Here is a 142070-nt window from a genome sequence, read left to right as displayed (position 1 = left end):
TCTAATTTAAACCTCAACAGGAAAAAACAAAAAAAGATATATCACAAACACATCTGATAGTCCCCATCTATGTTCCCTTTCAATCACAATTCCTACATTCTTCCCTAAAGAAACCATTATTCTGACTTTCATGGTATTCATTATTCTTGCTTTTCTTAATGGTTTACCATCAAAGTACGCATCTTTAAAAAAAAAGTTTATTTTTGTCTGTTTTTTAACTTTCCATGAATAGAATCATACAATATATATTCCTCTGTGCTGGGTCTCGTCCATTCAGCATTGTTTTTACAATTCATCCACATTATTGCTTGTAGCTGTAGTTTGTTGATTTTTGCTTATATATAGTATTCTAGTGAATGAACAGTGCACAATTTGTTTACACATTCTACTGTTGATGGATACTTGGACTGTTCCCAGTTTCAGGCTATTTTAAGAAATACTGCTATGAACATTCATGTACAGGCCTTTTGATGTACACCTATTTCTGTTGTGCATATGTCTAGGAGTAGGATTCTGATAACTTATCTGGTGATGAGTGTATCTTCACCTTTATTAGATAATGTCAAACTACTTTCTGAAATGACTATCACTGCACATTTTTACCAGTTGTTTGAGCATTCCCAATACTTGGTACTGTCAGAGTGCTTCATTTTAGCTGATCTGGTGAGAAGCAGGATTTCATCATTTGAATATGTATCCTTACTCCCTTCTTTTCTGGGGGTACACTTTTTTCCCTAGTATTTCTCTTCTTTAACATTTTTCTGGTGACTTCTTTCCTACTTACCAGCATAAATTCATTATCTATTGCTGTGTAGCAAATTACATCAAAAAATTAGTGGCTTAAAACATCAAACATTTATTATCTCACATACTCTTTTGTGTAGGCCAGGAATCCAGGGGTGCCCTAGCCGAGTGGTTCTGGATCAGTGCCCCTCATGAGGTTGCAGTCAAGGTGTTTACCAGGCCAGAGGATTCTTTTGCCTTGCAAGTTGGCGCTGGTCTTTGGCAGGAGGCCTCAGTACCTCTCCACACAGAGCCTTCATAGAGCTGCTTGAATGTCTTCATGTGTAAGGGCAGCTGGCTTTGCCCAAAGTGAGTGATCCGAGAGAGCAAAGAGGAAATCACAATGCCTTTTAGGACCTAGTGTTGGAAGTCACTTCTACCATATTCTGTTCATTAGAAAGGAGGCACTAAGTGTAGCCTGTACGCAAGGAGAAGGGAGTTAATCTCCATTTCTCAAAGAATGGAATACCAAAGAACTTATCAACATGCTTTACAACCACCACACAATACAATTCAAAATCTCCTAATTTTCACCATTTGGCAAGCACCACAGTAATTATTATTTCAGGCATCAATGGCAATGGATGTTAAAATGCCTGGACAAAAGTTTGATTAAAAAAAAAAGAAATGTGCATAATCTCAGAGTCTTCTATTACTAACTGCAAGGTAATCTTGATCACTTTATAATGGAAAACTTAGCAAACACGACCTTGACAAAGTTATCAACCTCACCAATAACAAAATGTATCATGTGACTTCTAATATGATGCACTGAAGACACATAACATCATTTCTATGGTATTCTTGCCAAAAATACAGAACTTAAATTTAGTCATGAGGAAACAGATAAGCTAAACCCAACTTGATGAACGTTCTGTGAAATAACTGGGTAGTTCAATTGTATCAGGGTCATGAAAGACAAAGAAAGGCTGGGAAATTGTCCCAAATTAAAGAGGACTAAGGGGACATAACTAAAAATAGGGTGATCTTGAACCAGAGGAAGTACACTAATCAGACAACTGGTGAAATTTGAATAAGGTTGGTAGACTAGTTTAAAGTGGTGTATTCATGTTAATGTTCTGATTTTAATAATTATACTGTACTTATGCAGAATGTTAACATTTGAGGAAGATGGGTGAATAGTATGTAGGAATTCCTTCTTCTAGTTTTGCAACTTTTTGGTAAATCTGAAGTCATTTCAAAATGAGAACAAAAGTAAAAATTACTAAAAATATATATATATCTTGATTAAAGGATCAATGAAAAAAATGAGTGATATAGTAATACTCACATCAAAACTCACTAGTCTCTAAAAGGAGTAGCTACTGAGAACTACGGTAGTTTTCTACTTGGCCTCCATCCCTCCCTGCTTCTCTTCCTACTGGGTAGGGCCTCCTGGTGAAGCCCACAACAACTGCCTGCCCCAAACATGTTCTGATCATGTCAATCTCCTGCTTTAGCCCTGTCACCTGAGAATAAAGCCAGCTTTCCTAGCAAGGAATCCTCACAGTAATCCTTGGCCATAACTATATGGAATTAAACACATTCGCTAAGATATGCCATAGGTCTCCCGCCTCCTGGTCTTTGCATATGCTTTTCCCTCTTCTTTGCTAGAAAAGTCTTGATTTTTCTTGGAAATTAGTCTCTAGATGTCTGTTTGTAAAGCCTTTTTGGACTCTTTTTCTCTCCAAATAGAGTTAATTATTTTATCTCCTGCCTTCTGTGGCATTTGGTAAGGAATCTCCCTTGTTGCATCTGTTGTATTGTGTTATAAGTAGGGGTAATATATCTGTTGTTTTTCTGAGAACTGCTACCTTTTAGAGGGCAAAATTTAAGCTTTATTCATTCCCACAATTGGCACAGGAACAAATAAATGGGGTAGGCATATTAGACATTTATTGTTATGTAAAAAATACCCCCGAAATTAGCCTTTTAAAGCAACAAATGTTTACTATCTTGTACAGTTTTTGAGGGTCAGGAGTCCAAGAGGAGCTTAGAAGATGTGCCCTGGGTCAGGGTCTCACAAGGCTCAAGTCAAGGAGTCAGACAGGGCTGCAGTCATCCAAAGGGTTGACCAGGGCTGTGGAATCTGCTCCCAAGAAGGCTTATTCAACTTAACTGTTGACAACAGGTCTCAGTTCTCCTTCAGCTGGTAGAGAGCTTCAGTTCTGTACAACAGGATCTCTCTGTGAGCCACTGACTACCCTCACCACATGGCAGCTGGCTTCCTCCAGGGCAAGTGGTCCAAGAGAGAAAGCAAGGGAGAGGCCACAATTTTTTATAATTTATCTCACAAGTGACACGCCATCATTTCTGCCGTATTCTGGTCACACAGAACAACCCTGGTAAATGTGAAGGAGCATGCATACCAGGAGGCAGGGATCTCTGGGAAAAATTCCAGAGGCTGAAAACCATGATAGGCACTTATTCAGTGTCTAAGTGGATGAAGCAATGAATGAATGAGTGAAGTGCCCTTCTCTGGACCATATCCCAAAGCATTCAGTGATCAAAGAACCAAAATGACCTTGTTTATCTTAAAACAGTCTTAGCTGCATTAAAGTCATCCCCAGACACAAATTAGGACCACAAACAGCACTTGAGAGAGGTTCCCCTTCATTATTCACCCACTATCTGAGTTTAAGGACCTTATCATATTTTAGGAATATAGACTCAGACCAGGGAAAATGGGGTGACTGACCTGAGGTCACTGAGCAAGTCAGACGACCCAGTAGGAGACTCCCTGTGTACTTGGAATTACCAGAGTGAGTTTTAGATGAGCATATCATCTGGGTGCTTCTGTGCTGAGTCTTCTCTTGTCTTCAGCACAGGGAAATTTATGGGTCCAGGGGATGGCTAGCTCATAGCACTTCAATATGTTAAGATTTTCCCTTTGCCAATTTTGGGATGAGACACACTTTTCCACTACATCCTAATCTCTGCTATAAAGCTGAACAAATAACTGGCCATCTCCTCAGATTTTTATGAGAGATGCTCACATTATTTAATAGCTGCATACCCTAGAGAAGGATTCATGAAATTATACCTTCATCTTGTCTTTGTGTCTCACACTAGTTCCCCATATGGACTGTTCTTTCCTTAACTTCTAGTATCAAACTATTATAATTCTACCAGCTCTTCTAGTTCCAGCTAAGTCTCTGCTCCTTCAAGAAGTTTCCCCAATCATTCCCTTCAGAGAGTTTGCTTCCTTATTGAACCAACCCTATCTCACAATTTGCTTCACCCCTATAGCATTTGAATTTGTTTTTTAAGCATTTAGGTATGAAGGACATGTCATGCATACTTTTATCCTCTGCTTCCCCCAAATAAACATTCCTTAAATGAGTAAATTGATACATTTCATATCTTTTAACAGAATAACACTTTATAAGGGCTCTTTTCTCTTAAAAATTCAAACTAAATACTTTTGTAATAGTCAAACTATTTTTCAATATTTTGCTTGTTTTTTAGTTTGTTTTTGCTTTTTTCATGATTTCAGATTTTTTAAATTATTACGCCCTTGAAGGCAGAACACCAATACAGTAAAATTAACAGGTTACTCATGTGCAATGTTGATATGCTTCTCCTTTAACAAAATTAAACTCACTAATCACATTCATTTCTGAAGCCCTTTGAAAATGTGTGTCATGCTTATGGGTGGCCACATTCCAGAAGAGTGAATATGTTCTATGAAGGGAAAGGAGGCCTGGGGGTAGGGAGGAAATCCTTACAAGGCAAGAGAACTGAGCATGTGCGGGACTCTGTGCAAACCGAAGGAGGCCAGAGAAGTGCAGTTTTGGAAATACCAGGGGGAGTAAAAAGAAAAAAGGGGGAAAGGGAAATCTTACTACATTTAGGAGATCACCCAGAATTCACAAAGGGAGAGGAGCATTCGTGGAAAGGCACATCTTAACCAGAACACTGCTGACATCCCAGACCCTTCTGGCATCTCTTTACCAGGCCCCACCCTTTAGGGATACCAAAATATTAAAATATAAATATAAATACCTACATAGACCAAGATATCAGTTCTTCCACTCAGTAACTCCTGAGATTCCTGCTCTTTACCTGACATTTGTTTTGTTACCCAGCATCAGATTGTAGCCTTGGATTTTTGAGCCTCAGAATGTTGTATGGTAGAGTTCTGGTTCTTGGAAGAATTCTGGCTCTGCTACTCAGAAGCTGGCAATAGTTACCTAACCTCATATAGGCTCAGTTTTCTCATCTATACATTGGGGAAAATACTACCTACAATGCAGACCCATAAATACTGACAACAGATGTTGGTTACCGTAAGGGAGGGTGTGTGGGGAGATGAGTGAAGTGAAAGGATAAAGAAGTACAAACTTCAAATTGTAAAATAAAAGAGCCACAGGAATGGAAGAACAGCAGAGAGAATATAACCAACATTACAATTTCTTGGTATGGTAACAGGGGGTAACTACACTTACCGTGGTGAGCATTCAGTAATGTATATAATTATTGAATCACTAGGCTGTACATCTGAAACTATATAATATTATAAATCAACTATTTTCCAATTAAAAAAACTCTACAGTGCAGCTATTATTGGGGACCCCAAGTATCACAGGATTGTCGTGAGGATTACACATTAGTAGGTACTCAATAAATAGTAGCTGTAAAAAGTGGTATAGCATGGTAGTTAAAAGTATAGAGTTTAGGTCTAAACCATCTGGGTTTGACTTCTTGTTTCATTACCTGCTCTCTATATGGCTTATTTCTTCTGTAACTCACTTTCCTAATCTATCAAATGGGGATAATAATAATATGTTCTATCTCACAGACTTGATGAAAGGATACAATGATTTTAATATAGTGCCTGTCATATAAAAAGCATCCAGTAGACAGAAGTAGTAGTAGATGTCAGTTTTGTTTATTATTATTATTATTATTATTATTATTATTATTATTATCATCATCATTATAAAATATGCAGTGGATGGCAACAGTTTAGACAGTGTAATCCAGTGCTCACATCCCAAGTTCACATCCTGGTTCTACTCTTTACCATCTGTACGATCTCAGAGTCTCTATTCCCTCATCTGTAAGTTAAGGATAATAACAGTATCTATGTCATAAGATTAAATAAATTCAGATATGTACCCTACTTCGTGCTTGTGTATAGTAAACAGTGTTAGTCATTATTATCATAAATTCCAATCAGCCATAGTTCCAGTTTTCATGTGTTTCTGTGGGTATTTTAAAGCTGATATTTTGTACAATTAAACAGACTTAAGTTTATGTATTCTGTGGTGACTGACCTGAATTACCAGTTCCCTCAGAAATACAGCAGACGTTTAACCACGGAATGTTCTCAGGGGCCCCAGCTGACCACCTCATCAGTATCTATATGTATAGCAAACGGTGAGCAGCACTCTTTGCACTTTTCCCTCTAAAGAGAAGACTGTAAAGTTCTCAGAAAAATGAAATGCCCTCCTTTCAGGAGAGAGCCATTGTCTCTGCTGTCTCACCCTACACCCTAGTGACTGGCACCATGGACTCCCACATACAGGGAAGAGATCGCATGATTAGGCATGCTGGAGAATCTCCCTGGATGTTGCAGACCATGGTTTTCAATGACACACCAAAAGCCAGCCACTTCAACTCACATTTTTCCTTTGCTTTCTGGCTGTACTGCAGTAACAGTACAAGTCGTTCAGATACCGGAAAGGCGGACAGTCCAGGAAACTTTTTTTTTCATTTCTTCAGCCAGTAATCTTGTAGCATGGTGATGTCACCCAACAGTTATGCAATATGACTTAACTGTTGGATAGGTGACAGGAATTCCACTGACACCGAGATCACAATGAAACTGCTTAGCTGCTAAATTAGTCATATTGTACATTACCGATAAGTCACTTTTAAAATGTGATTAACTGCCAGTTCAAACAGCACTATTGTCTAGTTAGGGAAGTCAGGGCCCCATCAGTCATAGTTTATATGGTCACATCCAGTCATTCCAGTGTCTGAATAATGCAAATGAGGCAGTTATTGAACTTCATAACATCATAGGCCACTTGAAAACAGACACAGTGTAAAAAGGAAATGCTTTCTGTTCTCAATTTTTAGGGGAAAATTTGTACATTTCCTTGGCTGTATCCTAAAATTAGTCATTTCAGCCTCCTGATGATTTTTCAGATTCAAATAGGATAAGAATAAGATCCTGCTCCTCAATGAACACGGGGTTATTTAGCATTGTTTTCTTTTTCTTACACAAGTTAGCCTCTGTCCTACAATCCAACTACACTGTGAAAAGGGACTTTTTACTGACTACCAGCCATAAGGTAGATGTCACTTATTTCACAAATCAGTTGTTAAAATAATGCTTAAATTTTCCCATTTAAATAGTACATGTGTGTTAGAAAAATTTTAAGGAATACTCAAAAGAACAAAAAAGGGAGGAAAGCCCTCACAATCTCACTCTCTCCAAAACAACCTTAGGTAATTCTTTGTAAATTTCTTCCAGCAAGAAAAGAATGAACACAACAGCCTAACAAACTCCTTGCCTGGCAGTGTGGTGGATGCAGGGCGTACAAAGATGAATAAGATTCCAACCCTCTCCCTTAAGAAGTGCACAGCTTAATGTAATGGGGTATCTGAACACAAAAGAGGCATTTAGCGCAGGCTGGAGAGAACAGCATGTGGAGTGGAGGAGATGGAAGGGATTTTCAGAGCAGATAGAGAAATACTAGAGCACACTGCCCCATGTAGTCCTCGAGGTGACACCGGATCTTACAAGCTGCCTACAGAAACCAAGAAAAAGCATTTTAAACTTTTGGAGTAATTTGACAGAGTAATTGTATGTCTTTCAAATCTAATAGTAATTTTTTAAATTGGACCTGTATGTTATTTGCCTTCCTTATTTCATTTTTGTTGATTTATTTTTATCCTATTTTCAAAAACCCAGTCCACAGTGGATTGGAAATGAAAAACTCTGTCACTATAAACAGTTTGAAAATTACCATTTTCAGGGACACAATAGCTTTAGCTAAGTGTAGAATAACCAACTGTCCTAGTTTGTGCTAAAACTGGCAAAGTCCCAGGCAAACCACTGGCCACCTTATAAGTGTTTAATTCGAAGAAAAAGTCAGTTCCATGAGAGACTAGAAGTCAAAGCAATCATCAAAGAAATAAGAGAAGAAAATTTCTCTAAACTAAAAAGTGATTTTAATCTTTGGGTCAAGAGCATTGTAACTAATGCCCACACAAGATTATTGAAAAGAGAGCCAGAGCCAACTAAGTATGTATGCACTTCCTAAATTCCAAGGATCAAGAGAAAAATCCCATGAGGTTACACACACTCAGCAAATTGAAATGAAACAAAATAAGATTGTAAAACACAATATTTATAATATTAAATTCCTTTAACAAAAAGATATCTGCTTTAACTTTCTAAGTGAAGACAGAAAAAGAAATACAGAAGAAGTGTCCTTTACATACAAATATAATAAAAATGGAAATAGAAAACAATATCACAAAAGAGGAAAATGCAAACATACTAACATTATTAATGAAATTTATTTGCTTTAGCATCAAAGTTGGCTCTAAGCTTCCTGGTTGGTGATAGGGAGATTAAGAATAGCAATCATTCAAATTGCAGTTATTTATGATGAAGGAAGGAATATATGAGTCTCTCAGCAAGACATTTTTCTGGCACTGAAATAGAAAACAAATTTTCTCAAAAAGTTTAACATTGGCAGAAGTAAAGGGTGTGGTAGGCTCTGAAACCAAAAGCATTTCTACAGCAAATGTAGGAGTATTTTTCACGTACCTGCTTCTTACAGGGATCCTCACTAAAGTCAAAGAAAGGTTTCAAGTTTAATAAATACATTACAGCGTAAAGACCCTATTTGATCCAAGGCTAGAACTTAGAGTATCCTAGAAGATAAGACAAATAGTATGTCACTTAGTGTTCTCTGAATATTACTCCTCTTAGCCAGTCTAAAATGATAACATAATTTGAGGTTTAACAATGTCAGAAAAGAAGCCATTCTGGTGCTCTTTATTGCTGATTGAAGGTATATAAAAAGTGAAGTTTTAAAGGAAATATAGTTAGACTTTGTGGACCCAGGCCTTTCAGCACTGATATTCACACTGGACATCAAATCTGTGTGCAATTATGCTATTATGCTTCATATAATGAATATTAAATTAGTAGACACAAATAGCATTAAGACTCATATTAGTTTTACTTCACCTCTAGCACTCTCAATAAATTTAATAAATCTTATAACTCTCATCAATGCAAATGGATTGCTTATCAAAATACTGTTATAATACCCAGTCCAAATAACTTAAAAGTAGAAAATTTTCTTTCACATGCCATCTGTTTAAATAAGCAAAAATCAGTTCACAAATTAAGTATGTACTTAGGATCAGTTTTTGTAGAATATATATTTGTATAAACATAACATTTATAAATACTTATGCATAGAAAAAAGCATTAGAGAAATATAATAAACATATTAACCCTGCTTATCTCTAGGTTGCAGGATTGGGGTGAGTATTGCTTTCTTCTTTTGACTTTTCCATAAGTTTGAAAGCTTGTATTATCTTTAATGAAGAAACACAATATTATTGTTTTACTTAAAGGCATGTAGGGGTGGGAGCAAGTGGTCTCTACAGCAACCCTAGAGCATAGCAGCCAGGTGAACTTCCTGTACCACCATCTACCTCTTGCATCATAGTTGCCCTTCAATGGCTTACATGATGATTTTAAGGGTTGGGTAGCTTAAGAAAGAGTGCAGTTTGGGTTGGAGACAATCTCCAATTTTACCTCATTAGCAGCTTTGTGACTCTATGACAGTTTTTACATTTTTGATTCTCTGGTTCTCATTTTCAAAGCAGAGGGTGGATTGTGTGGGCATAAAATGAAATCACTGACACACTGTAAAGTGCCAGGAGTAAAGCAGGTGCTCAGTAAGTAGTATATGCTAATTTGCTTACTCCATTTCTAAAAGGATTTGTCCTGGTTCCATAGACATTCATTCTCTTCCCTGCAGTCACTTCACATAAACCTGATTTTAGTCCAACAAAAGTGTTAGAAGAATAAGGAATCTCACAGTCTCTCTGCTCATGTTCACTAGTTACAAGTAGAGGAAGGGCGTAAAAGGAAGACTTACTGAGGATCTGCAAGAGTATCAAGTACTAAATTACATGTTACTTTGCTTAAGGAAGGCTCCGTATTTTTCCAAACACTTAAACATCTGTGAAGTCTCAAGTTTCCACCTTATTAATGCATTTGCCTCTTGAGAGCTATCTTATGTTATATCATCATTCACTACCAAAAAGCTTCTTTATTCCTGTTTTTATCTTCACAAACTCCTAGCTGTGACATAGAAGTCTGGTTGGTTATGTCATTACCACAGGTCGCATTTTCAGAACCTCATAGCATTTGGGACCCTAGAAACGTAAAATACGTTTTTCTGTCTCTTCATCTACATGTCAAGATGTCTCCCATCTTTATGTTTTAGATTAATTGGTGTGTAATCAGTCTCTCTAATATATATTGAGCATGTTTTATTTAAAGGAACCTTACTAAATGTGGAGAAAATTAGGTAGAAAGATAATGAAATGAATATCTCTAATTACTGGGGCCTAGTTTTGAAAATTTGACTAGGTTTACCCTTCTAAAGAGAACTTGTCTCATCAAATTTGTAACACAGAAAAGCATTCCAGCACAAGAAAGTTTCTGGGTCTATGACAACTTGTTCCCTTTATAACTTTGCCTCAGTTTTTCAGTCAGAGACAGTTGAGCAATTGTAGAGAAGCCTGCAAGACTTGGGAATGGGGCCACCCTTCCTAATGATCTACTGCAGTTGTATTGCACATGGATTGCACAACAGAAGTTTCTATTTTCCTATTTTCTTTTAAATTTATCATGTGCCATTTATGACCTTTTTTTTCTTCATTCCCTTAAAACCTCATCCTTTCTCATCCTTTATGCTTTTGTTTCCCTAACATGAAAACTCTAAGCAGGCAAATTTTGCTAATTATAGATCTCAAAGCCCCAAATAAATATGATATAATTAGCCACATACACACGACCTGCATCTTCCCCCCAAAAGCTTTCCCAGCAATTTGTCTACTAAAGCTTGGATTTTCTACAAACACATTTCCTAGGAATTGTCCCCAGATGGCATGTGATCTTTCCATTTTAGACAAGCTGCCTTGATCGGGTGTCACCCAACTGACCTGCTTTTCTCCACCTTTATTCTCTGCACAATGTTGTCTCAACACACCATCCACTAAGCCCCGGTTTTTCTTCACTGCATTCCATTCTCAGCTCCATTTCTATACCACACCTGCCACATGCAGTAGTTGCTAACATACCTTTTGCTATTCCCTCATGATTCTCACAGGGCCTGTGAACCACCTTGAAAACTCCGTAATCACTTCCATGTTCTTTTCCAAAACTTTGCTGTACAGAGCTTGGCTTCAGGTTTGTCACCACCTCAATTCCTTTTTTAATTTTCCAATTGGCTGGGAGCCAGCCCTCTGCTCTCTACCTCCTGCTCACCTGGCAAACTACCTCTCCAGGCCATCTTTATTCATATTTCTCTCATTATTCAAAGGCATAAATGCAACTCAAGGCAGTGAAGATCACTAACAGGGGAAGAAATCAGTGGGGGCTCCAGGAGGCCCTTGGATCATACATCACAGAGCAGGAGGGAGCCTTGATACCTTCTAGTCTAATTCTGCCATTTTACAGATGACAGAGCAGAGCTGAGACCTCCGCATCTAAAGTGACAGACCATTCAGACAAATCGGCACCAGAGCTGCCAGGAAGAGCATTTCCAAGTGGTTAAAATCATTGACTTTGGAATCATACAGACCTGGGTTCAAACTGGTCTTGAATAGTTATTTAAGTGCTCCAATCCATAGTAGCCTTACAATGAAAATGGGGTGATAACATCTATCTTACTGGATTATTGTCACTATTAATTATTAACTAGAATCCAGCTTAATTGACTTTTAGTCTAATGCTCTTTACAAGATAATGCCAGTTATTATGGTTGGAGTGCCAATCTTCCAAGATTCCATTTTTAATCTTTACTAGTGGTGGTGGGACTTTGAACAACTTATTTATAAAACTGAACTTCAGTGGATTAATCTACAATATAAAGCTAATCAGAATACCTAGTGTACAGATAGCTGTGAAGATTAAATAGATAATCCTTGTAAATATGGCATTTCACACTATGTTGTATGAAATGTCTGGCATGTAGGAAACAACAAAACATTGAATAGTTTTATATAGTCCCAAGTTCCTAGAACAAATGGATGAATAATCAGGATAATGTCCTACCATGTATCCTCAGAAACAGATCCAGGGTTATATGCCTGGTTCATCATTCATTCATTCAAGCTGGGCCCTTAAATAATAAGTAGCATTAGAGAGTGTATAAATAGAAGAAAAGATGTTTTGCACCAAAGCAACAGCTATAAGCAGAGTAGAGAAAGGGCAAAGTATGTGGCAGGTCTCTTAAACATTTATTAATTCTGTTTGGTTTCAAAGCCCTCAAATAAGACAATGAATAGTCTCATGTTCTTCTATCCATAGTCCTTGCTGCTGCTGGATATAAAATACTAATTTGAACATGATTAGAGTCCTTCCGACTTTACTGCTCCCCATAAAGTTCAGAATAAATTTCAACTCCTTAGCACAAATTTCCAGTCTTTGCCAGCCACAATGCCTCCACTCTGCCAACTACCGCCCCCCTCAGCCTCACCACGAACCACTTGCACTAATCTCACTCATCTAATTCACCTTCAGCACTTAGCATGGGCTGTTTCCTTGACCAAAAACATATGTCCTACTTGGCCTTCAAAACTCAATTCAGAGGTTACCTGCAGGAAGTCTGCCATGACATCCTTTACCCATACCCACCACTTCTACCCAAGAGCAGAGTCCCTCCCTGGAGCTCCTGGAGCAGCCTGTTTCCCTCAAGCACAGCTGGAAATGCATGAGATTCCACGTCTGTATCTCTCTCACTTTAGGATGTGCATTGTCTAATGGCAGAGGCTGGGCCCTTTCGAAGGCCCACCATGTTTCAGGCACAGTTGTAGGAATTGGGAATACAAAGAACAACAGAGAGAAAGGTCCCAATGTCTTGGAGTTCAAAGTTCAGTGGGAGACATCAGACAACTAACATACAGGTAACGCATAAATAAAAATCTTCAGATAGTGATAAGTGATATGAAGATAATAAAATGACTTAAGGTGCAAAGAGTAGCAAGAGAGGGGAATGAGAACATAAGGTGAAATGGTCTGATTATGATGTTAGAGCAAATTAACTGATGAGGAGCCAGTCATGCCTGGGAATATTAAGGGCAAGGTTGTTCCAAGCTGAGGAAAGACTGAGAACTTTAAGTGTTTGTTGAAGGAAGGAAGTGACTGGCTGGGATCTAGTTCAAGATTGTAAAGGAGAATCAAACCTCTCCTGTATAGAAATTAGGATATACTTACTTTTCGGTCCAGTAACATAAGACAGAGAGAAGCACCAAAACTATCAGGTCCATTTTAGACTTGGAGCCTTTGGGGAGCTGTGGGGAGTGGTCAGGTGCTAGGCTTACAACTGGTGCTCACAGGGTGAAACAGGTTTCTGTAGACCAACATTTCTTAAAGAATGTTCCAGAAATGCTGGCCTAGACCCTGGAGTCACCCTGAAGTCTCAGTTTGGGAAACACTGCTCCTTGCCCCACCACCACCTGGGCACTCATTATGCACATCAAAATGCATAGTAAAGGCTCTGAACAAGTAAGCATTTGGAAAACCTGGTTAACTCTATTTCCCAAGTTACTCTGACTGCTGTTCGTGTTTTATTTTGGTTGAATACAACACTGCTGAAATCCTGTAAGCCCACTTTTTGTGAAACACACTTTGAGAAGTTCTGGTCTAAATCACTCTCCACACTCCACAAGCCCTTCTGTGGTAATTTCTAGCTTCCAGTTCTGTTTAGTTCAGTGGAAGAATTAAATAAGGTGATACGATTTTTGAAAAGACACAAAAGATAGTTTGGTTTGAGGTGTGAAAGTAAAGAGTGCAAGAATCTCAAGAAATCTAATTTTCCACGTGTGTTCACCTTAAGATAATTTCAGCAAAATTAAAAATGGTTGACACATGTAAGGATAAATAAACATTTACATACATTTATAAATATATATACATTTATATATATTTATAATATATATACATTTATAAATATATGTATATACATTTATAAATACATAAATAAATATATATACATTTATAAATAGACATTTATATACATTATAAATAAATAAATAAATATATATACATTTATAAATAGACATTTATATAAGTTCTGTGAAAAATAAGTAAAATGACTAAAAGTTAAAATCCAATTCAAATGCACTGTTATCCACTGCATTTCTAAATTAAAATTAATAATTTTATTAATTTTTAATAATTTGCTGCTCAAGCAAGTGCAAAAAAATTGTTTACTCATCACAAACCCACCTTGCTTATTTTGATGGCAACTATTTTAAATAGCAGAACTATTAAGCACTTTAAGATTAATTTCTAAAAATCAAATACATTAGGCTTCATATCATAGAGATACTTACTAAAGAGGGAAAAAATCCATGTAAAGGCTATATAATACTACTGACAGTCTCCCAGTAGCTAAAAAATAAGACTAGTCACACATTCCTCCAATATCAGGCTATATTATTATTTTTTAAACCCAGGCACATTTTTATTTTATAAATTCCCACACTGCGGTAAGTGAAAATGTGCTTAAAAGAAATCCAGACGCCCTTTTTATTAACCACAGACTAACACGTTTAGAACCCCCTAGTGCCTACTAAAGGCTGTAACTCCCAAACGCCCCACCCCTGCTCAGGGCACTCAACACAAACCACCCGCCAGGGGGAGAGTCTGCCTACCAGGCTCTGTTATAATACATTTAAAGTACATTTGGGAAAACAACTTTATGTTTTCTGATTGAGTTTACTTCTAATAAACCATGCAAAATGGCTGTTGTGACCATATGAAAATGTTAAATTTCAATCATAATGTTCATATATATATCATCAGAATATACAAAACCCACCCTAGTTAAGCTTTGATTATAGACATCTTTGTCAAATAACTCTTCACATGTTTCCATGTATCTAATACCTTTAAAATTACAAGTCATCTCAAATAAAGTGACATCGATGTAAACCACTGAGAGGATGAATGAGTGGCATAATAACAATAAATGTTAATAGCATCATTTATTGTCTAACCAAGTTTCCTCTAGTAAATATAAAATAATTTGTTATACTCTTAAAACTGGTCTTTGAAGTATGAAATAATAGCTTAATTATTCACTGATTAATGTACATCTAATCAAATAAGAATGGTATCATTGTTAACTAGAATTAACCTAAGCCCTCAGAAATACTGACTGATATAAGCCAACAGTCAAGATTCCCTTTTTAAAGTTTACCTTTTATTTGTCTTATAACAGGCAATTCAGAATTATAACTAAGAATTTTTATCATATTTTAACAATGCTTGGCTGTTTTCAGCATCTCTTACAGAATAAATTTCTTTAGCATTCATTCCAGTAATTTTTTGTCTTTGGAAGTCACTTAGGCCAAATATCAAGGAAGAATATACAAGAAAAAAAATAATCAATTAAAACACATTCTCAACTAGTTTAATGGCACATCTGTATGACAGAATACCATGGACCCATGTAAAACTCATGTTGTCTGAAAAGAAGTCTTTTCAATAAATAATATTGGGTCAATTAGATACATATACAAAAACACCTTGATCCTCTACCTTAAACTATACATAAAAATCAATTTTAGGTGTATTGTAGATCTAAATGTGAAAGGTAAAATACATGACTTTTAGAAAAAAAATTAAGAGAATACTTTCATGACCTGAAAATAGGCCAAGATTTCTCAAATAGGACACCGAAAGCACTAACAGTAAAAGGCAATATTGATAAAAACTTCTATGCCATAAAAAGTAAGTCACCATTAAGACTGAAAAGGCAAAGGCAGGAGAAGATAATCTGTTACTATATATCTGACAAAGGATTCACCCAAATATACAAAAAAACTCCTACCATCAATATGAAAAAGCAGACAACCCAAGAGAAAAATAGGCAAAAGACTTAACAAGCATTACACAAAATAGGATATCAAATGTTGATAAACATATGAAATAAAAATTAAAACCACAATGAGATACCACTACCCACCCATCCAAATAATAAAAATTCTCTTAGATTTCTCTAAGTGAACATAATTCCATGATAATAAAAAAAGATGAATGTGATTTACATGCTCCTGTAGAGTTTATACAAAAAGAATGGCTTATCTGTCCAGGTAAAAGAAGAGTTTCAAGCAATTATCTTTGATGTCCTGGCCTTTTTAAATTGAAAATAGCAAGCATTGGCAAGAATGTGAAACAAGTGGAACTCTGATACATCACTGGCAAGAGTGTAAAACTGATACAGCCACTTTGGAAAACTGTCTGGCATTATCTAGTAAAGCTAAAATACGCCTACCATATAAACCAACAATCCATTTTCTAGGAGAGAAAGAGAGTACATATGTCCACTAGAAGATACATACAAAGATGTTCCTAGTAACACTATTCATAGCAGGTCAGAAGGGGCAAACAACACAAATGTCCATCAGAAATAGGATGGTTACATAAATTGTAGTAATAAATGTGTCATAAAAGTAATACAGTGGAAGACTAAACAACGAGAATGAAGAAACTACAGCCACACACACAAACTGAATGAGTCCCACAGTCATGAGAGAAGCTAGACAAAACAAAAAAGACCCCTACAGACTATAGTTTTTATAAGTATTTTATAATATATTTTAAAATATGTTTTATAAGTATACCATTTATATAAAGTTCTAAACCACTGTGTGGGAGAGGCAGAAATCTATGTTTTAGAAATCAGGATAGTGGCAACACTTAAGATGGAGCACAGTGCCTGACAGAGAACATGAGGGAGGTTCTTGGGACGCTGGTATGTTGTTTCCGGGTTTCCTGTTCTGTTGGTTGCATGGCGTGTTCACTTTGTGAACATTCATCAAGCTGCGCACTCACAATTCGTCCACTTTCTGTATGTTACACTGCAATAAAATTTACACTTTTAAAATATTGTTGTATACATAAGAACTTGTCTATGGTACAGTGCTAAATGAAGAAGAAGGATTCAGAGTAGGTGAACACCATTGTCCCTACTGGGAGAGAAAGAGGAAAGGAGAAATGGATGTACATAGAGCAGCCTGACTGGAATGGATAGACATCAAAAATTAACATCAACAGTCTCTGATGTTAAAACCTTTTACTTTTCCACTTTGTACTTTTTCTGGATTTCCTGGATGTCCTTAACATATCACCATTGCAATAAAAGATAAATGTTATCTGAATTCTCCGGCCAGAATTTATACAAAAAGAATAAACCAAACATCAACATATAGGCCTTGCCTGTATAGGCAAAAGAAATAATTTTAAGCAATTACCTTCAATGGCCTGGAAAATTGAGTCAAAACATCAACCTGATGGCAACATATATTATATGATATACATTATTGAGGAGCTGTGAAGTAAATTTGGAAAATATGGTCAGCAAATGACTTTCTCTTCAATGTCAGGAAGTATCTGAAAAATTGCCTCATTTTGCCGCCTAAATCCTAGCACAGCAATAGCTCACCTGCCATTTGGATATTTTAAATTCTGTATCATAAATCAAGTGAAATGCATTTTAATGAAATGGACGCAGAATAATCCAGCTTTATTCTAACAGAAAAATTGATGGAAGAGTAAATGTTCCCTCCTCTTGCCCTCTCTCTTCCTCTCCCTCTTTGCTGTCTTCTCCCACTTCTCTCTCCCTTCCTCCCCTCTCTTCCTAGCACTGCCTTGCACTGCCTAGGTGCCTTCTTATTACTCCCTTCCCCTATTTGGTCTCAGTCCTGCAAAGTTGGAAGCTTAGTTCTCCTAGTGTGCTTGAAACACCAGCTGAAGATGGGAGATTTGCCTCTAGTCACTGTAGAATTGGAAGTGCAAAGAGAGAAGAGAAAGTGTACAATTATCAGTTTCTTCTCCCTTTTCCCAGCTCCAGCTCCTCTCCCTCAGTTCCCCAGTCCAGGCCCAGCTATAGGTCAGGATGAATGCAGCTGCCAGCACCATGATGCTGCCTTGGTCACAATGACCAACACTTTTCACATGGTAGGTCACAGAGCAGTTAGGAAAAGGGAAGTGATGATGCAGTATCTAATAGCCGTGCTGGGGAGGGGGAACCAGAAAGGAAAAAAACAATATCTGGACGGAGGAATGGAGCTTGCATCCAAGCTGCTGAGAGAGGCCTTTCTCACCATAGTCACAGAACGTGCAGAGTAGGTGCTGAGCACATCACAGAAGAACAATAAATCATTGTACAAATAAGAATGTATGTATATCCAAGTTATTTGAAAATGCTGAAATTCTCCAAATATCAGGGACTAATTACAGTCATTAAGGTAAATGCTTTAGGGACTTTCAGAGCAACTCATATATTGAAAAAGAGTACAAAAACTCAGGAAAATTAATAGGCATCTTAGAAATTCCCCCAACAGAAACTCTGAAACCTGCATCTGAACTTTCCATTTCACGGGGACAAGGAAGGGGGGTGGTTTCCACTGGGCCTAGCAGAAGGGAGCAAAAAGGTCACCTCCTCCCAGTCTGCAAATACCTGAAATCCCCGCAGGCAGGAATGTGATTTGAGGCTGGAAGAACTCAGAGCACACAGGCTGAGAGCCCAGGCTGGAGCCAGGAGATCAAGAATTGGCCCACGGAAGAAATGAGGGGAGCCGCTTTTCTGGCCCTACTGGCACACCAGCCCCCAGGAACAACAACACAGCAGAGGAAGAAGGTGCTGTGGCCCCACTGCCTGGTGGGGTGAGCAAGGGATAGGAAGGCACTGACAAGGTCTGACTGTGTCTGCAGGGAATTTGAGGTCAGGAAGAACAAAATGATTTGATAGGAAATCCATGAAGGCAGAGGAAAGAGACAAGAGAGAAGAGAGTAGCCCCTATGGTACATTACTCCATTCACTGCAGGAAAGTGATGGTCAGCAGGCTGAGAGATAGGCATCAGGGAAAAGGACAGTGGGAAAGGATAGGGGAAGGAGGAAAAACTCTACTCCCAGAAGGAGTAGAATTCACAGCAGAACACAATCTGAGACCCACATCTGAAATGGTTCAGGCCTGAGAGCTGTCGTTTGGGGGGCCCTTATTATCTTGGGCTGAGGATTTTCTTTTTAAATAACTGAACCATAAATGATCCAAATGAGTTTTTTAAACTTTTTATTATAGAAAATTGAACATGCAAAAAAGCAAGCAGAATATAATGACGTCTTTTGTATTCCATTACTCTGAATCAATAATTGTCAAATCCCAGCCAATATTGCTTCATCCAACCTCCATCTATTCCCTAATTATCATATCAATTTTTTAAATTGTGTCACTAAATATATGCTCATATTAAAGCACCTTCCAGATACTATTTAATATCATCCATAAATATTATGTGTCTCTAAAAGCTAAGGATTCTTTTTATTCTTTTTAAATAACCACAATATCATTATTATACCTTTAAAATAATTTTCTAATGTCAGTAAATATTTTGAAGGCATCTCTACATTAAAGCTTCTCCTTCTGTCACTGTACCCAAAAGTGCTTGTGCATTTAAGGAGAGTTTAGAAGTGTGAAAGTTTTCTAAGAGGTGAGCCCAAGAGATGAAGCTGTATCAAGAACTCGGAGAAGGGCAGACTGTGTTCTATAGTCTGCCATATGATACAGCAGTGGAGCGGAAGAGAGACATCTTATAAGACTCCATACATAACTAGAAGACTCTGCAGCATTCAGCAGACACCAAAAGCCAACATTTGACCTGTTCTTCGTGACAGCAAAGAATTAAGAGATCTAAGTAATGGGGAAAAGAATGTTTTCTGTTCTAAATACCTAAAAGACTGTGAGCATTTTGTTGGTACCCCCCTGTCTTGCCAATGGGTTTCAGCCCCAGGCAAGTTCACTATGGATTCAATGTGACCAAAGAAATAACAGTAGAACGTTCTTGGGCTGAAACGGTTATACCCAACTTTATTTCCATGGTGGCAGGTCAATCACTAAAATCCCGTTCATTCAGAGCAAGTCTGCATGCAGCAAGCCGGTCTCTGCCTTCGGGCCCCTCTGTCTGCACAACCATCCTCTAGGCCTCTGTCCTCAGCACTGCCACCACTTCAGCCTCTGCTCTGCACTCCTGCAGCCCTGCCACCGTGTCGCGCCCAGAGCACTGGGCAGAGCTCTTTATATGGAATAGAGTCAACAGCCATGTATTGCCCACAGGTGTGCAGTGAGCTAGTCAACCACGGCCAGGTGAGAATCCTGGCCATAGGAACTCTCATTTTATCCACACTCCCCATCTACAATATATATAATATGTGCATCATAAAATATTTCAAAAACAGGTATCATTAGAGGATGAGGTTTAAAAATATAGAACTTGTCATTTTTTCCCACACCCTAAAAAAGTCATCTTGGGCCCCTCCCTTGGAGACCACTGCCCTTGATTGTCACAGGTATCCCAAGAGCAGTCTTTAAGTGGATGATAAGGGGCAGTCAAATCTGGCAAGGTGAAAATGAGCCTGGGAATACCTGTACAAAGAACAGTAGAGGTCAGTGGTCTCAACCCTGCTGTACATTAGTGTCAGCCTGGGAGGTTGTAAGAAGTGTAAACACCCAGGCCCCACTCCATACCAATCAAATTACTAATTCTGGAAGTGGAGTCTGTGCATTGGGATTTTTTTTTTTTAAGTTTTCCAGGTGATTCTATTGTGCAGACAAGGTTGAAAAACCACTGGTGTAGGTGTGCAAAGACATAGATGCTTCACATGAGAATATTAGTTCTGACTTACAAGCACACTATTCTACTACTTTTCCATCTAAGAGTGAGGGAAATGCTTCACTCTCCAGTAAAGAAAGGGTGCAGGGAAGGAAGAAGAAAAATGCAGAGAACCTTTAAGGTGAAAACCACACCTAATAACATAAGAGTGATGTTCTCTCAGAAATGGGTGGTTTTCATTTCCATATTCCAGGTTCTAATTTACCACATCTTAAACTGCTCTGTTTTTGACAGACCTTATTTTCATTTAACCAAAAACATTTATCCTATGAGATTATTAAATTGTCTAATGACTATTTCATATTGCAATCATGGTTATTTCATATGTCAAAATAATTCATTTTGGCTACTTAAATCTTTTCTGTTTCATCAAGTTTATCTCTCAATGGGAAAAAAAAAACACTGACCTTAAAAAACTAAAAAGACATTTTCTATCTCTGAGGAACTGACTTCATCAAATTATCCTGGCGGGAAAGGCAAGTACAAAAATGTGAACTACAGGCAGCTGGAAAGCAAAATTCTACACAGTGAATGACACACCAAATCCTGCAGGGAAATATGCACCACAATACATTATTTCCTGTGGCTTCCTGCCTGAGGAACACTGCAAAACAGTAAAAACTCTTCCAGAAATTATTTCCTCAGCTATCTTATTGATGCATTTAGCATAGATATTCCGTCAAAATGTTAAATCACTGTCAAACCCAGACCTGTATATTTACAAATGTTTACGTATCTAGTCACAAAGGCCACTTGCTTCCTTAAAATGAAGGTTAAAATAAACTTGAACTGGGTTCCATTTTATCACAAGTCTGGAATACCGAAAATGCTATGGCAAAGCCATCACTTCATTCATCTAAGTGAGAAGCCTATTAAATCAAAGGCATCTTAGCCACATCCTTTAACTTCACCATCTTACCAATTCTATAAAAGTTACATTGACATTATCTCTGTGCTAGAAGCAAAGTTAATCATCTCCTGCAGGATACTTAAAGAAAATCAAATGGGCAATTTAAGTCTATTTTATGATGTTTAAAGAGCCTAAAATGAGCTTGTTCCACAATAGCCTTCATATAAATTCTGGAAAGTCATGAGGGATCTGTTTGAGGGTAGCACATAACCACTGTGGATGGCATTGGCCCCAGCAAATATTTATTAAACTGGGGCTGGGTTGTCACAACACACTCCAAGTTACCGCAGATAATACCAATAATACCTTTTTATGATTTTACATAGTACTTTACATTTTTTAATGACTTCTAAGAAGTCCCCTGTTTGACGTGCTTACTAGCAGGGGAACCCCGTATCTCTCACCAGGACCACTCTTAATGAGCCTCTCACCTAAGTCCAGCCTCTCCTCACTGTCAGCCGTGTTCTCTTAACAATGTGTCTTGGAGCCTGTCACTCCTGGTACCTATTTATGGGGTGTGTTACCTTTTGTTTCCCACCTCCCACCACCTTCTCATAAAGGACTCTAGCCATGTGGAACCTCACATCATTCCCAAACATACCATTTGGTTCTGAACTCTATTCCTTTACCATATACCATTCCTTTGCCATCCTTTAGAAATGTCCTCAGTGGCCCCTTTGCCTGACTAGCTTCAGTGATCTCCTATCCTTTGTACATATTTTGTTATCATCTTTCATTGCTGTCTATTTCCAAATCTTTGTTCCTCTCCCTCCACCATCATCCCTGAATAGAAAATAAGCTCCTCCAGGCCAGCTACTCTGTCATAGCCATTGGGTATCCCCAGAGTCTAGCAGTTTCAATTCAAGAAACTGATTAATTCAACTGATGAATGATTGAAAGGATTTTCATTGCTGTTTGAGGTAGAGAAAATGGAATAATACAAAGAAGGAACTCAATGCTCTTTGGCCTAGATCAGTGAGAAATCTATTTTATTCTGAGCCAATTCTGGAAAAATAAAAATGGTTTCTGGCTGCTTTTCTTAGAAGTATATAAGATGAAAATATTTTTATTGATTGAATGAACTCCAGTGTGAAAATAGGCATCTGGAATTTCATTTCAGGTAGAATCACAAAGCTAAGTAAGTGGTAGGTTGCTGTTCATCAGCCAGGATCATTTATTCTTGGGATCTGCATTGTGGAGGACCACAGGACCACATGGTCCTTGTTCTTTGGAAAGACTATTCTTCAAAGGCTGACTTATCTTTCCCATCATCTCTTTGTAAGGGATCTCTTTAACCTTTCTTCCTATGTAGATTCTTCTCCACCCTTCCACCCCTTTACTTTTGTGAGCCAGGTGTTAAGATTTAATACTTAGCAAGGCAAAAAAAAAAGCAGAAAAAGAAAGTTGTTCTTCAACAGCCTCACATAAATAATACCCTAGGGGAAATACCTGGATCTATGAATAGTTGTTTACAAACTATGATTTACAGGGTCTCAAGGGATTATGTAGCAATTTGGGAGACTGGTTGGATGGGGCATATTTTGGCTATTCCAGGCCTTGAGCATTTCTGAAGCCTTCTCAGGGCACTAGGCCATAAACAGCAAGTAAACACCTAAGTTGTGTCTATAAGAATCTCTGAACCTGTGAGATTATCAAAGCAGAGGGAACTGATATTTTTTGAGCATCTGCCAAGTGCTTTATAAACATAATTTCACTTTACCCCTCAGCATTGTTATTAGGTGGGTATCACATAGCCCCATTCTACAGATGAGGAGATTGTGGTTCACAGAAGTGAGGTAACTTTTCTGAGGTCACATAAATAGTGACCTGAGGCTGTGTGTCTACAAAGCCAGCACTCTGTGCACACCCCAACTCTGCCAGAGACCTGCAGAGGTATAAGGAACCCAGAAGATGAGCCAGGGCAATGTACTCTGGCCTTACTCCATAACTGCATATAAGCCATGCCGGACTGCTGAGTGTGGATTATTAGTCCCACACAGCTCCAGGAAAGGAGCCACCTCATCTATTTTGAAACACCTATAGACCAACCCTCATTAGGACACAGCATTAACAAAAATCTTGACTTCACAAACACAGTAAGCAGTTAGTTCTCACCCTGAAAAAACATAAAGTTCCCCATATTTGGGTATTAATAGGTCACCTCTTAACTATATTTTTATGTAGTTAAATAATTTGTTTCAATCAAAGTTATCATGCATAAAGTTTAAAGAATCCAATTTATATGGGGTTTGTTGTAAAAATAACAGTCCCTTGTGTCTTTCTTCAATATCTTTCTCCCCACTCCTAATGCAACCATAGTCAATGTTTTTAGCGGTTTTGTGCTGTTTGTTTGATTAATTGGTCAATTGCTGTTTTTGGTGTTTACTTCCACAACTCTAAGTAGGCTATATGTGCTTATATTGCTAATTTGATTCATGTGTAGGCATTTGCCCTGACTTCTCACTGTGGAATATAAAGACATAGCTCTCTTTCTTCACCCTCTACTTCCTCATCAAACATGCCTCTCCTCTCATCTCTTCACTCAATATCATCAGATCACAATTTTGGTTAGATTTATATTAGTGTTTATATCATAGTAGGACTATAAATGCTATTTATAGCTATAATCTCCTTTTCTTTTGGTTCAAACTTTTGTTTCCCTGGAGTTGGTTTTTGTTTGTTTTGTTTTTCCCCAAACTTTCCATCAATTGTTTAACCTTTAAAAATGCTTAAACAATTCAGGATTGTTTCATTTTCATCTTCTTAAATAAGTGTTTTCCTCACACCTTGTAACATGCATCCACCAAATGTATGGTTCTAGACACCAGGGGCTCACCTGCCCCCTGGGCTCTCCCTTCCTTATCTCCTGGGATCTCCCTTTGCCTGTGCCCATTGTCTTCCTCTGTCTTACTTTATTTCCTAGTTTTGTTGGAGCACATCCTGGAGTAGCTTCTGAGAATGGTGTATAAGAGGCATAAGTTTTTGAGACATTACATAACTGAATTTAAAATTATTTTCTATGTTTTCATGTTCCCAAATTTCCAGACTCCCTTTATTTTCTAAATCCTCTGAATCTCAGAGTTTGTTACAAATCTCTTAAGCTGATAGGCCCACAACTCTCCAGAGTATTCCAGTAACAGTCTGAAGAATGCAATACAAGAATTATTTTGTATTGAATTGTATGACTGAATTTGGTGTTCTAAATTCCTTTCTGCCACAGTTGTGTATTGCAGTTATTGTACACTTGCTTACTGCCTACATGTGTTCCTATTTAGGATTAACAACTCTCAGTTTTGCCAAGGTCATTCTGAATTCCATTCTTATATTCTGAAGTGCTAATAACCCTGTATTTTAGTATCAGTCATAAACCGAGCACCATAAATACCATCAAAATTACTAATAAAGCATACAAAGTACTTATACACACTCCAACTTGCTGCCATCTCATCTACTGGCTGATTCAAAACTATTCCAAACCATTAAATAATGGGGAAGCTTGATACATATGACATAATTGTTTCTTCATAAAGAAAACCATATTTTGATGATTGAGTTTCAAGATGCAAGTTCCAGTGGCTTTATCCTGGTGTTTTTGCAAAAATTTTCAGCTTCTGCTTTTCAAAGGCAATCTCTCCCCTTATTTAAAAAATCAGGCAGCACATAATTCTTTTTCCAGACCTCAAGCATCCATTCTGTTAATACTAAACAGATATAATTAAAGAAGCAGCAAGGAATAGTGAAAGAGCACTTGTTTAAAGGATGAGAGAAGACTAATGTTCCTAATGATTATTCATGGTCCAATATTTGCTGATGAATATAATCCAATATTCATTAATCCACCAAATATATATTTAGCATCTATTATGTTCCAGGCACTGTGCTAGGCACTGAGGTTACAGAGTGAAAAGGACAGACATGGCTCCAGCCCTTGTTAAATAGGCCAACAGATACTAGGCAAGTAAAAACAAGTTGATCATTACAATAACTTAATCTCTATGAGACTCAGTTTCCTCATGAGTAAAATAAAGAAAATAATACCACCTCATCAGTTCCGATGAGGTAATGTAATAAGACACTTAATAAGCTCTTTCTTCCAGATGAAATACAAGCATCTTCTACTAGCTTTGATTTTCCAGGGGCAGCGAGAATCTCTGACCTGCATAACCTCAGGTAGGCAGTGCTTGTCAAGTTAGCAGGAACTTAACATCTGTGCTGAGCAAGCGACAATTCCAAAATACAGTGAATCTATATTTTCATATAATTAGAAGTCTTCATTTTATTACCAAGATTGTCCACCCATTTGTGAACAAATGAACCTTATGAAGTAGAAAAGCATAATTTCATACTATAGTAAAATATTTCCATTTAGCATGTCTTCATCATTAAGGTGCATATGTTTGAATAACTGAAATACTGTAACACTTAAATTCTCATCTATCCCATTTCATATATCAAGTAATTGTCCCTAAAATAATCTCTGAGGTCAAGGTGTGGTTTTTGGAGTGTCTGACAAATTTGAGATTTAAAAAGCACCTAATAGGATACCCAAAACAAGTCAATCACTTTAAATTTCCAACTGAAACATAAAACAAAGAAAGAAAAAGAAAAATTTGAATTAGCTCCCAGGCAACAGAAGTTTCATCCTACAGAAAACTTTTCTAACAATACTAAAATACATTCAATAAGTATATGGAAATATTAACTGACCTACTTCCCAGGAAGTCTACAGGACTTTAAATCTTTGGACACTAAAATTTGTATAGCAGACATAGAGTTTCACCATGAAAGTAATTGTTTGGTTTTATTCCCCCAGAGGGCCTAAGGGATAAGCTGTGATTTCTGTAATGGAACCACAGAGCAGAAAGGGTTGTAAGGAGCTCTAGGAATTGTCTGGTTCATCCCCCTTATTTTTCAGAGGCGGAAAAACAGAGGCCCAGAAAGATGAAATGATTTGCCAGTTGCAGAGCTGGGACTAGGTCCTAGTCTCCTCTTCTCTGGGACAGGAAGCAGCAGAAGCCTGCTGAAAACATTGCCTGGTATCCAGGGAATTTGCTTGTCTGCGGTATGGAGATAGTCTGACCCTGGAGAATCTAATTCCAAGACAGTTACACATGCATTCCAGCTAAAGATGCATCTTCATTTTAATTGAAATAGAATGACAGACCAACACCTCCAATTTTTTTTTTAAGAATAGAAAAATAAAACTGTTTATCTCATATTATAAAGGCTCTGTTTCTTAATATAAGTGACCAGAAAGTCCTCCAGAGAGCCTCATCCAACCAGCAGCAGTTCCCAACACACCAGTGTAAGAAACTGCTGCGCCCAAAGCCTGCACTGGTTCCTTGCTTCTTTCACAGGGTGAGCAGCGACCTCTTGCCCACTTCCTTCCCCACTCACATATCTCCTTAGCAGCAGCCCTTCTCAAATCCATCCATAATGCTTTAACCTCTTTCTACGGGCCCCTCTTTCACCATCATGAGATCGCAAAACAAAACAAAAATCCAGAAAGTAGTTCCTCTTCACAAGTTTGGGACCATCTAATCTGGTGGTTCATATATTATATAATGGAATAATGAAGAGAACATGGACTTGGCGAGCGCTCATATCCAGCTCAAATGTGACTAATTCTGAACTCTTCAGGAAATCCTCAGTCTCTCTGAGGCTCAATTTCATTATCTCTAAACTGGTTATGATTAGTGCTTATCCCATAAATTGTTGTAGAGATTAAATGAAGACATACCTAAGCATCTACCACAACGCCTGGCACATGCTAAAACTCATTCTTTTCTGTCTCTCTCTGCTGCTCACTTTTTCTCCATTTTCTAGGAACCCACTTGAATATTCAAGTATTGTCATTTGTTATACAATTCTCTCTACTTTTATATATATATTTGAATTTCCAATGAAAATACATTTTAATGAAATAATTAAAGATGATCCTTTTCTGATATTAGCAATGCTTAGTACATACAAATAATCTTTTGCTTGTATAGATTTCGCAAATAACATTTTTTAAAAAGAACAATCGATAATTTAGAAGCTAGAGAATACATTTCATTCAAACTGAGACAACTTTCAAATAGCGAAAGTTCTTAAGGAAGTTTTATTCTAATACGCAAGTTATATGACAAGACTGTAGCAGCTGACCACCTTAACTATTGCCTATGAAATATTATTCTGATTATACATATTTAGAAAATATATTTTTATTAAGAATATTACCTATTTCTCCTTTCAGTTTATGTAATTCATAATGATTATGGGATTAATTACCCTCAAATTGGGTATTTTTTCAAGCAAATTGGTTTATCATCAGTTGTCATATGTAGTTCAATGTTGATCAGAAACTGATGAAATATTCAGTTTGATGCATTTAATTAAAATCAGTGAGCTCATGGTTCAGAACGAATAACTTTATATTTTTTAGAAAATACTGTTATCCACTTAAGAGGCAACATTTTTCCCTTTTTGATAAAATCTCATGCTTTTTCTGTCTCAACTATAAAATATGCATCTTTTAATCCATGGTTCTATGTGTTTCTTGTGAACAATATGAATAAATTCTTAGGGCCAACACATTTGGTCTAAATTTCAGTTTACCAAGTTAGATGAATAATAAAACCTTACATTTTCAATAACACATTCTTTTAAAGAATTCATAATGTGTTGGACTACTCTGTTATTAATTCTGAAGCATTCCTAAAGACTTAGTAGAGGGCATCTATTAAATGTAGCTTCCAAATGAGAACCACAGCCATGGACTGAGTGCCTTGCCCAAGGTCACACAGATAGAGAGTTATAAAGATCAAATGATATAACACATAGCAAGAGTTTGACTACCATAAAGTGATATATGAATGCAAGTTATGACCAGAGGTATGATCAGATCTGTGATGACTTCTTGCAGTTATTGACTGCTATTCTTAATACTATTTTCCCTTGACTTTCTCACCCAAACGAAAATAATACCACCAAAAACTCTCACAGAGCCTAGTGAGGAATAAGGAAAAGTTGGGAAATAAACAGAAATCTTTGAAAATACAGTGCCGTGCTATTTGTATGGATATTAATAGTGACCCTGCTATTGAAATAGCCATCATGATTCTTCTTTTTTTTTTTTTTAAGAATAAAGCTAAGCTTGGAATTCTGAGCAAACTCTAACGTGGGGATTGACTCAAGCACTTCTGAATCTCTCTTGCTGCATCTACTCATTTTCCTACTTGGCTGGAGAATTATTAAGAGATCTTGTATTGCATTCTAAGTACTTTCTGCATGATGCTCTCTACACAGCTACAAGATATCAGCAAAACTTGTGTATTATTCTAACCTTATTCTCAGAACTGTTTCAGAGGGTAATGAGCTGCTTCAAAGGGGTCTGAAGACTTTAATGAAAGGTGTTTAGGACATGCCAAATACCATGGTTGCTATGAAAATTATCAACCAACTAGAAACATTCACTATTTTATGCCAAAAAACTGTTTTAACAATGATTCATTTTTGGTCATTAGCTGATTATTCTGAGTTCTCATTATCTTGCATCTGTATTGGCATAAAGAAAATATATTTTCAAATTTTGCTTCTTTTATGTGACGGCTCCAATCTCTCATGTACCAACCATAAATTCCTTGCCTCTGGGATTGCAAATGTTTCAGTATGTAATGGAAAGTTAGTATCACATGGCAAGACATTTGTTCCCATTGCAGTGTGAGGCCAGATCTGAAATTCAAACCCTAATGAGAACAAATATGTAAATGAGAGCAGTCAAACCAAACAGATGAAGAAAACAAAGCCCAAGGACTCTATTAAAAACATGTTTTTTAGCCTAGGTATTCATTAATCCATAGCATTTAGACCCTGTGAATTTAAAAGAGCCTTTTTTTCCCAGTAGTTTGCTACTATGGTAACATATTTCTAGACCTACATTTAATAAACTAAATGATAAGAACTTTTTACTCCTACAGTTGTATTTATTAAATATTCTTATGTAAAAGAAGTGTTATTTAAACTAGACTACAGTACCAATCACTAAAAATATTTCAATGTGTCTTAAATATGATTAAAAGTACTTATTGTCAAAGCAATGCGTATTTTTTAGCAAAACTTCAGTCTAATGTTTTCTACAGAATACTACAGTTGATGTATTTTCAAGGACTTCTGCATATGCTTTTGTATACCTGCATATTTTCTGAGATTTCTACAGAACTGCTTCAATTAAAAAGTTTAAAAATGTTTGCCTAATAATTTAAATGTTTTGTTTCCACTTAGAGATACATGTTTATAAAAGTACCTGTTTTTGAAGGGATTTTTCCACTGTACCAATGTTCCATGTTTTTAGGCACATTTACTGGTTTTCTTCCATAATATTGAATGAAACTGTTGTAGGATGTTATAAAAGTGGAAAATTCATTTATACAATATTTATTGAGACTCTAATATGGCCAGGTTCTAGTATAGACCTTGAGAATAGAAGAATAAACAAGTCAGATGAAAGCCCTTGCCCTCCTTGGAGCAATCCGTCTTAGTGTACCAAGACAGACAACAAAATAAACAAATAACATAATATATTAGAAGATAATAAATGCTACAGAGAAAAACAGAGCAGAAAAGAGGGATGGGAGTGGGAAAGGTTTGCAGTTTTAAATAATGTAGTCAGAGTAAGACTCACTGAAAAGGTGACATTTGAACAAAAGACTTGAAGTGAGCGAAGGAATTAGGCATGCAAATATCTCAGGGAATAAGCAGAAGGTACAGTAAGTGAAAAATGTCCTGAAGCAGAAGGGTAGCTTGGGGTATCAGGCAATAACTAGCAAATTTGAGAGTTACCATAGCTGAAGCAAAAACACTTTGTAGATCCATTTATATGTTGGTTGTTGCATGCAAAATCAAGACTCCAAACTTGTCCTTAAGGAGTCTAGATTCATAAAATCTTAGAACAAAAACAGTCGTCTTCTTAGACAACCTTCTTATTTTACAGATAAAGAATACGAGACCCCAGGAAGGTAATGACCTATTCAAGGACATATGGTTAGAATGCTGCAGAGCCTGTAACAGAACAAAGGTTTCCTCACACCCCATTTTCTTTCAACTTTACTTCTCTTATTTTAATTATTTTTCTGTCCTTTATCTCCTCCTAATTCCTTTTTTTAATTTCATAAATTAACTCTTTAAAGTGTCTTTGCATTAATTTGATTCAAGTGAAAAAGCACTCATCATTCCTAGTACTATCTTGAGATGGTATTTAAATGCATACTAACCTTGGGGGCAATTTATCTTTGGATAACAATTATGAAGAGTCATCTATCACAGGACTACAATTATAGTCTCATGTGTTGTTTACTTTTACAAAGTTACTTTTGGGTAGGTGGTGTGTGGGGGTACTCTTTTTTATAAAAAAGTAATACATTCAAATAAAAATTATGTGTGATCATTGTAGAAAATTCAGAAAATATTTTTAAAGACATGGAAAAAAAGCCTATAATCTCATCCATATGAGATTGCCGCTACCCTAAGATAGCCACTATATATATAAATTCTGATGTATTTTCTCCAAAATTGTTTTCCTGTAATTACATACATGTAGTTTTCCTTCAGATATGAATCAACTTTGTTTAATGTTTTCTAACTTGATATTCTACTGTATTTGACGTTTTTAAAAATATCATCAAAGGATGATAAATGTTCATCTTCAAAATGATTTTGATTTTTGATTAGAAGTAAATTTCATTAATAAGAGGAGCTATAAAAGCTTGGGTAGTATTTTTCTACTCATAACAAGTAAGCTTCATAATTAAGTTATAAAGTAATTTAAGAGTTTTAGAATGACATTTAATAAAAATACAGCACTGGAACGTGTGTTTTAAACAATTTCACAATGGCCTTGGCATGCTACCCTTCCTCTTTTTAGTGTTAATGCTCTATAACTATACTTAAAACACTAAATTCCATTAAATAATAATGTTTCAAAAATATTGGATAACATAAGCAAACTTCCTTTTCCTTTTTGTTTGGAAATTTATTCAAGATCATTCACATTTACACTGGGGCCTATGGTACAAAACATCTAGGTGTTTCTTCTCCCATGTTCCACGAGGAAAATAGATGAACTTTACATGCTCCAGAGGAAAAGCAATGGCCTATATATCTATCTTTGCTAAAGCTCTCAGATATGGTGACCCTGCTTTGGAGTTTACCATGGTAAGAACAAATGTAACCTTCATACACACAGACCTGGAACTGGGAAAATTAAAGGAAGGAGCAAAGAATGTGGTCTGGCCAATAGTCACTATCAGTGCACAAGAATGCAATCTTATTAGAGAATGCAATCTTAAATATGGGTGAATGTAATAACCACAACATTGCTCATGTGAAACCTGAGCATAAGACTGTATATCAATGATACCTTAATAAAAAAAAAGAAGGCTATCTTAGCATTCTTTTGCTAATAAAGAAATAGCCCATGAAATAGAATAAAACTAACCCATGGTTCAATTGTACCTTATAAGGGAATTTTAAATTATCTCTAAAAGAAAAGTAACCCACCAATACCAAAATGTATGGTCTTGCCTCCTACCTCTTCCATAAAGGTCCCTCTTCTGTGGCTCTTTTATGATGTTCAAAGTGGCCCTAGATTTATCTATGTATAGTTCTATCTCACTGGAAAAATGAGGCTCAGCCCTTTGAGCCTCCCTAAAATTAGCTCTACTTGTTAGAAGTTCTCCTCATCAGGTGGTTCTATCACACTTACCTAATAATTACATTTAAACAAAATGGTTTCTTTTTCACTGCTTTTCACAGTTGTTTTTCAAGTGGGGCATTTCAAATTCTTCTTGAGTAAACAAAATCACTGAGGGTAAATTTGTTAGGGTTTCATTAATAAAAAGATTTCCCTCTTACAGGTCTTTAATTAGTTTTTTGCTACAAAGTTACTAAATCTCTGTATAAAAATGTCATATAGAGGCGGGAGCCAAGATGGCGGCGTGAGTAGAGCAGTGGAAATCTCCTCCCAAAAACACATAGAGCTATGAAAATATAACAAAGAAAAATCTTCCTAAAATAGAAACCACAGGACACAGGACAACATCCAGACCACATCCACACCTGCAAGAACCCAGCGCCTTGTGAAGGGGGTAAGATACAAGCCCCAGCCCGGCGGGACCCGAGCGCCCCTCCCCCCGGCTCCCGGCGGGTGGAGAGAAACCGGAGCAGTTTTTTTTTTGGCGAGCGCTTTTTGGAAGCCTTAGAGGGACGGGCCCCCGTTGCTGGGGAGGCAGGGTGGCGGGACCGGTGAGGAGGTGCCTGGGAACAGCGCCGGAGGACAAAGAATATCCCGCGTTTCTCCCTGCGAGACCTGGGGGCGGGTGCCTGAGACCGGTGCCTGAGGACGGAGGAGGTCACGCGTTTTTCCCCTTTTTTTTTTTTTCTCTTTTTGGCAAGCGCTTTTTGGAAGCCTTGAAGGGACGGGGACCCCAGTGCTAGGGAGGCACGGTGGCGGGACTGGTGAGCGGGTGGCTGGGACCGGCGCCTGAGGACAAAGAATATCCCCCGTTTTTCCCTGCGGGACCGGTGGGCGGGTGCCTGAGACCGGCACTTGAGGACAGAGGAAATCGCGCGTTTTTCCCCCTTTTTTTTTTCTCTTTTCTGCGAGTGCTTTTTGGAAGCCTAAAAGGGACAGGGACCCCGGTGCTAGGGAGGCAGGGCGGCGGGACTGGTGAGCGGGTGCCTGGGACCGGCACCTGAGGACAAAGAATATCCCGCATTTTTCCCTGTGGGACCGGTGGGTGGGTGCCTGAGACCAGCACCTGAGGACGGAAGAAATCGCGCGTTTTTCCCCTTTTTTTTCTCTCTTTTTGCCAAGTGCTTTTTGGAAGCCTTGAAGGGACAGGGACCCCGGTGCTAGGGAGGCAGGGCGGCAGGACTGGTGAGCGGGTGCGTGGGACCAGTGCCTGAGGACAAAGAATATTGAGCGTTCCTTCCCTGCGGGACCGGTGGGTGGGTGCTTTTTGGAAGCCTTGAAAGCTAGGGAGACAGGGCAGCAGGACCAGTGCGCGGGTGCCTGGGACCGGCACCTGAGGAAAAAAAAAAAATCGCGTGTTTTTTCTTTTTTTTTTTTCCTTTCTGTTCCCTCTCTCATTGTTGCTGTTGTTGTTTTGGTTTGGAGAGTGCTTTTTGGAAATCTTAAAGGGGCAGGACAGGTCACTTAGACCAGAAGCAGGGAATCTGGGGATCTCTGGGCACTCTAACCCCCTGGGCAGCAGGGAGCACAGAGGCCCCTTACGGAGATAAATAGTCTCCTGGCTGCTCCCCCTCTAACGGGGCTCCACCATTTTGGAGGAACAGCCCCAGCCAGGCCAAGCCCACAGCAACAGTGGAGATAAACCCCAAAGCAACTGGGCAGGAAGCAGAAGCCCTGTCTGCGCACAGCTGCCCAGCACAAGCCACTAGAGGTCGCTATTCTCCCAGGAAAAGGCTACAAACCAACAAGAAGGGAAGCTCTTCCAGCGGTCACTTGTACCAGCTCTGCAGACTATCTCTATCACCATGAAAAGGCAAAACTACAGGCAGACAAAGATCACAGAGACAACACCTGAGAAGGAGACAGACCTAACTAGTCCTCCTGAAAAAGAATTCAAAATAAAAATCATGAACATGCTGACAGAGATGCAGAAAAAAATGCAAGAGCAATGGGATGAGATGCAGAGAAAAATGCAAGAGCAGTGGGATGAGATGCAGAGAAAAATGCAAGAGCAGTGGGATGAAGTCCGGAAGGAGATCACAGATGTCAGGAAAGAGATCACAGAAGTGAAACAATCCCTGGAAGGATTTATAAGCAGAATGGATAAGATGCAAGAGGCCATTGAAGGAATAGAAGCCAGAGAACAGGAACGTATAGAAGCTGACATAGAGAGAGATAAAAGGATCTCCAGGAATGAAACAACACTAAGAGAAATATGTGACCAATACAAAAGGAAAAACATTCGTATTATAGGGATACCAGAAGAGGAAGAAAGAGGAAAAGGGATAGAAAGTGTCTTTGAAGAAATAATTGCTGAAAACTTCCCCAAACTGGGGGAGGAAATAATCGAACAGACCATGGAATTATACAGAACCCCCAACAGAAAGGATCCAAGGAGGACAACACCAAGACACATAATAATTAAAATGGCAAGGATCAAGGACAAGGAAAGAGTTTTAAAGGCAGCTAGAGAGAAAAAGGTCACCTATAAAGGAAAACCAATCAGGCTAACATCAGACTTCTCAACAGAAACCCTACAGGCCAGAAGAGAATGGCATGATATACTTAATGCAATGAAACAGAAGGGCCTTGAACCAAGGATACTGTATCCAGCACGACTATCATTTAAATATGATGGTGGGATCAAACAATTCCCAGACAAGCAAAAGCTGAGGGAATTTGCTTCCCACAAACCACCTCTACAGGGCATCCTACAGGGACTGCTCTAGATGGGAGCACCCCTAAAAAGAGCACAGAACAAAACACACAACATATGAAGAAGGGAGGAGGAGGAATAAGAAGGGAGAGAAGAAAAGACTCTCCAGACAGTGTATATAACAGCTCAATAAGCAAGCTAAGTTAGGCAGTAAGATACTAAAGAAGCTAACCTTGAACCTTTGGTAACCACGAATCTAAAGCCTGCAATGGCAATAAGTACATATCTTTCAATAGTCACCCTAAATGTAAATGGACTTAATGCACCAATCAAAAGACATAGAGTAATAGAATGGATAAAAAAGCAAGACCCATCTATATGCTGCTTACAAGAAACTCACCTTAAACCCAAAGATAAGCATAGACTAAAAGTCAAGGGATGGAAAAACATATTTCAGGCAAACAACAGTGAGAAGAAAGCAGGGGTTGCAGTACTAATATCAGACAAAATAGACTTCAAAACAAAGAAAGTAACAAGAGATAAAGAAGGCCACTACATAATGATAAAGGGCTTAGTCCAACAAGAGGATATAACCATTCTAAATATATATGCACCCAATACAGGAGCACCAGCATATGTGAAGCAAATACTAACAGAACTAAAGAGGGAAATAGACTGCAATGCATTCATTGTAGGAGACTTCAACACACCACTCACCCCAAAGGATAGATCCACCGGGCAGAAAATAAGTAAAGACACACAGGCACTGAACAACACACTAGAACAGATGGACCTAATAGACATCTATAGAACTTTACATCCAAAAGCAACAGGATATACATTCTTCTCAAGTGCACATGGAACATTCTCTAGAATAGACCACATACTAGCTCACAAAAAGAGCCTCAGTAAATTCCACAATATTGAAATTCTACCAACCAATTTTTCAGACCACAAAGGTATGAAAGTAGAAATAAATTCTACAAAGAAAACAAAAAGGCTCACAAACACATGGAGGCTTAACAACATGCTACTAAATAATCAATGGATCAATGAACAAATCAAAATAGAGATCAAGGAATATATAGAAACAAATGACAACAACAACACTAAGCCCCAACTTCTGTGGGATGCAGCGAAAGCAGTCTTAAGAGGAAAGTATATAGCAATCCAGGCACACTTGAAGAAGGAAGAACAATCCCAAATGAATAGTCTAACATCACAATTATTAAAACTGGAAAAAGAAGAACAAATGAGGCCTAAAGTCAGCAGAAGGAGGGACATAATAAAGATCAGAGAAGAAATAAACAAAATTGAGAAGAATAAAACAATAGCAAAAATCAACGAAACCAAGAGCTGGTTCTTTGAGAAAATAAACAAAATAGATAAGCCTCTAGCCCAACTTATTAAGAGAAAAAGAGAGTCAACACAAATCAACATAATCAGAAATGAGAATGGAAAAATCACGACAGACTCCACAGAAATACAAAGAATTATTAAAGACTACTATGAAAACCTATATGCCAACAAGCTGGAAAACCTAGAAGAAATGGACAACTTCCTAGAAAAATACAACCTCCCAAGACTGACCAAGGAAGAAACACAAAAGTTAAACAAACCAATTACAAGCAAAGAAATTGAAACAGTAATCAAAAAACTACCCAAGAACAAAACCCCGGGGCCGGACGGATTTACCTCGGAATTTTATCAGACACACAGAGAAGACATAATACCCATTCTCCTTAAAGTGTTCCACAAAATAGAAGAAGAGGGAATACTCCCAAACTCATTCTATGAAGCCAACATCACCCTAATACCAAAACCAGGCAAAGACCCCACCAAAAAAGAAAATTACAGACCAATATCCCTGATGAACGTAGATGCAAAAATACTCAATAAAATATTAGCAAACAGAATTCAACAGTATATCAAAAGGATCATACACCATGACCAAGTGGGGTTCATCCCAGGGATGCAAGGATGGTACAACATTCGAAAATCCATCAACATCATCCACCACATCAACAAAAAGAAAGACAAAAACCACATGATCATCTCCATAGATGCTGAAAAAGCATTTGACAAAATTCAACATCCATTCATGATAAAAACTCTCAGCAAAATGGGAATAGAGGGCAAGTACCTCAACATAATAAAGGCCATATATGATAAACCCACAGCCAGCATTATACTGAACAGCGAGAAGCTGAAAGCATTTCCACTGAGATCGGGAACCAGACAGGGATGCCCACTCTCCCCACTGTTATTTAACATAGTACTGGAGGTCCTAGCCACGGCAATCAGACAAAACAAAGAAATACAAGGAATCCAGATTGGTAAAGAAGAAGTTAAACTGTCACTATTTGCAGATGATATGATACTGTACATAAAAAACCCTAAAGACTCCACTCCAAAACTACTAGAACTGATATCGGAATACAGCAAAGTTGCAGGATACAAAATCAACACACAGAAATCTGTAGCTTTCCTATACACTAACAACGAATCAATAGAAAGAGAAATCAGGAAAACAATTCCATTCACCATTGCATCAAAAAGAATAAAATACCTAGGAATAAACCTAACCAAGGAAGTGAAAGACTTATACTCTGAAAACTACAAGTCACTCTTAAGAGAAATTAAAGGGGACACTAATAAATGGAAACTCATCCCATGCTCATGGCTAGGAAGAATTAATATCGTCAAAATGGCCATCCTGCCGAAAGCAATATACAAATTTGATGCAATCCCTCTCAAATTACCAGCAACATTCTTCAATGAATTGGAACAAATAATTCAAAAATTCATATGGAAACACCAAAGACCCCGAATAGCCAAAGCAATCCTGAAAAAGAAGAATAAAGTAGGGGGGATCTCACTCCCCAACTTCAAGCTCTACTACAAAGCCATAGTAATCAAGACAATTTGGTACTGGCACAAGAACAGAGCCACAGACCAGTGGAACAGATTAGAGACTCCAGAAATTAACCCAAACATATATGGTCAATTAATATTTGATAAAGGAGCCATGGACATACAATGGCAAAATGACAGTCTCTTCAACAGATGGTGCTGGCAAAACTGGACAGCTACATGTAGGAGAATGAAACTGGACCATTGTCTAACCCCATATACAAAGGTAAACTCAAAATGGATCAAAGACCTGAATGTAAGTCACGAAACCATTAAACTCTTGGAAAAAAACATAGGCAAAAACCTCTTAGACATAAACATGAGTGATCTCTTCTTGAACATATCTCCCCGGGCAAGGAAAACAACAGCAAAAATGAGCAAGTGGGACTACATTAAGCTGAAAAGCTTCTGTACAGCGAAAGACACCATCAATAGAACAAAAAGGAACCCTACAGTATGGGAGAATATATTTGAAAATGACAGATCTGATAAAGGCTTGACGTCCAGAATATATAAAGAGCTCACACGCCTCAACAAACAAAAAACAAATAACCCAATTAAAAAATGGGCAGAGGAACTGAACAGACAGTTCTCCAAAAAAGAAATACAGATGGCCAAGAGACACATGAAAAGATGCTCCACATCGCTAATTATCAGAGAAATGCAAATTAAAACTACAATGAGGTATCACCTCACACCAGTAAGGATAGCTGCCATCCAAAAGACAAACAACAACAAATGTTGGCGAGGCTGTGGAGAAAGGGGAACCCTCCTACACTGCTGGTGGGAATGTAAATTAGTTCAACCATTGTGGAAAGCAGTATGGAGGTGCATCAAAATGCTCAAAACAGACCTACCATTTGACCCAGGAATTCCACTCCTAGGAATTTACCCTAAGAACGCAGCAATCAAGTTTGAGAAAGACAGATGCACTCCTATGTTTATCGCAGCACTATTTACAATAGCCAAGAATTGGAAGCAACCTAAATGTCCATCTGTAGATGAATGGATAAAGAAGATGTGGTACATATACACAATGGAATACTACTCAGCCATAAGAAGTGGAAAAATCCAACCATTTGCAGCAACATGGATGGAGCTGGAGAGTATTATGCTCAGTGAAATAAGCCAAGCGGAGAAAGAGAAATACCAAATGATTTCACTCATCTGAGGAGTATAGGAACAAAGGAAAAACTGAAGGAACAAAACAGCAGCAGAATTACAGAACCCAAAAATGGACTAACAGGTACCAAAGGGAAAGGAACTGGGGAGGATGGGTGGGCAGGGAGGGATAAGGGGGGGGAAGAAGAAGGGGGGTATTAAGATTAGCATGCATGGGGGGGAGGGAGAAAGGGGAGGGTGGGCTGCACAACACAGAGAGGACAAGTAGTGACTCTACAACATTTTGCTAAGCTGATGGACAGTAACCGTAATGTGGTTGTTAGGGGGGACCTGATATAGGGGAGAGCATAGTAAACATAGTATTCTTCAGGTAAGTGTAGATTAAAAATTTAAAAAAAAAAAAAGAAAGAAAGAAAGAAAAGGGGGATTACTCCTTAACAGGATAAAACTATTGGTAAATCAAAGATCAACGCATGCTTTAAATATCCTTAATGTTGATCACTTAAAGGGTGTCAGATGATCAGCTATGGAGGTACTCTTTTCTGATAATATTCCTTTCTCTTAATTAAAAAAAAAAAAAAAAAGCAGTTCCTGTGTGCTGACCTCCAATGAGTTCTGCACAGTGGTATAGAGGGCATGTCAAAGTGTGGGCAAAGGGTCTGTTTGTTTCTACGCAGAAGATCAAGGCCTAGCTTGGATACCCAGAAAATGAACTAAGATACGATATGAGGAGGAGCTTCCGGCATCAGCACTCTCTGGAGGACTCGTGCCGGGGGATGATCATCAAAAAGCCTCCACAGGGATCCGGACGATGCTGCGGTTGTGGCTGCATCCAGCCCACCATCTCCTGGACTTGCCATGAGAAGGAGGAGGGAGATGTCTAGGCTGGCATGTGCATACAGTGAGACAACGAATTTGACTGGATCTGTACTGTTGGAACTCAACCAGGAGTTGGGAGGGGTGCAAGTTGTAGCACCCCAAAATCTCATGACTATAGACTATCTATGGTTAAAAGAACATATGGGATGTGAACAGATCCCAGAAATGGGCTGCTTTAATTTGTCTGATGGTTCAAGTACAGTTGGAAAATATCCATCATATCATAGATAAATTTTCACAAATGCCTAGGGTGCCTAAATGGTTTTCTTGGCTTCACTGGAGATGGCTGGTAATTATAGATTTGCTTTGTTTATGTCACCGTATTCCTATTATGTCAATATGTGTGTGCAAATTAGTTAGTAGTTTAAAACCTATACATACTTAAGGTACTATACAAGAAGATATGTCAAAGAAATAATCAATCCTCCCAAGTTTCCTTCATATGCTACATCTATAGCTTTTCTTCTTCCTTCCTAATTACAAACTTTAAATAGAATTCGTGCCTCATATCGAATTTACCGAGTATCATAATTCCTCCAGGTGGTAAAGATACCTCGAGACAAGTGCTGGGCATAGAAGCCACAGGGCATAAATCTGCAAAGAAGTAAAAAGCTAACCTTTGCAAACAATATGGCTTCTCTCTCACTTACCAACTTTACATTTCCCTGTATGGCCCCGGAAGATGACTGGTTAGCCAGAGACGGGTAAGATTCCTCAAGGGAGGAACAACCTAAGACAGGCACAGTCGCAGGGGGGCCATCAGGTGAGAATTTGGGGATCAACAGAGGTGAGGCTCAGAACCTCACCCCCCCTGCTTTGAGAGAAATCTTCTGCATCCGTGGATGTCTTGCTGCCCTTGTCTAGCCTGGATTAATACTTAGTCCATAGGCACACACCTGATCATCTGATCATCTACATTTGCCTTCTTACAGCACTAAACTATGTTTTCTACCTTTATCTTGCATCTACCTACCACTTCAGCATTTTATTAAAAACAAAAATAATAATAATAATAGGAGAAATGTGGGATCAACATATAAATCAAGTACAAAAATCAAATGAATATTCATATTTGACCTGATGGTTTATAGGTCATATTGCATGATCAAAACCGAAAGTTTCTGTGATGACTGCCCTTGTACTGTTCACCATGTAAGAATTTATTCACTCTGTAAGAATTCGTTCACCATGTAAGAACTTGTTCGTTATGCTTCAGAAGATTGGAGACTGACGAGAATTAGGCTTGAGATGGATTAATGATTGTACATTGAGCATTGACCCCCCTATACTGAATTTTATTGTTGTTAACAACCATTTGATCAATAAATATGAGAGATGCCCTCTCAAAAAAAAAAAAAAAATTACCACTTGTTTAGAGAACAAGAACTATATTCATTTAGCTTCCTTTAAAAAGTGCTTAGCAAGTACATCAAACAAATGAGTACTTTAAAACATTCCTCATGATAATGATAATGGCACAAAACCCTTTTTGGCGTCTTTGAAATTATTTAGTCCATTAACACTGGACTAACTTAGCAAAATGACTCATATCTGCTTGGCCACTCAGTACATTACTGTCGTATTTTCGACATTGCTTAAGAAATTATGTTACCAAGCAAACTCCTCACTATTCTGATTTTCCTTCATATTTTAAAGTAAAATCAAGCAAAAACATAGAATCCAACTTAAGAACAAAATAATCCATAATAAAAACATAACAACCCATGTAAACAAATCACTTTGCTATGATAAGTCTACTTTCAGGTCCAGAAATTGTATGATTTGCTTATTTCCAGAAATAAAAAGTAACTTTTTTATTAGATAGACAACAAAAACTGTCTACTTTCTCTTACTTTTGAGGTTGTAAAATCACTGAGCAAGATCAGTGAAATAAGCCAAGCGGAGGAAGAGAAATACCAAATGATTTCACTCATCTGTGGAGTATAAGAACAAAGGAAAAACTGGAGGAACACAACAGCAACAGAATCACAGAACCCAAGAATAGACTAACAGAGGATCAAAGCCTAATTTGGCTACCCAGAAAACGAATTAAGATACGATATGAAGAAGAACTTCCAATGTCAACATTCTCTGGAAGAGTCATTCCAGAAGATGATCATCAAAAAACTTCAACAAAGATCCTGACGCTGTTGCAGTTGTAGCTGCATTCATCCCACCGGTTCCTGGACTTGCCATTGGAATGAAGAAGGAGCTATCTAAGCTGGCCTGTGCATACAGTAAAACAACAAATTTGACTGGATCTATACTGTCGGAACTCAACCAAGAATTAGGAGAAGTGCAAGTTGCAGCGCTCCAAAATCTTGTGACTATAGACTATCTACTATTAAAAGAAGATATGGGATGTGAACAGTTAAAAAAAAAAAAATAAATAAAAAATAAAAAATAAAAGTTCCTCCCCTTGGCCAACAAGATCCGTAAGATCTGGCACCTGCCTGCTTCTCAGATGCCCTCAGCTCCCTCCCCACCACACTTAGCTTCTACCACAGGGTCATTGTCCATACCTGTCTTTCTTCCTTAAATGCTGGCTCTTAACAAGAAGCTTGCACTTGGCAGAGTCTTTCCTCAGGACCACCTGCCAGACACCTAAGATGCTGTTGCCTCCACCTTCCATTGTTACTTTATTTCTTCTTAACCCTTATGAATCTTTTAAATTACCACATTTATGTGTTTATTTCTTTGGTCTCTGTTGCCCTATTAAAATATAAGACACATTACAGCACGGACTTTTCTTTTCTTGTCTATTTTACAACTCATTTCCCCAAGGCTAGCAAAGACAAAAACACGTAAGTCTTCTAAATATATGTTGAATGAATGATTAAGCAGATATTTGTAGATATTTGTTCAAAAGATAAGCTTGATTCTACTAGGGTTTTTTCTTACACCAAAGTAAATTGTTTCAAAATAAATATTAATAAATAAATTTATTTTAAACACAGTAGTTACGCTTAAAGAAATTCAGTGGAGAATACTTGGACAATGTGAATGAATCATTACCACATTTATCTTTCTTGAAAATATGCATTTTTGTGAAAATGGCTGCTTTTTATTTTTCTAAGGTGGTAGAACCACTGTATTGATGGAAAACCTATTAAAAAAGTAAGAATGAAGTATTTGTTCAAAATATAAGATTAATTCTACTAGAATAAACTACAAATCTAAAATGTTATCAGTTGTTGAATAAACATTTGCAATATGTGAAAAAGAATTAGTATCAAAATCCAGAAAAAAATGGCCTAAAGATGGAGAAAATGTTCTAAAGATTCAAAGATGAAAATATATTTGTATTTAGTCAATTAGTTAAAACATAGGTAAATCTCACAAAGTGGTGTCATGGCAATACTGCAATTATTCATTAGAGATTTGATAGCCAAAATTGGAATAGCCCTATGGTTAACGTTTTATCTTGATTTTGCATTTTCCCCCTATTCTTTACTTCTTAAGAGCTTCCTTCTTCTCCAAAAATCCCCTCCCCGATGAGGGAGGGAAGCAAGTATTAATTTGCAGAAAAGTAGCTCATTAAATGGCCATTTTAAGTAATTCCCAAATCCTTGTGCAAACATGGATCTTGGGTTGAGCTTTTAATGTGTGTGAATGCTGTCAAAGTAGGGTTTCAAGTATTCTAAAGTTAAATGCTAAAAGTGTTTTGTTTCCAGTGACTAAGGAACTAGTTATTTTGGAATTAAAACAGAACTGTGAATGCAAAGTAGTCGAGATTTTATCTGTGCCTTTCAACCTTTGGTTCCTATGAATTAAAAGCCCAATCTGCCATGTTAGAATGACCTTCAGATAACCAGTCAACATTTATACCATCCTTCAGGTCTAAACCCAGTTTATAAACTTGTTTAGACAAGTTTCTATACACATTTTTTTGAAATTTATAAGCCAACAATAGTAACATACAGAAGGGACTATAACCCAGACATCTAGAAATTGGCAGTATCTTTCAATGTTCTTTGTGTTAGTTACAACTTAAAATTACAGGTATATTGCCACTTGAAGCAATACATAATTATACCTGTGCATACACCAAATTCATATATACAAGAAAGAAAGAATAGATGGTGATGATTCATCTTACCAAAGAATATTCCATTAAATGTCTGTAAACAACTAGCTCATCTACAACAGAATATGACTGCTTCATAAAAATCATGTATACCCAGTAACTTTATTTTTTAATTAACAAATGGTATTTGACAATTTTACTGCCAATAGTATCACGTTGACATGCTATCTTTTCTTCTCAAGATGCCAAAACACTGTCACATGTGTTATCATTTCCCATCCACTCTTTCAGTGGGATTGGTAGTTTAACACCTTTTCACCACAATCTTGCTTCTTCTTAACAATAAGAAAATTGAGGGATTAATAGACTTGTCAGCTGTCACAACACAAGTTTCCAGCAAAACTGGAGCTTACACTTCATCTCATTTTCTCCAATTAGTGTAAATTTCTTTAATTATATCCCACGTGGTCATACATAATGTTTAAAAAAAAAAGTAATACAGTCGTCAGTACATTTTCTGTTGAAGTTGCCTTACATTGCAGCATTTAAACTATATTTTAGAACCACAGAATTAGTATTTTAGATTCTAAATTAAGTTCCATAATAAAAGAAAATAGATTTACTAGGACATTAAATTTATTATTAGTTTAAAATGCACCCTTTCTTCTACTAAATTGCTACATTTTGCCTGAACTTCAAAAGTCTTTGTGATTCAAGGAAATCTTCACTATTAAAAAAAGACATCATTGTTTCATAGTATATCAAACTCTGGAAAAATATCTCTTTTTAAATGTGAAACTTTTACTCACTTCATTCTCATCATTTACTTTCAGATGATGAAAACGATTGTGCATCTCAAACAGATTATATTCATATTTATAAAAGTATTAATGGAATTTCATTAGCCTAAGTCCTCTTCCATTACATTTTTTTTTCCTTTTTAGATAATATTACACATTGGGCACACTGCAAGGAGTTATTAATATGACATTGTTCCAGATATGGAACCACAGAAAAATCATATAGTAACTATGGTTTATATAAAAAATAATAGTAATAAATCAAGTACTACTTGTTTAGACAACTGATACTTATTTCTAGCAAATGTTTTTTGGAACCTGAAAACTAGTCTTCGATTTTATATTTTTCTAATAATTTGGTCATAAAAACAGAAAATAAACATTTCTAAATCCCAGAAAAACTTGGCTGGGATACAAGCTATCGAATTCCTGATGCACACAGGGAGGGCTCAATAAATGTCATTATCTCATAGCATTAATTCTAAAGGGTTACTTCTCTTAGCCTAGGCCAGTTGGCTTAATTTTTACTGAAAGTATGATTTTCTTTTCTCTGTGCCAGTGTTTAGATTAATATACCATTACTAAATATAATACGCATTCATTGAAAAAAAAAACGTCAGGTTTTCCTGAGTATCTACAGTTCACATTCCAGGATCTCATGACTATGAAACAAATGACCTTCAGTTAATCCTCTTGACACAGTTAGATGATAACCTAGCAGAATTTGGGAGTATGATGCTCTCAAATGATGAAAAGGTCTTACTGCAGTAGTTGTTCTTTTTGTGTTTGTTTTCTGTTTTTCATCAGTAAAACTAGTCCTTAGTCTCTTAGTTGTCCTCCTCATCCCACCCCATTGTTCCTCCTAAATGTACTTCCTGTACATTGCTTAACATTAAGTCTTTGAGGGCAGTACTAGGTGTAGGACAGTCAAGTTGGGGGTTCTGAAGCATTAATCCAGGATTTCCACAGTTTCCACATATGGTTTCTAGGGGCAGGCATGGAGACTGGGTAGCTGAATTAAGACCCCTAATCTTGAGGTTTGGAACTCCAGGGATCTCCCCAGTTCTAGGGAATTAGGCTACCATTTTATTTACTAGCAACTCTCTACACGTGGTGCACACATACTTGCACATATATCCTGCTTTCTATCATCTTAATCAATTATGTGAAGGCTTTTAATCCTCTGTGGACCAACTATGAATTACATAGCTTTTGGTAATTTGATGATAGGAATATGATTTTTCTGTCCTTTATAAAGTGATTTCAAACCTATTCGCAACAATCAGAATTTCTTCATAGCAGTTTTATGCAATAAATTTTTTTTAATTTTTTATTAAGGTATGATTGATATACATAATTATACCTGTGCATACACCAAATTCATATATACAAGAAAGAAAGAATAGATGGTGATGATTCATCTTACCAAAGAATATTCCATTAAATGTCTGTAAACAACTAGCTCATCTACAACAGAATATGACTGCTTCATAAAAATCATGTATACCCAGTAACTTTATTTTTTAATTAACAAATGGTATTTGACAATTTTACTGCCAATAGTATCACGTTGACATGCTATCTTTTCTTCTCAAGATGCCAAAACACTGTCACATGTGTTATCATTTTCCATGAAGGTTTCACATGAAAAAACAATGTGGTTACTACATTTACCCATATTATCAACTCCCCACCCATACCCCAATGCAGTCACTATCCATCAGTGCAGCAAGTTGCCAGAGATCCACTATGTCCTTTCTCTGCAATACACTGCTCTCCCCGTGATCCCCCACACCATGTGTACTAAACATATACCCCTCAGTCCCCTTCTCCCTCCCTTCCCACCCGCCCTCCCACACCCATCCCCTTTGGTAACCACTAGTTCATTCTTGGAGTCTCTGAGTCTGCTGCCATTTTGTTCCTTCAGTTTTTTATGCAATAAACTTTCTATGTTTTAAAAGAGCAAATGTACAAAAGAAGTTAGGGCCTTTAAAACTTTTGGAAAACTTTCGAAATAACCACTGTATTAGTTTATATATACATAAACCCTTAAGTATATAAATAAAACATTTTAACCATATAAATCTTATTTTTTGCTAAGATATCTTTTAATATTGTTAACCCTATCTTTACCAGAAATAGAGCCCACTTACTGATCTCTTCCAAATTATATTTAACAACACTTTCACTTCATAATAAATACTTCACATGTTCTTCAAGGAGCAATGGTATTATGGATTAAGGTTTTCTCCTTTAAATGTGTGACCTAAGAGAATCATAACAAGTAATCAAAAAGTTTATGTAAGAAAGTAATATAATAGGACAAGCAGGCATCCGATACTTATTTTTCCAAAAGCCACCTGCTCAACATCACCCATAGGCCATCACTTTTAAAAATATGGTAAATCAACCCAAAATTAAATTAAGCTCTTATAAATTCATATAGGATTTAACCTGCTGATCTAATTTACTGATGAAAAACTGTAACAATAATGGAAATTACAGATTTAGAAACAAAACAGTCCATTAGCTATCTTTGCCACAACAGCATAATGTTATACTTTGTTCTTTTACTTTCTCCCACCCCCTAAGAAACAGGGATATTATTATATGGTCTTATTTCACATCCTAACCTCAGTCACTTGGATTTGGAGGACATGGTTTCTACTAAGGTTAAAAGACATACTTCTGCATATTATTTACAGTAAGGATCTAAAAAATTATAAATTTTAATTATTGTAACATCCTTTGGGATAAAAGTATTTTCACTCTTCAAAGATTAGAGAACTGAGTATAATGATTAATTTATTTATATAAGTCATCATGATATGATTGCTAAAGCTGTAATAGATATGAAATCTTGATTTCCAGCAGGACTTCTTAGATTTTACCTAAATGGTGTATTGGTATATCAAACTTCGAGCCACCTTCTCCATTTTTTAACTGTTTAAAAGAATGCCTTACCATTTTTTACCTTTTTTTGCCAGAAAGTAGCTAAAAGATAATAAATTCATTAGTATCTTCATATCTGCACTCTTCACTGGGACAGGAATGAGTGCTTTCTGACTCTTTCTGGTTGTTTGGTTCTGGACCAAACCAAACCTTTTAACACTCTGGCTCCAAACTCAAAGTTTTAGAATAAACTAATGAAATAACTGTAACTAACGCAGTAGCTTCTACATGGAGCCCATAAGCTGATTTCGTGCTAAAAGTAAAAACAGCCTCAAGAGTTTAAATGATCGAAGCTGGAATCACAACAAATTCAGGAAAATTAGGATTATGCTGGTAACCTCTAATCTTTTTTTAAACTGACCTCACCCTGGGCAAATAACCATCTCCTGATGCCATTCTTGGAGACAAAATTTCTGGCTGAAACATCATTTTTCTGCCTCAATCTGGCTTGCTATTGTTAGCTAATCATCACTATTTCTCTCAACATTTCACTCTGACTACAGTGGTCAACATTTGTTTTCAGGAAAGGCTTCTTAAGTGATTTCGGTTGCTCCAGCCGTCTCCCTTTTTATCCTAGCTAATTCCCCGACTCCCATTCCTATCGCCTTGTTTCACTTAAGATTTTGCTTAACAGTAGAGACGGCACATGACCTCCAGCCTTCTAGTGTTTCAGAACCGATATAAAAACATTCGATTGAGATTATAAACTCTTCTAGGCTTGGAATTTAAGTGTTTAGCTTTTCAACTGTTAAAAATCTACAGCGCACAATTAAAGTTTTTAAATTTTTAAATTTAAAAAAACTCATCTTTTTTAATCTTTAGCCCCGCCCACCGCCTCCCCCTCAGAACTCCACGCGAAACTGCAGGAAACCGGAGGAGGCGGGGCGGTGACGCCACGACGCAGGTGCGTCACGGAACGGCGGCCGCTGCGGCGCTGGCGGTAGCTGCGGCTGCGGCGGCATTTTAGTCGGCAGCGGCGGCAGTGGCGGCGCTGCTGCTCTTCCCAGCATCCCTGGCGCGGCCATTTCAGCCCCATCTTGGCCGAGGGGAGGGAGCTCCAGCCGCCGCTTCAGCAGTTTGAATTTGTTTCTCCAGGGTCTGCGAACCAGGCGCACCGAGGAGGAGCCGAAGAAGCGACCACTGGTCTCTCACACAGCCGGAGCGCCTCTGCTCTCCGGCCAAGCCGGCCGCCGCCGCCGCCGCCCCTCACTCGCTCAGGAGCCGCGCGGGGAGGCCGAGACCGTCGTCGCCGCCGCCCGCCCGCGGGGGCGGCTCCCCCTCTGAGGGGAGGACCGAGGCGGCTTTCCCCTCCCCCGGAGCGGGTTTCCGTCAGAGACTGTCGACATGTCTCTGGGGCTGAGCTCCGGCTAGAGCCGAGAGGAAGGGCCTCCCGCCCGCGCCTTGGCTCCGTCGCCCGCCCGCGGACCTTCAGTCAGCCCCAGCCCCACGGCTCCTGACTTAATCAGGAATCCCCGGCTCCAGACTCTCCACTCCTTCCCCTTCTTTCCTCAGCGTCCGGGAGCCCGAAGCTGACGGCGGCACCGGCCTGAGAAGCCCGAGCGGGGCAGCACCGCCCCTCCCGCCGTCGCCACCTCCCCTTCGCCCTCCCACTCCCACCCCCAGCTAAGGCCTGCTGGCCGCGCGCTGCGCCGAGCTGGACTGACCACGGCGGCTCGGAGGAGGCAGGAGGAAGCAGCCGGCCCGCGCCTGAGATCGCGCCCTCGCCGCCTCTGAGGGGGTTGAATTGAGGCGCCGCAACTGCGGGAGGCGAAAAGGGAGGAGGAGCCGCCGCACGAGTGAGGCGGGTAGAGCCGAGGAGACGGACACACAGAAGGAAACGGCGAGGAGGATGTCTCACAGAGCGGCCCGCGTCCGGATCTGCCAGTGACTTAACAGCGGCGGGCCTCAGACCCCAGCGCAGACTCGGACTTTGTCTTTAGGGGCCCGTGCTCTGCCCTTCTGGTTTCCAGCGAGATCACAGAGGAGCTGGCGTGCTTCTGCCCTCCAGCCTTCTTCACCATGTCCAAGATGCCGGCCAAGAAGAAGAGCTGCTTCCAGATCACCAGTGTCACCACCGCCCAGGTGGCCACTAGCATCACGGAGGACACCGAGAGTCTGGACGACCCGGACGAGTCACGCACAGAGGACGTCTCCTCCGAGATATTCGACGTTTCTCGGGCTACGGATTATGGCCCTGAGGAGGTATGCGAGCGCAGCTCCTCCGAAGAGACGCTCAACAATGTGGGAGATGCGGAGACTCCCGGGACCGTCTCCCCAAACCTCCTCCTGGACGGGCAGCTGGCGGCCGCAGCGGCTGCTCCAGCCAACGGAGGAGGAGCCGTTTCGGCACGGAGCGGGCCTGGGGCGCTGGCTAATACTTTGGCAGCGGCCGCCGCCTCGGCCCCTTCCTCGGGGGCACCCGGCACCCCCCCGGTCGCGGGCTCATCTGCCGGGCCAGGGACTGCAGCCCCGTCGCAGCCCCCCACCACTTGTAGTTCCCGTTTTCGTGTGATCAAACTGGACCATGGGAGCGGGGAGCCCTATAGACGCGGCCGATGGACGTGTATGGAATACTATGAACGAGATTCAGACAGCAGCGTTCTGACCAGGTCCGGGGATTGCATTAGGCACAGCAGTACTTTTGACCATACTGCAGAGCGGGACAGCGGTTTGGGCGCCACCGGAGGATCTGTGGTGGTGGTAGTGGCCTCCATGCAGGGGGCGCACGGGCCCGACTCGGGAACTGACAGTTCCTTGACTGCTGTGTCACAGCTACCCCCGTCGGAGAAAATGAGCCAGCCCGCTCCGGCCCAGCCGCAGAGTTTTGGCGTTGGGCAGCCACTGCCTCCGCCGCCGCCCGTAGGTGGGGCTGTGGCTCAAAGCTCGGTTCCAACGCCGCCGTTCCCTGGAGCCGTGGCCGGGTCGCCGCAAATGATGGCAGTCGCGCAGCCAACCCAGCCCCAGGGAACCGGGCCCGGCGTCGGTCCCCAGACGCCCAGTGGACAGGGTCTGCCGCTGACGAATGTAAACTTGGCGCAGCCCGGCATGGTTCTGCCTCCGCAGCCGGGCACAGCGGTCGGCACTTCTGCAACGCAGCAGCCCCAGCAGTTCGCGTATCACCAGACTCAGCTACCGCCGGCGCATCTGTTGCCCTCTGGTCAGAGTGAGTACCTGCAGCAGCACGTGGTCGGCTTGCAGCCACCAAGCCCCGCGCAACCGTCGTCCACCGGCGTTGGAGCAAGCCCCGCCGCGGCTGCCAGCCTTCCCGTGGTCACCGGCCAGAATGCCGTCTCAGTGGGCGTGCAGATAATGGGCACGTCTTCCCTGCCCGGTGAAGCTGTGGCCCCGGGGCCGGGACCCGCGCAAGGCGTACAGGCCGTGCCTTGCCAGCCGGCTGGAGTGTCCCCGGCTACAATGGGAGGCTCGGTGCAGCCGGGCCTGGTTCCTACCGGGGCTGGGCAGCCCCAGACCGTGCCTCCACCACAGCTGGGTGGCACTAGTGCGCCATCAGCCGTGCCTGTTGGCTCCCACGCCATGGTGCCCGGAGTTTCAAATGTGCCTGCAGCCATGCCCGCTCCCAGCGTGCCTAGTATGTCTACCACTTCTGTTGCTATGCCAAATGTACCCGCGCCTCTGATCCAGTCGCAGCAGCTGAGCAGCCATACGCCAGTCAGCAGGAGCGGCAGCATAATCCAGCAAGTTGGGCTGCCCTTGGCGCAGGGCACACCCAGTGCACCAACAAGTCTACCACAGTCTGATCTAAGCCAGTTTCAGACCCAGACCCAGCCTTTAGTCGGGCAAGTTGACGATACTAGAAGAAAATCAGAACCCCTACCTCAACCACCACTTTCTCTCATTGCTGAAAATAAGCCTGTTGTGAAGCCTGTTGCAGATGCCCTGGCAAACCCCATTCAGTTGACACCTATGAACAGTCTCGCCACTTCTGTATTCAGCATAGCTATTCCTGTTGATGGTGATGAAGACAGGTATGGAAATCTTACTTAAAATATTTGATAGGCATGCTTGGCCAAACATTGTAGTTTCGGATACAACTTTGGGAGAATTCTCTTTTCAGCTTGAGACCCTTAGCATTTTTAAATACAAAAATTTGTGTTTAGTAAAATTGTTTTATCAGTTCTTGAAAAGACATTAGTTTTAGATTGTTGATATAAAGGTGTGTGATAAGAGAATTGGTCTTGTCACAGTTTTAAAAGCACTAAAATGGGTAGAGATGCAACATTGTTTTTTTCAAAAAGGCAGATTTTAGCTTAATCCTCTCAATTTAGCATCTGTAGCTAGAAGGTTATGAGATACAGGATTGTCCCTTTCTTAGATAACAATCACACTTGAACACCTAGGCAGACAGCTTTGTTCAGTGTGTTTTGAGACTGAGACATAAAGTTAGCAGTTTCCCATTCTGGAGGCCCTCTAGTAGAGAAAGATCCAAGTAAGATACCTTCTCCAGTGTATCTGGAGAAGCTGGGTAGACTAATGGTGAGGTGTCAAATCCGGCTTTGAAGATCATATCTTCATTCAACCTTTTAATAAAAAAGGATAGATGTCAGAAGGCTTCCCAGTAACTTGTCTAAGATTTTTTTTTTTAAGCAGTTAAGTGTGTTGAAAAGATGTTCTTATCATCTGTTGGTCTTTTTACTATAGGAAAGGGAGGTATGAGATATTTGACAGAAGTAAAAGCTCTAGTTCTTGAAGTTAGTTTAATTTTTACTAAAAGTATGAATGTCAACAATTAGCTCCCTGTATTTAAGGGATGCTTTTTTAATAGCTTAAGTGAAAATTGGTGTATTGCCACATCAATTCTACAAAAATTGATGCTTGGTTATGTATGGTTCAGTGAGGATTTTAAGTGGTTTTGAGGAAATGTCATGAAAATTTGAGATACGGTATGTAATGCAAATTTTTAAAAACTGATGTTACATCACTTTAAAATTACATTTAAAGATTACAGAGTGTCAGTTAACCATTTATTTGCTGGGGTTTTTGAGAGAGGTTAATTTTAGATGAGTTAAAAGATGAAAACTATTTTTATGGATTTCTACCATAATTGGTATGTAGAATACAATGAGATTTGCTAAAACTTTTTCTTCCTATGTTTCATCTGAGTTCTTCACATTCCTTTCTTAACTTTTCATTTCTAATTAGCTTTGTATTTTTCTTATATACTTCTGTTGGTTTAACAAATGCTCACTGAAATTCATCTTCTCTGCTTTTTGTAATTCAAAGTTCATATTTTTTTGTAGGTGACTTGTTTGTGGGAGTATTTCTTCCATCTGAAAACTCACTAGAGAATACCACATGTCCATAAGTCAGCTAAGCTAGCTAGTTATTAAGCAAATTTATATGGATGGGAGACAAGGAAAGAAACTGATTCCACAAGCCACTCAAGAAAAATCCTTTACATGTGCTCCCATATTTCACCTTTCACACATAAGGGCACACCTGAAATCCAGATTGTGCTTATTTGTTCATTTTAGGTAATAAATCAAGAGGTATCTTCCTTATCTAGCTGTCAGAAGCCAATTTTTTTCTGACATGTTGGTAAATAACCGTTTACTTACAATTCTGTTGCTCTTCTACATTCTCCCGTATCTCTTCAAGAAATTACGGCTGATTTCCCAGTCTCCTTCCCCCACCCCCAAAAAAGAAACACATGCACACCTATGAATGAAGAATATATTTTCTCTCTTAACATCTCTCTCAGTTTACAGCATATGTAATTATATTCCCCAGAACTTTAATGTGATGATATGGCATGAAGTAGAGATCAAGTGGAAACTCTGGGATGTATTCTTCAGGCTGTGACCTCAAAGATGCATTTATTTCTCCTCTTACTTTATTAGAAGAGTCGATAATTTCAAGAATCTCATTTCCAAACCTGTGAATATTTGAACTACAGATACTACTGTATCAGTGTTCTTATCAATTGCAACAGTTAATCCAGTGCAGGGGTTTTGATGTGTGTGCAGTCCTATTTTAAATGTGGCACTTCCCTCTCCCACCCCGTCTTTTAAAATCTGCATTGCTTATCAAATGTACATTTCTAATTTTTGTTAGTCTTTTGTTCGTTTCTAATTTAACATGCTAGTTTCCAAGATGTAATCTTACACATTTGACTATATTGTCACTAGACCAACACACCTGGTGAAGGAATAAATCCATTAAGTAGAAATAGATTTTTGTTTTTGTTTTTTAATGGAAAATCATTGTAAAAGAAAGGGCATTTTGAACTTGAATGCTTGAAATTAAATAACAGTTTTTCCAGGCGTTTGTTTAAATTATTGACATGAGTATTTTGAGGAGACAGTACTAACAAAACCATAATTTTAATATGGTGATTTGGGGTTGCCCTTCTAAATTAAAATCTGCATACAGTTTTATTTGCAGTCATTCAAATGTAAAATAAAACATTGGAGTGAGAAGTCTTGAATAATTATGACTTAAACTTTGTGAATAGGATGAAATTTCATATCCTAAGAAAAAATTTGTAAATAACATGTTTGCTCTTTTAAAAAATGTGAAGATGTTAGTAAACACATCCTCTTTGAGAAAAGGAAGGAAAATGGAAGATGAACAAAAATGATTGACATTTAGGCTGACATTGAAAACTCTTATCTTGTGATTTTTGGTTCTGTTACCTAATACAAGATTCTATATTTGCTCATTTGTTTTAAAGAGCCAGACCTTTCAAAGGGCTAATGGTTGTATATACAAAGTAAGAAAATGTTCTAAAAGTTCTCAGTTAACATTGCCTTTTGACTATTATTAATTACCATAAAGTTCATATATCATTCTAGCTTGTCATCTCATTAGAAGGACTCATAGTTACTGAGATTCTTAAAGTTGATTTTGTGTCAACTGGAAGATATAATAATGGTTGAAAATATAGTTCATAAAAAAATGAGTAGTCACTTTTACAGTGAAAGTTAAAAAAATTTGTTCAAACTACCTACACCTAACAGACTTCTTTTTGTAAGGGGGAAGGGATACAAAATATTACTGGCCCTTTTGGAAGAGGAACACAATACTGATCATTTTCCATAGATAGCTGACCAATGTGAACCTTGTAGGCCACATTCCAGGAACTATTATGAATGGCTGCAATTGTGAACTGTCAACTGCAACCAAAAGACTGTTGAAAACCTGATTGTAAGGATCCCTTAGTGAAAAATATGTCTATTATCTTGTTATTGATTTTATTTGTGTAATTTGTTAATGACTACCTATGAAGTATTATAAATTGTCAATATTAAGTGGTCTGTCCTGGTATGTGCTATAAAAAGTTTTGTTCATATTAGATACGATATATGTGTATCATATATGTACACACACATTTTTAATGGGTTTTTTAAGTGAAAGAAGTATGTAAATGTATAATATCAGGAGAAAGAGCTGTCACTCTTACTTTTGTTACTTCTTAGAGCTCTCGAAATCTTACTGCATTTAGTCTTTAAAAACAAAAGCTGTTTACTCGGATCTGTGTTTCTTGGGAGCTTACGTTCCCTTATCTAAATTGAATTATAGAGGTAGTTTTGCCCTTCCAGTTTTTCACCTGATGTTTAAATCACACATTGGATACCATCTTATGCCTATCTAAGTAAGTACTCTTAACAAGGATTTTGCAGTCAAAGTGTAAAATCTTGTGTATGAGTGACATTGTTTAGTATAAAGAGTTATAACTGCATTCATCAAAGTACTGTGCTGATTACTAAAATACATTCTAGTCACAAACAGCTCTAAGTAAAGGAAATTATCTCAGAATTCCAGAAAGACCAATGTCTAGAAGTGCCTAAAATTTCCAAAACTAAGCATTGTATCAGTAGGTGTATGGCTTTTTTTTTATTCCCATTGACACATACATTGTTCAGAATTTTGTGTGAACTAAATTATAGATGCTGAACACTAGTTAACTTTTTAGAAAATATGGGAGCTTGGATGTATGTGGATAAGGCACTCTAACTAATTTAGTAAATCCTTGTTTTTTCCTTGTCAGGAAAAAGGAGGGTATCTTGGACTAAAGTGCCTTTATGAGAAGTCATTTTTTACAGTACTCATAATGAAGCATATGTTTTCTACTTCCTGAGAATAAATACAATACCATTGTATTCTTCAGTAATTCGGATAGCACTAATTTGGGAACAGTAAAACATGATACTGGATTTATGGATCTGATACTTGCTAATTTGGAATGGAATTTAGTCTTTCTGTGCATCAAAAGAGATTGAAAGCAATCATGTTTTCTAGGGTCCTTCAGTTAACAGAACCAATGAGATTGTGAAGAAACCAAAATGAATCTCTTTCCTGAGGAATGGTTGATAGGGAATTATAAAAGGATCTTGACTTTTCTTTACTAAAATGGCAGAAGTTGGGGGAGTGGGAGTAGACAGTGATCACAAATAACCAAGACCATATATAGTGAATGACAAAATGTGGTCTCAAAAGGAATAGGAACACAAATGGTTACTAGTGAGAAACAGTGGTCTAATTCCTTCTTTTAATAATTGTTTTTAGGCCAGTATATCTAAACAGATTTCCTTTTCTGAACAGATACTGTTTGTTTTTTAATTGCATTACTCTCTAAATACTTAAGTTTGAGGAAGAGAGACTTTACAGAAACACATCTGTCTAGTTCAGTGTAGCCTGAATGGTGCTGTTTCCTAAGTGATTTTTTATGAATGGGAAGAGCAGATTTTTAATAAATCTTAGTAGCCAACAAAATTTAACGGGTATGTATAGCAAAATTCCTGAATTGAAATAAGTCCTTTTAAGTTTGGTTTTTCTTTATATTAAACTAGTGGACTTGTGATTTGAGGCAGCTCTTCTACATGATATAATACAAATTAGTGCATCCACAAAGAATCTGCATACCTGAATCATTGGTATAATTTTGGTCTTTTCCACAGTAATTCCTGAGCATAACAGATTACTCAGTATTTGTTATATTCATAATCTGGCATTATTTGGGGCAAAAATTGGGATTCCTCTATAAAGATTTAGGAACAGTAGCCAATTTGTCATTGTTATACATCACTACATGACTTTCATAATATATTTTAATGTATGCACTTCAAATTTGGCTGGTAATATTAAAGGTATATTGACTATCTGCTTTATCTCCAAGAATATGTGCATAATTTATACTTTTAAATCTGGCGAATTAAGTTTCATCTATGTTACTCATTCTGGAATGCTTATTTTTCTAGTTTGAAGCCCAAAATCAGATTTAAGTAATTAGTTTTATTTCTTTGTACCCAAGGTAATACCTGTTAAAGAGAATGAACTCTCATCCTTTCAGTTATAAATTGATATTTGATGGTTATATGAAAATTCTGCATATCATTGAGTTGATAATTTTAATGGGTTCACCAAAAACATAGACTATTAATAAATGTCTTGCTAATTTATACTAATCAGAGCAGGCAAGACAAATAAGTCTGATGTTAAATTACTTAAAGCCTTTTCCCATAAGCTTTCACTAAAGTTTGACTAAAGAATATTGATATACGTGAGAAACTGTAATTAATGTGTCAGTTCTTGTAAATAATGCTAGTGTATTTTAAATGTTATTTTTAATCTTCTAGGTTATCCTTCCTCATTATTACACAAGTAAATTGTTCAATCTTTGGTGAAAGATACCCAAAGCAAAGTTTTAATGCCTAGTAGTTCCTAAAGTAGAACTAGAATTCAGTTTTACTAAATGGTTTTATAAATTAAACCGAAACAAATTCTTCCTTGGCATGTGATCTACCTAGCCTTTAAAAAGACAGCAAAAAAAAAAAGCGGGGGGTGGGGGGCTCTTTATCAAAATAAATGGTGAGTTTAATTATATCTTAGCATATCTCATGCATAATCATTACAGACAATGGAGTCAGACATGTCTGGGCTGAAATGCAACTGTCATACATACCTGAGGCATTTGACCTTGAGCTATTTATTTAGCCCTCTAAGCTGCTTGTTTCCCCCTATGAAAAATGGGGATAAATGGATAAATACCTACCTTGGAGAGTTTGAGAGAATTAAATGAGGTGTGCAGGTTAATTTGTGAACAATCCATACATAAGACAGTATGTATGGCAGCCCTACATCACTGAAACCAATATTTGAAATTGCTTCAGTATTTCCAAACCGCTTTCCAACATCACCCCTTGACATGCCACATGTCTACTAAGAGTGTTCAGTTTTGATAGTGTAATTGCATGGTATGGATGAACTCAGAGAAAAGGAGACATTCTTTTAAGCCATAAAAGTCATGATGTTGTAAGAAGTTCAAGTTGTGTTCTAGTTCTGGCTCTTCCACCACTCAACTGGTTTCTTTGGTCAAGTCATTTAAGTTCTCTAAAGTTTCCTCTTTAGTATAATTAAGAATTGAGATTTGGTCAGATTTTAAGGCTGTGTATGTGTGAATCCATTTATGCATGTTTCATGAGGGAGCTACCAACCTAATAAACCTTCCTCTTGCCAAACCCTTTTCCTGACCCCACACTATGGTGGGACAAAGTAAATAAAGCTTGTAAATATTCACTAAGTAGGGTGAATGCCCAAGAAAACATTTAAAGCAACAAACAATATGTCAAATCATTCAACTTTGCACTTTCTGAGTAATAAATACTGGGATACAGAAATAAAACTATCCTGCCCTCCAAGATCTCAGGCTATATGAAAATAATTATCCGATGTTACTTTGATATATATTACAGGCTGTGTTGAAGTAAATATAAAGTGCTAATGGGAACCATTTAGGACATCAGACTGGTGGGGGGGGAAGTAGTTAGACTGACTTCTGTTTAAAATTGATTTGTTCCCTGCATAGATAATAAATTTATACAGTCCAAAATTCAAACTATGCAAGAGTATAAATTGAAAACCACTCTATCACCTATGTCCTCTAGCCACCTAGTTTCTGTCCCCAGAATCAATCTGTTAGTACTTGTGCATTCTTCTGAAGCTACTCTTGAACTAAATCTTAAAAGGGTCATTCAGATTAGGTCACAAGTAAGAGAAGGGAGTTATTTTCCGTGTAGAGGGAGAAGACAGTTTGCATAAGAAAGTGGAAGAGTGAGAATGTGTCAGATTTGGAAAATGATGTGATTTGATGGGAACCAGAGTGAAAGGCTTAAATGTCATGATAAGAAATTGAGATTTTTATCCTAAGTTTATAGTTGCTGTTAAAGGTTCTTACTGTTAAAAGTAGTATGTATCTTGGAACCATTTCAGTACCCTTTTCAGTGATTATTGTACTTTTAATTAAAATCTTGCTTATACAGGAAGGAAATCCTGGGGAAGATCTGAGTCCCTGAAGTCAGGATTCTCCAGTGGAATGGATAATAGCTTGGTATACCTAGCTCTAAGTTTAAGTATTCTGTTTGCCTCAATATTACATTAATAATGATGAGATTAGATATATGTAAGAAAATCTACTAAAGGCTTTTTTTTATACAGCATAATTTGGAAACTGTAATCCTATATTAAATAGAAACCAAGCTTGTGTCAGGCCCTATGTAAACATACACTCACTTGATCTTTTCACCATCCCTAAGGAAGTGTTTTCTTCCCCTTTTTATGATTTAAGAAAAATTGAGACTCTGAGAATATGAATCACATACTAAGTAACAAACCATAGATTTAGGCCTTCTGACTCTGAAAGTACTCTTGGATATTCCCAGAGTTAGTTTTGTTTTATCACTTTGCTGAGCATAAGAAGAAGAAGGAAAAGCTACTATATGCTGATGTGTTGTGTTGGAACTAAAGGACATTTTTAATCTTTTAAAATCCCTAAATAGTAATGTTGGAGATGGCCCTTTTTCCTTTGCTTATTGTGTTTCCCTGATTTCTATTTATAGAGATCTCAAATTGAATTTTGACATAAGAGAAGAAGAAGGTATTTGCTGTGTTCAGGGCTCATTCATGTACCTCATCCTTTAAGCTTCAACAACTTTTGTAGCTTATTTTGAGGTATGCTATGTATGTATGTTTTTCCTCTCTGTTAGTTACTATGCAAAGATAGTTTCTCAGTAAAGTAGGTAGACATAAGTCACATTTGAGTCATTTTTTGATGTTCTGCTTTCATATACTTGGAAATCAATATGAAAGACTATTTAGTAGATAAAGCCAGGGAGAAAAGTATATTTTGTACATTAGTTTTGAAAAACGTCTACAAACAGGAAAACAGCATATTTATTTAGGTAGCTGAAATGAATTTAAAATAAACCACACCTCAGTCTTCCTAAGAAGTGCTTTGTTGTCTGTATATTTAGTAGCTTATGTTGACATCAAATATGTTACCAGAAAACTGGTTTTAAGTTTGATTCTTTGGACAGAAGAGAATTTGTGACTAAATCTGCATATAAAAATCAGTATTTCTGTAATATATTTGTAGTATGACAGTTGTCTCTTGGTGCCTTCAGATTTTATAAACTGTACCCTTGAAATGATCTCCATTAACAGTGTGGGGAGGGTGGGGGGTGCGCAGTGTGCATGTGCTCACAAGAGAATAAGAGCGCTCACTACTGCCTGCATTCTTTTAATTTCCTCGATTTTATGCCATTCCAAAACAAGTCTTTGATGGTCAGGCCTTTCAGTTTTTACAAATGGCTCCTTTGAAATGCTTGGTCATCTAGGTTTTCACAGATTTGACTCCTTTAATCTATGCTTCTTAATCAATGTTTAGATACTAATTATTGTTGCTCTTTGCTAAAAATCCCTCAGTTTATGGATAACATACCTGCTGAAGTATTCCAGAAGCCAAAAATTTGATATTTTATAAGACTGTCTAAATGTTTATCCTTGGAATCTAGACTATTTAAATTTTTCTAGAGTACATAGATTGCATAACTCCATATGGCTTCTTCATTTTGAGTATATGTAGAAAGTGTAACTGCCAGCTTTTGCAACCTAAGTGTATTTGTTCTGACATGTTCTAAAAACTTTAGGTCCATTTATAGTATTATATTTCACAGGTTCTTTTCTCACCCAAAGATATACAACGACTAGCTGCTGATACATTCATTCTCACTTCTGCATTTGACTGATGAAAAACATTCCATTATTAGAGTCTATGCTATAAAAGTGATAGAATTTCTAAAATAAGTCATAAAACTTCATTTAAAACCAACTTATTTTATGTATGGATTTTCATAGTAAATGTTTATGTATATATTTTTCCAAAGTCAAGGGATCTAAAGTCTTGTAAAGAATGTCATCCTTATAAATATGCTTAATGAATTTCAAATCTAGACGTCCAGAATAATTCCCAAGTTGTTTATTCTGTTACTCTTATGTTTACTACTTTCTCTTTGAGTCACTCTATTTTAAACCCAAGGTCTCCAAACAGACCTGTGTGAGTAGCATACTTGTTCCCATATGGTCCCAGCTAAGCCTGCTAAAAAAGCCAAATTGAGTTTTCAGTTTGTTCAGTTGGCTTTCATTTAATTTGGCAGATTTCTAAGTACAGTCAAAAAAGCTTGACAAATGTATCGTAAGAGGATACAAGCTGTTAAATATACAGTAGTTAACAGCCTCTTAATCCTTTCTTGATATTAGGGCTAATCAGTGCATGTGATTGCCTTATATCTAGTCAAGAGAAAAGGAGAGAAAGGGTTAAAAGAATAGAAAGGAGTTGAAATAGGCCTTGCAAAGTACACATACTGAAGACCCCTAATTAAGACTCCTAATTAATCAGTTGCTTCATGATACTCTGGCATCATCTAAAAGGCACCCTACTGGTTAAAATTAAAAATAACTTAAAAATTTTTTTTAATCGAGTAGGTAATATAGTGAGTCTTAATCTGAGTTTTGAAATCATGGAATTCTATCAAGTATTTCTTTTATTTGATGATCATTGATAATTTGATTCCTATTCCATCAGAACTTGGAAATAGTTTTCTTATTAACAATACTGCAGAAACTCTCTTATGATACTTGTTAAGATCTCAGAATTGCCATGTTGTATCTGAATTTCATTTTGATGATAAATAAAAGCTGTTACTTAGTGAGAATTGACTATATCGAAGGAGCTTTACATCTAGTCTGTTCTTGAACCAACCTTAACAATAATAGCTGCCACTTAACTGATAGAGAGGCAGACCTAAAGAGGTTTAAAAGAGTTTAACTCTGCTATATGTTAGGCATAGTAGTTCAAGAGCATTAACTCTTGGACTAGATTGCTACCTACTAGCTCTGTGGCATCAGGCAAGTTACTTCTATCTGACTCAGCTTCCTTATCTGTGAAATGGGACTAATAGAGACATCTACCTCTTAGGGCTGTTGTAGAATTGAATTAATAAATGTAAAGCACTTAGAATAGTGTCTGGTATATAATAAGCACTTACATTCTTAGCTTGCTGCTGTTATTCTGCTACAGAATGAGTCAAGAATTTTAGAAGTGAAAATGTGGCAAGTTTTTGGTAGTTCCCTAATGTACAGATTGTTGGGGGAGACTGGAAATATGCTTAAGTGGAGGGAGTCTTTTAGCAGGTTTGTCCCCCTGCAAAAGTTCAGTAGTCCCCCTGAGAAACCTTTCCTAAGATGTGAGGTGAGTCATGCATGCTGGGAGTTTGCCATGCTGAGCCCATCAGTTAAGGTCTATGTTAAAGCTCTAGGGAATGTATCCCCACGGAATAGTAGAATTGGATAGTGATTGTGCTGTATAAGCTCTTACCCTTTAAAGGGCCACTATATTAATGCAAGAAATTAGGAAGCTGCCATACAATTGCAGTGCTAAATTTTACCTTAACCCAGAGAAACCATACATAAATGGATTCTGAAGGTGTAAATTGTGTCAAGTCCAACCCACAAAAGGACTCATTGTTCATCATCAAACCCTTCCAAATAGATCTTAGGAAGAATTTTTATATTACGAACTTACTTTGCATGAATATCTAAAACAGCTTTGTTAAACTGCTAATATATAAGGCTTTAGAAGGCATTTGATAGAGTAGTGTTGACTAGGCTATGAACTGGTCCCATTCCTGTGTGTATGAATGTACACACAACTGGATGCTAGTTTTTAATTTTATCTGTATTACCCCTTTCTTTTAGAACTGTGATCCTGAATTGTTGTCAGGGTCTGCTGGATTTTGTCCACTTTTCAAATTTCTTTCAAAATGTTTTTAAGCAAGCTAATGTGTTTTTTCCTCTTTTTATTAGAGAAGTTACTATATTAGAAGTCTAAATCTTCCATCTTTTTTGTGATTGTACTGTACCTTCTCAACTTCATTTCCATTTGATTCTTGGATCCCACAGGAATCCTTCAACTGCTTTCTACCAAGCGTTCCATTTGAACACGTTTCAGGATTCAAAGAACCTCTGGGATAGGTATGAATACTTAAATATGGAATGCATACATGCAAAAGTGTATGCATGAATTGCTTCACATTGTACCAGTTTCTCATCATTAAAACTGAACTATTACTTTGGGGAAAAATCATGTAGTATCTAGTAGCATGGGACAAAGCAGCAAAATAAACCAAAAGGTCAATCTATATTTTAAATAGACTATAAACATACTTTTCTTTTAACTGTACTTTTAAGTATATTGTTTTTTGAAGTAGTTACATATTCAATTGGATTTTATTATATGAAATAATCCACTTACCCATGTGTATTTTACTATAAACATATATTCTATAAAATAAAGTCAGTACGGTTATTTTAATTTTATACTATTTTATATGATTTCTCTGTAAAAATCTTAGTGATTCAAAGCAAAATGTTAGTCCATATTAAGTAGGAGGGACAAGTCCAAGGTATCAAAAGGAGTAGTTATTCTTGATGAGAAACTTTAATATCAAGCTTATTTGCTAGAATTCACTGGATCTGCATTACTGTTTTATAAATCCTTAAAAAACTATTTTCTCACAAAAAGGTGTATACTTTATTTTTAACTTTAAAATGTAGAATGAACTCTTGGAGTCCATTTATGGCAAAAGATACTTTGGTTTATCTTTCTGCTTAATACACATTTTCAAGTAGTATGTGCTCTGTTCAGTTATTTTGCTGAATATTTATTAGCACTCCATAGTTCTGTATCTAATTAATTGAAGTTGAGCACAAATGTTTTTAAAATTCACACAAAGCTTTGCTAGATTCTTTTAACTCTGCCTGGCAACGTATTTGTGTCCTCTTGCATAGTTTGGATAACATCATGGACTCAACTCCATCTCTTTCAGTAGAAAAGAGTATTGCTAAGTGCATGTACATGTCATGTTATGACATGATCTGCATTGCCTAGAAATGATAACAGTCTTTAGCTTTTAGGCTTGATTTAATGTGTGTGTCACTCTAAAGAAATTTTCTTACAAAGTATCTTTTTTGGAGATGTGTCCCTTAGCTGAAAATGTTTTAATTTTATAGTATGTTTGTAATTTCCAGTTTTTAAATTGCATAGCTATAGCATCATACATTAAGATGTAAATGTAAATTGCATGAAATAAGCATGATTGCTTTAATCATTCAAATGGCTTATCAGATGTAGCTAGGGTGAGTACTTTGGGGTGTACTTCATACTTTTCCATTAGAAAAAGGCAAAATAGCACTCTATTTAGAAATGTAATAAGAATAGTTTTCAAGATGTATGGTAATTTATTTCAGATAGCTAATTTTCACGAGGCACCATGGTATCGATGTGAACAATATTTTCATCAGAACAGTATAGAAAGGTTTGAGCTTTATTTTTTTATGTTTGGATCTAATATTAAAAGTTTTGTTTTGGTAAAAAACAAAGAAGTTGCCTGCTCTTCATTTGTTCTTACACCTAAATATGCCTTACCTTTTTTTTTTTTTCCTAATAGCAGAAACATTTAAGGTATCTTAAATGGAGCTAGTTGCTGTTTCAGTAGTTTCTCATGGGTTGAAAATACTCTCTTTTCTTTGTGGAGCCTATTGTCCAGAACCAAAGAAGTTAATGGATACTTGCTTACAATATGTTAATACCAGAATATAATCAGAATTTACATTCTAGATCATTATTCACTGTAAGTTGACCTTTTTGTTCCGAGGTATATTGTACCTGTTGGTACAAATCCAACCCAGTAGAAATTGACTAGTGGCTTCCTTTTAACTTTTCAACTAGCTTGTTAAATTTTAAGTTAAGAAGATCAGTAGTGGCCAGCTTTATTCTAACTACAACTTCATTTGGCAAATATCTACAGATTTTTTAAATAGGTGTATTAGCTAATAAAATACTGTGAGAATGTTCTTTCTTTTCATTGCAGACCGGTTGAAGATTTGTATGTTGAGGCTTGAAAATATTAAATATAACTTCTGACCTCATTTGTGTTAGATTTCACCAAATTGCCTTGTCCATTTTTCACTATAATAAATGTAGGACTTTTTAAATTTCACTCCTAATTTGCAGGGATGATTCTATTAGGTAGAATCATTCAGGGGTTTAACCGACTATAAAGCTCTTACATTATCTACTTACTTGAGGTATAAATTTGCCTGTCAGTGTCTATAGATACCATATTTCAGACTCCTATTAATGAAATCTTGGAAATCATTTTCAGTAGGGGCAGCTTTTAAGTTCTTCGCTAGTCTTCATTAAACCTGCCCTAGATAGCTAGGATCCTTCGTTTTGCCTTACTTGAGAGACCGGAATCTTTTTTCCCCAAGATTCTTTTATAAGAATATCTTTTAGTCAAAATGTAAGAAACTAGTATACCTTTCTCACTTTGACTTATTAGAGTTCTCTAATGGCCGCTTTGCTTCCTTCCCTGTTTATATTAGAAATAGCAAATTGAGATGCTTTTCATCAGTGGGTCCCTGCCTATATTTAGGTATTCTCTCTTTGCATTGATCTCCAATGCTTTATTCAGTTATTGTACTAAAGTTGAAGCTGCCGTCAAGCCTTTCTCTCCCTTTCCCTGTAGGTGCCATCTGTCTTCCCCATTTGTCATTTGCAGAGTCTTCAAAGAATCAGTCATCTGAAACCATCACCAAATAGGACAATAGATACTAATAGTTGAAAAATAATACAGCTCTTTCTTAGGAAGCCCTAAAACTGTTTTTGTTGACTTATTAAAATGAATCATATAGCTTCCATAGTTAGCTTTCTGGAGATTATCTTTTTATGAAGAAGTCAGTTTCTATTGGTATCCTGCTCTATTGGCATTTCAGAATAGTAACTTTAAAATTTGACTTTTTTTTTCTTTAAAGAACAGCTTTCCAAACTTAATTATTGGAATTGCTTTGTTACATTAACAGTATTAGATTAGAAACCTATCTTGATCAGTGGGGAGCAGATTCTCATTGGGAGTCTATTGTCTGCAAAAGCTTAGGGTAAAAATTTACAAATTTACTCTCTTATAAATATCAGGTCAGTAAGGTAAAGGAGCACTAGAAGGAGGAAGCTTTAGTTCAGGTAGACTAAAGGAAGAAATCAGGTAGCTTGTGAGGATTTGACCTTACTGGTAAACAGAGTATTTGCCATAGTGAAGGAAAATGCATAAATGTAGCAGCAAATGAGATAACAGTTGCTAGGTGCACCATCCCCTTGAGTCTCTTGTCCTTTCTTAAGATAGCACCAATCTTTAAAGAGAGAATAGAGAAAGTTGTACAGTTGAGTTACTAATTTTAAATTTATATCTAAGTAAATTTATAGTATGTCTTTTACTGGATACTTGATGATTTGAATTAAGTTTTTTAACACAATAGTTACACCTATTTACATCTAGTTAAAAATTATTAGATTTTAAAAGTTCTCATTTAAATAACCTTAAGTGTTATGTTGAAGAAGGCTTCCAGTATTTCCTCTTTGTTCCCTATGAGATTACATTTTTGAGGATTAAATCAGAACCAGGTTGCTTGCATGAGACAATTTGTTTTGTTTTACTCATCCCCCAAAAAGCTTAGATATATCATTAACACCTGCCAGTACTTGTTAACCCAAATGGTAAAACTCAGATTTCAGAACTTGGATAATCTGGTTTTTGAATGCTCAGTGATAAGACTTTTTAAAAGTCTTTTTATTAAAGTATAATTTATATCAGAAGATTACACCATTCATAAACATACAGCTCAAACTGAACACATCTGTGTAACCAGCACCCAGATAAAGACACAAAATATTATACGCTCCTTCATGACCTTTTCATGCCCCTTCAAACTACTATCCTTTCCCTATCCTGATTTCTAATAAATGGAATCATACATTATGTATATTGTGTCTGTGCTCCTTCACCCAGAATTATGTTTGAGACCCACCCTTATGGTTCTGCATAGTTGCAGATCTGAACCATGTAACTTGAAGGAATCATCATAGTGGATTACTTGGTGGAGATTGATACTGATTAAATGTCCTCTCCCAACAATTATGTTGTAAGTACCTTGAAGATAGGAACCTGAACTGTTTTATAACCCAAATATATTCCCTAATAATTTGTACCTAGTACTTATGTAATTTATTATCTGATTACATTTTGACCAATTTCAGTGAAGGCTGTTTCTTAGAGGATAATCAAAGATGCTAAAAATTAGAGGACAAATTTTTAATCACCTTTTACCTTTTAGGACTGGATCTCATGAAAATCTAAGGACATAATTATAAAATGCTCACATTAACATTAAAGCAAGAAGTCAAAGCTATTATTGCATGACAATATAAATTTAACAGTCTGAATCATGAGAAATTGAAAGAATTTGTATGTAAATTGAGGGAGGTTGAAACTTGCGTTGAATAGATAGAATAAAAAAATACCTAGATGTGTTAGTTGCCTGCATTTTATGGTGTTGGTTAGCAAGTAATAAACCTGCCAGAAAAGCTAATTAATTTTAGGCAATGTTTATATAACAAGAATTAACAGGAAAATATGGTGACAGACCTGTTGTGTTCCATTACTGTAGAATAGTTGTTCTAAACACAGAGATAACTGGGAAATCTGCTTTCTTTATACTCTACCTGGACAGGCACATGGGTGTTTCAACAGGCAGGCTTGAGCTTAATTTTTCAAAATACACAGGGTCCGCCAGAAAACAGTCTTGCCATCACTACAAATAACAGTCTTACTGGCTACTAGTCGGGAATATTGACTTTGAGTGAGGTTTAAAGCCAAGTATTTTTTAAATCCCTGCTCTGAAGAGTTTTATTCCACCCACTTAATTCTAAATGGAAAAGAAAAGAGGTAAGAAAAGCATTGGAATTGCTTAACTTCTGGTTTGTCATTGTTGGCCATGAATATCAGAAAACCTCAAAGAGGAATCAAGCTGAGATTTTAATAATCTTGAGTTGGAAAAATGGTGTAATACGAAGACATTTTTACTTAGCACTTGGGTTTCTAAATTATGTAATTCCTATCCTTTATATTCTGTTGTAGCCTCCTAGTTTTATTCTAAAAGTTGTTTAAAGTAGATTGTCTGCTACCAGATTAATCATAGATATATTTGATTCTTATTGTTTGAAATGGTATTTCAGTAGCTCCTAAGCATTTCTTCTCTTAGCTTTTCTATTGCTACCTGAAATGGGACATCTAACATACTGACATTATTTTCAACATATGACCGCACTTCAGAATTGGTGATGAGAAATTGTTAACTGCTCATCCATTTTGTATGCATCTGCTTATGTGTTTACCACCTTCCTCTTTAGTCTGTTAATTTTCTCAACACCACCACAGCCTACTCTGAGAAGTCATGGTAATTATTTTCAGAGTGAAATTTGAGAATCAGTTGAAAAATGTGGAAATATTGGTAAGGTCTCTTTATTATTGTAATTGGTATTATCAATTTACTTTATTTTTAGTTTCTGCCAAATGACTTTTAAGTAAACCAAGCCTATGAACAGGATGTGTGTATATATGTAAGTGTGTGAACTTATTTGCTAAACCCAACTTATTTTTTCTGTAGTCCAAAGCTTTTTAAGAAAAAAACTTAATAAACTTGTTCAGATGGGAAGGAAATTTAGATATAGACTAAAATTGTTGAACCACAACAAACATGTAATTTCTGTTCGGTTTGGTTTTCTTGTCTAGTCCTCAACAATTTGAAAATTTAAACTCAAACCTCTTCAATATATTTAAACTAGCAGATAGCTTGGCAACCTTTTGGGAAGAAATATTAAGGAATTATTCCCATTCTTTGTTGTTATTAAGAGAGTTGATAGGTAGATGCATGACTGGCTATAATCTATTTGGCATTATTTGTGTGTACATGTGTGCATTCTAAATCGCTCAAATCAAAAAATGTATTAGATTTTTTATTAATACAAAGCATTTAAATGCATTAGCTTACCAAAACTTAGCTTGTGTTTAGGTTTCAGTTGACTACTTCTAAAATATTTTTCATATTTGACAGAAATACATTTAAACAAGTGGCAATCTTTCTTGATATCCTTAAGAAATAGCATTTTTATGCCATTGTGTTTTCTGGTTGTTTTCAAAATTTGAAGATCCTTGGTTATAAATACTAAAGATCTGAAAGTGCTCGTTGTATTATTTTAATTATATTTGGCCTAGAAGTAGTGGTGTATATAGTCTGTGTCCTGGAAGCCAAAAATCATATCTTTCTTCATATCTACCTCGTGGTAGATACCAAGATAAAGAAGGTGTTCTGTCCCTAGACCTATAAGAAGGGGAACAAGGAGGAAAAAAAAGTTGTAGTGTCTTGACTAATCCCAGTCCTGTGTTCTGATCTTCAGAAAACTTAAGTATTTATTTGCAGCAGCTGTTTTTATTTTAGATATTGCTAACTTATTCCAAAAAATGTTGCAAAATGTATGTCTGGAATAGTCGCAGCACACTGTTTCAAGAAATGAGATGTAAACTCTTAAAACCATAAAATACATGATAGTATCTTAAATTTTAAAAAATTATGTTCCCTTTTTGTTAGGTTTCACTAACAAAAAGTTTAGAGTCAAATATGAGCTTTGTTTTATCAAATCCTACAGGTCCTTGATGCATATATTTGAGTAATTAATAACTGGCTTCCATTTACTTTGTGTTTTTCCATTTTTGTCTTCCTCCACCCCCAATTTCTTTCTCTTTTTGTATCTTCTTTAAGCTGTTCCTACTCCTTTCAAAAGAATGAGGGGTATAAATCATTTGTGAATAAATATCCATCAAAAATATCAAAAATCTTTCTTGTTAAAGCTGTTTTTTAAAGCAGTATGTTGATGAAATTCTTTAAGCTGTATAATTTGCATGTCTTCCACCAAGAGGTGTATTTGATAACAATACTTAATGTGCTAAACACCTTTTTTTATATTTAGTTTTAACATAGCTAGTTGTCTTAAATTACCTCTTGCCTCAACCATAGGTATATGTGGTTTCCTGTAATTGTGTATGTCTTTTATATGTGAATTTCTTGGAACACACTGTCTTTCCAGTGTTCTTATCCTATTAAGTATGTTTGGGCTAATTTTTTTCTCTGAGTTCATCTTTGGTATTTCTAGCCTCAATTATCCATACGTAATCTGTGGAAAGACTATAATTTATTGGGGTCATACAGGGTTGCCCCATTTCCCCTTTTTTTCTCTATTTAAAAAATAAGCATTTCTGATCTTTAGGGAAGCAAGCATTGATATATCATGTTTAGGATTTCTCAAAACAATGCAGTGAACCTTTTAAAGAAATGTGGTTTACTCTTGAAAGTGAAATATTTTGTATCAAATGAAGCTTAAGCACATTCATTGATAACAAGTCCCTTTAGGCATCCTTGTAGGTTTGATTTCCCATGTCAGTTTGCAAATAATGACTTGGAAATTGTTAATCATCCACCTTTTTACCCCATGTTTTCTATTTTGTTCTATTAATATAAATTTACCATAAAATTAGCTAAATAATGGCAAACATAAGCTTAGTTCTTGCTGGACTACAACTTTTAATAGCATGTCCACAGTTAAATGAGATTTTTCCTCCTCAGAAATTGAAAAAGAATGAAATAATATGTTCTATAGGAAATGCTCAGGATTTGTTTTTGATGGCAATCTTGCCAGAGATTCAAGATTATGACTGATATATTAGAATAGCTTTCTAAGTAAATAGTCATTTTTAGGAGAATTCTAACTTGAAATTTTAAAGGATAGCTGATTAATCTTAATTCTATTCATCCACAAGCACTTCATTTACCAAATTTTATTTCATATTTTTAATAAGGATTTCCTACATGTTGGAATTAAGTCTTTGTAACTCTTCAAATGTAACCCCTGTGCTTGTTGGCAAATAATTTTGAAAATGCAATAGACTTTAGTGTCTTTTTAAATGTATACAGCTCTTAAACTAAATTTGCCGTACATTTTTTATAGTGCACACACCTTTAAAAATTTTTTCTGTAAGTAAAATAACTAAGTTTGCTCTATATGGCTGGTTTAATTCTATCTTCCAAAGGCTTTTCAGGCATTTTTATAACAGTGTTTGTTGCTGGCAGGCCCTTTAAAATGGTCAGGCAGTCTGCCCTTTAAGTGACCAGTTCATCAAAGCCTTAGGAACAAGCAAATTCCTGGCAATTACAGATACATGTATTTCAGGATGCATTTACTTTTACTCAGTATAGGCTGCATGTTTTATCTTCTCACAGGGATTGTCCCACAAGAGTAAGTCCTCAAAGAACATTTTTTTTATTTTAGTATCATTAATCTACAATTACATGAGGAACATTATGTTGACTAGACTCCCCCCATCACCAAGTCCCCCGACAAACCCCATTACAGTCACTGTTCATCAGCATAGTAAAATGCTGTAGAATCACTACTTGTCTTCTCTGTGTTGCACAGCCCTCCCTGTACCTCCCCCACATTATACATGCTAATCGTTATGCCCCCTTTCTCCCCCACCCCCATCCCTCCCTTCCCAGCCATCCTCCCCAGTCCTTTCCCCTTTGGTAACTGTTAGTCCATTCTTGGGTTCTGTGTTTCTGCTGTTGTTTTGTTCCTTCAGTTTTTTTCTTTGTTCTTATACTCCACATATGAGTAAAATCATTTGGTACTTGTTTTTCTCCACCTGGCTTATTTCACTGAGCATAATACCCTCTAGCTCCATCCATGTTGTGTTGCAAATGGTAGGATTTGTTTTCTTCTTATGGCTGAATAATACTCCATTGTGTATATGTACCACATCTTTATCCATTCATCTCCTGATGGACACTTAGGTTGCTTCCATTTCTTGGGTATTGTAAATAGTGCTGCAATAAACATAGGGGTGCATCTGTCTTTTTCAAACTGGGCTGCTGCATTCTTAGGATAAATTCCTAAAAGTGGAATTCCTGGGTCAAATGGTATTTCTATTTTGAGCTTTTTGAGGAACCTCCATACTGCTTTCCACAATGGTTGAACTAATTTACATTCCCACCACCAGTGTAGGAGAGTTCCCCTTTCTCCACAACCTCGCCAACATTTGTTGTTTGTCTTTTGGATGGTGGTGATCCTTAATGGTGTGAGGTGATATCTCATTGTGGTTTTAATTTGCATTTCTCTGATGATAAGTGATGTGGAGCATCTTTTCATGTGCCTGTTGGCCATCTGAATTTCTTCTTTGGAGAAGTATCTGTTCAGCTCCTCTGCCCATTTTTTAATTGGATTATTTGCTTTTTGTTTGTTGAGGTGCGTGAGCTCTTTATATATTTTGGATGTCGACCCTTTATCAGATCTGTCATTTATGAATATATTCTCCTATACTGTAGGCTGCCTTTTTGTTCTGTTAATGGTGTCCTCAAAGAACATTTTAAAAATTCTGGTAGTATTTTGGCTGATTGGAGACAAGAATTGCATAAAAACTTCCTAAAAACAGTTTGGTGATAATGTTGATGAAATAAATGATCACAACTTTAAACTATTATTTACCTTCATAAATAAATGGATTTTTGCCTTCACCAGGTCATTACATTATAAGGCTGTTGTGCTTTGACAAAGGATAGTAAAGTTCTATGATTTTATTTAAGTCAAATGTGTTGGGAGATTACATTTGAAAAGATTTTATTTGTAAATTGGAAAAATCATAATAGTTCTTCAGATTGTATAGGAGACTTTTAAATGACCATCTGTAATAGAAAAATTCCATTGAAAGTTAAAATCTGAAACTGCATAATTCCAACCCCTACATTTGGGTCAAATAGCTCTGGCGATGGCTGCAGTTTCCTTTATAATGCTATCTTTGAGTTTTCTATGGCTTTGCATGTATTAATTTTTTCTCAATAATAGCTTCCTTCTTCTCCCCACTCCCTTGCCCTATTATGTCATTTAGAGGGATAATTTAAGCAAAATAATGCCCATAAATATGTGGGTTGCCTTTAAATAACTGTTCTTATCAGACAGAAAATTTCACTAATACTACCTTTCAGTGATTAAAATAGATGCCCAATTGAAAGCTTTCTTGTAAAAAAAATTTAAGATTATATTCTTAATGAAGTAGTTTTTACCATTATTAAATATTCCTATTCCCAATTTCCTCCTGTCCCTATACACAGATGATCAGTAGGACCACCTCTGAATAGGATACGTTGTTATGTCTCTTATATAAAACACATAATAAAATGGTATTCTTTCCATCATGGTGTCTGATTTTAAAATTGGGGGTGGTAGAGACAGACTAGAATTTAGGTATAAAAATTGAATGCTGTCTTGATCATTTAAATGATCAAGTATAGATTATTACTGATCCATCCACCTGTGCTTGAAGTCTAGCTCATACATGGACGTGAATCAAACAATAAAACTCAAATGTCATTCTATAGGATTACAGAGTTGTCTGTATCATAAAGTTATGGTGTTAAATCATAATTTCTGGATCATAATCTTAAACCTTTAATGGTTCCATTTCTACTTGACTCTTAACTAACAAGTATTCCTGATAGCCTGAAAGTCCATGTTGAAAAATATGAGGTATCCAGATCAAATATGAAAGTATTTCACATTTTAAAAAGTACTTAAGTACAAAATATCAGTTGTGTAACCATGGTGAAACATAAAACTTTGCTATAAAAGATTTTTTTAAAGGCTATTTGATTAAAACATTTGTTTACTTAAACTCTTTGCTAGAATTTTTTTTAGAATTCAGCATCGGAGGAGGAATGTGACATAATAATGATCGAAAGCCGAAAGTTTAAAAGTTGAGATGCCCTCTCATGGTTGGAGGGTTATTCTAGCTTCTAAGGACTGAATGTTGTGCACAAGAGTGTCTCATCAGGTCATAAATTGGTAAGACTTAATGGATTAGATTTTATGTATTATACCTGATGTTATTGTATTGAGATGAATATTTATGAACAAAATGAGCACATTGTATAACAATATAGTATTAAACGTAAGTTAAAATTTGGAATTTTAAACACTTGGAGTATGTAATTCTTTCAAAGTCTCATGAGGCTGAAGGCCATATCTTTGCAATGGTTTTTAATGAATAATCAGTTCAAACAATAAAGTGACATCCTGTATTACAGTAAGATTATTTAAATATTGCATCTGCTGTAGATGCTTACAATAGAGTTAAGAGCCCAAATATATCATCCCAGGACATACTTGAGAAATAATGTATTAATCTTTTATTTTAAAAAAGACATATCCATTTTCTTCATAAAATATGGCTTAACTTAATTTTATTGCTTTGGAGATTTTATTTTTCTAAATAAAAGATATTTTTCTTTTATATGTCTAAAAATAAAGCCAAGAAAATTTTCTCAATTCTTACATTGAGAATACCTAAGATGTCAATATTAAATGACAGTGATATATTGAAAGTCACTATACGTTTTTTGTATGCCCTGAAAATTATAACATTTCCTTTCAGAATTGTATTCTGCTTAGAAAACAAATTTGTGACTTGTTTTGTGTACCTTCTCATTTTGCTTTGTTTTACACAGCTGTATTTTGTAGGGGGACTCTTAGATAATAAGATTTGAATTAGGATAAGATCTTAATCCTCATTCTGAAGATGATCATATTTTGCAGATGAAGAAAAAGAACCTGGGTTAAATTACATATCTGAGGTCATACAATTATAGAATTAATATTTTTCTCTAGAGTGTTGTGCCCATATCCTGTATGTCTATCAGAGATTATTTGAAATTATCATCTAAACAGGCTACCGTATCTACTTCTGACTTATTCCTAACCAGAGATAGTTACTGTCTCCCTCATACACACACTTACATCTATTCTATCTTTTGAATAATATTCTAAACTTTTTCTGGTATGGTATCCCATGACTGTGTTGATCATATTCTACAAACTTCCAATTTCTTAAAAACCAGTAATTGGCAACCAATGATAGTCTGGAAGGAAATACAACAAACATTTAATAACAGTTTTCCCCTTCTCCTGTATACTTATTTTATTTTATTTTTTTCATTTTCTACAATAAATCTATTAGGAAAATAATTTCTAATTTCTTTATTGTAGGATATGAAGAATTTTAGATAGAACTTCATGTGTTTTCTGTGGAAGGTTCAGAGCATTTGTCAAGATTTTTCAGAGTAACATTGTTAATGAATGTTTGTGCCTAAAGGGAGAAGCCTTGTTAGACACCCAAGTAGGTGACATATGAAAGAAATCTTTAGTGTACACTGATTCTATAGCTCTTACTGGTATTTATCCATGGCTTGTAAATAAGTGACCATTAGACTGACGGAACAAGTCAGCCTACCTGCTTTAAGGAATTTCATACTGTCAGTCTGTGCTCAAATACTGATACCGATTTCTCCTTAAAGTAGTTTTGTTACTGCATAGTTAACTAGGTGTGAAGTGCTGTGCTAAGTGTTTTTGGCATGTTATCTCATTTAATTTTCACAACAATCATATTATGTAGATACTGTCAATATTCTCAGTTTACGAGAAGGATAGTGAAAGCTTAGAGAGATTAAGTAACTTGTTCAGGTCACATAGCTTTTAAGTGGTAGAGATGGGATTCAAATCTAGTTTTCTAACTATAGCCTGTACTCTTAGTTGGTATACTGGTATGCAGAGCAGCCCTGGAAAATCTGAAGGATAAGATAAGGGAGAATTTGATACTGTATGAAGATGTGAATCCATAAATTTGATTTCATTTGAATTTTAGTAGCAGTGGGTCATCCTTTATTATAAAACCATCTTTGAAAGCACTTGCCAAAAATAAATTTTGTAAGTTGCTTGCGATCTAAAATTTAGTATTTGTTGCATTAGAAAATAATCTCTATTCAAATTTAATGTTTGTGATTATAAACAAATATGTATATATTAGACAAGTGTTAGTATATAACTAGAATAGTGTTGCAATAAGTGTAAACATTAAAGAATTCACCCTTTAGTATTTTAGAATTTATTAATAGCTGACACTGGGAAGCAGTTTAAAAAGCTATTTTGAGCTGCAACTATTTCTTGGGGTAGGGGGTTTAATCATATGTAAAGACCACCTACTAAGTGTTTATCAGAGTTTCCCATTTGCCCTTAGTTGTAAATAATTCTATTAAGAAATCTCTTTAATATCTACTTTTAAAACATGTATGCAACACAATTTATTTTTAAGATACAGGGATTTTTTTTAATTGAGCATTTACTTTGTGCAAATCCTTTTGGTTAGTTGAACATTATTTCAGATCTCCCAACCTTACTGTTTTTTCCATTTTTAGCTGTTTATGATAAAGTTCCCATGTGTAAATATGGCTTAAACTTTAATTCACAATAATAGTATTGCTTAAAACAAAAACAAGTAAAACGGTAAGAATTCATTTACTTGTCAATTGAAGTTGTCTACAGATCAAGTATAAACTTAATTTCTTCAGGGCTGTGGTTAAAAATGTACAAAAACTTAATAGGTCATCAGAATATGAGAATCCTATCTTAACAGTCTTCTTTTAGATGATACATTTGTACCCCAGTTTCTTTAGTAGTAATATATATTTGCCTTATCAAAATTGAAACTATTGAAAGTTTGGGAAGTAGAATAAGAACAGAACAATCACATCTAACCCAAATTTTTAACATAATTACTGTCTTAGTGTTTGCATATTCCTTTCCAGACTTTGAGTACATATGCATGAATATTAATAGTGCAATTGTGGTTAAGCAGGTTTTAATAGTTTCAGTATTCCAAATATTTGTCCATTTGTCCAAAGCTAATACTGATATGTCATAGGTTTTGAACTGATATTTTGACATCTGTGATACTATCACTTCCTGTTTTTCTTTCTACGTCTGTTTTTCTCAGTCCTCTTGGCAGGCTTTTCCTTTTAAGTATTACTGATGTTCTTAGGATGCTGTCCAGACCCCCTTTTCACATTCTTCATCATCCTAAAAGCATACAGACAGATTTAGGTATCATCTATATGCTCTAGGTGCTCAAACTTGTTACATAGGCATCTCTCCCTACATTCAAACTTCTCTGATCTCTCATAGCTGGTTAATCTGATTTCTTAGCCAGTTAATCACTAAGTACTGCCCGTCTACTTCCTGAGTATTTATTCTGCCTGTCCATCTCTCTCATCCCCCGATTCAGGTCACAATCCTTTCTAATATGGAAATGCAGCAGGCTTCTAACTGGTCTTCATTATTTGAGTTTTCTAACATGGCTAACTGAACTACTGTTCTTTTTACTTGGAACTTTTGTGTGTGTATCTTTTTCTTCTCCATCCAACTGTGGCACTTACTATACTAAATATTCTTTCCTGATCCTCAATGTTGATTACGTTTCCCCAAAACAGTCTCTCAAGTCTTGCCCTGTCTTACAAGCATTTACCTCACCTCCGACTTGACTATCTCCTGTACTGAACTATAAATTCACAAACTTTGGGATAATGACTATCTGATATTATACCTCCATAATCAGCATCTGATAAGCATTTAAGTATATTATTACAATCCTCTGGCTCGTGGCACGACAAATTTGGTATCTGAAAAGAATGTTAGAAACTATTGTGTACAGTTAAAGGCAAGAGTTAAGATGTAGAAATCCAATAACCAGAACAATCCTAAGTCAGTGTTCCTTGTGTATTTCATGATACTTAGATTTTGGCCACTATACCTTACTAATACAAATTATATAGTTAACTAAGTGTGTAACATGTGCTACTCAAACACTAATGCATTACCTTTCTGCATTGTAGTGTCTAGTCCTATTATTATCCTTTTGAGAGGCTAAATAACCTGTGTGAAGTCATACCATAAAAGTGATGGAATTGGGGTGCAACCTGGGTATGACTGCAGAACCAAATACTTTTATCCATTATCACCTTTGAGGTTAGTTACTGGGTCTAGAATTACAAATCTGAGTTGGAAGGGAATTTAGTGATCATTTTTCCAACCACTTGTCTCATATTTGAATTGTCTACAACACACCTCCCAATTTGTCGTCTAGCCTTTGAACACCTCTAGTGATGTTTATCTTGGCATTCTTATCTCCTTTCTCTTTCCATTTCATGTTTAAACCTTTTATAAGCCCTTTACAATGGAGAATCTAAAATGTGAAGCAGAAAAATCAGATGATTGTCATCACTTAAAACATTTTAGTAGAGATTAGGTTCCTGTAAAAATATAAGCTGTTTGGGCTCTCTTGTCCCCTCCTGGCATGAGCCAGGAGCTCTATTCTCTCATTTTATTTCTACATAAAAGCCTGTACCTTGCTCTCCTAAAATATATATATATATACACACACACACACACACATATATAAGCTATTCTATAAATTGTGTGGAAACATTGACCTGAGAACATTCTTTAGTTAGTTCTGTGTTTTCATAGCTGCCCTAACCAAGAATGGGTTCCAGTTCATGGCCAAAAGTCATCAGTGTTAGTACAAGTGTAATTCTAAAGTTCCTTCAAAAATGGATAAGCAGATGTTACTTAACATCTTAAGAGATCACAAGGATGCAAGGATTGCACAGGACTCCTTTTATATGTGCTTTGATCCACCAATGTAGAAAGAGTGAAGCACGTCTGAATTTCTTCAGACTCCTAAGTCTGGTTCACTTAGAACTGCCACTTGTTCATGAGGCTTGCTTAAAGTCATGGCAGTTTAAACTGCCTTCTTTATTTGACCTGACCAAACCAGTTGGCCTCCTCTTTCCACTTTTAAAACAGCATTTAGTTTCTTTCACTTCTTTCCTTAGATTCAATTCTAATTGTCTGTAGAGAATGATAAATGGCAGTTGAGACCCACAAATGGGTATTTATGAGGTATGATTATACAGTTAAGCCTTTGACTACTCTACAATGATTTCTCCCTAAATTCATGATTCCAATGTAAAAAGAGCTTTGCCAAAGTTTTTATCCAAATGTCATTAAGAGTTTTTAAAGTCCACTTTATTTTCCACAAAGTCTTCTATGACTTTGTCATCACTCTAGTTTCACAGTTTTGTTAGAAGTAGTCTCAAAGTCCATAGAGCTCTAGCTTTTCTATTCTTTGAACTTAGTTTTTCTACATACTTAAGTTGCCTATATTATATTGAAACTGCTAACATGTTTTTTTCTCCTCAGTAGGTAACAACCAGATGCAAAGAAAATCACATTAAGATTTATTGGCTTTTTATTGAAGCTCTCTTTGTCAAGGAGAAAAAAATTCCTCAGGAGGTGTGTCCATTTTTACTGTATTACAGTGACACCCTTCTGATTAGTTTCTGATAGTTGAAATAGCAGGTTAATTTCTTAGTTTAGCTTGATAAACCCAACATAACATAAGTTCATGCTCAAGTTTACAAAATTAAATGAGATAATTTATTAAATACAGCTAATCCTTAAAACCACATGGATAAGTATGTTGGAAAATTTTTAGATTTTCAATAATTAGAAAAAACTCGCAGACAAACCATGTAGCCTAGAAATATCAAAAAAAGAAAAAAGTATGTCACGAATATTAAACATGTAGGTACTAGCCTATGGCTTAAATTTTGGAGAGTCAGAGTTATACATGGATTTTCAGCAGTGGGGGTCAGCACCCCAATCCCCACATTGTTCAAGGGTAGACTATACTCTTTTATTCCATCTTTTTATTCAACTTACTGTTTAATATCAGTTATATACAGAGTCTTATAAATAGACCCTTCAGATGGATACAGTTCCTGCCTTTAAGGTTTTAACTCAAAGGAGAAGAACACAATAGACAACAAAAGCAAAATTATTTATGGAAGGGTAGGGCTTATAAGCAAGAGAGGAAGAGAGCAAGGAGAACATAGTGAAGCATCTCATTCCAGTAACAGCTTTATCTCTAGAACCTAAATTGATATAACAAATTTCAGTTAGTTAGAGATGTTAGTCTAGAATTCATCATAAAAGATTTTACACAAATTGATATGTACAAACTATTGTAAAATTTTGTCATTTACTATAGCTATGCTATAGTGTTGTAACTTGCCTGGAAGAATTCAGGGACATGGATCTAGATTAAAATGAGAAAAAGTCATTAGCTATTAAAAACTTTATGACTGAAAATGTACCTATTTGAGTACAGTTCTGCTTGAATGAAAAAAAACTTACTGATCCTTTTAGTTTTATGTTAGTACTACTTTATACTTTTCTTTGTTGCCCTATACCAGAATCCCTTTTTAAATGAGGTAACTCTAAAGTGGTAATTCTCAACTAGAATAATAAATACATGGCTTAGAAGCAAAGCAGTACTTATCTCCCTCTTGATTTGTCTTTAGTAGTATTTATTATTGAAATTTCATATAACACTAAAGGAAGGATATTTTTAGTTAAGCACTTTCTTGGAAAATTTTTATGTTGAATTAAAATATGTGTTGAATTCAATTATATCTCAGTACCCTTTGGAAAAATTTCCCATAGTAAATTAAGATTACTTTTAACTTAAACAATGAAACATTTAGATCTTATAGAGTATTAATAAGAAATTTATTAATATTGTAAATAGTGTGCTTAAGAAATAGTCCACGGGAATATTGTGCTTAGTAAATATTGATGTTAGTTTAAATCTCAAGTCAGATAATTTTTATTAGCATGTATATCTTGTGACTGCATGCAATCTTTAACATTTGACTAATTGAGTACAAAGAAATCAGGAAAATTTATGTCATAACTAGGATTATTACATTTTGGGGGTAAGATTAAATGCACAGACTCTTTCTTAATACCAATCACAATTGATTTTTGTACCTTGCTTCATTTGTAGTCTAAGACACTGGGATAGTAGACCTTCTACTGTGTCAAAGTTCAAACTGATCTAAGCAATAGAAGAAACTAATTTTTTCTAAGTGTTTACTGCTGTAAAAAGTCCCACCAAACCCTCACAGTAGTCCTTTAAGTAAGGTAGTTATGACCATGACCCCATTTTACAGATGAGAAAATTGGTTTCAGTATGTTAACTTGCTAGGATCTCTACACTAAGAAATAACTAGCTTTCCCAAGAAGAGCAGTTTCTTCCCAAGTCCATCTTCCATAACTTTTCACATGTTGGTATTCTCCAGTGTTTTGGCCCCATTTGTCTTATCCATGTTTAAGCAAACTTCTTTCACAGTTTGAGCTGCCTACCACATTCTGACAACTCTGAAGTCTAGACTTATAGGCCATTGATTACTTTAGAGTAATTCTAAACACCTATTTCCATTGACCTTTTTTCTATACTTCTCTCCCAGTATCTACATCCCAGATATCTCAAAATTCAACAGTCCCAAGTGAAACTTAAATTTCTCATGTTCTCACCTTTATTCCCAGCTTCCTCTGTGGGTCACTCCTTATCTGTAGCATTCTTCTCTGGCACATTTAACCACCTTCCCACTTACACTTGCTGCAAGCTAAAAACTCTTCATTCTTGGCATTTGCTTTCTTTTAAGTGAGTCCCTTTCATTTATCATCCCTCTGATCTTAACAGATTCTCTGTGCTTCTGTTGTTAAAACTATCATTTTACCTTATTTAATGCCTGCAACCAAGTATTTTCCAGTGTTCTACTATCTCTTCTCCTTTGCTTGTTTAGGTCACTCTTTTTTTCAAGACCTATCTTGAATATTACTGTCTTGACTGCTTACTTACCACCCCCAATATACACCACTCCAAAAAAAAAAAAACCCAAGAAAACAAAAAAACATATTCAAGTGGTTACACTAAGTTTCATAAAAGTCTTTGAAGCTAAATGATGAAAGAAGAAAGCCCCCTGAGAGAAACTTGCCTTAGGATACTTGGTAAATGTGAGTTAAGGCCAAGCTGCAACATTTATTTGCTAATTTTACATCTAGAGATCTTACCACTGGTGGACATTTTCTAACTTTATATTCTTACAACCAGTATTCACTGAGTGTTGAACATCATACAGAGACAGACCAGAATTTATCATTTTTTACTAAAGTGTCACCAGAAAGAATTACTGAGATTTGGCTATCTAGTAAGTAAGAGGCGAAGTTTGTTCAGTATTTATGACCTTTTGCCTCCAAAGGAATTGGGATTACCTAGATATATGAATTAGATTATTAGGCAGCAAGAACATGTGGCAAGTTTAGTTTCAGACTGCAAATGAGGAATGATGTTACTATTTCCCTGATTATTATTTTCTTTATAGTTTAGTTAAAATGATAGTATTACCATGCATTAGATACCAAGGACTGCTTGGAAAGAGTCAATTTTGCCAATAAGTGTAGGAAATTGCTTTGGAGGTGATCCAGTACAGCTATAGCTATATTATAGCTAGAGAAGCCCCAGAATCAAAGTAGCAAGTGATATATATAGTTAGGACTCAAATTCAAAGTACATACTATTCAGGCGCCCAGGCTTCTACAGCATTCTTCAGTAGATGGCTTATCAGCCTCATGGTACCTTTTATAGAGCACACAGAGCTTTGTCTAGTAGTAGATGGATGCAACTCCTGTAATACAACCTGTGTGATTAGTGCCATAAGGGTAGTGTGAGGCATGACTACACTCTTGGGAGGGTTAGAAAGCTTTTACAGAAGAGAAAGTATTTGAGCTGAAAGCTGTAAAATAATGACAGAATTTCCACAGAAGTATTTAGAGTGAGAACAGTATGAGCAAAGAGAGTAAACCATGGAGGGTGTCAAGGAGTTTAGGATATCCAGTTTGAAAGTTGAGGATAGGGGGAAGAATGTAAAGCATTAGAAAGAAATTAGTAAACTAGTTCATGATTTTTCCCCCTTTGGCCCACTTTTATGTCACTGCTGAAGTATTCTGGGTTACTTTTAGGAGTGTTAGATGGATTTAGCTATATAAAAAGGTTTTTATAATAGGCCCACTGCTGGGTGCAAATTTATTCAATGTTTATTGGTCTCTGAAATGAGCTGCAAATCTTGAAAGTTTTACATTTTTGTTTTATTTCCCTTGACATAGTTTTCTATCATGTTCTTACTCCAATTTTGTTCATTTTCATACACTTACACCCTGAAATTTTCCTTAGCTGGTGTAAAGTGCTATTAATTCCTCATAGTCAAAGAGAAGGAATGCTATTGTTAACCATTTAAAGGAGAATTGATCTTTACTGTAAAATGGCTGTTAATAGTCCTTTCCCTAGAAAGCTTTTTAAAAATCTTTATGCTTTTCCTAACATAGCTAAAATAGTTTGCACTCTTGTGTGTTTTTAATGTCTTCATTCGTATTAACAATTCCTACTGAACTTTCCCTTTATATTTAAATTTTGTACTTCCAGGAAAGATAATTTTACAGTGTTGAAAAACGTAGATCTTTTACTAAATTAAAGTGTACTCTAATCTCTAAATTCTGATTTTTTAGCTATCCTAGCAGACTGAAGGAATGGTTTTAGAATATCTAGAATGAATACGTGGAATTGCATCTTCTACTTTGTCAGGTATCAGTTGGCAAAATGTAGAAATCCTTTCTAATCCCTCTCCCCTTTTTATTCTTAGGTACCACTGTACATCTCAGTCTAGGTAATTGTCAGTCATACATTTTTTTCCCAGTCTCCAAGAAGTAAAAATTAAAGTAGCCAGGCCTGTAGTGTCAAATTTTTAATTTGGGATTAAGCCCCTTGGTATATATCCTTCATTTGCCAGTAATGGATTATGCTGTCATCATATTACCTATTGTTGCTGTGTAAAACAATACAGTGAAATCCCTTTCAAGAGAGGCTGCTCTAAATGTAAGTACAGCATTTGGGAAAATGCTGTCCTCCTACCCCTTTCTCATACCCTTTCTATTTCATTCAGACCCAAAGGAAGGAAATAACTTTTTCTTCCCATCAAACCTTACCTAGTGTTGGTCTAATAAGAAATAAAAAGCTGGTTGAATAAGCTCATTTATCTAGATAAAGAAGTGATTCTGTGTCTTTAACATTTAAGTATTCAACTTGAAATAATAGAATATTAATTAAATTTTCTTAGTTTATTTGGAATATTTAGGTTGTAATGGTAAAATGGCTGTGCATATTTCACTTCTATATCAGACTCCAGTTTTTCTAGATGAAATTTTTAAATCTTGAGTGTTTTAATGGAAATAGTTTTAGTTCTGCTAGTTTTTATTTCCTTAGAATGTGGCTCTACAAGAAAAAACTACATCAGAATTTTACTACCAAATACTAAAATAATTCCCCCAAAACATCCTAACTTGAAAATGTAAATATATCTGGAAAAAGAAGGTGAAGTTAATATTAACCTTATCTACACCTTCTTTGCAATGCATTTGTAATTTAACATTTTTATTGTGTAAGATTATTTAGCCTATTGTATCATAGATTTTTATCACATACATTTACTGTTTTCTTACCAGAATTATTTTGAACAAAAATATGCTGGGAATTACAATCATTATTTACATCATTTTTTTTTTTTTTGAGAGGACATCTCTCATACTTATTGATCAAATGGTTGTTAGCAACAATAAAATTCTGTATAGGGGACTCAATGCACAATCATTAATCAACCCCAAGCCTAATTCTCAACAGTCTCCAATCTTCTGAAGCATAACAAACAGGTTCTTAGATGGTGAACAAGTTCTTACATAGTGAATAAGTTCTTACATGGTGAACAGTGCAAGGGCAGTCATATCACAGAAACTTCGGTTTTGATCACACATCATGAACTATAAACAATCAGGTCAAATATGAAATATGATTATTTGTTTGATTTTTATACTTGATTTATATATGAATCCCACATTTCTCCCTTATTATTACTGTTTTTTTAAATAAAATGCTGAAGTGGTAGGTAGATGCAAGATAAAGGTAGAAAACATAATTTAGTGCTTATTTACATCATATTTTAAGTGGTTATAATTCATCCTAAACCAAGGAGATAAATTTTACAAGTCACAAATACCATTTATATTGATTGTTGTTTCATATGTTGAACATAATGCCTTTTAGAATGAAATAGTTCCTAAAGAAAGTGGAGTTGTTGGCCCTTCTTCCCCCCTTTCTCCCTTTACTGTTTTCTGTCTGCCATCTTCATTTCATTCTCTACAGGGTAATAACTCCTTCACAAGTCATTTTCATTTTGGAATGTGTTTTTTCAGTATTCTACAAAGTGTAAGGAAAGTAGTGTTCTATCCCTGTCCCCCATCTGCCTACCTTCCCAAAGAGATGACCACTTTCTTTGTGTGTGTGTATCCTTCCAGTTTTCTTATGCATAAACAAGCAAATAAAATATGTATGATCTCCCCCTTCACACAATGGTAATATACATACATCTGTGCCTTTACTTTTAATGATCTCCAGGATATATTTTCCCCACTCAGTACACAGTAAAGCATTTTTGTGGGTTGTTTTATAGATGGGTAATATTCAGTTGAGTGGATGGCTGTACCATGATTTATTAACCAATTTTCTATTGATAATCAGAAGCCTTGCTGTTAGAAACAGTGCTGTAAAGAGTAGCCTTATAAATACATTATTTCCTATGTATGTAAAAATATCTATAGGATAAATTCCCAGATGTGGAATTACTGGCTCAAAAGTGAATTAAGTGTGTGTTTGTGTATATAGAATTGTGTTAGATGTAACCAAACTGCTGCCTATAAGGGTTTATATCTTTATACCACTTGTAACAGCACTGTATGAGAAGGCCCGTTTCATACAGCCTTACTAATAGTGTATTAAATTTTCATGTTTGCCAGTCAGTTTAGAGAAATGGTATTACATTGTAGTTTTAATCTATTTTTATTATGAACCAGATTTTGAGTATTCTTTTCATGTCTTTTCTTGTCAACAGTCCATGTGAATTCTACCCATTTTTCTATTGGGTTTCTAGTCTTGTAGATCTCTAGAAGTACTCCATATTTTAGGGAAATTATTGAACAAATTTTTTTTCTCTGTTTTGAGGCATATAATTAGGCTTCTTCCACTCTAAAGTATTAAAGAAATTCTTCCTAAATGGGTTTTTTTTTAAAGGCTGTTAATGCAGTTGATGAGGGTCTGAGGTAGGAGAGGGACTTTGATGAATTGTGTATACAATACATTTGTATATACTCTTTGATTTACTTCTTACCATGTTCATATCTTTTTTTAACTTTTATTTTGGAATAATTATAGATAACATAGAAGTTGTAAAAAAAAATGTACAGGCAGGTCTTATAAACCCCTTCACCCAGTTCCCTCCCAGTGGTAACATCTTACATGAATATAGTATGATCCAAAGTCAGAAAATTGATATTGGTACAATCTACAGCATGTATCCTTTGTCCTTTTTAAATATTGTTTTCTGGCCAGGATTTCAACCTAAAAATAATTAGATGAATGTAAAATATGTTGAGGGCATTGGTGAGCAAAGTTTTTATAGATACTAAAAATGAGTGTCAATTCTTTTATAAATATTTAGCTGATTTTTAATAGTTCCTTGGTAAAAAGCTTCTTTCACACCATTGAGAAAATAGTAACATTTAGTTTTTTGAGTGTTGGCTTAGCATGAATAATAGCTTTTATCATCCACAAAAATCACTTATTTTGTGTCACTAATAATAAAAATCTCCACATGAGGCATTTGTGAATTTTTTTAATCATGAAATTAAGCTGTTTTTTGTTTTTACATTTATAGAACTTAAATGGTCACTAATTAGAATATATAAAATTTTGAGTTCTTAGCTAAATTTATTATTAACTTTGATAGTTTCATTCTTAACTGTAGAGGTTTGCATTTGATAAGTCTATATGAATTTTATCTACTTAGGCTCCTTTTTTGGAAAGAGAAGTATATTTGCTGTTAACTAAAGTGTTAAGCTGTAAATATTTTTTAATTCCTCTTACAGAAGAATGATGATTTTTTTTTCTATTTAACCTTGATAGGCTTGCTGAGTTGTAGATTCACTAGATTTATCTTTTTCCAATTAGCGACTTACCAGTTCTTTCTAAAAGATAAAATATGCATTTCTTAGGTAAAATGTTACCCAGGTTAGAATTAATGCATTTTAGTAGTGATGATATTATAGAGCTTATTGTGGGAGAATGCGGGGTAGGGGGTCAGTGGATGAAAGTTGTAGATGATTTACTGAAAACAGTATATGATTCCTAAGGCCTAGCCTCTAAGAAAGATGGTAGTATCTACTTGTGAGTTTATGAATAATCATTTTCACCTGGTTTGGGTATGGGGCCTTGAACATAAGTATATCATATTTGCCAACTCAAAGAAGTTTTTTCTTCTTAATCATTTTTCTTACAAATGATTTGATTTTGTAATTTGGGAGATTCCTATAGTGGACTCTAATTGTGATTGTGACACAGCACACAAAGTTAGAAGGGTCTTAGATCAAGGAGGATAATTGTTTTTACAATATTCTGCATATAGATATATATAATTTTAAGATATCTTCAGTTTGCTAACCAAGAAAACATTTTAGTTTTTAGCAAATAGGTAAACTGTACTGCCTGTATAAAGATCACTAAGCAAGTGCCTTTTCCAAGAAGTTACCTTCCTGTTCTCAGAGCTGGACCTCTTCTAGGAATGTGCTAGATAAGATAAATGGCATATTATGAACATAGCTTAATCTTTGGATCCATGCTCATGGTTTCACAACCAGCATTTGGTGCCCAGCTAAAGCACTCTTCATTTATACCTCTTACTTGTTTAAGACTACCATATTGGTGTATTTATTGTAAATCAGGCTATTGAAAGCAGTGGTTCTCAATCTTCAGTTTCTATCAGAATCCACTAGAGGAATTATTAAACTAGATATCCTAAGTTCCATTTCAAGAGTATCTAATTCAGTAGGTCTAGGGTGGACCCAGATATTTACATTTCTAACAAGTTCCCAGGTGCTGATGCTACTGGTCAGGCACTGTACTTTGAGACCTGTTGATTTATCCAAATTCAAAAGTTTTTAATGGCTTCCTAGTCCGAACCAATAATTGTTTCGAGTCATATTGACTCTTTCAGTGTGCATTTAAGCTCCTATGTGCCAAGCACTGTGTTCCCTTCTTCACCGAGGTAAAGATAATAAGGAACTTCTGTCAAGGAGCTCAGTCTGATAGAGTTGAGTTAACAGGAGTAGTATTAGTTAAACTCATTTAATCTTCACAGGAGTTTTTTGAATTGGGGCATATAATCCTTATTTTAGATTTAAAAACCCTGAGGTCTAAAAAGGTTAAATTCCAAGAATTCATGCAATGAGTGTATAGAGGAGCCAGAATTTGCTATTCTGCTTTCCTGGTTATGCAATATAAAAAATTTGTTAAGATTAGTGGAGTAATTGGTTCTACCTTAGGAAATCAGAAAGCACTAAAGAGAATGTACTGGAGCATCTTAAGGAACAAGTAAAAACCAGATGAAGTGGAACCATGAGCATTTCCAACTAACGGAGCAATTTCTCCATGGAAACATGAGAGAACATATATTTCAGAATGCAAATAGTATGTAAGACCATAACACAATAGGCCAGATGGACCAGATGGAGTAGGAGAGGAAAGGAGACCACAGTAAGTAGAGGTCAGAGTCATGAAGGGTTTTTTTTTATACCGGACTAAGAAATTTTTCAGGTAGATTTTTTTATTCTTTCATTTACCTCTGTAAGCCAGGGGTTCTCAAAGCATGGTCTATCAGGCAGTAAAGTTAGCCTCACCTGAAAACTTGTTAGAAATGCAAAGTCCTGGGCCTCACCCCAGACCTACCAAATCAGAAACTGAGGTGACCAGAAAGTTTGAGAACCACTGCAGTAGGTTATAGAATTCTTAAATAACGGCCTTCAGAATATCCAAAGGTATCATTATAATGATAGTAATTTTGTGACTGATTTAACTCTGTTAAAGAACAATGCCTAACAAAATTGAAATACTAATACCTTTTAACAGACACTGTCTTCAACATAATCCTTTTATACTTTGCATACCTGTTCCTCTGTTGCTACAAGATTTCTGAATCAGGACTAGAGTTTATCATCAAAAAATAGGATACTAATTATTGTTCCTTAGTTAAGGGAATGGTTTGGAAACTACTTTTATTTTAATATCAAAAAAAATGAAGTAATAAACCCTTTTTTAAGGATCTGGTGTTTTTTTGTTTTATTACTTGTTAAAATATAAAACTGATGTTAAAGCTAGCATTTAAGGTGTTCTATTTAAAGCAATGTTAAAAGAATTGAATATAATAAAGTCATGAAATGACTAAAACTAATTCAGTTTTTCCTTGATATATTATTAAAATATAGAAAGTACAATCTAGGATTCTCAGGCCAACTCTAAATGCATATCACTATCTTTTTTGCCAAACTGGCCAGTATTTGGTGAATATATCCACATGATGTCTGGACTGAACTTTACATGGAAGCCTTATGGTTTATATAGTTCTGTAGTTTACAGTTACACATAGCAATGCTTTGCATAGCTTTCTGCAAGCAGTTAAAGAATAACAGAGTATTTATTAATGATCTATACAGTTGACACTTTGAACAATGTGGGGGTTTGGGGCACCATCCCCTGCAATATCAAAAATTCATATGTAACTTTTAACCCCCAAAAATCTTGACTCTTAATAGCATATTGTTGACTAGAATCCTTACTGATGATATAAACAGTTAATTCATATTGTATGTTGCATGTATGAAACACTGTATTCTTAAACTAGAGAAAAGAAAATGTTTTTCAAATTGTCACAGATCTCTAAAAATTTTTCCAGTATATTTATTGAAACAAATCTATATGTAAGTGGACTCACACAGTTCAAACCCATGTTCTTCAAGGGTCAACTGTAAATGCTTTTCAATTAGGTATAAAGAAGCCCCTTTTCATTTTATAAATAGGAGCAGCAAAAAATGAAGTAGTGCGCTTTATTAATGTGGCTAATGCTCGGATAAACAAGCTTAGTGTTTCCCCTGTATTGATTAAGCGTTTCAAGGATTTAAAAGTAGAAAGTCTGTTGAGGCATTGACACCAACCCCTTTGTTTTACAGATGAGGAAACTGAGGTCCAGGGAAGTAGCAGAGCCAGAATTATAATCAGATCTACTTGGATTAAAATATAAAAGTCACCACTGTGACTTTGTATGCCTCAATCTAACATTGAGAGTCTACATCATCTAAAGTAAAATAGTCTTCAGATACATTAACACCTAAATTTTCTTAGGTGGGGTGTACTTTATGAAGAGTATTTAGTAAAGTTTTGTGTAAAAATTGTTAAAAGACTTCTTTTCCTGCTGATATAATAGATTATGAAGTATCAGATTCGTCTTTACAAGCAAACCTAATAACTGTTCTTCAAATTTGGAAAAACCCAAAAGAAGGTAGATCCTCACTACTCTTATGTTTAAGACATAGAAGATATAAACTGCCAAAGAAGACAGCTATTCAGTCTTCTTTGTTATCACCATACAAATGCTAAGGTGATATTTGAACTTGGGATTTACTTAAAAGATAGACTACTTCCAATTATTTCCAGGAAAAACTGGTCTAAACCACATACTTGGTAGGTGATTTTCACCAGCTACTAACCTACAGTCAAAGCATGTAGGTCTGCCAGAATGTTGAGTTGCTTGTTAGCCAACCCTGCAAGTGTTGTTTGCCCAAAAGCTCTTTAAAAGTCGGTTCTAAAAATTTTAAAACCAGGTATTAAAATAAAATCTATGGGAGAAAAACCATCATCTGACTTCTAATGCAATAAATAACTGTATGAAAGGCAATTAGAATACCTAGTTGGTAAGTGAAGAAATTTAATGTGGCGAGGGTACAGCTCATTCAAAGTATATCTTTTTAAGTTCACTGAGTGGAGAACTAAACAGAATTGGGAATTATTTTTAAAGTAGCATATGTATGTCGTAGGCAAATTAGAAAAGTTTAGAAGTCATCTATTTACTGAGATCCTCATTTTCAAAATGAGAGCTCTGAATACTGAAATTGTGAGAATAGACTTAAGCTATTTTAAATTAGTATTTTTGGTTTTAAGTAAAACACAAGTGTTTTTAATTACTTTAAGAGTTGGAAGGAAGGATACATTTTTTAGAATAATTTAATGAAATATTCTAATTTTTTCCAGTGCATCTGGGGGAGGTGGTGTAGCCATTGACAACAAAATAGAACAAGCAATGGTAAGTAAAGTTTATAGCCCTCTTGTTTCATAGACCATTGGTTGCATGAAGTAGATGGTTTTGATTCTAAAAAACAGACACCTAATTTCTTTAAACCAAGATGACAAAAGTATATTTTTTGATACTGATATTTAGTGGGAGGTACTAGAACATGGAGAATTTTTAGGCTAGAAATACCAATGGAGTAAATATTTTCCCCATAAAAACATCTCACATTTTGTTCATTTCCTCTATAAAGGCCATTCTGGGGGGAATTTGTATATAATCCAAATGTATTTTTTCCCTCCCGAACAATTCAGCATCAAAAATAGTTTAGAGAGAAAAGAGTATTAAAAAGATTTTCAGCTGGAAATCTTTTTCATCTTTTGGCATTTACAGATACTGTTTTACTCAGTTTTAATAAATAGACTTGTGTTGATTCTGGTTCTGATTTCTGATATTACTATCAAAATTTTTTGCTACCTTAAAAATAATGCTGTTCATATTATATAAAATATTTTGGTTCAAGTTTAGTAAAACTGTAGATAGGCTATATAAATAAGGACTGTTAGACTCAAACTATTTTTTAAACATCCAGTGGTTTTAAAAGCTGGAAATTGCAGGTCACTTTCTCTCTTAAAGCAGTGCTATAACTAGGTTAGAATCAGCAGTTTCATATCCTTTGTTCTCTTGGTCTAACATCTAAGCATGTGATTTTAAATTTTTTTAATTCTAAGGTTGTAATTGACAATTAAAGAGCTAATATTTTTGGAAATCACTCCAGACTTTGAAAAGAATCTCCTGGGCTTGCCACACTAGTTGGGAACTGGATTTTTTTCCACCCCATGTCCCTTGAGTTCAATCAAGATACAGTAGGAACATTAAAAGCAGGAGCAGGAAAACAAATATAAAAATGCCTTGTGTTTATAAGGCACCAGATAGGACAGAACCAAATAGCAACAACACCTTTCCCTTTCACTCTTTTTGACATTCCTAATTTTGTTTTTCACAGGATCTGGTGAAAAGCCATTTGATGTATGCAGTAAGAGAAGAAGTGGAAGTTCTAAAGGAACAAATAAAGGAATTAGTTGAAAGAAACTCTTTACTTGAACGTGAAAATGCACTGTTAAAATCTCTTTCAAACAATGATCAATTATCCCAACTCCCAGCCCAACAGGCCAATCCTAGTAGCACTTCTCAACAGCAAGCCGTGATAGCACAGCTTCCACAGCCAACGCAACCTCCACAGCAGCCGAATGTCTCCTCAGCATAGAGCTTGCTTTTCTCATTAAGAAAAAACTGAAAGCAATCTATCCTTGTGTGCCACTGGTGTTCTTTCCACTTTATACGAAAGCGAGTAGCCATGCTTTGGTTGTGTGTTTGGCCTTTTCAGTATTAGACAATCATTCTACAAGAGCTTTTCCTCTCTTTGAGATGTCGTGCAGCATTGTTGATGTCCAGTTTCACATCATGAGTACACAAGGAGAATAATAGCTGGGGTTTATTATAGCAAGCAAAGTCTGCATTTACCTGGTGCACATGAGTGGGGTCTTTCAAGAGCTTTGGTGGCTCTCCCATGTTTCCTATTACCCATGGATATACCCTGAGCCTTCCTATCACATTATAAATAACAGTTCATCTAAAGAGCCACTTTTCTTTCAGTATCAGTACAATTTGCCTACGTAACTTTTCATTTATTTGTGTTTTATTTATTACAGGGCTGCTATTTTCATAATTACATGAACAATGTCACAGAACTTTTTTAAGTTTTTGAATAATTATATGTATCAGTAAAGGAGTTGAAAGACAGGATTGCATTTAATAGATAAAACGTTTAGGCAATAATTGAACAAAAGAATCCTGGCATATTTCTAACACTAATGGCAATTTACCTTCGGTATTTATTTTCAGTAGTAAAGACCCAGCTTGAATGTAAATTTTGTATAATGTAAGTATGAAGAACATAGTGCAACTGTACAGGTAGTCACCAGTTATTGTGATATAATGAATAATTGGGCTATTTTGATGAAGAAAACTTTGTTCATTTGTTTCTACTTTCTATAGAAAAATTGCCACAATTCCTCTGCTTTTTGACATTTCGTATGACTTTTTTTTTTCGGGTGGGAATAAAAAGCTGTGAAATTGTTCAACCTACTTTGTAACCAAAGAAGCAAAGCTGTGTAATGGAGTTCTTTTTTTTTTTTATAATGCACATTCTTTATTTTTATTTAGTGTTTTCTCGGTCACAATTTTCTTTGCTGTCTAGCATGATCTGCATGACCTATAATCTTTGAACCACTTTCGTACCTCATGTTTTTATCCAGCACTCTTATTGTAATATGTACTAGTCTGTGAACAATGTCAAATAAAAAAGAACGAACAGGTAGTATGGTGGAGCTGAGCTAGTGTACTATACACTAGTTGTAAAAAAAAAAAAAAAATGAAGTGAGCCATCTTTTGTTCATTTAAAATGGTGTTTTGAATTTCGTATGCAGAAAACGTTTTGTTACATTGCAAAATTTTAATGTATTTAATAAATGCAACATGCAGATTAAGTGCAGTGTATACTGAGTATTTAAATTAAAATGTACATTTCATAAATACAGTTTCAAGAGAAAGCATCATTTTGTGTATACTAACACATTAAGTGTATGTCAGAAATTGATGTATAAATATATATTTTAACACATTTTCTGAAATTAAACTGCAGTTTTGAAATATTTGGCTCTATATGTGTTCAAAATTTAACTTAATTAGACTTGTATTTTCACAGTTCCATATTCTTTAATGAAAACCTGTTACTAATAACTTAATCATAGTTCTTAAATTTTCAAAGTAAAATAATTTAAAGAATGCAGAAATGGGTGAGCAATATTTGTACTCAGTATTCATACTATGTCAGTGACATTTAAGTTGGAAATCCTTGTCTACCAAAACTTTTACTTGAATTCAGAAAGGTGCCTGTAGAAATTAACATGCTCTGTATCTATTGCCAGCTAGCTAGTCAGGAGTTAATGAGAAACAATAGTTAGCTCTCCATGTTAAATGAGGATAAATAAGTGTTCTTTATCTTTTTAAAATAAAAACTTAATCAGATTAGCCACAAACTAAATGCATAAATCTGGGGTATATGTGGGATTACCAAATATTTTATATCCTAGGTATGCTGCAGGATATATCTTTCAAAATAAAATTTTAATATTAATAATATTAGAAATAACTAAAGGAACTAAGTACATAGGCTTGAGAAAGCACCCTAAAGATGTGGAGTAAGATTTTAAGCGGAGCCACCACAGATTGGATAGAAAGTGAAAATTCCATGTTGGAATGTTAACCAAAAGTTTCTCCAGGTGTGCCCTTCAAGTGTGAACAGTGTGATTTAATACAGGCAGAGAAAAACTAGTATTTGAAAAGGTTGGGATTTTGTGAAAGTATAAATTTTGGTTCTGGAGATAGGAAAACACTCTATAATGTAAAAGTCACAAGGGAAATGATTAATATGTTTAAAATGGTAATTAAAAGCGATTATTACTACTTTTACATAAATCACAGTAGAAAATATGGATAGTTCACAGAAATGGCAGTTTCTGAAGTTTCAACCTCTGGTAACCTAAGAAATGCAAATACTTAAATTGTTATTTGTCTTTTAAACAGCAGAACCTAATGTAGAAAGGCAAGTGTTCTGTGTACTTCTAAAAGGTAATTTGGCAATATGTATCAAGAGCCTTAAATATTAATAAACTTCTGAGTTTAATGATGAGAAGATGCGGTGCAGTTTTGAAAAAAACGCAAAATTATGATAGTGCCTCTCCTCTGCTCTTCCATTCCCCTACCTCCTTCCCTTTGAATCCATCCCCCACAAAAATAGCTATGAATGGACTTTACATAAACCTACTCTCATGAGGCATGTCCCCCATTCCAAAGTCAGGGACAAACTTTAGGAAATCTGTTGTGCTTGGCAGCATCAGACATACTGTATTTGAAAACAAAATCAAGCATTCCTTCAAGTGATTAATTTGTTTAGGATCTTAAGTAAATTTCAGTTTGACCTTGGAGTTGTAGGGTCTCCTCCACACAGCTGGAATGTTAACTTACTGAGATGCTAGTTTGGGGGCACCATCTTATAGGAATGCCATCTATAATTTCCTCAGGGCAATATCCGTAGACTAATTTCTGTAGGCTTACTATAGCTGACCAAAAATCATAGGTAGAAAATTTTGACAGAGCAATTGTGACACAATTCTGACAGAGCAATTGTGTCTGCAATACAAATCTAACTTTGCCCAACAAAAATTCATTTTAGGTAGTTAACAGTGTGATTTTACAGCTTGCTACACCCCCCCCCCAAAATGGTTATGAGTTATTAAGTATGCAGTTACTTTTAACTCATAACTGCATGCCCAAAATAGTTGGATATTTCCAATTATATTACCAATGCTGTGAGCTATTAGAAGTGTTAAGAATGTTTTACCATTAAGCCCCCAGTGATAATCACAACTGCCGTTGTTCACAAAGAATCATCACGTGTCAGAGATTACAGTAGTTCTCCAAGCTCCAAACTCTAGTCACTCCTGGGCCTTTAAAAGTATGGGAAAGAGGAGGGAGTCTTAAGATTAGAGTAACCAGAATTTCTTACCAGAAATTTGTCAACATAGGACCAGAAATATCAGCTAATTTTCTGGAAACATACTTAAGATGATTTGAAGTCACGTTTTTAAAAAAGGAAGCTTTGTAGCTGAGTGGCAGGCATATCTTTCATGACTCAGTTCTCTTAAACATAATCAAATAATTATGTTAAGACAAAGGCCAACCCTCAAGATTCACAGTGTGAGGATATAGACAAACCAACAGATACAATGCAATAATAAAGGCATTATTAAATACAGTCCAGGATGGCTTTGTTAGGAAATTTTCCTCAAAGAAGTGACGCTTAAGTCTTGGAGATAAGTGTAAGAAAACTGCTTTTGGGCTTAAAGGAAAACAAACCTCCTTGGATAGCCACAGTGTTATTTCACAGGAGGCAGACACAGGCAGTGACTGACTCATCATCCACCTTAGCAATTTAGGCGTCTACTATTCAGAAAGCAAGAATGATTTATTGAATGATTTTAAGCAGTGAGATTGTGATGAGATTTGCATTTTAGAAAAAAATAATTCTAGCGGCAGATGAGAGGTAAATTGGGGGACTGAAACAAAGCTGAGAAATAATTTAGAAAGGACAATAATCCAGAAAAGAAATGAGTAGAAAAAATTACATAGGCAATCTTGGATATTCATGAAGGAAGTTTGTCTTTGGTGTTTCTGTACCATTCTTCCCTCAATGATAATCAGTCATTCCCAGTATCAGGTGCCTGTTCTTTCTTGCTCCAAGTACAGATCAGAGAGCCCAAGTCTTAGATTGAGTCAAACCTTCTCTTCCAACAGCCACAGCTCTCTGAAATGAAAGACTTTTGTTTCCTATTAAAGGAATTTCAAAAATTTATCTAAAGGATTGGAGGAATTATAGGAGCCCAGGCTGTTACTTTATGCCTCTGTAAAGTCAGCCCTAAAATAAACCAAATGTAGTTCTTTATGGTGGCTACCATTAGAGTGGCCCAGAGGCATGAGTCCAAAGCCTGTCCCTCACACGTTTCGCTTCTTCCCCAGAGAGTATGGGTTCTGGCCCCATTATAGGTACTGACAGCCCAAGTCGAATAGGCTTTGCTAGGCTTCAACATTTCATTCTTTGACACAGTTCAATGTAAAAGGCATCTTCATAGTAAGTTCCCTGCCTAAGCAAAACTGAATTCTTCCTCCCACATCCTGCCCCAAGCATAGTAATCCATGCTTCTCTTTTTTTAGCAATACTAATTATTACTTAGTGATGTATATTTATACCCTATTTTCCCTTTTCACATTCCAGAATGCTCCCTTGTTTCTTATATTTCTATACCAGGTCACAGAATTTCTATAACAGAACCTTTTCTTTGAATGCATTTATTTTGTCATTGGAGAGATACTGTACAAGTGCTATTTAACAATTTCCTTAGTAGGCCATGATCAGTATGACAGATGAATATGTGAGGCACTATATAAAGCAAAGGTCATTGACATCCTTTTTTTTTTTTTAACAAAATCATCAATAAAAGTTAAGACAGCCTTTTAGGATTGGTAATTGTAAAGTAAGTGATATTCTGCACTGCAGTCTACTTGGCCATAGAATTTGTTCAACATAATTGCATGGTGAGTTAGCTTTATTTTTCCTTCTCTCCAGGGAAACTGGTAAGAGTAGACAGTTTGGAAAATTTTCTCATGATCTTATGTCATGGGTTTAGCTATACAAGAGAGCATCTAAGTTTGTAGAATAAGATGTTCACAGAAGCCAAAGTTATCACTTTGAAGAGAGTAGAAAAAGATGGGCTTAGATTATAAAATAACTGAATTTTAAAACAAGGCAAAAACCACACTTCTTTCCTATAAAAAAGCTGAACTGACCTTCATTTCATTCTTTTGCATGCCTGAGATATTTCTATATAACAACTGTAAAGTATTCTTGCACGGTGCAATCCAAAATGTTTTCCAGATCACAGTTCTTGCCATCATTTCACAGGCAAGCAACACACCTATAGATCTTACCTGAGTAGTTCCATGGACAGCAAGGGAACATTTTCCTCACACTTGAGCATGAAATAGTATCAATTCAGTGTCTAATTCTAGTGTCCCTACTAAAATAAATATATTTCAATTAGATGGCAAATGGACAGGAAAAAACAAATGTGTGTAACTTTGTAAAGCCCCTAAAGTGAAGGTTTTACTGTTAAGTTTGGGTGTTTTTCTTTTAAATAGAAACATTGTTGAAGTCCACTTCAGATCTATTTCAATTCAGGTGTTGCACCCCATACCAGATGTTTGGGAATAGAAAGATGAATGGGACATGATTTGTGCACTCCAAGAGCTCACATAACATGTAAAAGTAAAAGCTAAAGTACCATATTGTTTATTCAAAGTATATGGTAGGCATCATAACATTTGTTGAATGATAGGTTCATATAAATCAACAGTAATATTGCCATGCCATATGAAACCTTATGACATTGCCAGGAAACAACTTTAAATCACCAAAAAGCTTTAACATCAAATAATACTTTTTAGAAAGAAGGGACCTCATGAAAAACCTCTGATCTCTACATTGAGCCTGTGAGGTGTTGCCTAAAAAAGAGAAACTAATCTGAGAGAGAAGTTTACACATTTTTTAAAGACTCTTAAATTTCATAGATAATGGACCTGATTTAAATCAAACTTAATAGAATAGGATTTATATGTCATGAATTATATCATCTATTGTCTCATAAGCAACACACACATTATCTTGGCTAACAAAATCAACTACCTTTCAATGAGTGCAGTTAAGCATAACTCAGGTGCCCGATGGCAAAAATACATCTGGTAGAGCTGAGAATCCAGAAACAATCACAAATATAGAGTAAAAGAGAAAAGCGACATTTCAGATCAGTAGAGGAAGAATGGATTATTCAACAAATAGTATTGAGACAACATAACCATTTGAAAAAAGGTTAATTTAGATCTCTAACTCAAAAACACTAATTCCAGCTAGACTAGCTAGTGAGTTTGGGGCCTTTTGGTCACATACTCCATTTAGAATTCTCCCTGTAAAAATGAACATAAGCAAAAAGTTTTACAAATAGGTTATAAAGAGATGCTCAAACTAAGAAAAATAAGAGAAATGCACAAACACTAGGAACTATACAGATCCAACTGGTGAATATTTAACAGAAATCAAGAGCTGGCAAGAATGTGGGAAAATAGGAGTCCTCTTTCCTTGGTGAGTGTTTAAACTGGCACTTTTAAAGGCAATTGAGCAGTATCCATTAAAATGTAAAATTCACATGCTCTGTGATCTAACAAGTCAAATTTTTAATGAAACACACTTCATACACTTTTGTTCACAAGGTGACTTATACGGTGATGTCAACTGCACCTATGCTTCTAATAGTACAAAATTAGAAAAACTAAAATAACCATCAAGAAAGTGAAGCACTGTAAAATACTAGTTATCAATGAAAAAGAATGAGAACCCTACATGTACTGACATGGAAAGATCTCTAAGATACAATGTTAGGGTTTTTTTTTAAAGTTTGGGAAAAAATTGTAATATATATGATACCACTGATACTAAAACACATACCATACACATTCACACACAAAAATACTGTATAGTGTACTTCTTAAGGACCTATCTGTGTATTATAAAAATGTATAGAGAAGGTCTGGAAGGATACTAACCAAACTATTAACAGTAGTTTGGTGGAGTACATTAGCTTTAACTGTAATGTTTGATGTTTTTGAGTATGCATTCATGTATCAATTGTGTAATGACAAATTAATAAATTAGAAACAAAATAAAATAGAAGGTGTTTTCTTCTCATCTTCTGCCATTGTCTCCCCTGGGGCTCTGGGTCTCATCATTTTAGCCTTCTACCTCCCCATGATTGCTTTTCACTCTGTCTCTCTTTTCTTCTATGTCCTAGTCTCTGGCTTCATCACATCAGTATTTATTCAGGCTGAATACGTAAATAAGTGATAAATATTTAAGTAACCCTTCTACCCAAACTGGGAATATGTTCCTTCCACTAGCTTTGTCTATGACCTCTTCTGCCTTTCCACTGCTGCTTCCCAGCCTGGTTGGGGCTCCCATTGTCCCCCAAAACCATTCTTGTCACATTCGCCCATGGTCACTGTTGCTAATTCAATTGCATACGTTTCAGCTCTTATTGAACTGCTTTACCTAATTTCAGTTTATTATCATGTGTTTAGTCTATCAGCTTCTTATCCCTTCATTTTCCTTCTTTGCAGTTTTTTAGGAATTTTTCTTGTTAAAAAAAAATAGATGAATTTTTTAACCCAATCTGTCCTTTAATAGATTGATCTGTCCCCATTTATTCTCATTACTGGCATATTTGGATATATTTCTACCATCTTATTTTGTGTTTTCTAGGTTTCTTTTCCCTCCCTTTCTTCCCATTTCCAGGTTTTTATTTAATTGATTATTTTATTTTACTCAATTGATTTTTTTACTCCTCTAATGTTTCAAAAGTTATACATTCCATATCCATTCTTCCAGTGGTTTAACCTACAATTTTTAAAATCAATTTGTTGTGGAAATTTTCAATCATAAACAAAAGTAAACAGTATAATGAACTCCTATTTACCTATCACCCAGTTTAAACAATTATCTACTCATGGCCAATCTTGCGTTATTTTTCTCACACCTATGTCCCCCAAGGTCCTCTGGACTGTTTTGAAAGAAATGCAAGGCTGGAAGGGAAAAAAGATGGCAGAGTAGGAAGGCAAGGCAGAAACCTCCTCCCACACACACACACCAAGGAAGCAATTACAGTAAATACAACTAAACCTGAAAATGACCTGAAGACTACAGAACAGACCACCTACATCTGGTGAAGAAGAGAGGGCCACACAGAAAAAGGTAAAGTGGCAGAAAACCCAATCAAGCAGGACTCAAGCCCTTCCCCCACTCCAGCCCACAGGCAGAAGAAAAAGGAACAGAGCAGGGAAGGGATAGGCCCTCAGGAACTCTACACACTTGGCCGTGGAGATCCGCTCTGGGAGGAGAAGTCCACATTGTACCGGGTTCTGGTGGTTAGTGAGCTGACCACCAGGGACAGTTGGAGCACTCTGGGAGGCTGAGATTACAGCTGCTTGTGGACGCACATGCTCTGCTGGTCTGCTGAGACCCAAAGCAGAGGCAGCAGTTTGAAAGATTTGCCAGCAGCAAAAGGGTTACAAAGGGGTGAGGGTTGGATGGAGCTTTCTCCTCAGAAGAAAGGACAGGTGTACAAACCTCCCCAGCCCTCCCATGGCCCAACAGGTCAGGCAGTTTCAGGAACCCCAAAAGCTCCATCCCCCTCACTGGCAGCCCAGCCCAGAGGTGCTTCACTGGGCTCCACTGATGCATTTGGCCCAGCAGCACCAGACTTAGGGAGGTTTTCCAAGCTTTGTCTGCCTTGTCTCAGCTCAACAAGGAAGACACCTGTGTGTGCCATCTCCAAGTATTCCTTCTTCTTCTGACCAGCCCAATCCGGAGCCATGCACCGCTCTGCCATCCACTGACTGGCTACCACACGCCTGCCTCAGAGCCACATGCCCACCCCACCCACTCTGTCAGCCCAGAAGACCTGCCATTGCTACACAGAAGGCAGAGAGCAGCCCTGCCCACAATGATCCCAGAAGAAGCCACTGCTCTCACAAAGGGCCAGCTGAAACAAACTGCTGGCAGCAATGGTCTGAGATAGACAACTGCTGGCAAACAGAAAGGCAGTCCACCCATAGCCCACCAACAGCAACTGGGGCTCCACCACAAAGGAAAACCAGGCACTGGAAAGGAAAGAGTCTGAGCTTCTGGGCACCATAGGATGCCTTCTTCATAAAGCCAATTCTCTCTAGACCAGGAAACATAGCAGATCCACCTAATACAAAGGAAGAAACACAGAAACCCTGACAAAATGAGGACACAGAGGAATTTCTTCCAAACAAAACTACAGGATTAGGCACCAGAAAGAGGGCTAAATGAAATGGAGATCACCAATCTTCTTGATAAAGATTTCAAAGTAACAGTTATAAATATGTTCACTGATCTGTAGGAAAGTATTGAAGATCTCAGAGGACTTCAACAAAAAGAAGAACTGAAAAAGAATCACTCAGAGCTGAAGAATACAGTAACTGAAGTGAAATATAAATGGAGGGAATGAATAATAGATTTCTACAAGTAAAGAGGACAATCAGTGAGATGAAAATTAGAGACCAGGAACACAGTGAAGCTGAGGAATAGAGAGAAAAAAGAATCTGTAGGAACAAAAATGCTAAGAGATATGTGTGACACCTCCAAATGAAACAATATTCATATAATAGGGGTACCAAAAGGAGAAAAGAGAGACAAAGGGATAGAAAGTCTCTTTGAGGAAATAATTGTTGAAAACATCCCTAGTCTGGGGAAGGAAATAAATACCCAGGTCATGGAAACACAGACAGGACATAGCAAAAGGAAGCCCAGGAAGACAACAACAAGGCATATAATAATTAAAATGACAAAGTCTAAGAATAAGGAGAGTGTATTGAAAGCAGTCAGAGAGAGAAAAAAGATTACTTTTAAGGGAAACCCCATCAGGCCAGAAGAGAGTGGCATGAAATATTTAATGTACTGAGATAGAAGGACCTTTAACCAAGAATCCTTTACCCAGCAAGATTATCATTCAAATTTGAAGGGGAGATTAAGCCCTTACCAGATAACAAAGGCTAAAGGAATTTATAACCACTAAAACAACATTATAGGATATATTGAAGGAACTGCTGTAGATGGAAATGTTCCTAAGGCTAAATAGTTTCAGAAGTAAAAATAAACCCACAGTAAAGGTTATAGACCAATTACCAAGCAAGTACAAAATAAAAACAAAACAAATCAAAACGTAAGTAGTAAAACCAACTATTCACAAAATTACTCAAGGAATACACAAAAAAATGCAGAATATGACATCTAATACATAAAGTGTGGAGGAGGAAGAAGAACAAAGAAGTACTCTTAGACTGTGTTTGAAATAAAGCAATCATCAACTTAATATAGACTTATATAGTTCAGAAGTAACCCCAGACCTAAAACCTGTAATAGATACACAAAAAATTAAAGAAGAGAAATCCAATCACAAAACTAAAGAAAACCATCAAATAACAAGAGAAGAGTATAATAAAGGAAGAAAGGAACAAAGAGGAACTACAAAAACAACCAGAAAACAAGTAATAAAATGGCAGTAAGTATATATCTGTCAAAAATTACCTGAAATGTAAATGGACTGAAAGCACCAATCAAAGGAAATAGAGTGGCAGAATGAACCTGCCTACAAGAGTCTCATTTCAGACCCAAAGACATACACAGACTAAAACTGAAGGTATGGAAAACAGTATTTCATGTGAATAATAGAAAAAGCAGGAGTAGCAGCACTTATATGAGACAAAATAAACCTCAAAACAAAGAAAGTAATAACAGACAAAGAAGGACATTACATAATGATAAAAGGATCAGTCCAACAAGAGGATAACCATCATAAATATCTATGCACCCAACATAAGAGGACTTAAATATGTAAAACAAACACTAACAGAACTAAAGGAGGAAATAGACTAGAACTCATTCATTTTAGGACACTCTTAACACAGCACTCACATCAATAGATCAACCAGACAGAAAATAAATAAGGAAAACAGACACTGAACAACACATTAGATCAGATGGACTTAACAGATATCTATAGAACATTTCACCAAGAGCAGCAGGATAAACATTTTTCTCAAGTGTATATGGAATGTTCTCCAGAATAGATCACATACTAGGCCATGAAAAGAGCCTCAACAAACTCAAGAATGAAATTGTATCAAGCAACTTGTCAGACCACAATTGTATGAAACTGGAAATAAATTACACAAATAAAACAAAAAACCTACACACCCATGGAGGCTAAACAGCATACTTCTAAATAATCAATGGATCAATGAACAAATCAAAACAGAAATCAAGCAAAACATGGAGACAAATGAAAACAAAAATGCAACAGCCGGTATTTGTGCAACACTGCAGGACTGCTTCTAAGAGGGAAATATATAGCACAGGCCTACCTCAAGAAACAAGAACAATCCCGAATAAATAGTCTAAACTCAAAGTTAAAGAAACCAGAAAATAAAGAACAAATGAAACCCAAAGTTAATAAGAGAGACATTATAAAGATCAGAGCAGAAATAAATAAAATACAGAAGGATAACTGATAGAAAAAAATCAACAAAACCAAGAGCTGGTTCTTTGAGGAAAAAAACAAAATAGAAAACCCCTAGCCAGACTTATCAAGTAAAAAGGAGAGAGGACACAAACAAAATCAGAACAAAAAAGGAAGAATCACAGTGGATACTATAGAAATACAAAGAATTATGAGAACTGTTTTAAATATATGCCAATAAATTGGACAACCTAGAAGAAATGGACAACTTCCTACAAAAATATAACATTCCAAGACTGACCCAGGAAGAAACAGATAATCTGAACAGACCAATTACTAGTAATAAAATTGAATTGGTAATAAAAAACTCCCAAGAAACAAAAGTCCAGGACCAGATGGCTTCACAGCTGAAATATACATACCAAACACTTAAAGAGCTAATACCCACCCTCCTTAAAGTATTCCAAAAAGCAGGAGGGGATTCTTCCAAACTCCTCTATGAGGGCAGCATCACTCTAATACTAAAACCAACAAAGAAACTACAAAAAAAAGAAATACAGGCCAATATCCCTGATGAACATAGATGCAAAAATTCTTAACAAAATATTAACAAACTGGAGAAGAGAACCAAGATGGCAGCATGAGTACAGCAGTGGAAATCTCCTCCCAAAACCATATATATTTTTGAAAATACAACAAATACAACTAATCCTAAAATAGAGACCAGAAGACACAGGACGACAGCCAGACTACATCCACACCTGCAAGAACCCAGCGCCTGGTGAAAGGGGTAAGATACAAGCCGCAGCCTGGTGGGACCTGAGCACCCCTCCCCTCAGCTCATGGCAGGAGGAGAGGAGTCGGAGCCGGGAGGGAGAGGGAGCCCAGGACTGCTAAACACCCAGCCCTAGCCATCCACACCAGAGCGCGGACACACAGTGTGTACATGGTGTGCTGGAACCTAGGGAAACAGGACAGTAAGACCTGTGAGCAGGTCCCCGCAGCTGGCGCAACTGGGGCAAAGAAAAGCGAGTGCTTTTTGAAAGTCTGAAAAGGACAGGGATCCCAGAGCTGGAGAGAAGTGCCCTGGGACACTTAGCCCAGCAACTGTGAATCCCAGGGAACTCTGGGTGCCCAAACCCCCGCAGCACAGCTCAGAGGCCCCTCACCACGATAAACAGCCTCCAACCTGTTCCCCCTCTGACGTGGCTCTACCATATTGGAGCAGCAACCTGAGACAGGCCACGCCCACACCAACTGAAGAGCTAAATAAACTCCATAGTGTCTGGGCAAGATCGGAAGCCCCGTCTCCACGCAGCTGCCCAGCACAAGCCACTAGAGGCCGCTATTCTCCCAGGAGAGGAAGGCCATAAACTGGCAAAAAGGGACTTTCTCTTACCCAACACATGCACCAGCTCCCCACAAATATATCTATCACCATGAAAAGGCAGAAGAAATTGATACAGACCAAGATCACAGAGGCAAACCCTGAGGAGATAGACCTAACCAGTCTTCCTGAAAAAGAATTAAAAATAAAGCTCATAACTATGCTGATGGAGCTGCAGAGAAATATGCAAGAGCTAAGGGATGAAGTCCAGAGGGAGATTACAGACATCCGGAGGGAGATTACAGAAATGAAACAATCTCTGGAAGGATTTATAAACAGAATGGATAAGATGCAAGAGGCCATAGATGGAATAGAAACCAGAGAACAGGAACATATAGAAGCTGACACAGAGAGAGATAAAAGGATCTCCAGGAATGAAACAATATTAAGAGAACTGTGTGACCAATCCAAAAGGAACAATATCTGCATTATAGGGGTACCAGAAGGAGAAGAGAGAGAAAAAGGAATAGAAAGAGTATTTGAAGAAATAATTGCTGAGAACTTCCCCAAACTGGGGGAGGAAATAATCGATCAGACCATGGAAGTGTACAGAACTCCCAACAGAAAGGACCCAAGGAGGACAACACCAAGACACATAATAATTAAAATGGCAAAGTTCAAGGACAAGGACAGAGTTTTAAAGGTAGCTAGAGAGAGGAAAAAGGTCACCTACAAAGGAAAACCCATTAGGCTGTCATCAGACTTCTCAACAGAAACCTTACAGGCCAGAAGAGAATGGCATGATATATTTAATGCAATGAAAGAGAAGGGCCTTGAACCAAGAATACTGTATCCAACATGACTATCATTTAAATATGAAGGAGGGATTAAACGATTCCCAGACAAGCAAAAGTTGAGGGAATTTGCCTCCCACAAACCACCTCTACAGGGTATTTTAGAGGGACTGCTCTAGATGGGAGCACTCCTAAGACTAAATAGATGTTACCAGAGAAATTAAAATCACAGCAAAGTAAGCAGATCAACCAAATACTAACTAAAGGCAAAAAATAGAATCAACTACCCACAAAAGCAGTTAAAGGATGCACAAAAGAGCACAGAATAAAACAACCAACATATAAAGAATGGAGGAGGAGGAATAAGAAGGGAGAAAGACAAAGAATGCCCAGACAGTGTTTAAAATAGCTCAATAAGTGAGTTAAGTTAGACAGTAAGATACTAAAGAAGCTAACCTTGAACCTTTGGCAACCACGAATCTAAAGCCTGCAATGGCAATAAGTACATATCTTTCAATAATCACCCTACATGTAAATGGACTGAATGCACCAATCAAAAGACACAGAATAACAGAATGGATAAAAAAGCAAGACCCATCTCTATGCTGCTTACAAGAGACTCACCTCAAACCCAAAAACTATAGGAACAAAGAAAGACTGAAGGAACAAAACAGCAGCAGAATCATAGAACCTAAGAATGGACTAACAGTTACCAAAGGGAAAGGGACTGGGGAGAAAGGGAGGGAAGGGAGGAATAAGGTGGGGAAAAAGAAAAGGGACATTACAATTAGCATGTATAATGTGGGCGGGCATGGGGAGGGCTGTGCAACACAGAGAAGACAAGTAGTGATTCTACAGTATCTTACTACGCTGATGGACAGTACTGTAATGGGGTTTGTGGGGGGGATTTGGTGAAAGGGGGACCCTAGTAAACATAATATTCTTCATGTAATTGTAGATTAATGACAACAAAATTAATTAATTAATTAATTAATTTAAAAAATATTAACAAACTGAATTAAAAAAATACATCAAAGGATCATCCATCATGACCAAGTGGGATTTATTCCAGGGATGCAAGGATGGTATAATAATCCTAAATCAATCAGCATGATACACCACATTAACAAAAAGAAGGATAAAAAAACATTATCACCTTAACAGATGCTGAAAAAGCATTTGACAAAATTCAACAACCATTCGTGATAAAAACTCTCAACAAAATGGGCATAGAGGGCAAGTACCTCAACATAATAAAGGCCATATATGACAAACCCACAGCCAACGTCATACTTAACAATGAGAAGCTGAAAGCTTTTCCTCAAAGATCGGGAACAAGACAAGGATGCCCACTCTCCCCACTTTTATTCAACATAGTTCTGGAGGTCCTTGCCGTGGCAATCAGACAACACGAAGAAATAAAAGGCATCCATATTGATAAAGAAAAAGTTAAACTGTCACTGTTTGCAGATGACATGATATTGTACATAAAAAACCCTGAAGAATCCACTCCAAAACTACTAGAACTAATATCTGAATTCAGCAAATTTCCAGGATACAAAATTAACACACACAAATCTGTTGCATTCCTATATACTAATGATGAACTAGCAGAAGGAGAAATCAGGAAAACAATTCCATCCACAATTGCATCAAAAAGAATAAAATACCTAGGAATAAACCTAACCAAGGAGGTGAAAGACCTATACCCTGAAAACTATAAGACACTCATGAGAGAAATTAAAGAAGATACCAATAAATGGACATACATCCCATGCTCATGTATAGGAAGAATTAATATTGTCAAAATGGCCATCCTGCCTAAAGCAATCTACAGATTAAATGCAATCCCTATCAAAATACCAATAGCATTCTTCAACGAACTAGAGGAAATACTTGTAAAATTCATATGGAACCACAAAAGACCCCAAATATCCAAAACAATCCTGAGAAGGAAGAAAAAAGCTGGGGGAAAAACACTCCCCAACTTCAAGCTCCACCACAAATCCACAGTAATCAAGACAATTTGGTAATGGCACAAGAACAGACCCATAGATTAATGGTACAGAATAGAGAGCCCAGATATAAATACAAGCATATATGGTCAATTAATAAATGATAAAGGAGCCATGGTTATACAATGGGGAAATGACAGCCTCTTCAATAACTGGTGCTGGGAAAACTGGGCAGATACATGCAAGAGAATGAAACTGAATTGATTACTGTCTAACTTCATATACAAAGTAAACTCAAAATGGATCAAGGACCTAAATGTAATATATGAAACCATAATAACTCTTAAAAGAAAACAAAAAATCTCTTGAACATAAGGATGAACTATTTTTTCCTGGGCACATCTCCTCAGGCAAGGGAAACAAATAATAACCAAGTGGGACTCTATCAAACTAAAAAACATCTGTACAGCGAAGGACACCATCAGCAGAACCAAAAAGCATCCTTCAGTATGGGAGAATATATTCATAAATGATTCATCCAATAAGGGATTAACATCCAAAATATATAGAGAGAGAACTCATGCACCTAAACACGAAAAACATGAATAACTCGATTAATAATGGATGGAGGTCCTGAACAGACACTTCTCCAAAGAAGAAATTCAGATGGCAAACAGGCACATGCAAAGATGTTCCACATGGATAATCGTCAGGGAAATGCAAATCAAAACCACAATGAGATACCACCTCACACCAGTAAGGATGGCCAGCATCCAAAAGACAAGAAATAGCAAGTGTTGATGAGGATGTGGAGAAAAGGGAACCCTCCTACACTGTTGGTGGGAATGTCAATTGGTGCAGCCACTGTGGAAAGCAGTACAAAGGTTCCTCCAAAAACTTGAAATACCATACAACCGAGTAATTCCACTTCTAGGAATTTACCCAAAGAAAACAAAATCCCTGATCTGAAAACATATATGCATCTGTGTGCTTATTGCTGTACAATAGCCAAGTTATGGAAGCAACCTAAGTGTCCATCAACAGATGAATGGATAAAGAAGATGTGGTACATATACACAATGAGATATATTACTCAGCCATAAGAAAAGAAATCCTGCCATTTGCAATGACATGGATGAACCTAAAAGATATTATGCCTAAGTGAAATAAGCCAGGCAGAAAATGACAAATACCATTTTATTTATTAGTGGAATAAAAGCAAAACAAAATGAACAAAGTAACAGTAGACTCATTGATGCTTAGAAGTGACTAGTGGTTACCACAGGGAGAGGTTGAGTGGGGGAGTGAGGAAGGAGAGAGGGATAAAAGGGCACAGAAATTTTTTCATTCATAATAAAAGTTGGTCATGGGAATGGTGATACATCATGGAGAATATAGCCAATGATTCTGTAACATCTTCCTATGTTGACAGATGGCAACCACATAACTGGGGTGAGGATTTAATAATATTGTTAACTGTTGAACTCCTGTGTTGTATACTCGAAACCATATAAAATTGTATATCAATGACACCTCAATAAAAAAAGAAATTCAACATATCGGAACACTTCATCAATATATATCATATTTTAACATATCTCTAAAAGATAAGGATTCTTTAATAAAAACAAGTAATACTACTAACCCACTCCAAAATTAACAATAGTTCCTTAGTATCATTAAAAATCTAGTTAATGCCTACACTTCTCTGCTTTTCTTCAAATTTTTATAGTGCATTTGCATGTATTTGGATCAAAATAGGGTCCAGACATCACAATTGGTTGACATGTCTCTCTCTCTTTTTTCTTTTTTTTTTTTTTGATATGAGGCACGAATTCTATTTAAGGGTTGTAATTAGGAAGGAAGAAGAAAAGCTATACAGGTAGCAGACGGAAGAAAACATGGGAGGATTGATTATTTCTTTGACATATCTTCTTGTAGAGTAACTTAAGCATGTATAGGTTTTAAACTACTAATTAAATTGTGCACACACATTAACATAATAGGAATACAGTTACATAACCAAAGCAGATCTATAATTACCAGCCATCTCCAGTGAAGCCAAAAAAACCAGTTAGGCACCCTAGGCATTTGTGAAAATTTGTCTATGATATGATGGATATTGTCCAACCGTACTTGAACAGTCTGAGAGAAATCAGACAAATTAAAACAACCCATTCCTGGGAACTGTTCACATCCCACATGTTCTTTTAACAGTAGACAGTCTGTAGTTGTAAGATTTTGGAGTGCTACAACTTGCACTTCTCCTAATTCTTGGTTGAGTTCCAACACTATATAGATACAGTCAAATTTGTTGTTTTACTGAAAGCACAGGCCAGGTTAGATACCTCCTTCATTCCAATGGCAAGTCCAGGGAACTGGTGAGATGCATGCAGCTACAACTGCAGCATCACCTGGATCTTTGTTGAGGTTTTTTGATGATCATCTTCTAGTATGACTCTTCCAGAGAGTGCTGATATTGTAAGTTCTTCTTCATATCGTATCTTAGTTCATTTTCTGGGTAGCCAAATTAGGCTTTGATCCTCTGTATAAACACAAACAGACCCTTTGTCCACACCTTGATATGCCCTTTATACCATTGTGTAGAACTCATTGGAGGTCACCACACAGGAACTGCTTTTTTTTTTTTAAGAGAAAGGAATATTATCAGAAAAGTGTACCTCCATAGCCAATTATCTGACACCATTTAAATGATCAAAATTAAGGATATTTAAAGCATGCATTAATCATTGATTTACAGTTAGTTTTATCCTATCAAGGAGTAATCCCCCTTTTCTTTCTTTCTTTTTTGTTTAATCTTTAATCTACACTTACATGAAGAATATTATGTTTACTAGGCTCTCCCCTATACCGGGTCCCCCCTATAAGCACTTTACAGTCACTGTCCATCAGCATAGCAAAATGTTGTAGAATCACTACTTGTCTTCTCTGTGTTGTACAGCCCTCCCCTTTCTCCCTCCCCCCCATGCATGCTAATCTTAATACCCCCTTTCTCCCCCCCCCCCTTATCCCTCACTACCCACCCATCCTCTCCAGTCCCTTTCCCTTTGGTATCTGTTAGTCCATTTTTGGGTTCTGTAATTCCGCTGCTGTTTTGTTCCTTCAGTTTTTCCTTTGTTCTTATACTCCACAGATGAGTGAAATCATTTGGTATTTCTCTTTCTCCACTTGGCTTATTTCACTGAGCATAATACCCTCCAGGTCCATCCATGTTGCTGCAAATAGTAGGATTTGCCCTCTTCTTATGGCTGAGTAGTATTCCATTGTGTATATGTACCACATCTTCTTTATCCATTCATCTACCAATGGACATTTAGGTGCTTCCGTTTCTTGGCTATTGTAAATAGTGCTGCGATAAACATAGGGGTGCATCTGTCTTTCTCAAACTTGATTGCTGCATTCTCAGGGTAAATTCCTAAGAGTGGAATTCCTGGGTCAAATGGTAGGTCTGTTTTGAGCATTTTGATGAACCTCCATACTGCTTTCCACAATGGTTGAACTAATTTACATACCCACCAGCAGTGTAGGAGGTTTCCCCTTTCTCCACAGCCTCGCCAACATTTGTTGTTGTTTGTCTTTTGGATGGCAGCCATCCTTACTGGTGTGAGGTGATACCTCATTGTAGTTTTAATTTGCATTTCTCTGATAATTAGCAATGTGGAGCATCTTTTCATGTGTCTGTTGGCCATCTGTATTTCTTTTTTGGAGAACTGTCTGTTCAGTTCCTCTGCCCATTTTTTAATTGGGTTATTTGTTTTTTGTTTGTTGAGGTGTGTGAGCTCTTTATATATTCTGGACGTCAAGCCTTTATCGGATCTGTCATTTTCAAATATATTCTCCCATACTGTAGGGTTCCTTTTTGTTCTATTGATGGTGTCTTTTGCTCTACAGAAGCTTTTCAGCTTAATATAGTCCCACTTGTTCATTTTTGCTGTTGTTTTCCTTGCCCGGGGAGATATGTTCAAGAAGAGGTCACTCATGTTTATGTCTAAAAGGTTTTGGCCTATGTTTTTTTCTAAGAGTTTAATGGTTTCATGACTTACATTCAGGTCTTTGATCCATTTTGAATTTACTTTTGTGTATGAGGTTAGACAATGGTCCAGTTTCATTCTCCTATGTAGCTATCCAGTTTTGCCAGCACCATCTGTTGAAGAGACTGTCATTTCACCATTGTATGTCCATGGCTCCTTTATCAAATATTAATTGACCATATATGTTTGGGATAATGTCTGGAGTCTCTAATCTGTTCCACTGGTCTGTGGCTCTGTTCTTGTGCCACTACCAAATCGTTTTGAGTACTATGGCTTTGCAGTAGAGCTTGAAGTTGGGGAGTGAGATCCCCGCCACTTTATTCTTCTTTCTCAGGATTGCTTTGGCTATTCGGGATCTTTGGTGTTTCCATATGAATTTTTGAATTATTTGTTCCACTTCATTGAAGAATGCTGCTGGTAATTTGATAGGGATTGCATCAAATCTGTATATTGCTTTCAGCAGGAAGGCCATTTTGATTATATTAATTCTTCCTACCCATGAGCATGGGATGAGTTTCCATTTGTTAGTGTCCCCTTTAATTTCTCTTAAGAGTGACTTGTAGTTTTCAGGTTATAGGTCTTTCACTTCTTTGGTTAGGTTTATTCCTAGGGATTTTATTCTTTTTGATGCAATGGTGAATGGAATTGTTTTCCTGATTTCTCTTTCTATTGGTTCATTGTTAGTGTATAGGAATGCAACAGATTTCTGTGTGTTAATTTTGTATCCGGCAACTTTGCTGTATTCTGATATCAGTTCTAGTAGTTTTGGAGTGGAGTCTTTAGGGTTTTTTATGTACAGTATCATATCAGCTGCAAATAGTGACAGTCTAACTTCTTCTTTACTAATCTCGATTCCTTGTATTTCTTTGTTTTGTCTGATTGCCGTGGCTAGGACCTCCAGTACTATGTTAAATAACAATGGGGAGAGTGGGCATCCCTGTCTGGTTCCCGATCTCAGAGGAAATGCTTTCAGCTTCTCGCTGTTCAGTATAATGCTGGCTGTGGGTTTATCATATATGGCCTTTATTATGTTGAGGTACTTGCCCTCTATTCCCATTTTGCTGAGAGTTATCATGAATGGATGTTGAATTTTGTCATATGCTTTTTCAGCATCTATGGAGATGATCATGTGGTTTTTGTCTTTCTTTTTGTTGATGTGGTGGATGATGTTGATGGATTTTCGAATATTGTACCATCCTTGCATCCCTGGGATGAACCCCACTTGGTCATGGTGTATGATCCTTTTGATACACTGTTGAATTCTGTTTGCTAATATTTTATTGAGTATTTTTGCATCTACATTCATCAGGGATATTGGTCTGTAATTTTCTTTTTTGGTGGGGTCTTTGCCTGGTTTTGGTATTAGGGTGATGGTGGCTTCATAGAATGAGTTTGGGAGTATTCCCTCTTCTTCTATTTTTTGGAACACTTTAAGGAGAATGGGTATTATGTCTTCTCTGTGTGTCTGATAAAATTCCGAGGTAAATCCGTCTGGCCCCAGGGTTTTGTTCTTGGGTAGTTTTTTTATTACCGTTTCAATTTCTTTGCTCGTAATTGGTTTGTTTAACTTTTGTGTTTCTTCCTTGGTCAGTCTTGGGAGGTTGTATTTTTCTAGGAAGTTTTCCATTTCTTCTAGGTTTTCCAGCTTGTTGGCATATAGGTTTTCATAGTAGTCTTTAATAATTCTTTGTATTTCTGTGGAGTCTGTCATGATTTTTCCATTCTCATTTCTGATTATGTTGATTTGTGTTGATTCTCTTTTCCTCTTAAGAAGTTGGACTAGAGGCTTATCTATTTTGTTTATTCTCTCAAAGAACCAGCTCTTGGTTTCATTGATTTTTGCTATTGTTTTATTCTTCTCAATTTTGTTTATTTGTTCTCTGATCTTTATTATGTCCCTCCTTCTGCTGACTTTAGGCCTCATTTGTTCTTCTTTTTCCAGTTTCGATAATTGTGATGTTAGACTATTCATTTGGGATTTTTCTTCCTTCTTCAAGTGTGCCTGGATTGCTATATACTTTCCTCTTAAGACTGCTTTCGCTGCGTCCCACAGAAGTTGGGGCTTAGTGTTGTTGTTGTCATTTGTTTCTATATATTCCTTGATCTCTATTTTGATTTGTTCATTGATCCATTGATTATTTAGTAGCATGTTGTTAAGCCTCCATGTGTTTGTGAGCCTTTTTGTTTTCTTTGTAGAATTTATTTCTACTTTTATACCTTTGTGGTCTGAAAAATTGGTTGGTACAATTTCAATATTTTGGAATTTACTGAGGCTCTTTTTGAGGGCTAGTATGTGGTCTATTCTGGAGAATGTTCCATGTGCACTTGAGAAGAATGTATATCCTGTTGCTTTTGGATGTAGAGTTCTATAGATGTCTATTAGGTCCATCTGTTCTAGTGTGTTGTTCAGTCCCTCTGTGTCCTTACTTATTTTCTGCCCAGTGGATCTATCCTTTGGGGTGAGTGGTGTGTTGAAGTCTCCTAAAATGAATGCATTGCAGTCTATTTCCCTCTTTAGTTCTGTTAGTATTTGTTTCACAAATGCTGGTGCTCCTGTGTTGGGTGCATATACATTTAGAATGGTTATATCCTCTTGTTGGACTGAGCCCTTTATCATTATGTGGTGTCCTTCTTTATCTCTTGTTACTTTCTTTGTTTTGAAGTCTATTTTGTCTGATATTCATACTGCAACCCCTGCTTTCTTCTCTCTGTTGTTTGCCTGAAATATGTTTTTCCATCTCTTGACTTTTAGTCTGTGCATGTCTTTGGGTTTGAGGTGAGTTTCTTGTAAGCAGCATATAGATGGGTCTTGCTTTTTTATCCATTCTGTTACTCTGTGTCTTTTGATTGGTGCATTCAGTCCATTTACATTTATGGTGACTTTTGAGAGATATGTGTTTATTGCCATTGCAGGCTTTAAATTTGTGGTTACCAAAGGTTCAAGGTTAGCCTCTGTAGTATCTTACTGCCTAACTTAGCTCGCTTATTGAGCTGTTATATACACTGTCTGGAGATTCTTTTCTTCTCTCCCTCCTTATTCCTCCTCCTCCATTCTTCATATGTTGTGTATTTTGTTCTGTGCTCTTTTTAGGAGTGCTCCCATCTAGAGCAGTCCCTTTAAGATACCCTGTAGAGGTGGTTTGTGGGAAGCAAATTTCCTCAGCTTTTGCTTGTCTGGGAATTGTTTAATCCTGCCATCATATTTAAATGATAGTCGTGCTGGATACAGTATCCTTGGTTCAAGGCCCTTCTGTTTCATTGCATTAAGTATATCATGCCATTCTCTTCTGGCCTGTAGGGTTTCTGTCGAGAAGTCTGATGTTAGCCTGATGGGTTTTCCTTGATAGGTGACCTTTTTCTCTCTAGCTGCCTTTAAAACTCTTTCCTTGTCCTTGATCCTTGCCATTTTAATTATTATGTGTCTTGGTGTTGTCCTCCTTGGATCCTTTCTGTTGGGGGTTCTGTGTATTTCTGTGGTCTGTTCGATTATTTCCTCCCCCAGTTTGGGGACGTTTTCAGCAATTATTTCTTTAAAGACACTTTCTATCCCTTTTCCTCTCTCTTCTTCTTCTGGTACCCCTATAACACGGATATTGTTCCTTTTGGATTGGTCACATAGTTCTCTTAGTAGTGTTTAGTTCCTGGAGATCCTTTTATCTCTCTCTATGTCAGCTTCTATATGTTCCTGTTCTCTGGTTTCTATTCCTTCAATGGCCTCTTGCATCTTATCCATTCTGCTTATAAATCCTTCCAGGGTTTGTTTCACTTCTGTGATCTCCTTCCTGACATCTGTAATGTCCCTCTGGACTTCATCCCATTGCTCTTGCATTTTTCTCTGCATCTCCATCAGCATGTTCATGATTTTTATTTTGAATTCTTTTTCAGGAAGACTGGTTAGGTCTGTCTCCTTCTCTGGTGTTGTCTCTGCTATCTTGGTCTGCCTGAAATTTTGCCTTTTCATGGCGATAGAGATAGTTTGCAGAGCTGGCATGAGTGATGGCTGGAAGAACTTCCCTTCTTGTTGGTTTATGGCCTTCCTCTCCTGGGATAATAGCGACCTCTAGTGGCTTGTGCTGGGTAGCTGTGTGCAGACAGGGCTTCTGCTTCCTGCCCAGCTGCCATGGAGTTTATCTCTGCTGTTGCTGTGGGTGTGGCCTGGCTCGGGCTGTCCCTTGGCGAGGCGCTGAGTTCTCGCAGTTGTGGATGTGGTCTGGATATTGTCCTGTGTCCTCTGGTCTCTATTTTAGGAAGAGTTATCTTTGTTATATTTTCATAGATATATGTGGTTTTGGGCAGAGATTTCTGCTGCTCTAGTCACGCCACCATCTTGACTCTCTCCCCTCTCTCTCTTTTTTTTTAAGTTTCCTTTTTTTATTATTATTTTAATTTTTTATTAGGATTTCACTGATATACACTCTTATGAAGATTTCACATGAAAAACATTGTGGCTAGTACATTCACCCATATTATTGAGTCCCCCCAACACCCCACTGCAGTCACTGTCCATCAGCATAGGGATAGGCCCTAGAGTCACCACTTGTCTTTCCTGGGCTGCTCTGAGTTAACGTGTCTCTTAAGTCTCTTTTAACCTATAGGTTATCTGTCCCTGCTTTTTTTTCCTTGAAATTCTTTAAAAATTGGGTTTTTTGTCTGTAGCTTTTTCCAAGTCTGAGTTTTCCTAATTGGATCCTTGTAGAACCATCTCTCCTTCCTAGTTATTTAGATCTAGGAGCTTAATCACATTCAGGTTCACATTTGGCAAGATTAATATGTAAGTGGTGGTGTATACTTCCCTCACATAATGTCTGGTTGTCTCTGTTTTGTGATTTTGGCAGCAATGATAATCATTGTCTAGACTCATTAGCCTATTAATTCTGCCATGAGTGAAATACATCTCTAAGGAGGAACTGGCCCTTATCAACTGTTCTTTAGAAGGAAGTACAGTTCATATAAGGAAGGCAAGGCCTAATTAATTATTTCCTTCTATTACTCAGTTTTCAAAATAATGAGTTGAATACCTAGAAGAGAATAAAAATAAATAATGAGTCATTGAAGAAGACTTACTCTGATATTTCATTCTGAAAAGAAGAGAGAATGAAGGGAACTGATTTAGAATGCCGTATTTCAGATGCTGGTAGGAAGAAGCCAAGAAATAATAACCCCCAAAAAGTTGATAATGGGAAATGGCAACTTGAAGACTTGTCTGTTTACTGCTGAGTCTGGGAGTTAACTTCTGAGTCAAGAGTTCCTTGAAGGCATGTGGGTGGGAAGGCCATCTCTGGGCAGAGTGGGAGCTGGGCCAGAAGCTGCATTCGCAGCCAGGAAAAGCAGGTCAGGATGCCCCAAGGATCCAGGAAATGAAGAGTTACATGAATGAGCAATGAATTTTTGTGTGTTTACTGTCTGCCACATGGGGACTGGAGATTCTCTCCCTAAAAACTGACAAGTCTGGAAGTTTCCTAAGAAACACAGGATGGGATGGGTAACACATAGCTTGTACAGCATTGCTGCTAAGCAAAGCAATAAAGATCAGCAGCACTGGTACCCATGTGTTCTATTGCCTGTGAAGCATGTCTTGGCTCTGCACGAGAATCAGTTTCTCATTCTAACGGACCTGCTCTAGATGCAAGAGGTTTCAGTGTTGGACCATCAGCTTACAAACCTAGTGGTTGGCATGAGATGTCTGTGTGGCTCTCCTAGCCACTCGTCTCACCCACCTTTCTGCAGCCTGAATTCTCTCCCTTTCTTCTCCCGTCTCCACCCCATCCTGCCCCCAGTTGACTGTCCTTGTTAATCATTCACTGGAAAAGACTAGAAAAGAGCCCCTTCCCAGGAATATTAGCCTCTTTTTAAATGGGACTCTTAGGCTACCCAGTTCTGTTCCCCAGAGAGAATAAACAAGTGAAGACTTGGCTCTGGCTGCAGACTGGCCTGCCCCTAGCTTCCAGCAACCTTGAGTTTCAAGCCTGGGAGTCTCGGCTTTTTCACTGCCTTCCGCTTCCGAGACCGGTCCCGGTTGGGCCGTAGGGAAAGCCGTGCGATGACAGCTGACTCGCTCGCGGATGCAGCTTTCTCAGACGTTCCCTGCACTCAGGTGATCACACCTTGGGAGGAAAAACTGGTTAATACAGGCTTCTGCCCCTGGACATTCAAGATTGTTGGCACAGGATGGGGCGTATCAGGGGTAGGTGGAGAAAGGGCATCAGGGTTCAGGGCCTGACATGTGAGACATAAAGTGAACAGTCTAGGGAATGTGGCAGAGAGGGTGCCAGTGCTAAGGGTCAGAAGCTGGGTGATATAAAACTTCCTAAGACTACCCCCTTTGCCCTTGGACAGCTGGGAAAGCTTAAACCAGGGAACCCTCACAGGCACATCTCTGAAAGCAGGGTCTTCTACTTTGTAATTCACAGTTGTTTTTCTGGTACCCAGTACTATTACTGAATGGATGAATGAATAAATGAATGAGGATTCACACTTACGTTACATATTCTTTATCTTTGAGTTTTCTGATCTGTAAAAGTAGCCTGAGAAAACCAAATCACAGCTTGCTGTGAGGATGAAATCAGATAAAATGTACACATAACTTAACTGGGGCCTGGCCCATGGGAGGTATGTAATAAATGCTTGCTCTTGCATATGCCTTTTTACCTCTCTCTAGGCATCTATCTGAGGCCATGATTTTTCCTCAATACTTTCTGATCAAAAACTCTAGGGAAAGACTGGATGATTTTTAGGCCCTCGGAGTAGCAACTATAATAATTCAGGTCACCTAAAGAAGTTTAACTACTTTCTCCAAAATTTTTACCACCTTTATCTCACTAGATCTTCGTGACTATCCTAGTAAGGCTTGAGAAAGCAAGTATTTTGCCCATGTGACAGATAGCAAAACAGGTTTAGGGAATCCAGAGGACTTGTAAACCTACTCAAAATCTCAGATCTGGTTAGTGGTAGAACTAGATTCCAGGCTGTGGGATGCCATATCCCATGTTTTTCTCCACATTGTACTCAAATGGGTTAGAAGTCGCAGAAGAAAACTCCTTTTCTGGAACAAGTTACACTGAAGCAGTACACAAGTTACTCCTATTCATTACTTCATCTCTGATTGCACTGAGGTAGCTCTGTGATTCAAAAGATGATCATATAAGGTAAGCAAAATGAGAAGACTATATGATAATACACCCTCCTTGGAATGAAGAAAGGTAAGTCTCCATCCATAGAATACCAACCAGACTGCAATCAGCTTACTGATTATCTCTGATTTCTGCAGCATCAGTGCACGGTAGGGGCACTGTTTATTTGTTAGAAATGTCTGTTTTCTTAAGTAGCAAATGCTCATTGAAAATTCTAATAAAGATGTTAATTTTTTTAAATAGGCAATACCTCCCCTCCCTGCTCATTCTCAACCCCTCTCTGCAGAGCTAATTTCTACTAACAGTTTCTCTTCATGTAATTGAGACACGTGCATATATATATATATATATATATATACTCATTCTGTGGGTTTTTTAAAAACATAAATGGGATCATACTAAACATATTCTTCTTCAACTAGCTTTCTACAAATCTGCATTAATCATGGGCACCCTGCCCTAATAACACAGAGATCTTCCTTCTTTTAAATGGTTGCACAGTATTCAATGGCTATATAATAAACTTTACCATAACATTCTCCTATTAATGGTCAATTAGATGGCACTTTATTATCTCCTATAGCCAGAATTGTTTCTCCATATGTCTTTGTCCAGTTGCATGAGAATTTCTTCAGAATAAGAATGGTATTAGCCAAAATCTTTAATCCTTTGCCTTCAAATCATGTGGATGGGAAAATAAGATGGCTGAAACATGGGTATAAAGTCATTACACTTAAAAAAAAAAGTAGGAAAGTAAGTCTCACAAAAGGTAAACCAGAGTTTTATCTTTCTGGGTTTTTTTGTGTTTTTTTTTTTACAACTATATATATATATATATATATATATATATATATATATATATATATATACTTGTGCTAGTCTGCATATCTTGACTTCTGAGAATTTTTCCCCTCTCCTGCCAAAAAGCCTTTGAAATACTTGTCAGGGACTTATTACAGGCTGATAATGGGAAAATACTCGCCATTTGTTCTATCTGATTTCTTCTCATTTGTTCTGCACATACACATGCAATGCAAAATTGTGCCAAATTAAAACGAGATAAATTTTAAGCCTTGAAATAAGCAAAGAATTTTACAAGTAGTAATCTTTAAACCTAGCATAGATAGGGTAAATAATCACCTTCATAGATTTTTGGTGGTAGTCAAGCTTCATAAAATTTTTTTTTAGTAAAGGTATAATTGACATACAACATTATTTTAGTTTCAGGTGTGCGACATAGTGGTTTGATGTTTGTATATATTGTAACATGATCACCACAATAAGTCTAGTTAGCATCCATCATCATATATAGTTAAAGAATCTTTTTTCTTGTGATGAGGACTTTTAAGATCTGCTCTCTTAGCAACTTTCCACTATGCAATACATTATTATTAACTATAGCTATTTGATATGTAATTAGAACAAAAACTCAGTTCCCTATCTCTAAAACCCAGTTTCCCTTTATGCTCCAAATACATTGATATTCTAATGATAAGATATCAAACAGCTGTATTTATCTTATTCAAACCCCTCTCCCCCTCTATCCTACTTAGCTAGAAAATTACCTGCCTCCAGGGGAAAAGCTGAGTGGTGTAAAAAAGCAAAAATGGCTAGAATCTAGGTACTCCAAGGGGACTACTCAAAGCAGAGAAACATTATTTAAAACAGCTTTTTATTTTAATATATTTTGATCAACTTTTACAGAGGTATAACCTATACAATAAAATGCACCATTTTAAACAGTTCGATGAGTTCTGACAAATATATACAGTCATGTAACCACAACCAGTCCAGATGAACAGTTCTATCACCTCAGAAAGTTTCTTCATTCCCTTCGCAGTTGAGTCCCACCCATTCCCTGCCCTAGGCTGGGTTTTTTTTACACTTTCGATTTCCCTTTCTTGAATTTCATATAAATAGAATCATGTAGAATAAATTTTCTTGGACTTGGCTTCTTTTTCTCAGTGCAATGATTTTGGAGATTCAAATATAGTGCTCTATCAGTAATTCATGTATTTATATTGCTGAGTGGTATTCCATTGTAGAGATGTACCACAATTTATCCAATCAGTGTTGATGAATATTTGGACTGATTCCTCTTTAGGACTATTATGAATTAGGCTGCATGAACGTTTGTGTGCACATCTTTGTTTTGTTTTCAGTTCTCTTGGATAAATACCTAGGAATGATTTACATGGTAAGTGTATAGTTAACCTGATTATAAAAACAGCCAAAATGTTTTCCCAAGTGTTTATGCTTTATTTTCTCACTGAGAATTCCAGTTGCTCCATACCCTTTCCAGGACTTGAAAATTGTCTTTCCCTAATTTCAAATGAGGATATAGTAGTGTCTCATTGTGATTTTAATTTGCATTTCCCTTATAATGAATGATGTTGAGCATCTTTTCATGTGCTTATTGGTCATTAATATGTCTTCTTTTGGGAAGCATCTCTCCAATTCTCTTGCCCATTTTTAATTAGGTTGTTTAATTCCTTACTGTCTCATTGTAAAATGTCTTTGTATAGTCTGTATAAAGCCTTTTGTCAGATATAGGTATTACATTTTCTCCCAGCCTGTGTCTTGCTTTTTCATTTTGAGTATGACATTTTAATTTGATAAATACAATTTATCAGAATTTCCTTTTGTGTTTCCTCTTCTTTGAGTCTACTCTAAGAAATACTTGCCTGCCTCAAGGTCATGACGATTCTCTCCTTTGTTCTCTTCTAGAAATTTTATATATTTAGCATTACATTTAGATTTAGGTCTATGATCCATTTAGAGTTAATTTTGGCATACAGTATGAGATAAGAATTTGAATTTACACTTTTTGCATGTGGATTCCAATTGAAAATATTATACTTTTTCTATTGAATCACCTTCTCACCCTTGGCAAAATTGATTGACTATAGATGTAAAACACTTACAATGTAAATGTAACTCCTATTTCTGTCAATTTTGTTCCATGATCTGTATGTCTCTCCTTATACCAAAACTATACTGTCTTGATTTCTGTAGCTTTGTATTTCTGCAGCTTGATAGCAAGTTTTAAAATAGGACTGTTTAAACCCTCAAATTTGTTCTTTTTCAGAACAGTTTTGGTATTCTGAGTTCTTTGCATTTCCATTAAAATTTAGAATCAGTGTATTAATTTCTACAAAATAATCTGATGAGATTTTGATAAGTATTATGTTGAATATGTAGATCAATTTGGGGAGAATTGTCATCTTAATAATATTGAGGCTTCTATTCCATGAACATGGATTCTCCATTTATTTAGATCTTTAATTTCTTTCACCAATATTTTGTAATTTTCAGTGTACCATTCTTGCACTTCTCTTGTTAAATTTATTCCTAGTCATTTTATTCTTTCTAAGGCTTTTGTGAGTGGAATTTTCTTCAAGGTCATTTTCAGATTATTCTTTACTAGTATATAGAGATGTAAGTACTTTTATTTATTGATCTCACAGCCTGTAACCTTGCTGAATTCATTTATTAGTTGAAGCAGTTGTGTCTGTGTGTGTGTTTGGGAGGGTGAGGGTTTCTTAGTATTTGCTACATACAAGATTATGTAATCTGTGAATACAGACAGATTTACTCTTTTTCCAATCCCAATTTCTTTAATCAACTCCTGTTATTTTCTTTACTGTACTGAAAGAACCTGTAGTAAAATATTCAACAGAAAAGGACATCCTTCTCTTGTTTCCAGTCTTAGGGGAAAAGGCATTTAGTTTTTCATCATTAAGTACATTGTTAACTGTGAGTTTTTTTTATACCTGCCCTTTATAAAAAAAGTCTTTTATATTTTCCATTTCTCTCTTCATTATATTAATGTTCTCTTTCAAATCCCTATGCACATTTATAATAGCTGTTTTGAAGTCCTTATCTGCTAATTCCATTGACCGCCATTTCTGACTTTGTTTCTGTTTACTTTTCTCCTGATTAAGGACTATGTTTTCCTTTTTCACATGTCTAGTAGTATTTGGATACTAGACATTATAAATTTTACATTCTCGATTACTAGATTTTGTTAACTTCCATAAAAAAGTGTCAGACTTTGTTCTGACAGCCAGTTAAGTAAATTGAGGATAAGGTTTATATTTTTGAGGCTGATTTTTAAGCTTTTTAAAAAGCAGGTCTAGAGTAGCCTTTACTCTGGATCTATTTCAGTCCCACTTCTAAGGTATGACACCTCTGTGGTCTCTACAGAAGGTCTGGCTGTTCAGTGAGGATTTTATGTTCTCTGACTAGAATCCAAAATGAACTCTGGGACATTTCTCTTTCAGCTCCAGGTGGTCCTTTGCCTTGTCTCATGTAAGTTTGCTGTATGTATGTACAATTTGCTGTTGTGCAATACACTCAGTGGGACCCATGCACAATTTTCTGGAGCTATATCTCCATTCAGCTCCTTCCCCTCCACACTCTCTCCTTCAAATTACAACCACCTCAGCTTCCCCAAACTCTAATGCCAGTCTTCCCAATTCACTGAAACTGCTGTGTCCTATTTGAGTTTTCCCTTTCAATGCAGAGATCTGGAAATTACCTCTATACAGAAAGCTAGGGTGACTATGGGGCTCATTGAATTTATTTTCCTGCTGTCAGCAGTCACAGTTCCACATTGCCTTTTGTCCAGTGTTTGGAAACAGTTGTTTCATCTATTTTGTCCAGCTTTCTACTTGTTTATGGAAGAGGGTTAAATCTGGTCTCAGTTACTCGTTCATTGCCAGAGGTACAAATACAATTTGTTTTAATTTTGAAATTTGCCAAACTTACCCAAAACTAAAACTTGTATAGGCCCATTACACAACTTCGTCAATTATCAAGATGAATAAGTTCTGAGAACCTAATGCATAACATGGTGAATATAGTTAATAATACAGCATTGTACACTTGAAAATTGCTGAGTAGATTTTAAACATTCTCACCACAAGCAAAAAAGAAGAGTTAACTAGGTGCAATAATGGCTATGTTAGTTATCTCAGTCTCATAATCATTCCACAATGAATTGATACATCAAATCATGTTCTACACTTTAAATATATACAATTACATTTGTTCAATTAATTCTCATAAAGTTGGATAAGTAAATAAAATTTACCAATTATTAAGATTTTGCCTTCCATTCTATAGTGGGCTGAATGGTGGCCCTCCAAAAGGTATGTCCACATTCTAATCCCAGGAACCTGTGATTAATATTGCCTCATATGGCAAAACAGTAAATATTAGCTCATATATAGCAAAAGGTATAGCAAAAGTTAAGGACTGAGAGGAGGCACTTATCCTGAATTATCCAGGTGGACTCTAAATGCCATCACATGTATCCTTAAAAGAAAGAGATAAGGAGGACGGGGTTCAAGATGGCGGAGTGAGAGCTGTGTTTAGGCATTTTCTTGATATGCTGGCTATAATACTCATTTTGAAGTAGAGCAGAGACATGGGACAAGCATCATGATTAATTTTTCCTGCCTATGATGAAAAATGCTGAGATATAAATAGAAAGTAAGAATAGGAGGGGGAAAAAAAGAAAGAGATAGAGGGAGTTTTGCCTTAGAAGTGGCAGAGGCTCAAGTGACGCAGCCCAAACCAAGGAGTGCCTGGAATCGGTGAAAGGTGCAAGGGGCAAGCAATCATTTCTCCCCTTGAGTGTTTGGATGGAGTGTAGCTCTACCAACACCTTGGTTTTGTACTTTAGGCCTCCAAACTGAAAGAGAACACATTTCTCTTATTTGCGGCCAAGTTTGAGGCCATTTGTTACGACAGCCACAGGAAACTAATGCATATTCCTTTTACTTTTGTTTCTTTGCTGAAGTATTTTAAAGGAAATCTCAGCTCAAATGTCATTATAGAGCCTTTTCTCTCCCCTCCCTCCCCCATTCCTGTCACTAGGAGTCACCTCCAGAGGCCTGCTTAGATCCAAGTTCCACACTATAGGCAAGAAGCTTCCTATGCGGTGCTTTACACCTCATACTGCATCATGTTAGCAGATACAGTGTCCGATCATTCCTTCATGTATTTATAATGAGCCCAGCATTCAATTTATATATACAATCCCTGCTTAAAGACAATTTTGAAACTAAGTTTAAGCCCATATTTAAAATGCATCTTCTAACCCAGGCGTAAAAACAGTGTTCCAAATAATACTTGTTCTGAAAATAGTCTACTATTCTCATTCACACCTAACAAAATCATCCCCCACCTTCCCTGCTTCTAATTCTAGATTAGATGCCTCTGAGCATCTGTCTCCAGCTATCCCTGAATGACTGCTCATGCTGCATGGCCCCCAGAATGTTCAAACAGGAATAAAACAGACAGCTATCAAATAACTTAAGTTTTCTAAGAGGCCCACAATATGTAAATTTCAAGTGTGGATATTTATTTTTCTTCCTCAATTACATTGTAATGATAAAATAGAGACCGTATTTATTTTTTCTGGTTACTGCCTCTCTCTTTGGCAGTTTACTTTTGTTTTGAAGCTCCCTGACTTCCTGGAAACTCAAACGTCCAAGAGTTCTTTCTTTTTCTATCCTTCACCCCAGAATGCTTCACTGCCAACCACCAACCTAACAGACGGCAGTGGGGCTCACAGCTTCTTCTCTGCTCAAATACCTAACAGCCGGTGTGATTATTTCAAAATAAATTTATTTTGTGCTATAAGGAAAATATACTAGACTTAGAGTAAAGGGCCTAGGTCCAAACCCTGTCTCTGGCTCTGTGTGGCTTACATCTCTTCTTATGAGAAGTTATCACATGATGTAGTTTCCCACCCTGTGGGATGACTTTAGGTGTTGTGTAGACATTTATCCCACAAAAAATAGTATTGATTCACCTAGGGAGTTATTCAAATTTCAGTTAACTTCCAATCTGCATGCCTAGGTCCCCTCAATTTTGTGTTATTATACCTCTAACATCTCTCTTACCATTGACAACTCATCTTTTTCTCTTTAATTGTGGTAAAATACACAACATAAAATTTACCATGTTCACCATTTTTAAGTGTACAGGTCAGTGTCATTAAGCACACTCACATCTTTGTGCTGACCATCTCCACCATCTACCCACAGAACTCTTTCCATCCTGAAGAACTGAAACTCTGTACCCCTTGGACAATAACTGCGCATTCTTCCCTCCCCGTCCTGTGACGACCAACATTCTACTTTCTGTCTCTATGAATTTGACTACCCTAAGTACCTCATACAAGTGGAATCATATGCTATTTGTCCTTTTGTGACTGGCTTGTTTCACTTACTAGGATGTCCTCAAGGTTCATCCATGTTGTAGCATGTTTCAGAATGTCCATCCTTTTTAAGTATGAATAATATCCAATTGTATGTACATACCATATTTTGTTTATCTATTCATCCCTCGATTGACACTTGGATTGCTTCCACCTTCTGTCTACTGCAGATAATGCTGCTGTGAACGTGGGCAAACATGGGCTATTCTTCCCTTTTAATAAAAGAGATGGTGAGACTCAGGCCTGTCTTCAGGAGACTCCTAAGCAACTTGCTGGAATATAATAACATTAAAGGGCATTGTCTTATTTTTATTATTTTATTTTTATAGCAAGTATATTAGTTTACAAAGTCTACCATAACAAAAAAAACACAAACAGGGTAACTGGAAAACAACAGAAGTGTATAGCCTTACCGTTTTAGAGAGTAGAAGTCCAAACTAAAGTGTCAGCAGGTCCACATTCTTTTGGGGACTCCAGGTAGCAACCTTTCTCACGTCTTCCCAACTTCTTGTGGTGACAGGCAATCCTTGACACTCCTTGGTTTGCAGCTCCATCCATCCCATTTCCACCTCTATCATCACATGGCCATCCTTTGTGTATGTCTGTGTCTTTTTTCTAGTTCCCCTATTTATAAGGATACCAGTCAGACTGGATTAGAACCCAATAACCCCATTCTAACTTGATTATCTTTGTAATGATCCTATTTCTAAATAATGTCATATTCTGGAGCTATAGGGGTTAGAATTTCAATATTTTCTTTTTAAGGGACACAATTCAACCCGCAACAGCAAGGAAAACTGGTTGTGCATGTATATGGTGACTTGGAGCAGTAGGATCTAAATCGGTTAGGTATCTATTATCAACTAAAAATGAACAAGCTCTTCTTTAACAGGCAGAAATGGCATATTGTTCCTTTTCTCTTAAATTCCTATTTTCTATCTTACTTGCCACAAAATTATAAACTAATGCAGCAGTTCTCAACTACTAGTAATTTTGCCCAACAAGGGAATTTCGGTAAATCTAGACACATTCGTGGTTGTCATAACTTGGGGCGTGCTACTGGTATCTACCTGGCAGAGTCCAGGAATGCTGCTAAGTATCCTTGAGAACACAGGAAAGCCCTCCCCCAAACTGCTAAACAGAGAATTAGCTGCTCCATTATATATTGTGGTAAAGAGCCCTGACCCTATGTAATATATTCTTAATCCTGAAAGCCTTTATAACCCTATTCTACTTGCTGCAATAAAAATATGCTTCTGCTAATACACTTTGGCTATAGGCTGAATGTCTGAATGTTTGAGTACCCCTCACCCCCAAATTCATATGTTGAAATCCTAACTCCCAAATATGATGGTATTAAGGATGATGCCTTTGGCGAGTGATGAGGTCATAAGAGTGGAACCCTCATGAATAGGATTAATGCCCTTATAAAAGAGACTTCAGAGGGACCCCTCACCCCTTCCAAGAGATACAAGAAGATGTAAGAGACAAGAGCAGGCTGTCCCAAAATGTGCCACTTAAGCATGTGGATTAGTTTGAGGTGAAGAAAACTGAGACACTGAAGACTCAAGAGAAGCTTTTGCCCCTCCCTTAACTACCTAGGAAAACTTAAACTGGGGTCTTTTCCCAAAAGGAGAGTTATTAAAAAAAATTTATTTTATCTAAATGGCCCATCTGTATGGCAGGGCAAACATCTAATGACCAAACATCTGCTCCTCTTATTGCCCTGGGAATTGCCCTCCTCCCCTGTGGAGCCCCCGTTCCTATCCCATTTCTTAGCTCAAGAGGGCACGTATACCTCATTTTTACATACCTCTCTGTCTTCAAACTTCTCATGTATATGGGTTTCTCACATATAAAATTAAATTTGATTTTCTCTTGTTAATCTGTCACATGTCACATGTCAATTTAACCAGCAAAAAGAACCTCAAAGCATAGAAGAAAATTTTTCCTCCACAACAAAGATGGCTGTCCATGAAATAGAAAACAAGTTTTCATGAGATTCCAAATCTGCAGGCTCCTCAATATTGAATTTCCCAGCCTCCAGAACTGTGAGAAATAAATTTGTGCTGTTGTAAATCATCTAGTCTAGGTATTTTTATGATAGCAGCCTGAACAGGTAAGACAATTTTTATTACCCATGACCATTAAGTTCTAGGTGTTACATTTCCTTTCTCAGTTTAGTTATCACTGTATCATTATAATTACATCAGCATACGTTTGATCAAAGACCAAAATATATTGAAAAGCATAATAAATTTCAAACTTAAAAAGAAAAGCAGTACTGGAAACACCTATCTTAATAAGATGAATATTGCTGATAATTTAAGTTGATTGGTATATCCTTTATGAATATTACTGGTCAAATGAAACAGATTTAGCATCAATTCCATTTCTATTTTTCCTTTCTAAACATGTCAGCACTGAAAAGCTTTGTTGATAGAAGTAGATGGGAATGGGAATTTTGTTATAGCAACATTGATCTTTGAATTCATTTGAGTTATCTCTCAAAATCCACACACTCTTGTCAGATATCATTTTCTATGATCAACAAGCTGAAAACTCAATTATGTCCTTCTTCAATTTTGCCAAGATCAAAAATTGAGAAACTCCTGTCTTGCAGAAGGACTTATGACCCAGTCAGTAGCTAAGCTTATACTTCAAATTCTCTGTTAGTTTGAACCCCAGAGGTTTTTATCCCCCAGGGCAAAGCCACATTGTAAGAACAGGATGGGGAGAGGGGAGAAGGGAAGAGCACATTCCCAGGCAGACTTGTTAGTTAAGAGTACTTATGGAAGTTATGGATTTGAAAATCAATTGCCGTAAAACTATCCTTGCATGGTTCCCTTTGTAAAGTCTTCATTCCCTGCTTTGAAGATCACTAATATAAAATTTCCTTTTAAAATATGCTTATGTAAAAAATTGTTTAAAATTAGTCAATTTTAGTAGTACATGCAACAGAAATTTTAATGGTAGGCAAATGACTGAAGCACAGGAAATCCTGCCTTGGTGCATAAAGCATAGGCTTTGATAACAAATAAGTACAAGTTTGAATTCTAGGGACTTGCACAAATCACTTCACCACTCTGAGTGTCAGTTTCCTCATCTGTAAAATGGCAGTAATACCTGTTTCTAAGGGCTGAATGAAATAACATGTAGAAAACTGCTTTTGTAGACTGTAAAAGAAAGTTATAAAGCCTCATTGAACATGATGGAATGTTATTTTCTCTCTTCCTCACTCTCAGTATTAATTGAATTAAAGCAGATTTTTCAGTGGAAGAATATGCTCTCCTGGTCCTGAGTACTGGGCTCAATAATCCATACCCAGGAGTTTGATTCTGGTATCAGCACAAATTGACCCAAAACTTAAATCTCTAGCACCTTATTAGCATTTATGTATTCCCTTGCTAGATATAACAATTGTCTCCTAAACCACAAATCTTCAGCAAATACTAAGGTTGCTTCCTACTCCAGAATACTAGGAAATTGCAGGAGAAAAATAGCTCATGTGCAAGTGCCTGGGAAGCTCAGACCTCTGCCTGTCTCCGTCCACATCCTTCTCTGCTTGCAGACTGCTCCACTCCATGCCAGATGTCTTATGTCAAAACTGCCATGCACACTTGAAGCTATTTGATGTTTATGGTATTATTAAACACTTATACTATAAAGGTTTTCTTGTATGGGCCAAAGGCTGAAAGAAGATAGTTTCCAATGAAAAACCATGTTGTTCAAAAGCATTGTGCAAATAAAAAAAGCAAAATGGTTTGTACCCATGAATTTCTAAATGTAACATAAAAATGAATGATTGTACCCATCAACATAAAAACGAATGATCGTACCCATGAATTTCTAGAAAAATCAGCAGAGAGCAATCAACCATACAATTAAGGATTTTTAGAGCATCTAAATCAAGAATACATAATACTGTAAAATGTGTTTTTTTCCCTAGTTGCGGTGTTCTTACATTAAAAAATGAGAAGATTCTTTTACATTATGCTATGAGACAACATATAGCAACAGATCTGATACTTTATCATATACAAGATTTTTATTTCAAAACAGTATTGCAGCTATTACATTATGTGATAAAATAACCCCAAAATGCTATCTTTATTTTGTTTTTATGTCACATTTTATAACAAAACATAAAATGAAAACATGTCACTTAATCTCAGAACACTTTGTTCTTCGTAAAATACAATGATATTATGTTTTACTTTTATTATTAATCCTCCTGCTATAAAAATTTCTTAATGCTATCGATTAAATTGATATCATTTCTTACAGCATTAGTCTATTAAGGACACATAATTTAGCTGTCTCCTTTATTCCAAGCACATATTGTCTGCCTTGAGTTCTTTTGGATATTTGGTCAAAATACATCCAAATTTTTTAAATGTTCTAAGGTCAAATAAGTTTGGTAAATGTCAAATTAAACATTTAAAATCTACTGGTGTTCAATAGAATTGTTTAGATATGTAATGATACAGTGACATATCCATGAACTACTGTGTACTGAAAAATTATAAATGACATCAATAATACTTCTGTTTTTAAAGTGTTTTTACATTTACATATGTATAGTAAAAAGAAAGTATCCTTCAAACAAGCAGTGATTACTTGGGGGTGTACAGCTGAGAATGGGATTGGGGTGTCAAAGGATTTTCAAATTTTTATACACATTTTTGTTGAGTAGGTTTATAATGTGCAGACACTGTTTTTCTAATTCACAAAGATTTCATTTTTAGTTACAACCAACCAGACAGTAGTTTCAGTAGTAGCAAAACTAAGTTGACTGTGATAGTTACTTTTGAAAGTGGGGTCTCTAGTCCCCAAATGTATTTGAAATTTGCCTGGTTCATCCATGAAGGAATTTGAGAACATCTCCAACACCTAAACTCTCTGAGTCCAGGAGCTGGGGCCTTTTGCCTACGGACTACATTAGGCATATGAGGCTCATTCAGTGAGCACTTTCGAGCCTGCACTTCTGTGCTAGGGCTGAAGTGCTATACAAACTCCAAAGCAAGCTTTTCAGAAAAGAATCTCAGCCTCAGCTTATTCAAAATGAGAAAAGGGTCATTCCATTCATTTTAGGAATTGTGGATAAAGTGAAGATTCCTGTGGCCAGGATTCTCACCTGGCACTGGTCGGCTAGCTTACTACACACATGTGGGCAATGTGTCATTATTGACTCTATATAAAGAGCCCTGCCCCGTGCTCTGGGCAACACGGTGGCATGGCTGCAAGGCTGCAGGAGAGCAGAGCAGAGGCTGGAGTGGTGGCAGTGCTGAGGACAGAGACTGGGACTGCTGTACGGACAGAGAGGCCCAGAGGCAGAGACTGGCTTGCGGCATGCAGACTAGCTCTGAGAGGACGAGATTTTAGTGATTGACCTGCCACCGTGGAAATAAAGTTGGGTACAACCCTATCACTCCAAGAACGTTCTACTGTCATTTCTTTGGTCACATTGAATCCATAGTGAACTTACCCAGAGCTGAAACCCATTGGCAAGACAGGAATGTTTCCACAATTCTTAGCTTCTTAGGTTCTGGTTTGAACTGTTTATTTCCCTGAGTTTGACGTGACACAGTTTCTGCTCTGTAACACAGTTATGTTCCACAGACTCTCTCTCATCTCCACATTTTTCCATAGTGTCACCCAAAGCTGACTGGTCGGTCACAAGAATCACCAGAGACATTGGTTCAGAAAGAGATCCCAAGGTCCCACAGCAGGCACGGCAGGCCTGCTTGCTCAGAATCTCTGAGGTACTTTCAAGTCAGCCAGCTCATTCTTCTGATCAGGTAAGTCAGAGAAACACTGCCTTAGTTGAACAAGTATCTAACAGAGTCTTAAATTCTTGTAACTGGCTAAGTCCTGAGGTGTTCCAAGCCAGTGGCTCTAAATTTTAGCATTCTTCAGAATCACCTGCAACATTTTGTTAAATCGCAGTGGCCAGGCTCCACCCTCACTTTTCTGATACAGTACGTCTGGCATGGGATGGCAGGGTTTTCCTTTTAATTAGTTCCCCTAAGATGCTACTACTGGTCCACTTTGAGAACCACTGCTCCAGTCCAGTTGCTTTCAATTTTTTAAAACTGTAAGCCACTACAGGAGACACATTTTTATATCGGAACCCAATACTCACACATGTTTGTCTGAAAAATTACACAGAACAATACTTAATTCTTACTATGAGCAATGCACTATTTTATATTTTATTTTATTCATTCTTTAAAATTTCACCAAATTGATTGTACAACCCAACAGTAGCTTGCAACCAGCAATTTGAAAAAACACTAAATCTAGTTGAGTCTTCAAAAGGTGTAGATCAGTAATCTCCACACTTTTTTGATCATATGCCATTAAGAGTAAAACATTTTTAGCATGTACTACCCATGTTTATACATTTATAAATTATACACTTGTTCTCTCTTGATCCAGATATTAAATATTAGTAAAGCTTAATATTTTTTCCTCAAACTCCAGATGGAGAAAAGGTAAATAAAGTTTCTAACATTTCTTCATCTTTGCACAGACTCGAGGCCGCACCTCCACATCTAGATCAGACACCCAGGCACATGGAACGAGCAGCCCAGGGTCACACAGCTGGCATCCAGTGAGGTGACTTGGGTTGTTTTAAGGCTCTTCAAGAAGTAAGTAGATACTTGTTAAAGAAGAGTGTTAGCTTCCTTTTCTGGTCTATTTTTTTTTTTAATCCCAGGTGATACAGGAAGAAAGGTGAATGCCATTGCACTTTTGTCAAAAGGCTACCAACTGTCATATGATGTAATTTGACAAAAGCTTCATATATGATAAAGGGGTGGTGATTCACAATACCCATGAGACAGCCTTTTCTAAAACAATGAGGCTGGTTCCAAAACCCCCATTACTTACTAGTTACAGTAACAACTGTGCCAGACAGTTGGCTAGACATTTCATCGGAACAGTGAGACCCTTATGGAGAAGCTCTGCCTGTACCTAGGAGCTGGCTCCTCATTTCATTGCATTCAAGTTCCTGGTAAATAAGGAGAAGTAAACTACAGACACCGGGCCATTTCCCCTTCTTTGTGGTGAGCTGTAGTGACTGAAACTTTTGGATCCCTCAAGAGGCAGGAAGCTGGGTCTACTGTTACCTTGTGTTCCCAGAAGGGAAATTTTGTCTGTGTTCCTATCACAGAACATCTTCCCAAGGCTCTCATTAGGCAACATGCATGTGACCCACTATGACTCTCACAAACACACATAGAAAATAGGTTTGATTGACAATAAGGTTCAGAACAGTTATATGGCCACTTGAATTACTGTAACTTCCAAATATGATGGAATGAGAAACTCTTAAAGACAAAAGTAGACATTGGGCTACCTGACTGCTTGTATTAAATATCTCCCCCTCCTCCAGAGACCACACTTCTAAGTTATAAAAAGGGAAATTAAAAAAATTCAAGTGATTTCTTTACATGGAGTGGAAAAATCTTTCAGGTTTGGAAGAAAAAGAAATCTTCATTTTAACATTAAACTTTGAAGTTTGCAAATAAAGGCAGACCCAATTCCTAGTTCAGAAAGGGGATGCTTGGAGGTTAATCCACCTTTGCAAGAACCCTGTGGGATTGCTGAGCTGGACACCCTCCATGCCCAGGGACAAGAAGAAGGATCAAAAAGGTTCTGGCCTCAGCACAGACAACCAGAGACTCAGCTCATGCTCCTGTTCCAGCTCAGCCTTCAACCACTCGGTGTTTCGCTCTGCGTAGGCCTGTCTGCGTCTGCTTGCTTGCTTCCTCTTTTTTTTTTTTTTTTTTTTGCTGCTGTTTTTCTCTACTTCATGTCACTCATCCTCTAACTGTTGCCTGAAAATAGACTTAATTAAATTGCACATTTCCCAATTTTATTTCAAAATTCGTTAATTTGAACACATGAATTTTTTTCTTTGAAAAATTGTGTTGTCTTGAATTTGCATGTGGTCTTTGATCTGTAAGGTTTTATTTCCTAAGAGGTCACTGTCTTATTCACAAGAGGAAAAAATTATCGGTGCCTCTGATTCAGATTAAGGAATTGCTCAAATTCAGTGTAGAGCCGAAAACAGAGGGAATACTTTTATCAGTTTTGTTTGGTCTCCACCTGGTGGTTGGATATTAGAACATGAGACATTAAGGGGATTGGAAAAAATAATTCCTCTCAAGATAACAAGATAAAAATTTTTAATTAGAAAATGTTTTTAAACTGGAAAAAAGTAATTATTATGGAAATTAAGAAAGACTTGTCTATGTTTTTCTTTCCAAAATTAATTTCCTTCTTTAGGAATCAAGAATGGAGAAGGTGTGAAAATTTTCTAATTTAATTCTGGGATTACTTTCCACCAGTATCTGATATTCTCCCAAACCACGTATAAAGTGTGATTTTGCTTGCACTTATAGCTTTTAATGTAGATTCAAAATTCGTAACTGAAAAACACACAACATTGACAGTCCTACTATTATATGACCCTTACTTTGTTAAAAACACGAAGGAATGAACAAAGAAATATTCTTGGGCCATCATATTTTTTTAATTGTATACAACCTTATAGTAGTTTCAAGTATACAATACAGTGGTTCAACAGTTACCCATATTATTAAATCCTAACTCCTTCTACTGCAGTTATTATCTATCAACAAAGGAAGACATTACAGAATCACTGACAATATTCTCCATGCTGTACCATCACCCCTGCGACCTACTTATATGATTTTTGAGAATTTTTTGTGCCCCTTTAACCCCCTCACCTTCCTCACCAACCCACACACCCAAACCTTTCTCCACGGTAACCACCAGTCACTTCTCAGTGTCTATAAGTCTACTGCTATTTTGTTCATTCTGTTTTGCCTTGTTTTTATATTCCACAAAGAAGTGAAATCGTATTGCATTTGTCTTTCTCCACCTGGTTTATTTCACTGAATCCAATACCCTCTAGATCTATTCATGTTGTTGCAAATAGGAGGATTTCTTTTCTTTTTAGGGCTGAATAACATTGTGTATATGTACCACATCTTCTTTATGCATTCATCTGTTGATGGGTACTTAGGTTGCTTCCATATAGTGGCTATTATAAATAATGCAGCAATAAACATAGGGGTGCATATGTCTTTTCGGATCAGGGATTTTGTTTTCTTTAGGTAAATTCCTAGAAGTGGAATTACTGGGTTGTATGGTATTTCTATTTTAAGTTTTTGGAGGAACCTCCATACTGCTTTCCACAGTGGCTGCACCAATTGACATTCCCAACAGTATAAAAGGGTTTCCATTTCTCCACATCCTTATCAAGACTTGTTATTTCTTGTTTTTTGGATGGTGGTCATTATGACTGGTGTGAGGTGGTATCTCATTGTGGCTTTGATTTGCATTTCCCTGATGATTAATAATGTGCAGCATCTTTTCATGTGCCTGTTGGCCATCTGAATTTCTTCTTTGGAGAAATGTCTGTTCAGGTCCTCCACCCATTTTTAATTGGGTTATTTTTTTGGTGTTGAGGTACATGAGTTCTTTATATATTTTGGATGTTAACCCCTTATCAGGTGAGTCATCTACAAATATATTCCCCCATACTGAAGGATGCCTTTTGGTTCTACTGATGGTGTCCTTTGCTGTACAGAAGCTTTTCAGTTTAATATAGTCCCACTTGTTCATTTTTGTTTCCCTTACCTGAGGAGATGTGCCCAGGAAAAATGGCTCATACTTATGTTTAAGAGATTTTTACCTATGTTTTCTTCGAAGAGTTTTTATGATTTCATGTCTTACATTTAGGTCTTTGATCCATTTTGAGTTTACTTTTGTGTATGAAGTTAGACTGTAGTCAGTTCAGTTTCATTCTCTTGCATGTAGCTCTCCAGTTTCCCCAGCACCAGTTATTGAAGAGACTGTCTTTTCTCCATTATATATTCATGGCTCCTTTATCATATATTAATTGGCCATACATGTGGACTCTCTATTCTACTCCATTGATCTATGGGTCTGTTCTTGTGCCAGTACCAAATTGTTTTGATGACTGTGGCTTTGTAACAGAGCTTGAAGTCAGGGAGCATAACCACCCCTGCCCAGCTTTGTTCTTCTTTCTCAGGATTTCTTTGGCTATTTGGGGTCTTTTGTGGTTCCATATGAATTTTAGAACTATTTGTTCTAGTTCATTGAAGAATGCTATTGATATTTTGATAGGGATTGCTTTGGGCAGGTTGGCCATTTTGACAACATTAATTCTTCCTATGCATGACCACAGGATAGATTTCCATTTATTGGTGTCTTCTTTAATTTCTCTCATGAGTGTCTTGTAGTTTTCAGAGTATAGGTCTTTCACCTCCTTGGTTATATTTATTCCTAGATATTTTATTCTTTTTGATCCAATTGTAAATGATTTCCCTGATTTCTCTTTCTGCAAGTTCATCATTAGTATATAGGAATGCAACAGATGTCTGTGTATTAATTTTGTCCTGCAACTCAGCTGAATTCAGTTATTAGTTCTAGTAGATTTTTTGGTGACTTCTTTAGATGTATAATATCATATCATCTGCAAATAGTGACAGTTTAACTTCTTCCTTACCAATTTGGATGCCTTTTATCTCTTTGTGTTGTCTGACTGCCATGGCTACGACCTCCAATGCTATGTTGAATAAAAGTGGGGAGAGTGGGCATCCTTAAGACCATCACATTTTGAATGCAGTGAACACATATTCCATAATGAAAATCCAATGCTAATTTCACCTCTCATCCCTTCGTTCTTTTTTTTCTGATATACAGTATTTTTTTCACTATACAAATAGGTTAAATGAATACTATATTAAACATAGACCTGCATCCTTATGTAAGGGTCTATAGAACTTTCTCATAGAAACTTGTAATATTCCTTCATATCACAATTACAATTTAGTAGTTAATTGTATAATTACAATTGATTCTTGTTATTCCTGATAGTTAGAGCCTGTAAGTTGCCATGAATTCTGAATTAGCGAATACTGAATCACTGCTTCTGAGGAAAATACAGGCGGGGTTCCTACAAACCTCTGGCACATTTTCATCAACTGATCAATATATATATAACATTGTTTTATGTGTGTTTCCTTTAAAGACATTTTATTTAATAAATATTATTGATTCACTAACATTGAACCAATGGACAACTCATGCCTGAATAAAGCTTATATAACACACACATTTTCTCCATAAGGCACATCACAGTCTTGCACTTAGGACACTAGAGAGCATTTCAGCACTGTGCTTGCACTCCATTTTAAGCGGCAAAATTATCCACAAAAAGCCCAGGAATGGAAAAAAAAGTGGCACAAAAATCGACGACAGTATGAAAGCTGAAACAAGAAGGCAGAGCAGTCATTCTGTTGACTTCAACTGGGAAGGCAAGCATCAGGCAACACAAATTTTTTGATGCTCTGTGTAGGTCTATGAATGTCCATGAAAACACTGCAAGTATTGATTTTGGGGTTACACATAAATTTCAGCAAACAGGTTGTTATGGACTGAACTGAGACCTCCCCAAATTCACATGTTGACATCTAAACCCTCAATGTGACTGTATTTGGAGATAGTGTGTTTAGGAGGTAATTACGGTTAAATGAACTCATAGGATGAGGCCCCAACCCAACAGGACTGGGGTCTTTATAAGAAAGGAAGAGACACCAGAGCTCTCTCTCTTTCTCTTTACAGGTGCACAGAGAAAAGGTCATGTGAGGACACAGTGAGAAATCAGTCATCTGTAAGCAGGAAAGAGAAGTTTTGCCAGAAACTGAAATGTCCAGCACTTTGATCTGGGACTTCTAGCCTCCAGAACTGTGAGAAAATAAATTGCTATGTTTAAGCCACACAGTCTGTGGTATTTTGTTATGGCCTGTCTTGTCAATGGATTTCAGCTCTGGGCAAGTTCACTATGGATTCAATGTGACCAAAGAAATGACGGTAGAACGTTCTTGGAGTGAAAGGGTTATACCCAACTTTATTTCCATGGTAGCAGGTCAGTCACTAAAATCTCGTCCACTCAGAGCTAGTCTGCATGCAGCAAGCTGGTCTCTGCCTCTGGGCCTCTCTGCCCCACAGCCGTCTCAGTCTCTGCCCTCGGCACTGCCACCACCAGTCTCTGCTCTCCTGCAGCCTTGCAGCTGTGCCACGACATCGCCCAAAGCACTGGGCAGGGCTCTTTACATAGAGTCAATAACAACGTATTGCCCACACATGTGTAGTGAGCTAGCCAACCAGGGCCAGGTGAGAATCCTGGCCACAGGAACCTTTATTTTATCCACATGGCCCTAGCAGACTAGTACATGGCCTAATCTGCAAATATAGAATCCATAGGATTGACTATATTTCTGAGGATTGGTTGTAGTTCTTTAATGTCAGTCTCCCAGCTTAACTGTAAGCTACATGAGGGCAGAACTGTGGATCTGCTTGTTCACTGCAATTTACACAAAGCACAGTGCCTTATCCTATAGTAAATTCTCAATAAATGTATCATGAATGAACAAATAAGTGCTAGGTACTTTATATAGTTTCATTTCCAATGTCTTTCTTTGCACTCCTAGGATTCTTATATTTTTAATATGCTGTCATTATATTTTTCATATATTCTACTTCTTTCATATTTTATTACTACAGAGAAATGAGAATGAGTTATACAACCTAATGGCATCTTGTGTTCACTGCTGTGCAGGTGGCCACTGTGACGTAGTTGTCATTGTGCATTCATGAACTTGGTCATGGCTGTCCATATTGTTTTCACTTCTATTGAGTTGTGTGCATTGTTCTATTGGATGTTAAGCTTTATTGCCCTTTAAAATGTCTTCAAAATGTTCACGCTACAATTCAGTATTGAAATAAAAAATCATTGTATACAAAGAAAGTCCTAGTTGCAAAGGTGCAGGTCTTAAGTTTGACATTTATAAAGCAAATATTTGTCATTGGAGGAATTATTGCAGCTCTATATTTTCTTGCAAAGCTCCAAGCAAGTGCTTTAGGAGACTTAAGAAAGGAAAATATCCACAAGTACATGAAGAGGAGTTGCATTTTGTGAAGGAGATCCGTGTAAAGATTGCCTGTCACCCTGCTACTCCATAGTTGGTGTAACCAGCAGCAACATCTGGGAGCTTATTAGAAATATAGTATTTCTGCCCCACCCCAGACCTACTGAACCAGAATCTGCATTTTAATAACACTCCAGGTGATTCAGTCAAGTTTGAGAAGCACAGGTATATCACTGCCAAGAAATGCACCTCAGTGAATTTGGGGATCTTGACAAATCCCTCAGAATAAGTGAAAAACTTGTCAAAGTAATGAGAGATTTGTGTAACCACTTATTGCACAAGGACTTCAGCTGAGACACTGTGTCATAGTTTAATTAGCAGCATTCTCTTTCATTTCATAATACATAAAATAGTGGTCCTTCCTACAAACAGTGGCATCTTGGATGTCATGAAATACAGTAGTACTCATTCAGGACTTCTCTTTTGCTCTAAAATGATCATGTTCACAGGTGTGGACACCAAAGAAGAGTTAATTTGTCACAATTTACAGTCATTCAAGCAGCAAACTCACAAATCAATAATGTTTTTCAGTTTCAGCTCTTGGAAAATCCCAGATTAAAGCATCAGTGGAGCAGAGACAAAGGGCCCTTCTTTGGGGAGACAAAAAATAAGCCAAATCTTCACAGGTGATCAAAGTGCATAAAAGAAATACTACTATGACTGAAGATTGATGGGATCTGAAAGGGACATAGAAAAGAAAAATATGCAAGAATATTCTTCATTTTGAAAGGTAAGTCTTCCTAAATTTTTCAACTGAAAAATTTTATAATATTCCTCATTACGGTCCACAGTGGGGGATGGTGAATAAAAATGGATAGAACTGGGAGAAATGAAACACCTGGATTAATATTAACAAATTCTTAACCATCTCTAAGATTATGCATCATACAAAAGTAAATGTGAAATATATGCAAATATACTCATGTGAATCCCTCAGACGCTTTACTTGATACCATGGAGATGTCTTGCCAGTGGGTTTCAGCCCCAAGAAAATTAACTATGGATTCAATGTGACCAAAGAAATGACAGTAGAACGTTCTTGGGGTGAAAGGGTTATACCCAACTTTATTTCTACAGTGGCAGGTCAATCATTAGAATCCCATTACTTGGAGCGAGTCTATGCAGCAAGCGGTCTCTGCCTCTGGCCCTCTCTGCCCACACAGCTATCCCAGTCTCTGTCCTCGGCGCTACCACCACTCCAGCCTCTGCTCTGCTCTCCTGCAGCCTTGCAGCTGTACCACCATGTCACCCAGAGCACTGGGTGGAGCTCTTTATATAGAGTCAATAGCAACATATTGCCCACACGTGTGTAGTGAGCTAGCTGACCAAGGCCAGGTGAGAACCCTGGCTACTGGACCTTTCATTTTTTATTTATTTATTTATTTATTTATTTATTTATTTATTTTACAATACAGTGGAAGATTCAGCTTTAAGAAAGGAAGGTAGTTTTGATACATGTTACAACACAGATAATCATTGAGGATATTATGTTAGTGAAATATTCCAGCCACAAAAAAGATACTGCATGATTCCACTTACATGAGGCACCTGGAGTAGTCAAATACACAGAAAAAGTAGAATGCTGGTTGCCAGGAGTTGGGGGTTTTGCAGGATGAAGAGTCTAGGAGATGGATAGTGTTACGTAATGATTGCACAATAGTGTGAATGTACTTAATGACACTGAACTGTACACTTAAAAATAGTTAAGATGGTAAACTTTGTTAGCTGTATTTTAATTTTTTTTTCTTTTTTTTTGAGAGGGCATCTCTCATATTTATTGACCAAATGGTTGTTAACAACAATAAAATTCAGTATAAGGGGGTCAATGCTCAATGTACAATCATTAATCCATCTCAAGTCTAATTCTCGTCAGTCTCCAATCTTCTGAAGCATAACGAACAAGTTCTTACATGGTGAACGAATTCTTACATAGTGAATAAATTCTTACATGGTGAACAGTACAAGGGCATTCATCACAGAAACTTTCGGTTTTGATCACGCATTATGACCTATAAACAATCAGGTCAAATATGAATATTCGTTTGATTTTTAAACTTGATTTTTATGTTGATCCCACATTTCTCCCTTTATTATTATTATTATTTTTATTTTTAATAAAATGCCGAAGTGGTAGGTAGATGCAAGATAAAGGTAGAAAACATAGTTTAGTGCTGTAAGAGGGCAAATGTAGATGATCAGATGATCAGGTGTGTGCCTATGGACTAAGTATTAATCCAGGCTAGACAAGGGCAGCAAAACATCCACGGATGCAGAAGATTTCTCTCAAAGCAGGGGGGGTGAGGTTCTGAGCCTCACCTCTGTTGATCCCCAAATTCTCACCTGATGGCCCCCCTGCGACTGTGCCTGTCTTAGGTTGTTCCTCCCTTGAGGAATCTTACCCATCTCTGGCTAACCAGTCATCTTCCGGGGCCATACAGGGAAATGTAAAGTTGGTAAGTGAGAGAGAAGCCATATTGTTTGAAAAGGTTAGCTTTTTACTTCTTTGCAGATTTATGCCCTGTGGCTTCTATGCCCAGCACTTGTCTCGAGGTATCTTTACCACCTGGAGGAATTATGATACTCTGTAAATTCGATATGAGGCATGAATTCTATTTAAGGGTTGTAATTAGGAAGAAAGAAGAAAAGCTATAGATGTAGCATATGGAAGGAAACATGGGAGGATTGATTATTTCTTTGACATATCTTCTTGTAGAGTACCTTAAGCATGTATA

The 142070-nt window shown here is 36.8% G+C and overlaps 1 protein-coding gene across 4 annotated transcripts; it reads left to right on the top strand.

Moving 5' to 3' along the window:
* Positions 1-48385: 48385 nt before the first annotated feature.
* TSC22D2 (TSC22 domain family member 2) lies at positions 48386-140042 on the top strand. Of its 4 annotated transcripts, XR_012129453.1 has the most exons (5): positions 48386-51711; positions 131939-132087; positions 132822-132939; positions 137972-138096; positions 139870-140042. XR_012129453.1 is itself a non-coding variant. In XM_017654870.3 (4 exons), the coding sequence occupies exons 1-4, from the start codon at positions 49745-49747 to the stop codon at positions 92292-92294; spliced, it is 2352 nt and encodes a 783-aa protein (XP_017510359.2). In that variant the 5' UTR covers positions 48388-49744; the 3' UTR covers positions 92295-94784. The 4 variants fall into 4 exon arrangements, 2 of the variants coding, with proteins under 2 accessions (XP_017510359.2, XP_036864149.1); XR_005058500.2 differs by lacking the exons at positions 131939-132087; positions 132822-132939; positions 137972-138096; positions 139870-140042 and adding exons at positions 73701-73859; positions 90991-91042; positions 92034-92120; XM_017654870.3 differs by lacking the exons at positions 131939-132087; positions 132822-132939; positions 137972-138096; positions 139870-140042 and adding exons at positions 62981-63052; positions 90991-91042; positions 92034-94784 and having other exon boundaries at positions 48388-51711.
* The last annotated feature ends 2028 nt before the right edge of the window (positions 140043-142070 follow it).

This window comes from Manis javanica, chromosome 3 (genome assembly GCF_040802235.1).
Source record: "Manis javanica isolate MJ-LG chromosome 3, MJ_LKY, whole genome shotgun sequence".
NCBI lineage: Eukaryota > Metazoa > Chordata > Mammalia > Pholidota > Manidae > Manis > Manis javanica.
The sequence above is the reverse complement of the archived record's forward strand: the minus strand, read 5'-3'. Positions and strand labels throughout refer to the sequence as shown.

Bases quoted from the DNA above. Each gene is read 5' to 3' on its own strand.
- TSC22D2 (XM_017654870.3), top strand. From the start codon at position 49,745: ATGTCCAAGATGCCGGCCAAGAAGAAGAGCTGCTTCCAGATCACCAGT. The intron at 51,712-62,980 runs GTATGGAAATCT...TGGATCCCACAG, and splicing joins GTTGATGGTGATGAAGACAG to GAATCCTTCAACTGCTTTCT. The intron at 91,043-92,033 runs GTAAGTAAAGTT...TGTTTTTCACAG, and splicing joins ACAAAATAGAACAAGCAATG to GATCTGGTGAAAAGCCATTT.